General features: G+C 43.4%; 7 protein-coding genes across 12 annotated transcripts in view; 5 read left to right on the top strand and 2 right to left on the bottom strand.

The window, feature by feature from the left end:
* The first annotated feature begins 11,346 nt into the window (after positions 1-11,346).
* On the top strand, positions 11,347-19,726 carry kcnj12a (potassium inwardly rectifying channel subfamily J member 12a). Its single transcript, XM_084040070.1, has 2 exons — positions 11,347-11,889; positions 17,269-19,726. The coding sequence occupies exon 2, from the start codon at positions 17,419-17,421 to the stop codon at positions 18,718-18,720; it is 1,302 nt and encodes a 433-aa protein (XP_083896196.1). The 5' UTR covers positions 11,347-11,889; positions 17,269-17,418; the 3' UTR covers positions 18,721-19,726.
* Positions 19,727-26,725: 6,999 nt separating this feature from the next.
* Positions 26,726-36,602, top strand: med24 (mediator complex subunit 24). The gene is made up of 26 exons (XM_084039445.1): positions 26,726-26,812; positions 27,064-27,205; positions 27,325-27,407; positions 27,492-27,530; positions 27,617-27,690; positions 28,264-28,487; positions 28,675-28,786; positions 28,923-29,073; positions 29,345-29,458; positions 29,660-29,713; positions 29,864-29,946; positions 30,072-30,158; positions 30,387-30,486; positions 30,697-30,839; positions 30,999-31,036; positions 31,150-31,232; positions 31,504-31,682; positions 32,368-32,467; positions 32,899-33,074; positions 33,189-33,453; positions 33,939-34,120; positions 34,213-34,306; positions 34,432-34,531; positions 35,502-35,582; positions 35,726-35,874; positions 36,333-36,602. Exons 2-26 carry the CDS (start codon positions 27,073-27,075, stop codon positions 36,447-36,449), a joined length of 2,961 nt encoding a protein of 986 aa, XP_083895571.1. The 5' UTR covers positions 26,726-26,812; positions 27,064-27,072; the 3' UTR covers positions 36,450-36,602.
* A 148-nt stretch (positions 36,603-36,750) lies between these two features.
* On the bottom strand, positions 36,751-40,426 carry csf3a (colony stimulating factor 3 (granulocyte) a). 2 transcript variants are annotated; one of them, XM_084039447.1, is made up of 5 exons: positions 40,345-40,426; positions 38,830-39,002; positions 38,070-38,177; positions 37,836-37,976; positions 36,751-37,746 (listed from the first exon to the last, which is right to left on the bottom strand). In XM_084039447.1, the coding sequence occupies exons 2-5, from the start codon at positions 38,980-38,982 to the stop codon at positions 37,555-37,557; spliced, it is 594 nt and encodes a 197-aa protein (XP_083895573.1). In that variant the 5' UTR covers positions 38,983-39,002; positions 40,345-40,426; the 3' UTR covers positions 36,751-37,554. The 2 variants fall into 2 exon arrangements, with proteins under 2 accessions (XP_083895573.1, XP_083895572.1); XM_084039446.1 differs by lacking the exon at positions 40,345-40,426 and adding an exon at positions 39,454-39,506.
* Positions 40,427-46,606: 6,180 nt separating this feature from the next.
* On the bottom strand, positions 46,607-50,951 carry lrrc3ca (leucine rich repeat containing 3Ca). Its single transcript, XM_084040273.1, has 2 exons — positions 50,692-50,951; positions 46,607-47,984 (listed from the first exon to the last, which is right to left on the bottom strand). Exon 2 carries the CDS (start codon positions 47,899-47,901, stop codon positions 47,107-47,109), a length of 795 nt encoding a protein of 264 aa, XP_083896399.1. The 5' UTR covers positions 47,902-47,984; positions 50,692-50,951; the 3' UTR covers positions 46,607-47,106.
* A 7,638-nt stretch (positions 50,952-58,589) lies between these two features.
* top2a (DNA topoisomerase II alpha) lies at positions 58,590-73,536 on the top strand. Its single transcript, XM_084040046.1, has 35 exons — positions 58,590-58,749; positions 59,417-59,566; positions 59,686-59,776; positions 59,888-59,951; positions 60,110-60,255; positions 60,689-60,786; positions 61,619-61,831; positions 64,061-64,234; positions 64,589-64,690; positions 64,859-64,996; positions 65,095-65,233; positions 65,337-65,494; positions 65,718-65,843; positions 66,085-66,195; positions 66,497-66,602; positions 66,735-66,844; positions 67,061-67,153; positions 67,242-67,356; positions 67,445-67,566; positions 67,769-67,917; positions 68,651-68,882; positions 68,975-69,109; positions 69,261-69,461; positions 69,534-69,729; positions 69,970-70,061; positions 70,150-70,293; positions 70,392-70,475; positions 70,665-70,859; positions 71,073-71,193; positions 71,703-71,858; positions 72,128-72,305; positions 72,415-72,467; positions 72,563-72,682; positions 72,802-73,031; positions 73,124-73,536. The coding sequence occupies exons 1-35, from the start codon at positions 58,732-58,734 to the stop codon at positions 73,262-73,264; spliced, it is 4,701 nt and encodes a 1,566-aa protein (XP_083896172.1). The 5' UTR covers positions 58,590-58,731; the 3' UTR covers positions 73,265-73,536.
* Positions 73,537-74,125: 589 nt separating this feature from the next.
* LOC311032900 (gap junction delta-3 protein-like) lies at positions 74,126-75,900 on the top strand. The gene is made up of 2 exons (XM_084039978.1): positions 74,126-74,233; positions 74,355-75,900. Exon 2 carries the CDS (start codon positions 74,507-74,509, stop codon positions 75,347-75,349), a length of 843 nt encoding a protein of 280 aa, XP_083896104.1. The 5' UTR covers positions 74,126-74,233; positions 74,355-74,506; the 3' UTR covers positions 75,350-75,900.
* A 29,281-nt stretch (positions 75,901-105,181) lies between these two features.
* The window catches only part of raraa (retinoic acid receptor, alpha a), a 132,226-nt gene continuing 93,228 nt past the window's right edge, over positions 105,182-144,179 (top strand). The window contains exons 1-3 of one of the 5 annotated variants that reach the window (XM_084039619.1): positions 105,182-105,337; positions 122,712-122,815; positions 142,901-143,023. The gene's annotated coding sequence lies outside the window, so the exon portion shown is untranslated. The remainder of the gene's footprint in view (positions 105,338-122,711; positions 122,816-142,900; positions 143,024-144,179) is intronic. The other 4 variants (XM_084039618.1, XM_084039621.1, XM_084039617.1 and 1 more) reach the window with 4 other exon arrangements.

Here is a 144,179-nt window from a genome sequence, read left to right on the forward strand (position 1 = left end):
ACATTGAAGGTGCAGAATACAAGATTGGGAGCATTTCCATTAATATAGTCATTATGAGCTAAATACCACAGTAGCCTAACTGATGTTGAATCGTTGTGATGACACTTTGCTTGACTGCTTTGTTCACATTTTGATATATTAAAACGATTATTAATCAAATGTCCAGTGGAGGAGGCAGCCCAGGTTGGCTGTAGGGAGTGTCACCACTCTGCTGGTGCCCTGCCTTGGAGACTTCCTGTGACACCAGCTCAGCACAGTCGCTACGGGCCCCGACACTAAGCCGGGCTGACAGCACTATACACTCTCGACTCTTCTTCACACTTCTGCTACCTCAGTTACTTCCAAAACTGCCAAGTCTTCGTTGAAAGAAATCTTTTTGAGTGAATGTCAATGTCGTGTTTAAAGACACTTTTAGCGATGCGTTTTGCCTTGTTCCTTCAATTTGATCTCTTCATGTTCCGTTTACAGCTGGAAGTCTGCACACGGTACGGCAAAATGAATGTGACTAATTGTGTCAGCTCAGGAAACAATTATAAGACTATTACAGTTAATAATGGAGAAATGGACCTGATAGAAATAGGTGTTTTCCTTTCAACTCTTTTGACTATTTACACTCCTCCATAAGGCTGCTTCTTGTATTGATCTGTAGAAATTACAATAGTACCATAAAACTGCAAGAGGAGACAGCTGTGCCATTATTTTATATTGATTAAGTGATTGATTAATGGGTCCGATTTTGGCTCGTTTCCCTTCCAAATCCCACTGCGCATTGAAAAATCCATTATAAATTGGATTTAGCTGCTCTTTAACTCTAGCTTCATAATAATTGAGGAGGTCAGCCTAAATATAACATTGTAGTTATTCTTGAACGGGTGGAGTAAATGAAATTTCCCAATATTTTATCCCTCCACATTGGTATTATACCAACGCTTCCAGCAACAAAGCTTGTAATGAATTCTGCAGGTCTTCTGCCCATGCAGAACTACACAACCCTCCCTGTGGGGCCTTCGGGTGTAGGGTGGTGGTGAAACACAATCGAGGGGGATAAAGTGGTCGGAGGTGATAAAGCAGCCGGGGCGATGATGCTCAGAGGACAGTCGGAGGCCGGTGATCAGGGTGCCACCGTGACTCCTCTATGCCACCACACCCGCCTCCTCGCCAGCCAATTACAGTAATTAGAGGATTGTTTCCAGTTGCTGAAAGATTAAACGCTCAGTTTCCTGGCTGCTAAGATAGCTGTTGCTTGGAGATGTTTCAGCATCAGCGTGAAAAGTGAAATTGTTAAGAAACAGTTTGCAAAAGACAGGCCAATCACAAGACATCCAACAATACATGCAGTGTATTCATGATAATTTGTTGATTATGTGGACCTCTGGTGAACGACCTCGAGTGGCAGTTTTGCTGTCGAGTTTTTGCACTACGATTCCCAGAAAAGATCACTTGACAAACAAACTGCGTTTGCCCATCCAGTCATAGCTGTCACTGCTTATGCAAAAGTCTTTCTTCTGGGTATTACATAAAAAAAGCGTTTAATTAACTAGCTGCAGGCTGAATCACTGTTAAACAGAAGAGAAAATGACTTATACGTTGAAGTACATTACTTTAACATCTGATTCCTTACATCTACCAAGTCAAAGTTATCGATATATCATTTATTCTGTGAACCACAATGACACGCACTTCGGGTAAGATCCTACTCCCTCTATCTGTTACGCATTAATGGCCAGGTCATTGGGGTCACTGTGCAGTGCTTCTGGCACAGCTACTCGAGTTCTTATGAGCCAAAATTAAAATAAGTCCTCCAAAATGAGAGCATGAAGCATCACTACTTGGGATGTTACTACTGTTGCTGTGGAGCTCTGATGTCACAATAATCCTGCAGCATTAGGACAGTATGGTCAGAATGTGCTGCAGCTTAGCGGTACACCAATATAAAAACTCACAAACAAAGATATTTATTTCTCATAGTTTAGCTTGAGGAAATAAAGCTGCCTGTGGGTCTGGATTCATTCCAGGTATGCTGCAGCTGCATCAGTGTTTTGGACAAAGAATATAACCTGTGATAGATCTCTAATCATTCTGGTGGCTTATTGGAAGAACTCTTTCCATTCGTTCATTCATTCTATCCACTTATCCTGTGCAGGGCCGTGGGGCTCGTTGACATAATTGCTGTCAAATAACACTTTGTCTCATTTTTGTTGAATAAAAGCTCTAACTCTGGCTGGACTCTTAATGGTAATATAATTAGAAGACAATAGGTTAATGAGAGATTTAATTATGATAACATATGGTGTGGAATATTATTTTAACCTTAAAACATGGCTGAGCTAAGAAATAAAATTAGGACTTTATTTTACCATTTACTACCATTTTACATAGCTTACATGCATTATTGATGAGAAAGTAAATAACCAATGTCCATAATTGAATAGTAATATGTACAGGGGTAATTTTGAAAAACATGTCTTAAATAACATGTAACTGTAAAACAAAAAGATGCATAATACATTGATAAAATGATTGTAGAGATCAATATCTATAACTCAAATGTTTGAATTCTGAAGTCTGTTGTTTTTACTAAACATAAAGGTGCCGTGAAACTGAAATCCACTGTGACACTAAGCAGAGACACAATGCATGACTTAAGGACTGGCCCAGTCATTTACAAAAAGCAGCTGTTACTGAGTTATGGTTAAGCACTCACAATGAAAAGCGAAGATTGAATCAGTTTGTCAGATAAACAACAGGATGATGGAGTTTAGAAGGGGTGAGATGGAGTTACAGGTGAGACAAAACCTCAGGGGGTGCTCTCCGTTCCTAGTCTAACTGACGCATGTATTGTTGGGTTAATAAGAGCCTAGCCATCAGTGTAATGGAGAAGAGTGGTGACTGTCAGTTAGCACCTCTTCTTTCATGGGGCTGCGGGTCTGAACCTAATGGTGACACGAGGGCTCACTCATTGCTGTAATGAGAGCACCCCGTCCCAGTGTCTCCCGAGTTGGATAATGTTATGAGCATGCAGCTTTAGATTTTAATGTCAGAGGATTAGATGCACTAAAGCTAAATGTTACAGAAGTTTGGGTCCTCCATATCTGAAGTGTCCAGAGTAATGAAACTCTCTTAGAGAACGAGTTCTCCCCACATGTTTCAAAAGGTATGACCTTAAGGCCAAATTAAGCTAATATTAGATACATATTCAGTTGCTTTAAAGTACTCTGTAATACTGTTATTATTACAAAATTATTTTGGTTCCCTGATACACGTTATATTCACAATTGTGTATATATTGTACAGAAACGTTATCATATATTTTAATTGACATGAAGCCAAAGATTTTCATGGCCACAAAAGCATAATCAGAGAGAGCATTTAGCAATATCATCAAAGTGCCTATTTAAGTCAAAAGGAGTCAGTGTCACATGGACTGTTAAGTCAGGGAAATGCTGCAACCAGAGTTCAGCATCTTATATTATAATCAGTAGGTAATATTCTTATTTCTTTAGTACCATAGCTCTGATTGAACTTGGGTTCTTAAACAGAGTTTGTATGTTCTCTCCAAAACTATGTGATTCCCACAACTAAAATGAGGGCTGACTTTTAATAATTTCACACAGCCTCAGTCTATTTCTCACTTCTCATCCACACGCCCACAGTGAGAGCTGTTAAAGAGGGACAGCAACTCAAAAAGCTCAATCTCACACAGAGCCAAAGTGAATCCCACTGGGTTACCTTGGGTCAGTAACACCAAAACACACACACACAGACCCTTACAGATACATGCACTTTGCCATCAGAATTCTACTGACAATTGACAAAAAAGTTCTGGTGAATTTCACCCTTTTAAACAGTAGCGGTCCCCAAAAAAAATGCTGAACACCATCCCCTTCCACAGTCGTCCCTTTAAATCCAGCCCCTCTCGAGGGAACAATGGGAGAAATGTTAGGCCTTTGGAGCGGGGGAACCGGGCCATTGAGCGCCTTGCTGCGGGATCGGATGCAGTGAATTAGTGTAAAGCCTCAGCGGAGAATAAAGCTGACGCAACTGCACCGCTATAGCCTTGCTATCAGCTCCTGCCATGCAACACTGCCCAACCTGGAAAACTCCAGTGTTGGGAACAACTGATACTACCACACCCACACTGACAGTTTTATTTGTGGACAGACATGCAGATATGGATGTGCATGCAAAGGTTGACCTGCTCTTGAAAGATTAGGGACCGGGGAAATCGATCTCGAATCTAGAAGGTCGGCAAAGAGTCTTGCAAAAGTTTGATGATTTTAATTTTATTTGTTAACCGAATTCATCTGGATGGAAAATCCCTGGTTTGCAATTAATAACACAACTTTATTTTAATAAAATTACAGTGATGGACTGTTCACCGATATATTACAAGCAAGTTGCACGTCTCTCAAAGTTTAATTTTCAAATTATTAATATATTATAGGAATGGAATGTGCAGAGAAGTATGCCATTTCCAGTTAATGGTGTGAAAGATGTAAAGCTACCAGTACAGCCCATTAAATAAACACAGTGCATGGTGCTGGCATGTCGTCTTTAGCCCAGTCTTATGAATGGCATTTTGTAGCCCTCTCCAAAAGAAGCCCCAAGCTAAAGAGGCAAGTGGCATCCCACCATATGCCTTCAAAAAAACACCATATGCCCCAATGGTTAATTCATTTTTCCAAGGCCACAGGCCTATTTTTTTAGCATCTCAACATACCAGTGATACCACAACACGCCTTTGAACCTTTGTTCCACCTCCAGTACTGCGTGGCATTTAAATCACGTGATGACATCGCTGACGTCCAAAATCTCTTCGCAATTTGCTATAAATATGGTGTTTGTCTCTTGTGCCTATTCCAGTGACATTACAGACGAGTGCGTGTAGGCGTGACAGTGACTGTGCCTGAGTGTGTTAAAGAGCATACAGAGAGTAAAAACAGGTATGTTTGAGTGTGTATGACGGCGAGAAAGAGGGAGAGAGTAAAGGAGACAGTGAGAGAAAGTGGAGAGTGACGCTTTGAAATAATGGGGTCTGAGATGCCACTGAGAAAAAGGGTCAGCTGCTGGTAAATTTGGGGTAAAATCAGGGGGTTCGCTGGGCTCAGCTGTGTGCAACTGACAGATGGAGGATGGGTTCTTAGGGAGCCAGACCTGCTACAAATAGCTCAGTGTGCACTCCCTCCTGTGTGCACATACAGTTCATGCAAACATGAAAAGAAGCTCAGAACAAGAAGACATGCTCGAACACAGCCGAGTTGCAGTTGAGCCATCAAGGTTAGAGGAACCGAGAGACAAGGGAACATACACCAGCTCTGATGAAGGCGCACTGCACCTACGGACTCCGAGCTGCTCTCCCTGTCCTCGTTCTGCCATTTAAAGTGAGCTCATTTGCAGGAAATGCAGGGGATTTTATAACTCTGACGATCATAGGCCAGTTTAGGCCATGCCCTGTTTGTATGTCCATTTACCCATGCTCTTTGTTCTCATGATGAACAAGGCTTTATATAAGTGCACCATCCATTAGTCTTTTTCTCAATGATTGACAAACAGTTCTCCATGCAGGTGGTCATGCTTGCAGGGAAATAAATTAGCTGTGGTTTTTTCTCTTTTTTTTTTGCTGTGTGAAACCAGCTCTAAAAATATCAGCCATGGAAACAGAGAGGGAGAGAGCCTGAATATATGATGTGTTCAGCAGAGAGGTTTCATTTTTGTCAGTGAGTGACAGCATCTGTTATAATGAACTTGCCAAGACACTGTGTCACATGGGAAAGAAGAGGCACAACCAGTCAGTCAGGTGAGCTGCCAGCTCTCTGTCCAAACATCCAGTGTCACAAGATAAAAATACAAGTAACGGTTCTGCATTCAGTGTAAGCAGCTGATGCACGTGTAGCATCAAACGTTGCATGAGTATGCAAGAAAGGTTGACATTATTATACATATTACAGATTTTTTATTAAATTTAGTATTAATGATGCATTATTGTTTAAAGAGCGTTACAATGATGTCGCTGGCTGAGCTCATTTTAACTTCTTCATGTACTCTTATAAACACTGTTTCCAATGTAAAATCTTAATCTGCAAAGTAACTATGATGATGCAGCCGTCAGATAAATAAATAAAACATTTGCATCTTAATATAGTGACAGACAAGGAGAAAAAAAAGGAAATTATTGTGTGGTCATAGTGCCTCAAAACTTTAGTACTGGACTATATGTACTTTCTCAAATGCTGAAGGCAGACGAGAGCGTTTGATCACTGCAGGGATGGTGTGTCGTGCGGGCAGGGCAGAGGTCAGGGTCAGGGAAGGGAGATGTGGCTGTGAGGACACTGGATGCTGAGCCGAGTAATTTCTCTCACCCCCAGGGTATCAGTGGAAAGGCCGACAGAAGCTTTTCGCAGCGAGCTGTCAAGGTGAGGACATGATAAACCATGGACACCCAACTGCCACCCCCAGCATTGCACCGCACAGCACATTAGGTAATGGAACTCTGAAAAACTGAAAAGCGAGGATACAAGTTTCGGGCGAGGAAAAAAGAATATAATGGGTTTCGGTCTGTGTGGAAACCTGTTTCTGTTTGACATCCATCAGGTGATTAGAAAACCTAAATGAGTCAGAAAGTGAAGACAATGTTTTACACCAACTCCCCAAATAAAACTAACCAATAATCATAACTATACACTCTCAAATAAAAGTTTGAGTGTGATAATGTCACTCACCACCACCACACATTGGAGCATCAGAGCTAAGATTCATCCTGTTTACATAAGTGTAGCCAGAGTAACAGAGAAAACTTCCCTGAACTGGTTATTTTATAATAATGCTTAACAAGCTTATATAAATGTGGCTAAAAATAGGTCTCATATGCCTCAGTTACAATCCACATGACAACACTTGTCTAACAAGGCAGTTTTCTTTCAATTTTACTTTTAATGATTGCTCAAAGCCGCCACAGATTAGCATGAGCACTAAAAACAATAAATCAGTTATTAGTTAAGCAGTGGTGACACAGTGTGAAACATGGGCGATTTAAACAAGGATTTCAGGACACATGAATAACATTAGAGCGACAGACTGTTCTTATGTGAAGGAAGTGAGTTTTGCAAATTATTACTTGCGATGATTATGCTTTTTTATGTGGCAAGTGTTAACTGGGAGATTAAAGATAGCAATGCAGTTCCTTTTAGGGTGTAAACCAACCATTAAAGAAGATGGAAAAAACTAAATGCAAATGCACATTGCAAATTTTATAAAAAAGCAAAATAAGTAGGTGATAATATGAAATATTAAATAAGAAATGATTGAGGTGTACTTATTTATATACCATGTCCAACAGGAAAAAACAGAAGTCTGTTTACATCCACTAGTTTCATAAGTAAGTTAAGAATTACTGCTGCTGCCCTTAGTTTACAGTGGTTCAAGCTTTAATTGAGACCAGTGGTTAAACTATTGACTGCTGTTCTGATACACAACTGTAATGAAGACATGCAAGCCAATCAGAGACATTGCCTGTTATTCCTTGGTTACCTAATTACCTAAATCAGAGCAGAATGGGGGATACATCGCTCAAGTGTTCGGCAGTGCAAGGTTAACGCAAGTGTAAGATAAGAGTGAGGTTTTTAAGGGTAATTAGGATGGCCATCAGATCAAACCTCCATCATTGTCCATTTCCTGGACTTGAAGCCGCCCAGAGTGAGGCGGAGAGAAAGAGGGATGTTAAGTGCAGCTGGAGGAGTCATGACGTAAAAGCATTAGTGGTCTCTGTCCTCACATGCAGTCATGGCACCTGTGACTGTGATAGTGTAGTCGGTGTTGTGGAACGTCTTACTATGGTGTTGTTTACTTCAAAAAATCCCTACAGTATCAAACCTGCCAGCTAATCAACTGTAGGTCTGGCAAACAAACTTGACGTGGGATTATTTTAACATTTCCTGTTGCTTCCGGGGAACATTCAGTGGTCTTTGCAGCCTGGTGACAGTGTCCAGGGTAGAGCTAGGTTTAACGAACAAAGGTGTTGTGTGTATCACAGTCAGGGGGTATAAAAGAGTTTGTTCATGCTTAACTTACAATAGCAGAGGATTAACTTGTACGACACTCTTTCAAACTCTTTTTGACAAACACACAATTTACCTTCATTGAATATTGTTGGTAAAACCATATAATGTGGAACCGCAGAAACACTCTAAATAAAAGAAAACAGAAACTTTTACACAACCAAATTATCCTGGGCAATGTTTAAGTTTGTGTGAGATGTTATTTCTACACTGTCCCACAGTGAATCAACCATCTGAAACACACCATGCTAAACAACAGCCAGCTGGACCCGAGAACAAGAAGGCCTTTTCACAACTACTTCAGCTTGTGTGGGTACAGTAATATCCCATTCCTAATCCCTGCTGACAAGAAATGAAGTTGCAAAAATTAAATGAACAGGAAAGGTTCCAAAGCCTGAAATAGCTGCATCACTATCAGACAGGAGTTTCAGAGAATAATGTAATTGGGGTGCTTAGTGAAAATGCCGAGGAGGGAGGGGGAAGGTTCAGAGCTCTTCCGAGCGTCTTCACAGTATAAAGACACATTAGTGTGGGACGATGACTTATCAAGGTGAGAGATAAAGAGGCAGAAAACGTTCTGTGACAGTACGCAGCCGTGGTGTTGAAGAATCAAAATGACAGTTTTCAGTTATTTTACATCCAATATAAAGTCGTTAACCATCTTTATTAAGGTGTAATGACATGGAGTAGGAGTTTTGTGCATTTGGTAAAGTCACATCCAATCATTTAGGCTAATCTATCACTTTCTAAATTAGGGAAAATACACATGCTGATTTAATTAACTTCCAATATCACACACTACTAACACAGCACGTATCGCATATGTATTTGCGTTTGTGTGTCAAAACCCTTTAGATGATATTTCTTGACTGTGATGGAGAGAGCTTGAGCTGTCAGCAGCAATAAGTCAAAAGAGCTCCTGTGCAGTGTCTGCCGTAGGCGAGCGTCATTGCAAAAGATGAAATGCCACAATCACTATCACCATGAAAGATTGTGAAAAGTTTATTCTTAGGACCCTTCTGATTAATGCAAATTACACTTTGCTGCATACAACTGCCAAAAGCGGAGATTACCATCTCCAGCTCTCCATTTTCTTCACTTTCTCTGCTGAGCTGCTGTTGAAGACATTTCCATTTTCAAATCAACATCCCATATAGGCCTGTTTTTGTGATTTTCTTTCAGTTACACTATTGGTTTGCATGATTTACTTTTTATTTTTAAGTTAATAATATTAATTATTTTTTTCTCCCAAGCAGAAAAGTCACAATAAACTATATGGAGGGATTTCTGTTCAAATGCTCTAAAATGGCCAGATTAGAAGGATTTTCACAATGTTTACTGATTGGAGCCAATCAGGTTCACCTCTGTATACTGTGTATTGAATGGAGTAAGAACATACAATAACTAAAAATGTACACATTCAAGACACAATTTTGATTTTTGCTTATTGAATTCATACCTATTTAACTTTTTAACACTCTTCCTCTGATGAATCATGTTAACAACGGCCTCAGTTGCCAAAGCCTTTAGTTGACCAACAGCCTTCTCGTCTCTCACTTAGCTTCCTTTCTACCCGTTCTTATCTGTCTGAAAATAGTGAAAATGTGTTATACCTGTAGCCATGGAAGCGGCAGCAAATCCCACTTAGCCATCTCCCCAGGAGGCAAAACCCTCTCATTTAGACACACATGCTAAGGATATGCGAGCTGCCACCTGTGATTATAGTGCAGTTACATAACAAGGTTTATAGTCTGGATGTGTGAACCTTGTGATCTACTGTTCTCCAGGCTTGCAGCACTATACGGCGTCAAAGCCTTACATTATGCAGGGACGGGTACAGTACCTGTTGCTCACACAGACTGAGAGGTCCTTTAAAAGGACGCTTTGAGCTCCATTAGTTGACGTCCTCGGCCAAACACAATAGCCTGGTGATGATCACACACAGGCTATTGCGAATCACTCTCAGAAGTCTGAAATCAGAGGTTGTTAGGGAGAAAGAATAGGAGCATAGTGAGAGAAAGAGGGAAAAAGAGAGAGGGTTCCTGCACTGGTGAATCATTAGTGATAAAGCTGGGGCTGAGCCAGTATGGCTGTATTTAGAAACTTCTCACCCCCCCTGCTAATTGTCATCTCTTTTAGCATTTGACTGATGACTGGCTCTCTGAAAAGATGTGAGAAAAGGGAAGCAGGCACTCAGCTCTGATGATAATGTCACACTTTGAGGCTGTCAAGGGAAACGGTAATGTACTCGGTGGCGGTGCAGAAAAAGCTACAGCTTGCCCCCAAAAAACAACTGAAGGCAAAAATCAGGGACACTGAAGGATTTTTCAGAGATAAAGGCATTGTGTTAACACTGAAAACAGCGCTTCCTTGGGAGTTAACAGTGCTTTCCTAGACGACTGATTTGAAGCATCCAGAGCTGACTAATAGAGTGATTGGCATACTTCAGTTTCAATCCCTCTGACATGGGGAGGGCTGGTGTGGCGAGACTGATACGTTGTCAAACACACATCCACACAAGTACACACACACATCCTCGGGCCAAATGCTATTGATTAGTCTTTGGTGACAAGTGTGAAAGGCATCACAGACACCGCATCTAGCAGCATGATATATTGGTACATTCTGCACTGCTCAGCACATGTAGAATCTTCAATTACGACAGCCAACTATCAAGTCAAGTCATGTAAAAAAAACAAAAAATAACATGAAGAGTTGTAATATATTCACCTGATTCAGCAAAGTCAGAATGACTTAGCTTTTATTCTTAACAAATTACCTCCTATTTATCATATCTTTTATATGAAAGTAAATGGTGGGATAACAGGACTTATCTCAGAGTAAAAGCAGAGCAGATGGACTAACAAAAGCAGCAAACTCTCTGCTGTTAATTTTACGTGGGAAGTCATTGTGAGAGCCTTTCATCTTCATCATGTTGCCTCCATTTACTTTGGATTAACATCTGATCAAACACAATGGTGGATTGTCTGCTCGTGCTTTCTGAATGATATGTCTGTGCATCAAGTTGCTGTCAACTGGTAGTGCCATGATGTGGGGGCGGGAGACAACGAGAGAGAGAGAGAGAGAGAGAGAAGGGGAGGAGAAAACAGAGGGGGGAGGGGGGAGGCTGTAAATGGCAGCTTCTGTGACACCACTGGAGGGAGAGAGAGACAGAGAGGAGAGAGAGGGAGAGAGCGAAGAAATAGTCACAGGGAGAGTGTGAGAAAGAGAGAGAGAGTGAGCGAGCGAGAGAGAGAGAGAGAGCGGGCGAGTGAGTAAGAGAGAACAGCACTCCAACTAGATCAGATTGCAAAAGATTGATAGAGATGTTCAGTTAATGAGCAGTGAGGGAGTATTGTGCAGTTTTATGGCAAATGTGAAAGAAAGACTTTATGTTACCGAAGATAAAAGATGAGCAGAAGACCAGCTGAAGAAATTGCCTCAGAAGATGGAGATACAAAAGCATGAATTTTCACAGGGATAATCACTGTTTCACGTTTCGTACCTGCGTTGCACATCGGGCACCGACTGAGCAAAAAGCTTGGCCCAAGGTTCTGGTGTGATTCAGTTTGGTCTGAACTGCGTTATATCTCTGCCTGCTGCAGCACCTGAAAAAGAGAGAGAGACACGAGTTCAAGCAAGGATGAAGAAATTCAAACAGGGTCTGTGCCTTTTGCTGAAGATGGTGGAGTGGCGTTCTCCGGTATTAGAGTAACACACAAAGAAGGAGCAGCTGCGGTGGCAGACGCAAAGAATGCCTCAGTTTGGTTAACAGGGACACTGGGAGAGAAGATACCACCTTTTACTTCTGCAGCCAGGACAGGGGGAAAAAAAGGTAAGAGCAGGACAGAAAACTTCACCTCAAACTTGCAGCCTGATTATCAGAATCAATATTTGTCAGATGTTACTGGTCTTTATGTGTCATGATGTATACTTTCAAGCATCCTCTTTGAAGCACATCTATGGTCAACCTGTTTGAATATGACATCTCACTATCAATTCATAAACCATTTCAACATCATCTGTTGCAAGGTATTTACAACCAAATTAAATATGTTGACTTTATTTTAGCTAATCTTTTTGTCCAAACAAAAGTTGTCCCCCCAAAACTGGGAGAAAATGTATAAAAATCGCTAAAATTACATGACTGTTCATCCGATGTGATTGTCAATAACACAAATTAAAGCTGAAAGTCATTACTTTAGTCTCATTGTTTCATTTCAAATCGACTGAAGTACAAAGCCAAAACAGCAAATAATGAGTTAGTGAACACTACTTACAAGTGCGCAGTTTATTTCACAACAGCAGAAGCTGTTGATAGACATGATATTTTAAATTATTAAGACTCCCATGCAGGGTTAATCACCTTTGGTCTTTAGTTTAGGTTTTGGAATAGACAAGTAGGACATGTAACAGCTACGGGACAAACCAACAAACTCAAAATGTAACTAGGAAGTTTGAGTCCACAATAACATTGGATTCATTTCTACAATGCATCGAACCATATCAGAGCCTGTTCACAAAAACAGAAGAGAGAGAGAGAGAGAGAGAGAGAGAGAGAGAGAGAGAGAGAGAGAGAGAGAGAGAGAGAGAGAGAGAGAGAGAGAGCAGGGTGATAGGATATAAATGCGTTATTTTGTTGACAATAGTACTTCTGAAATGATCAAATACTCAATTTTTGAGTCCACAGAAAATGAAAAGGTGAAAATGAAATGACAATTTATGAAAAATGCCTGAAAGAAGTCTGGAGAGAGAATAATAAGTTATTTTAGGATGCAACCTTCAAATCTGGTAAATTGTGGGAACTTTTCAGATTTTATATAGTAAAATTAATGACGGAAGGTCCGTTCATTTAGTTTAAAAAAATAGGTTTCTAACAATCAAAATAAGGCCTGGATGAAACAAATTAAGTCAACGTAAATAAACACTAATTTCTGCATTACATCTTCCCAATTCAACCTCAACACCTTGAACATAAAAAGCACTGGTTACCACTTGAGCACTGGCATCTAATTATCTTGGGAGTGTTACATCAGATAACTAAATAGCTTGTAATTTAGTATAATTGTAGTGGCGGACAGACATGAGCAGGTATTAATGATAACACATGATAAAAGGGTTGCTTCACTGTTCTATCTGTGTAAAGAAATCACTGATGTGAGGCTACAAAAGAGACAGAGGATGAAGAGAACGAAGATTATTCAGCATTGGCTGAGAGTTCAATGACCTCATCCGGCTTTTCATCTCAGCGTAGTTCAGTTTGATACACTTTTATGAACCAAAAGGGAGTATTTAGCATGCAGTAGGACACTCTGAAAACATAAAATAAAACACGTCCACAAAAAAAGGCACAATATCATATCAAACACGTGGACTGCAGCTTATGCTTCTTCTCCTATGACCATTGAGCAGTATTGGAAAAAAGAAATATATCTACCGTTGTGAGCTCAAACCAACAGGTGCCACTTAAAATTGGAAATTACAGAGTTCAGGTTTAATATGGGTGATTCAGCCTTTGTGAATGGGTACAAGTAATTAAAAAATGGCACAAATAAAGATCAAAAAAGCCCAGTGAGAAGCTCACATGTGGGAATGATCAATCAATGGGAACCAGGTGTTTGAACGGTGGAAAAGCTACAGGTGCACGTAGCAAAAAACTACACATTTTGTTCTACTTACATATAATCCACCAGCTGTTATAACAATGTGAGAAGGTGACTCAGTTCTTTATGAATACCTCTCTCTACCACTTCTCTCAACAACCACCTGACATGGCATCTCAGCGCAGGGGATGTCCTACATACCGAGTATAACAGCCTCCAGGGTTGGTTACACATCTCTTTGTCTAGCAGTTGAACTATGAACAGCCTTCCAAATGACATAGTGTAAGTTATTGCATTAGATTTGAAAACAACAAAAACCTTTGAGCTACTTTGTATAACATACTGTCAATCAGACATCTCTGCATGGTTAAGTGGTGTTACTTTCTATAGGAAAATACCTGATGGTTACTTGAGAAGAGATGAGTTGCGTGTGGTGAGCTATAGGAAAATACAATGACACCTGAGCCTGGGCTCTTCCTTCACAATGGCCTTGGGAGGTGGGCTGGGATTGTTGTAGCTGAGCTCAGTTTCCTGCATGCTTGTCTTGAGATGGAGTACCCTCGCCCACTACAACTCATCGCTCCTCTAAAACCCTGCCATTATTTTGCACATCCAATTATTCATTCTATTCATCCTAATCAGCTGCAAGCTTATCATCTCCCTTAGTCACTCTGCTCAGGTCCTCAAGAACGAACACACACACACACACAAACAAACACACTATAGGTTATTCATGAAATTAGCATTACAGCATTACACAATCTGACCTCCCCCCAAAAAAAGGTTTAACACCAAAACACAGCTATCACTTCGACACTGATTGACATGTCTCACAATAAAAGGCCTAAACTAGATAATAAATACATCTACCTGTAAGCTTATCTAACTGTTGTCTTTTGTTTGTTTGCATGATTTTAAAAAAAAAAACTTAATTTGTGGATAGAAGTAGGTTCTAGTCCTATGTTTTTCTATTTTGGGTATGTGTGTATCTTTTTGTTTAAATTTTAAAACAATGACTACCATTGCAGGTTAATTTGTATTGGTAAAAACCATACTAAAGCAGATGTATATTTACCAAAAAATGCCTATTTTTCCACCTACAAAACCAGTATGAGTATGTTCTACCTGTTCTAAATTTGTCTAAAGAACTACGGATTACCTAGTCACCTTCTAATTCAAATGAATTGAATTAAGACAACTAAGGTTCATAGCTGTTCTGCCATCAGTTACCTAATCTAATAGCAAACTTTTTGGTATCGTACCGTCAAATCCAAGGCAAAGAGCTGATGAAAAAGATGAATATTAAAGCACCATCAAACCTGAGGTGCACAACCTCTCACAGGGATGATCTGATTTAAAGAGCTTCCCATGTCGCTACAGCAAAGCCTTTATGCATGGATTGAGACTCTTAGCACTTATCTAATGACTCCAAGGATGCAGGGAGGGTTTTTACTTTCATTTGTCCAATTCAATGGACACTTGACACTGAACAACTGTAGTATGATATGGAGACTGTGCACCATGTCGAACTGCTCAGGTCATGCGTTTAGTGTAGAGACCAAGATGTATAATGTGAAATACTGAGCCGGTGTTCAGGCTCAATATCCATCTCAATTATGTAACACATTCAGTGTGGTTATGCTAGAGAGCCAGACCTACCTGCCATTACACTTGTGAGCCAATGAGCGAGAAAATACCTAATTAAACTGTAAATCAAGCTCTCGATGCAATTAGAAAGAATGAGACCGTCTAGTTTGTTTGACATATTAATAGATTTGAGATGAGCAGCAGGATTACTATTTTTAGCATTAAGAGCTGTGCTCTCTTGGGAATACAGGATATTGTCAAAAGGCAAAAAGAGTATATAAATAGAACACAACATTAAGCTACAGTATGTTTTCCTGATACAGGTATATGTTTGACCCCTAAGGGACAATTTCAAGATTGTGCATGAGGTAATCTGGCTACAGATCAGTAGAACTTCCACCTGAAAGAGTGTGAGGGAGTATAGCATTAGCGTGAGTGTGTGGCAGACGGCAGGGCACCTGGGATTTGGGAATGCACATGAGTGAACTGTCGAGTCTTCAGGGCCCGAAATCAGGCCAGCAGACACAGAACGGATGTAGCCAGGCGATTAAAACTGTCTGCACCCAGAGGGGCCTCAGTCCAACCCCCATGGGCAAAATTCCTTGACCCTGAGGTTCAACATCGAGCGCAGTGGTTATCTGTCGACTGACCAAGATAACCATTTGTCAGTTGCACTGACATATTGCTGATTCATCACATCCAAACTAACATCCTGACAGACATTATCGAGTGTGTTGTACAGGTAAAATATTGTAATTTTCTTGTAAGCTAAAGTTCCAGCATGTAATTACAATACATATGTAAGACAGGGCATTGCACAGGGGAGAAATCTATTACCTACTTGTATGGTGCACCATGGGAAGGTGCTCTAAATAACCCTCATCTACACAACATGATTAATAATACCGTACATTATACAGAATGAGGTCAAATAAATCGTCCTTCATAACCTTATACGCAGCATCTGGACTTGCATGTCCATGGAGTCAGTGGCACACATACATGTCTCCTAGGAGTATGTTTAAATACACACACCCACAACCCTCTCTACTCCCCTAACCAAAAGTATTTTAGTGAAAGGACAATGGCAAACTTAGACCACAACAGAAATAGAAGAGCGCAGATTGTCTGTTGGATATGTGATGACTGCATGCCATGCTGCTGATGAACTATAAATACAAGCAAGACGTGCTGAAAACTAACATGTGATAGCCTTCCCTATCACTAGAAGGACTACAATATGACAGCCCTCCTCATTTTATAAACTGATGATAGTCTCTTTCTTTTCACCTTACAGAATAATACAAATCTGGTAGGTGATGTCTGAGTCTCCGCTGCAAATCGTCTTTAGAATTTGAAATAGAAAAGCACAGGAAATGTGACAGAAGTGGATCTGCTGTGAGGCCAGCTCTTCACTTACCCAATCAACATCAAAAGACATGAGGACCCTTCAGTTAGGACCAATTGGATTTGGATTCATGATGTTTAAAGAGAGCAAGATGGCAGGGAGGAGTCTATATCAACTGAAGCAACCTTGCAATAGATACTAACACTATAAATCTTGGAAAAGTGTTCTCATAAAGCAGAAAAACTCAACTGTTCACACAATTATCATAATCCCTATTGTTTCCTATTATATTCATTATCAGAGTTTGCGAGAGGACAACCTCACACAAAAACTGCCACACTAATGGTCAAATATGAGATAATATATGAGAAATCAAATCAACCTTGTCTAAAGCAGGTTTATCAGGAATATCTAACACAACATGTCATTCAAATAAGAACACATAAAATAAATGTATGGTGAACTGGTCATTTGTGCTCATTCAGTGAAAAGATCTATTAATATCAGGGACCAGTAGCAAAGCTATTTCATGTATGTTTTACAAGGTTTTGCCATTCAGCCACTAAAAGCTTTCATGGTTGGTTCTTTTGGTGATGTTTTGTACACGGTTATGGTGTGTTTTGACCATTATTTCAAAGACGCTTACATTGTTCTCCTCTCCTGACATTCTCTACAGGGATCAGATTAAAGCACAAGCCTCCCACCCAGCTCCCTATCTATGACTCACTAAAATGCAACCTAGCCAGTGATCAAGCGGTGAGGGGCCTTGATCACTCCAGGCCGATCCTCCTGCACTGGCACTGCAGCTGGAGGCGCCACTGGGAGCATGAGTGTGGGAAGGATCAACCGCTACAGCATTGTGTCATCCGAGGAAGAGGGCCTCCGCCTCACGAACATGCATGGCATGAACGGCTTTGGCAATGGCAAGATCCACACACGCCGCAAGTGCCGCAACCGCTTCGTCAAAAAGAACGGCCAGTGCAATGTGCAGTTTGCCAACATGGAAGACAAGTCGCAGCGCTACATGGCGGACATCTTCACCACATGCGTTGATATCCGCTGGCGATGGATGTTGGTCGTCTTCACTCTTGTGTTTGTTTTATCCTGGCTGGCCTTCGGCTTAGCCTTTTGGGTTATTGCTTTACTGCATGGAGATCTTGATAACCCTGCCGGAGATGACAACTTCACTCCATGCGTCTTACAGGTCAATGGATTTGTGGCAGCCTTTCTATTCTCCATTGAAACACAGTCTACAATAGGCTATGGCTATCGCTGTGTGACTGAAGAATGCCCAGTGGCTGTCTTCATGGTGGTCTTCCAGTCCATAGTGGGCTGCATCATTGACTGCTTTATGATTGGTGCCATCATGGCCAAGATGGCAAGACCTAAGAAGCGAGCACAAACACTGTTGTTTAGCCACAATGCTGTCATTGCCATGCGGGACAGAAAGCTGTGCCTCATGTGGAGGGTAGGGAACCTTCGCAAGAGCCACATTGTAGAGGCCCATGTCAGGGCACAGCTCATCAAAGCTCGGATCACTGATGAGGGGGAATATATCCCTCTAGACCAGATCGACATTGATGTGGGCTTTGATAAAGGCCTGGATAGGATTTTTCTGGTTTCACCCATCACTATTCTCCACGAGATAGATGAGGAGAGCCCTCTGTTTGGGATAAGCAAACAGGACTTAGAGACAGCAGACTTTGAGATCGTCGTCATCTTGGAGGGGATGGTTGAAGCAACCGCCATGACCACACAGGCTCGAAGCTCCTACTTGGCCTCTGAGGTCCTTTGGGGTCACCGTTTCGAGCCAGTCCTGTTTGAGGAGAAGAACCTGTACAAGGTGGATTACTCTCACTTTCACAAAACCTACGAGGTGCCGTCCACCCCCCGCTGCAGTGCCAAGGACATGGTGGATAACAAGTTCTTAGTTCCAAGCTCCAACTCCTTCTGCTATGAAAATGAGCTGGCCTTCATAAGCCGCGATGATGAGGAGGAGGATGTTGGCGGTGGTAGCAGGGCACTGGCGAGCCTCAGTCCAGACCGGAACAGCCGACATGAGTTTGAACGCTTACAGGCCACCAGGGCTCTGGATCAAAGGTCATATCGTAGAGAGTCAGAAATATGACCTCTACCCATTGACCCTGGGTCAACTTTCAATAACTGTATCCAAGGGTAAAATGCAGAACAATGCAAAGTGCCATAGGAAAAACTGACTACTGTGAAAGATTGGAAATGAAATAAGACAACGGTGAAAGGGACTTAACTGGAAAGAATGGGGAAAAGCTTAGAAAATTGTGGTAAGGAATGTCCTCAATCAAGGAAAAGGCTAGGGAAAGACCTTCTTCCTGAATGGAAACTTGAATCTTTTTTCAAATGGTAATTTTGAGTTAAGAGTGTTCAATTATAGAGCATCAAAAACTATTATGACAGAACCTTATAATCAAATAGGTGTAAATACATTGCTTAGGTAAGTTATGTTTTGTGTGCAGTATCAGTTTCCAAAAACACCTGAAAAAATAATAAATAAGTTGCTATTACAACTTGTTCTTGGGCACAAATAATAGTTTTACAAGGCTCGCATTGCTGTAATGTGCTGGACCTGCATTCAGTGACTCATTGAAAATGCGTGCACTGCAGCATTCAAATGCAATGAGCCGTGATAAAACATCTGACCGTGAGCCACGGAGAACAACATAATTCAACACCTTCCCTTTAGTATTGGTGGATCCCAAAATCTACCAGTGTAGGCAGAACTGATTACACTACAAAGAATCAATAGGAATGTGTTGAACAGAAATGAAATAGCATAAAGAAACACTCTATTTATAATCTTATAATGCCACTTCTTTTAACCTTATCTTAAAAATAAACATCTTAAGCCACCAACATCATGATTTGGCTGCACTGGCCTACCATTATGTCATTGACAAACATTGATAAGTAGTCAGGTAAAACAAAACTAAAGCACAAATGGTGGACAACCATCATAAAAAAGTTTTGTAGTTTCATAGAATTTATTTTTTGCAAGATATAGGTTGCAATATCCCAGTTTGTATTGGAAAGAATAATCACTGAATAGCAGTAATTTGTAACCCTACAAAGAAATGCACCTTAAAGTGAACTGTTCATTTATCAACAAATTCAAATTAAATCTGTATGCTGGCAGACATTAAGTTTTCTTCCATATGGGGATTCAAACCTAAACAAACTGGCATAAATTGATCACACAATGTTTTTGTCTTCTTTCAAAATTAATCTATGCATATTGTTAACAGTTATGTGAGACACGAAATGATGTTATGACATTGCAATGATCAATGTTTTAGCCTGAAATCTAAAACATGCATAAGCTCAGTTTCTACAAGTAACTGTAATGTTTCTCAAATCTATTTGACAAGAATAAATACATTTGTAGTCAAAATTTCACACATCTCTAAAAAATTTCAAATGTACACAGAAGGAATGCAAGAATAAGAAATAGTGCTAACCATCCCACAAATATCCATTCCAAATGCTAAACGAACCATTATGCTCATAAGGTTACAATAGTCCCTACGGCCTTACATTTGTATTAATTTTACATCAATGGTGGGTAAATAACTGTTCTTTATATTATTAATAACAGAGTAGATCTCTGTTTTAAACGTTTACCTTGCAACAAATAAAATTGTTTGGCTAAAATCTGTTATAACTGCCATTGCTGTTCAAACGGATATGAGCAACAGTAAAAGAAAGAGAAAATAGCTTCCTCCTTGATTCTTCTGGCATTTACAAACAAACATACTGTAGACAGCTAAATACATTTTAGTGATATGCTAATTCAATGGGTTAGAACTTGACCAAGGTCTGAATGGAAGCAATAAAAACTGAAGCACACCTTTCTGAATTCATTTTACTAAGCATATCCTTAATGATTCTCTTGTAATACACTGAACATGCACATTTATTTATTCTTGATTCACAGATAACAAACGAGAGGCATGGTGTGAGGAGAATGATCCCACATTCTTTAGTTTTTATTGTACTTGTATGCATGTGATTTCTCCGATTTGATACCAAAGTAATGAGTGTAGCTCAGACTTAAGTTTTGAAGTGATTGTTCCCAAGGTGATCTTCCAAAAATATTGCAAAAAGGTGTTCGAGTCTCCAGTTTGCAAATGGTCTCTTTACAGATTAATCCTAAAAATATGCCATCAATTAAAGCAATTATAAATTAAAAACAAATCAACTTAACATTTAAGTTCTAGCCATAGATTAAATAATTCGCTATCACTATACACAATAGTTTAAGAGACATTATAATGCATGATATGTTTTTTACCCTTTGGCATGAACAAAAGCATTTTGGAAATATCCCTTATTCTAGATGCCTAGTCATAATTTATCATTCAAACCTCAACATGTTTATGTTGTGTCACAAAATATTGTTCATCTATTACCTCACTAAAATGTGGATGTCATGTCCCTGTGGAAATTCTTTTGTTAACTTTTCACATATGTACATGAACACAGACGAGAACCATAAAATGGTCGTTATGTTGGTCACGATGACTAATTTTCCCAATAGTCATTTAACTCGGTATTCTTGACTCTATGATATTTCTTGGTTACATGTTGCTTTTTAGAACATTGTGGGATGTAGTAAAATATAAAGAGCATTTTTTGGTTAGATAGTGAAGCTACTTCTTTACCCAACCCATAACATTTATTATGCCTTTATTGCCTTCTGGGAAGGTTCAATACACTGATGTGTGAAGTCTCTGCACCTACTTAGTGGCAAACAAAAGGGTGAAGCATTTCTACTGGATCATTTTTTTCGGAGATTGTTTGAGCTTTGATGATGCCCACCTGAGCCCTTAAACAAAGAAACACACAAATGTTTTAGCTAAATATAAAGGTTTATAGTGTAAAAACATAGTAACATAAAAAGGGAGCAGCCAGGCTGAATAAACCTGCTTATTTTTATACAAAGTTCTTTTTGATAGAATACAGCAATCAATATTTATCTATTTATCTGAGTTCTACAATGAAATCACTATTGAGAGGCAAAAATATGATTCTTGTCTCACTTATGAATGATTTAATTTCTGTTGTTTCATTTCAGCATAGATGCTCATGATTAAACAGGTATTTCTCTTAAAGGGATGATTGGAAAAACTTTTGACCTCTGTAGAAGTCTTCCTATGTCCAGCAAAATGCGTATCGGGCTTTTGATTTTAATTCAAAGTCATTTAAATTATTCAAATAAAAACTAACCGTGAAAAAAAAGTTGTTTTATCTCTTTTCTTGAGACTGGTCCACCAGCCATGATCGGTATTGAAATATAAAATCCAATACAAACCCTTGAATAATGAATGGATGAAGTGGTAGCTGAGGTAATATATCACCAGGGGTGGTTTAAGATGAGAGATCAAGAATGAAGTAGCCACAGTGAGATGACTTCTTGGTCTTGGTCCAATTATTCGGGAAGGCTCATCAATTAATCACTGTGACACACAAACAACCAGTGGCCAGGGGCCTTTTGGCCCCGTTGAACTAGGCAAGAGGCCTGCAGCTGACTTTGTCAGATCAATGGGGGAACAACACATGAGAGATCATTATTACTCTACTACCTCAGAACTGAGGAAAATGTTTTGAAGCACTCAATTTCACTATGCCTTCTTACTGAAGTCATTTCAGCATATCAAGGTAGGAGAAACACAAACTGACGCTCCCAACTGTAGTTTTGGACCCCCTTTCTAATGCACTAGGTAGCCCAGCATGTCCAACTATGAAATATTACAGTTACAGTAAAAGTGGTTACATTTTGTGAATTGTTTTACTGTTTATGTTTAGGCAATGAAACCCATTAGTTTAGGAAATACATCATGGTTAGGCTTAAAATATATAAACTATATATACTCAACACTATGGGATTTTTTATGTCATCACAACTTTTCCCTCCGCATCTAATGATGACGGGAGTGGTTTACATACAAAGTTACATAAAAAGCCTGGGCATGACTTAGCATCGCTATTTGACGTCCTGGGAATGAGAACGGGCTAGGCATTTTTTGTAACAGGGCCCTCTATAGAGTAAAGAGTTGAAAAGGTTATGCAAGTACCCAAGCTTGCTAGAGTATAATGCCTTCATCAGCACCATGGAACACATTTTGACTGGTGTTGAATAATCCTCAACTCTTTGCACGAGATCTGCGGCCATCAATTCTTTCTAAATAATTCAGGTTGGGGTGATTAAATCACCCACAGTGAGCGGCAGATGTGGGATTAACATGCTGGCCACTGGTTGTGCTGAGCTCAGGCATTGGGTCTCAGCACTAACTGACACTGGGATCACAGAGGCCATGCTGTAAGCGTTTGCAACGTTTGATTATGTAACACAGACTGGGCCGTGCATGTTAGGCTTTGTGTGCCTTGGTGTCACAAATATAAAGTAGAAGTGAAGCTTTCGGGATTAGTGGTGGGCAGTGTTAATGAGTGCCTAAGGCATGACAGCATTATAGATTTTTTCATCAGTGTCACATGGGTTGTGGAACTGAGAATTTGACTCGACACTGAAAGTGAGCCATCTTTTGGTCGCCGAGATGTCAAACTAGTGAACTGTCATGGCAGAATTAAGACACCAAGAGGTCCTGGATAATTAAGGGCATGTCATGGAGAAAACTGCCCTTTAGATTGGATGGTTGCTATGTAATCCCATGGACATGTCATTCAGATAGGATAGCTCATTGGGAGGGGTAGACTATGAGTTCAGTTACTTAAGCCATTCTCAGCAGGAAGAAGCTCATGGTATTATTGTGCTTAGTATTATTGTGCTTCCATGTATCTATGTATATGACTCCAAGGTGTATAAGTGCTGTTTGTTGCTAGATTTTGCCAGAAAGATGAGCAAATTACTTTTTATATACTTAATATCGTCTATTTCTACTATTCAATAATGGCGTTGTCTGTATCCCAGAGCCACTGGTACACCAGCCTCTCCCTTCACCCTCACAGCTCCAGCAAATAAAACATATTAATTACCATATGGAAGCTGTTGCTACGTAGCCTGCTGTCCAGAAGAAAATAAACAGAGTGAGGCTGAGGAACCAACCAGGCACATATTTCAATACAGACCAATGACCAATGGAAAATGTTGTAATTTTGTTTTATATATAAAAAAATAAATAGATTACGCAACAGCAAGTTGACACCCAGGATCCCATGGGAATGTCCCTGCTGTGACTCCCAGGGAACAGTTGACTAAGCCAGCTGGGGCCTGGACTCACATTTTGCACACATGATACACAACAAAAAGCGTTACACCTACAGAAGACTTCTGGAGCCAGTTAAGGGATGTGAAAGGATGCAACGAAGTAGCCTTCCTTTGCCAGCCAGCCCATATAATTAATGCTGAAACCAACTCCCTGCAGCCTGGACTCTCGATGACATTAAAATGAGGAGAAATTGTGTTGAAGGGGCTATATAAAGCTCTTCAGTGTCAAACCGCATGTGGCTCTCTGACCAACTCTTTCACAGCTTAAAGTACTCCCTGTTATTTCCTGTCATTGTACTCAATCAAAGATGTGTTCTGGAGGAGTTCTATATTATAAATATGCCTATTCTGCACTGATATTATGATCTACTATGAAGGAATTCATATCTATATGACTATAAATATAGTGTCATTATAGTTTACATACAATTACATTTGTTTTACAGATCACTAGATATAAATAAATTGACCAGATGAATAACTATATTGGTATATTTAATATGTATTATAGGCGATTTTGAATGTCAAGATCTGTGCAAAAAATTCAAGTATGATAGTATTAATAGTCCAAAATGTACATATGATATGAGTAATAGATAGTACTATCTAAGACGAGCAATGTTTGGCACATACTGATGTATAAATTAAGTAATTCCTCAAAGAGATACAAAGTATGTGTTTTGCCAAACAAATCACAAGTGTCTCAAGTGTACTTGTTAAGTAACCAGCTTGGCTAACTTAGAAAAATATGAATATCAAAAGTGTTAAAGGCCCAGCACACTTTCCACTTTGCTAACTAGACCTCTGTACTAGTATATGATGTCACAGGAAAGTGAGAGAGATGTCAATCAAACATATCTGACCATGTTCACACCGTGCTGAGGGAAGTGTTGGATTTGTTTTATACGTTGACAGATTATGTATGGCCAACGTGCAACATATGACAACGTCCTCTCTTGACAAGGCTGCCATTTCTCTTAACCTGAGAAAAGCGTCATGTGCCGCATTAAACATGGCAACACATTATGTGCCTCATCTTCTCTCGGTTACAGTAGGTGCCTCTAGTCTATCCTGATTCATGAAGAAACATGAATGGACAACCTGAGGGGACATAAAGGGCCCACTCTCATTTCCTGGCTCTCAACCCTTGGTAATTACCTATGTTTGCCCAAAGGCCCTCAGTGTGTTTTGGAGAAGGAGAGAAAGGAAGAGCAAGATGGTAAAGTTATGTACTGCAGAACAAGTCTACTGTAACATATATACAGTTCTGAGAGCACATGCCATGAATTGTTAGTTCCATTTCATTTTTACCGTTTCATAAAGATGATCCTCTTCTGCCTGTCTATGCATGCAGTGGATGTTTAATGGGTAAGCTATCCCATTTCCCCTGATGGATATGGTGAATCGTTTACACAAAAACACAATAAACACAATCCACATAGTTTCACTGTTATTATATAGTACTGAGGTTTGGAGATAGGGGCTGTTGAGCCCAGTACAATGGAGCTCGGAGTTATTATGTGGTGCACAAAACACCTATAAAAATATCATTGGAGAAACATTGAAAATAATACTTAAAGCATTAACTTTAAAGTGTTACAACAAGTACAACAAAACTAAATGCCAGTGAGCTCCATTGTATTGGGATAAGCTACAGCCAATAGCTTCAAACTTAAGCAAACCGCACAGTAACTGAGAAGAAAAAATAGGAATCAGCAAAACTGGGTCTCTCCCAGCAGTGAAGTCATGAGAACAGACTCAGAGCTGCGACTACAGTCTCTCCGGTCTCCGCAGGGACATGCTCAAATCTGTCAGCACCCTTCTCTAATGCAGCTCTCAGTGGAAGGCAACAGGGATACGATCCTTCTATCCCAAATATGCCTCCACACACACATACACCTTACACCCCCCCATCTTCCCTAGCCTACCTGGACTATGCCAGGATGCATGGATTATCTCTTGCTGACTGGCATCACTTTGTCCCAGGACACCGACCTCGCTCAAGCCAGACGACGTCTCCAGTGTCAGGCAGAATGGGAGTCTTTGTTACGGCAGACTCAATACAGGACCTTCACTCGCAGAAGTAGTTGGGTGGTTTGATAAGGAGAACAGTGTCCCTTTTAACATGATGAAGAACTGACTGCAAAAGTGCAAATGGGGACAGTCAGAAAAAAAATGCAGACTTTGCTTGAGTGGATACTTTTCTATTAAAAAACACTTTCCATTGTCTTTACAACTAATTGAGGTTTGTGGGTGCTTCTTTGAACTGGACTTAGTCTCACACATTCAGTTCTGGTATGTTTAAAAGACAAATATTTTGGATTTTCATTGCACCTCAAAGGTGTGACATAATAGACTAAAAAAACCTGTTGAAAAACAGTGAACTGACACCCCCAAAAAAGACAAAACTGCAGTGAATCACTCAACTGAATGAGGTGGTTACATAAGACAACAAAGCATGCCAGTTGTATACGATGGACTAACGTTAGATAACTGGTCAAAATTAAGAAAGCTGTTTACAATTTATAAATATCTCACGGAACCTGAGAGTAACACGACAGTTCTGATATGTTTGGTCGAAGCTAGCTAGGTGGCTGCGGGTTCTAATTAGCTAGCGTTAGATATTTTTCCAGGCTTGATTATTAAGTAACTTAATTTGTAAGTATTTCTCTAGTTGGTTGGTTAGTATGTTAAACCACTGGGTTGAATGCAGGACGAGTCTTTTGCTTACCTTTCTCCCTGACTTTTTACATAGTGCCGAGCTTTGACTCGTAACTTTGTAAAGTGCGACCTCTCGCGATAACCTTAGCTCATTACGCTGCAGTTGAGCGTCGTCTCTTCTCTGACCAATCCGCGGGAAGAATACTGCGACGTCAAAAAAACATGGCGTCCTTTGTATTATGAAGCGGGGGAGCTTGTTATTTACACATCTTTTATGTTTTGTAAAAACTGAAAAAGTCAGGTAAGCATCCATTTTTATTATAACATAGTGCGACCGAGTGTTGTCTTATTTGCCGTGGCATGCGTAGGATTTCGCTGTATCTTAATTCATTAGTTAATGAATAACACCGGCAGCTAACGGCTAACGTCAACTAGCCAAATAATGAACAACGTAGGCCTAGCTACAATAAGCTAAACTGGGTGGTATGGCATATACAACTTCGACGGTCTTTAATTTGAATAATTTTAGAAGTGTGTGATTTCTGCTTCGAGGTGTCGACCATGATGAAGGTGGTCAATCTGAAGCAAGCCATTCTACAGGCATGGAAGGAACGATGGAGCGACTACCAGTGGGCAATTAACATCAAGAAAAACTTTCCGAAGGGAGCATCATGGGACTATCTCAACCTCGCAGGTTAGAGGGAAAGAAAGTGACGTTTTCTAGCCAGCGTGCTAGTTGTTTAACGTAACACCAGCCATCGTATTGTCATTTATATTGTGGCTTTAACGCTAAATGATATGTGTGTATTCCAGAGGCCCTGATGGAGCAGGCGATGATCGGTCCCTCCCCTAACCCCCTTATTTTGTCTTACTTCAAATATGCTATAAGTTCCCAGGTGAGAGGAAGAGCAGTGTTGTGAATAATGGTGTAAATGTGCATTGTGTCAAGTTGTGAACGCTACCTTCTCGCTCCTTTTTAGATGGTGTCTTATTCCAGTGTGCTAACAGCCCTCAGCAAGGTAATTTATAATTGAGGAAAATTCTGGCATCATGCAGTTTACAATTACACTTGAGAGGTTTTCATGAATGTCTCTTTTTTTGGTAGTTTGATGACTTTTCTCGGGAGCTCTGTGTCAAATCACTGCTGGAGATAATGGACATGTTTTGCCATCGTCTCAGGTAAGTAACATTTACTTGTTACTACAGTGTTGTCCTCCTCAGGGTTATGCATTTTGTTATCCTTAGTCTTAGACATGTCATTCATTAGTCAAGCAATTCTTTTACAATTATAATAGATGCCTAAAGCACATTTGTGTTTTGTAATTATTAATGAATACACAACACAACCTCAGTGAGTTGGGGGCAAGCATCTGTATTAACCTGAATGCATTACCAAATGTTCTATGGAGAGTATGTTTTTTGAAGTTGATCATTTATGTCAAAGTTAAAAGGTTGTTGTTATTTAATTATTTCTTAGAATATTGTAGTTCCTATTACTAAAACTTCACTCAGATTACGGCAACATACTGGAGTGCTAAAGGAATTGATTATAAAATATACCAAAATACCAAGATTCATTTTTTTTATCACAAGTTAAACTTTTACATATTTCCCTTGAATAACAAACATCAGCTACAGCTGCATATAATTAACCCTTAATGAGCTGCCCAGGTTTCTTTGGCATGCAATCTTTTATGTGAGCCTCATTTTTAATTTTTCCCCGTTTGCCTGTTTGCTTATCTCTGACTAAAGCTGCCATGGCAAAGCGGAGGAATGTATTGGGCTGTGTCGAGCTCTGCTGGGTGTGGTGGTGTGGCTGTTGCAGGGCTGTGCCTGGTACTGTGAGAGGCTGAGAGAACTGGGTCCATCAGCTAGCACAGAGGCCAGTCTGCGAGCCTGCCAAGAGAGGCTTCACAATCTGATGAACAGCGCCAAGAACAGAGCCCTGGTACACATCGCTCGACTGGAGGAGCAAGGTGTTATGATTGTGTGTTTGTGCATGTCTAGGATGTTGAAAAATGCATTTGAGTACAGATATTTTCAATATGATCATGGTCTTTTCCTATTCAAAGCTATATGAAAACAATTTGTAAACTCAATGCAACATCTACCAGTCCTAAAATTAAAAATAATCTGTGCATAATTGCTGCTATTCCTCCACAGGTTCTTGGAGCAACGTAGAACAATCGGTGCTGAAAGTGACGGATGGCCTCGATAGTGTACCCAACCAGACAATGAGAACTAAATTAGAGGAGACCTTGTCACTGATAAAAGGGTAATAATTCCTAAATATGAGTACACAGATGTATTCAAGTTTGTCATGATGTTGCTCAGCCTGGCCATGGCAATATACTCACTTAACGTACATCACAATCCATCTTCGTCATGCTAACTGTTCACTCTTTCCTCAGTATTCCCCAGATGCTCTCTGAGACGAGTGAACCTAAGTTCCATGCCTCCTTCCCATCAGTCCATGCCTTCATCATGCTGGAAGGGACCATGAATCTGACCGGGGAGACGCAGCCACTGGTGGAGCAACTGATGATGATTAAGAGAATGCAGGTGAACATTTAGTCACATAGAAAAGTAATGTTAAATCTTAGTTAAACTGGCAGAAAAAGCAAAGTTATTTTACAAAATGCAATGCTTAGAATGAATATCGCATGATGGCAGGACATTGTATGTAACTTCTCTGGAAAGAGCCTTGTTGAGACCGTTTCTCTCATTGTCTTCATGCAAGAATGCAGGCATATCGCATTACAAATCTCCTCTTTTGTATGTATGGATTTTATTATTTTATCTGCAGTCTTTTCAAATGTGTTGTCCTCCACAGCGAATCCCTGCTCCTCTTTTTGTCCTGGAGATCTGGAAGGCATGCTTCACTGGCCTCATCGAGTCACCAGAGGGCACAGAGGAGCTCAAATGGACCGCTTTCACTTTCCTCAAGGTAACATTTCTTTCAGAGATGAAGACCAATCCCTCTAGCTGCTTTTGATCTGCCTCTGTCTTTTCTCTTTTTCTTTCTGGTCAGATTATGTATTGTTCTTTAGACTTTAAATGCATGTCAAAGGTCAGTGCTGATGTTCATCTATGCACATGCAACACAAAACCACACTTAAAGAAATTAATTTCTGCTTCTTTGTACTAGATCCCACAAGTTCTGCTCCGACTAAAGAAGTATCCTCAGGGTGACAAAGGACAGGTACAACAATTGACTGACTCATGTCTTTCTAACAAATGAAAACACTGAGTCATGAGCTTTTACTATTGACTTGCAGTCATGGTCTAAAAAAGGTAATGTAATGTAATGAACCTACACTATCACTCAAAACCTTTCAAATGTATTTTCTAGGACTTCATGGACGATGTGAATATTGCGTTTCAGTACTTACTGAAGCTCACTCCATTACTGGATAAAGCTGATCAGAGATGCAAGTAAGTGTCCAAAGGCTTCCCCACAAACAACGTCGCTGCCTGTAATTTCATTGTAAGACATTTTTCCATGAGCAAGCAAGTTGAACACAATGGTAATTATCATTTTTCTGGTCTACTTAACATAGTTGTGACTGCCTGGGCATGCTCCTGCAGGAGTGCAACAAGCTCGGCCTGTTGTCGGATTCAAATACAACCTGCCTCACTTCAAAACGGTACGGGTTCCCATCTCATCATCTTCAGAGGAAAGGACAGTAAAGTCCAACAGAAACCACTGTATTTATATATGTGTTCTTTATTTTATGAATTGTTTCATTTAATATGATGATGGAAGAAGTTTTGTTCACCATATTCACACAATTCACACTGTATGCCCCAACCCCTCTCTGTCCCTCCCTTACTGTCGCTCTCCCATTGCACATTTGACTCCGGGCCGAGGACAGGGAGTTCTCCCCAAGGTTGAAGACGGCAGAAAATGCTAACATCCAGCCTAACCCCGGCCTCATACTGCGAGCTGAGCCCACTGTCACCAACATTCTCAAGGTAGAGCCCCATCATCCGATCTAAACTGTACAGGGAACTCAATGTATCGTTTAAATTGTGTAATGTTCAAGAAATGCATGAAACCATCTGATGTCAGAGGAAAGGATGAGATGCTTAGAAAAAAATGAGTACAGGGGCTCACAGAACTGTAATGAATACACCCATGTAAAAAGAGTAAATTAACATAACCCTTCCTTTCTTGTTCATTAGACAGTAGATGCGGATCATTCCAAGTCCCCTGAGGGCCTTTTGGGGGTCCTGGGACACATGTTGTCTGGAAAGAGCCTAGATCTCCTCTTGGCAGCAGCAGCAGCCACTGGAAAACTTAAATCCTTTGCCCGGAAGTTCATTAAGTGAGTAAATGCAAGTTGAGACAAAAAGTCCGCTTAGTCAGGAGAATTGACTGCCATACTAATTTACAGCCAAGGGTGGAAACCCCAGCTGTCTTGGAAGTGGATGTTTAACAAGATGTTTCATATCTTATAATGTATTATTTTTCCTTTTGGTTCTAGGCTTAATGAGTTTCCCAAGCACATCAGCGGCGAAGGATGTGAGTTTAAATACAAGTGACATGTTCTAATGTGGGAATTTCTCTCTTAATTGACATATTGTTCATTAAATGAGACACTAACTTTTTTTATTTTTTCCCCTCCTCTCCTTCAGCCAAATCTGCATCAGTACGGGCCCTGCTCTTCGACATCTCTTTCCTCATGCTCTGCCATGTGGTGCAGACGTATGGTTCTGAGGTCAGTTCATGGCAATATAACCCGAAAAACAGTATAATGATGTATTTATTCTGTGTAGATATTCACAGCAAATCAGCCTGCTCTTTCAGTGCAAGGCCACAAGAGGTCCAGAGAGGACTCTGTAGAAGTAATCTCACATTTTTCTGCAGCATCTCTGTTCACTGAACAGAACATTGATTAATTTGATTAAATCTACATCATCCATCTGTTTTGATGACTAGGCTAAATGTATTTATACCTCACATGGCCGCCCTCTGTCTATCCTTCCAAGGTAATCTTATCAGACCCCAGCCCTTCAGGGGAGACGCCCTTCTTTGAAACATGGCTGCAGACTTGTATGCCTGAAGAGGGCAAGACTCTGAACCCAGACCACCCCTGCTTCAGACCAGAGCCTGGCAAAGTCGAGAGTCTGGTCACCCTGCTGAACAACTCCTCCGAGATGAAACTAGTGTGAGTTGCAGATATAAGTGTTTTTTGTTGACTATAATTCTTCCCGTGGACTCTTATAACTAGATGCTAGTTTATAAACAGATCATGATTGGCAATATATTAAAACACTTTTGTAATAATATAAAATGTCTTCATAGGAGACATTATATTTGATGACAAATACTGTACATTAATATAGACTTAAGTGTCCTTAGAGCTGTGTGCATTTATTGAATGTTTATAATCTCCTTTAAAATAGATTACAAATTGCTTCATAGGGTGACTTAAAATTTAAATTGAACCCTTATAATATACAATAAACCTAGATATTAGATGTAATGATCGCACTGTTTGTTTTAACAGGATGTCACAGACACACACAATTCAAATCAATCAATCAATAAATCACTGAATACTTATAACTTTATTACCATGCAACAATAATGGCTTTGAAAGAAATAAAACAGCACATGACTTTCAGTAGTGACATCTTTTTATTTAGATTTTTTAGACCTCAGTGTTGCTTTTGATTTTTTTAATATAGTCTGACATCTCTGGTTTAGACTAGTATCACTGAAACAAGGACTTTAAATGAGGATTCTAGATGGACTAAGACTTGCGATATGCATTAGTGTTTCATCTCATATTTTTGTGTAATGAATGCTCTAAATAGAGAACATCCTCTGACATTAATCTGTTGTGACAGGCAGGTGAAATGGCATGAAATCTGCCTCAGCACGCCTGCAGCCATCTTGGAAGTTTTGAATGCATGGGAGAATGGTGTTCTCTCTGTGGAGGCAGTACAGGTCTGTTTTATTTCTTCTTTTTTTTCTTCACCCTCTTATGACTGGAAAATATGTGGTGAGATTGCCTGAGGTTCCGTTTCTCACATGATGCTCAAGGCAGTACCAGTAACCTCCCTAACTACTGCATGTCTGTGAATTTTGTTATTCCTACTTTTACAGGTTGACTCATTAATCAACTGAGCATGATGTATTCAGTGGAAACTTACAAGTAACCATGTGTGAGAACTTACAACAGCAGTGACGTCCCCAAACCCCACAGTTGTAGACAACTTGTCATTTCCCCCCTATGCCATTCAAGTTTTTTCGGATTACGCAATGTGGACGGATGCTGTTTTAGTCAGAATCCTCTCTCCTCTGACCATACCCTGAATTCCTCAAACCACATCCTCCCTTCCTCTTTTCTTGCTGCTGTCATCTCCTGCTGACTGTAGAAGATCACTGACAACATCAAGGGAAAGGTGTGCAGTATGGCAATCTGTGCGGTGGCTTGGCTGGTGGCCCACGTCCGGATGCTGGGGAGGGATGAGAGGGAGAAGCCCCAGACTATGATCCGGCAGCTCGTGACCCCGCTATATGGGGAGAACACTCTGCAGTTTTACAATGAACGGTACAAACAACTTGAGCACACTTTTATACTACCACACTAACCTATACTTCACAGCCTTAGCCCATGAATAAAATGATGAACAATTATGTTCTCTCCTCCCCACACACTCACCAGCGTGATCATCATGAGTTCCATCATGGAGCACATGTGTGCCGACGTCTTCCAGCAAACAGCCGCGACCCTACGCTCCCCAGTGGAGGGCCAGGAGCCGATCCCCTACCGCAACCTGCTGCCGGCCAAAGACCCCATCCACGTGGCCCTCAGCAAGCAGTTCCAAACGGTGCTGCGCAAAGGCTGGGTGGACAGCCGGGCCCTGCATCTGTTTGAGAGTCTTCTCAACATGGGAGGGGTCTTCTGGTTCACTAATAATTTAGTCAAGGTAAGAGGGCCGAGGAATAGTGCGGATCGCTTGAGGATCAACAGTAGCGAACGGTGGCTGTATGTAAAGACTGCAACTGCAATAATTTTTTATTATTGATCAATCTGCTGTTTATTTTCTGAATTAATTAAACAAATGGCCATCAATATTTAATACAGTCTCAGGGGATCATCTTCAAATGTCTTGCTTTGTCCGAACACCAGCGCAAACCCAGAGATGTAATATAAGACAAGTAAAAGCAGGAAATTACCAATTTTTTAGCACCTTGAGGCATCGAATGTTGAAAAATGATTAACTGATTATCAAAATAGTTCCACTCATCAAAACATTGGTTACACTGCTAGTGGTCATGAACTCCACATGGTACCTTTTTAAGCTGTTAATTGATCTTATTATATCACATGCAAAGAAATTCATAGATGTATAATAAGTATGGCCAACAGTCTGACTACGTAAAATAATCGGAGCACTGTGTCTTCTTTCAGGAACTGCTGAAGGAGACTCGGCAGGAGTGGGCCGATCGGGTGGTGGAGTTACTCTACAGCATCTTCTGCCTGGACACTCAGCAGATCACCCTCACGCTGCTGGGGACCATACTGCCCGATCTGCTCACTGACTCCGCCCACTGGCACAGCCTGGCGGATCCACCTGGAAAGGCCCTGGCCAAGTAAGAGAAGCTCAATACGTTGGTGTGATGGGAGCAATGGTTTTGGTTTATTGAGATCTGCTGCTAACTTTAGTCTCCTGTCAATTCCGTAGGTTGTCTGTGTGGTGCGCGCTCAGCTCTTACTCCTCTCACCACAAAGGCTCATTCTCAGCTCGGCAACGCAAAAGGCAACGAGAAGATATCGAGGTAAAACTTGTATTTACTTACTATAAAGTCTGAGTAATACTATATTCAGCTTGAGAAAATGACATGTCGATGTGTTTGAATACTTTTAATTCAATGTTGTCTAAAACATATATTATTGGCTGCAGGACTACAACAGCCTCTTTCCCCTGGACGACACTCAACCCTCTAAACTAATGCGTCTGCTCAGCTCCAATGAGGATGAGCCCGCTGCCCTTTCCAGTCCAGGTCAGTTTGTTAATGGCTGTGGTTTAGTACACGGTTGAATTATGAAGCCTGTGGCCTTTCGACCATTTGTCCGTCTGAGCTGGGGATTATGCAAATACCAGACGGATTTCAAAAGCAAATCTAAGTACCGTAAATCGATTCTTGTATGTGCTAGAAAAGCATAATAAGCATAAGCAAACTAGCTTGGCCTTTCTCAACATGAATTATCTGTTGAGTGTCTTAATTGTCGGTAGGTTCTGCCTTGAGCACTGCAGTTTAATAGGAGTTTTTTGCTTTGAACAAATAAGTACTTAACAACTGATGGAGTCAGGCATTGTGCTTCCAAAGTACTTGTATTATCCTGCTATCAAACTGACTGAAACATGAGCATTCAGCTGTGGGAAATTTTGGTTCATTTTTAGATACAGCTACACAAAGAAAAACCCCAGACATGACATGACATGACATGGTGTGTGTCAGATGAGTGTGTTTCATGATTTTGCAAAAAAGAAAATATGAGCTACTTGCTTGTTATAATTTAGGTTGAAAATCCAAAGTTCAAAATCAAATATCACCATTCCACCCATTTGATTGAAAGACGTGTCTGGTCATGTCCAGACAAGTCCCTTAGAAGCTTATTGTCCCATCGAAGTCCCAGGTTTGGTGTGATGAGTCATTTGTTTGACTGTGGATGATACAATTAATCAGCACTTCATCTTTTAGAATCAATTGAAATGTGTCTAACAAGGTTATTTTAGGAACAAAATAAGATTATGTAAGAGTTATAGCTGTTAGAGTTTCACAACCATTTGTCAAGATTGCATTTTGTCAACCGAATGACAGAACGATTAACGTCAACTTCCCCGTTTCCCCCTGACATTCTGTTCCGTCTGTTTTTTTAGGGTTTTTTTTTCTTGTCACGCATGACAAAAAAAATTAAAACCAAATATCAGTTCTTCCTCTGTTTCTCACGTCACGTGTTATGTCATAGGAGACCGATCGATGAGCAGTTCCCTTTCAGCCTCCCAGCTGCACACTGTCAACATGAGGGACCCTCTCAACCGAGTCCTGGGTGAGACCTCCTGTCTGTGTCTACACAGAGAAATGAACCCACATCTGTTTACTCTCCTCCCACAATAGATGACAAAATGCCACAAATGCATGTGTGATTAATTTAACCGTGACAATTCATACCACCTGTTCTCTTCTCCGCAGCCAACCTTTTCCTTCTCATTTCATCCATCCTGGGCTCCAAGATGGCGGGTCCTCACACCCAGTTTGTACAGAGTTTTATGGAGGAGTGTGTCGACTGCCTGGAGCAAGGAAGTCGCGGAAGCATCCTGCAGTTCATGCCCTTTACAATGGTAAGTTATGGGCTGTGATGAGAAGAAACTGGGAGGAGAGCCGGAGGTTATGAGGGAGATGACTGGCTGTTACATCATACATTGTCGGGAAATTGTTTGGGAAATTTTCTTCAGAAATCATGCGTGCTTGGGTTCTTTGGTGAAGAGTGATAAATCTGAGGGAGGGAGAGGGAGAGGGAAGGGTCACGCTCAGAATTTTATCTTAACAGCCTGGTGAACTGTCTCATGAATACATTCTTGGTTGTTTGATTTGTTAAAAGGCACCTTGGTGGTTCTGTTGCGTCATGGTCCATATGGATTGGTGGGAGCCTGTAACCATGAGACAGCTCCCAGGTCAAGGGTCAAAACATGCCCTCGATATAAGACCAGATTTCGTGTACCTTGAGCAGCGTCATGCCCGTTGAACTTTTTCTTCAGACACGCTTTAGCTGGAAAATAATGTATTTTTGTTCTTCCAGGTGTCTGAGCTGGTGAAGCTGCCTGATCTGGCCAAACCTCGAGTTGTCCTGGCCATCACTGACCTGACTCTGCCGCTGGGGAGGAGAGTAGCTGCCAAAGCTATCTCTGCCTTGTAAACTGTGAGTTTGCATTTACCTCAGCATCAAATCAACCCTTCGCCACGATGCCCAGTGTCTCAGTGGGTGAAAGTACGGCTGGCAGTTTAAAAAAAAAAAAAAACTCCAAGCGATTCTTTGTTGGGATATAGCATTTTTATAACCGTGTCTCTGTTAACACCGTTTTGCTATTAAGTTTCACACTTGTGTAAATATGTTTTATAATAAAAAAAACATAAAGAAGAGTTTCTGTTTCTGCTCATCAGTATTTACTTACTCATGATCATCATCACCATCACATGCCAGTGAGGCTAACGCATGACACCATGTACAAAGGTGTGTACCACCCTCTTGAAGGACAAGCTTGTGGTCACCAGGCAGTCATCCGCCACTTGCAACACTTCCTCAAGAAAGTCTGGCTGCTAGGCAGAAATGATGACACCAAAGCTTCCATTTCACTTTTAGTTACACTTCTCCATTACAGTATTTGCTTTACTGGAATTTTGGATGTAATTACATTGAGAGCATGTGTCAGCGTGACCAACTTCCACGGTGAATGACGTGTCACGCATCGTCAATGACGAAAAAGATCGATTCCCCTTTTCAGGAACATTTTTTTTTATTGAAATATCAAAACATGTAAACATACAGTATGAGACGAATACGATTCTTACAAAAATAATTAGATTAAATTAAATAGTTTACGGAGTGTATATGTAGTCGATGTATAGTCAAAGCTGAAATGAGTGTTAATAGTTCTGTTTTGCTATATATATTCAACTCGGATATGGAGAGAATTATAGGTACAGCTTTTGAGCTATTGAAATGTATATATTGTATTATATTTTTTGTTAGATTGTAGAATGCTAATTTCATTTTCAGTCATTGCTATGTGATAGAGGAACAAAAAGGACTTAGGAACAAAAAGGACTTAGGAACACAGCTTTGTTATCAAAAATAAATGCCCTAAATAAATATTCCATAAATAAATATATAAATATATAAAAAATAACAATCATTTAACATAAATAAATAAATACCATATTAATGAATTAATTAAAAATAGCAGTATAATGCATGTTTTTGGCAATGAACCAAACGCAGTCTAGAGTATGGCACCCTTTGGTCAGCTCTCTGTCTCCTCGTCTTTGCTCCGGTCCAGACTCCTGAGGCAGCGGACTGTGTCCTGCCCAAAGGACTGCAGCTGCACCAGAGTCAGGTGTGCTGCCACCTGAACCTCGAACTCCCCTGGTAGATATAAGGCCACGGGGGTTGGTGATGGCTGCACTGCAGCCTCTGTTTGGGCCATTTTCAGCATCTGCAAGGCACACAAAACAACATCATGAAATTGCCTTAAAGTGAGAGTAATTTGTCACCGCTGACAGTGAGTTAGAGGTATTATTCTACCTTATTGATCTGAATGACGAGGTCTTTGATGTCGGCCATTAGCTCGGACACTTTGTCTTTCTTTTGCAGCAGAGGAAAGACGGCACTCAGTAAGGCCCGGTGCAGCTGGAGACCCTCAGACATGCGTCTCAAGCTGGTCTCCTGATAGGAAAGAATAACCGCAAACTGGTCACATTATCTGCTCTTTGATCACCACTTTATGCCACAGAATGATCCGCCCGGGTAGATGCTTACCAAAGTGAAGCTTTCCGACACAACTCTGAGAATTGGAGCAGAGGGGATCCCAATGGTGATTGCCATCGTCGCAAAGTTTGCATTTTCGGAGGAATTGAGTTGTAGCGTCTGTGGCGGAGAGATAACGTGCAGATGTTATGGATAAATTGCAGCTTGGGCACACATGTTACCATGATATGCGTTTGTAGGCCTATTTACTTCAAGGCAGAATAACTTATGCTTAAGTACAAGTAGTAATATCACAATTTATAGACACTCCATTACAAGTAAAACAAATATTGCATTACAAATTAAGCATATTAACTAGTATTGACTTACTAATTTGCTCCCTGTCATTGGCATTTATATTATTAAACATTTAGGATTTTCTTTTTTATTATCATTAGGTTAAAATATCATTATGCTTTGTATGTACTGTGAAATGAATACAAACTAAATGTGGACAACTTGGTTACTTTTTACCACTGAAGGTTGTTGACATGCTCCCTGCAGGAAATACAGCCTCAGAATTTAGGGATGACTTTATGACCCTTCTAGCAGCAGTTCAGATATCTATTCTATTAACAACTTCTCAAAGCAAATACAGCACAGTCATGGTCGTTGGCTCGTTACACGCAACAGCCTGCCAGACTAATAAGAGGGCCACAGTCCTCTCAGGCGAGCTCCATCTTGCAGAGGCCCATTAACATGCTCGTAGACAGAAGAACCTGCACTGATTGATCCCCCCCGCGGCTCGAACACGTAAAAGCGGGCGTCTCACCTCCGTGTGGATGCAGGACTGGTGCGTGTCGGGAATGGAGAGCAGGATCTTTTGCATCAAGCTGCGGCTCCTCTGCACGATCTCCTGGAACTGCGCGCCCTCAACAAGTGCGCTGCCCTGCGTCAGAGGCGCGCCGCGGGCGAAGCCGGCCATGTAGCAGGGAATGGCGAAGACTGGAGCGAGAGGAGAAACACACAAATCACAACGTCACCGTCAGCGTCCAGGCATCAAAGTGTGGCTGTGTGCGCGTGCGGGAACAGGCAGAACAAAGCCCTTCTCTCTCTCTCTCTCTGTCTCTCTCTGTCTCTGTTTGTCTCTCTCTCTCCTCAGCAGCTCCTCTGTGCCTGCTCGTCTCCCCCTCGGGCTAAATAGCTGCATGAGTTTAGAATAGTCACTGTAATGTGAAACCTAAGCCTAAGAGTTCAGCCACAACTCCAAATAAACTTCATATAAATATTTACCCTTTTTATAAACACATCCAGATGTTTTGCAATGCTAAGAGTTAATAGATTATCCATAAAAAAAGCAAACACTAGTCCAGAGACTCCCTTCATACTATCCGCTGGTGTCTGGGTTTAGAGGAAGAGAAAGCAGCATTTCACAAGCTACCTCACCACTACTCACCAATCAGGATGTGCATGGCCTGTGTTGAGGAATGTCTTTAAGTTTTGACCTCGAGTGAACACCATGATTTATAGTACACAATTGTCTTATATATAGCAGGCCCATGAGGGATTTCCCATCATTTGCTCATCTGAATACGTCTTATTATGACAGGTTGGTTTCACATTTAAATTCAAAGCCCATCAATTACTCCAAATTTGTGGCAATTAATATTCAATATATTTAATATAAGCACAGTGTTGGATTTTCTGGAGTCATTTAACAAAATTTGGTCTCAAAATGATAGTAGACTTTATTTTTTTTATGGCATTTTTAAAACAAAATCCACCACAAATGACTTGACATAACATAATAAACAAAATATTGAAACAAAGATGAAGAATTCAAATTGTTTTGTTTATTCGGTTTAAAAAAAGAAGTTGAAAGAAAAATATGTTGATCGAAATAACTACATTTCTAAATCAAATTTAAGTGAAAGTAGTTGTATGACTATATCTATTATGCAATTACATTTTCGGAGTAAGCCTCCAAAGTAACACAATTCAAGAATTTCATTTTTTGGGAACTGAATTTCCTTTATTGCTGAGGTTTCACTTTGATGCTGCTTGTAACTAGTCATACATAAAGAGACGTAGACGGAACAGGCGTTTCTTCAGTTCAAAGGAAAAAGGACATTCAAAGTGTTAACATTAAAACTGCAATTATTTCTGAAATCTAGGATTTTTGGGGAGGAATAGTTTCTTTATTTGTTAAACGACTTGCAGCTTCCTCCTTGCCATAAATAGATCTTAAATATGCACTCAGCTATTTCCCTGCAGCTGTAATGAAACGACTACATGAATCCTAAAAAAGTCTGATGACATTTATATTGCGATCTGATTTTTGTCTTACCTGAAAGCGTCCCTGATCCACACTGGTGCCCACAGCGGGGTTACCTTTATGTTACAGTACATGGGGCAGTGAAATGAGAAAACAACCAGGCTTGACACAAGAGCGCCACCTGGAGGAAGGATATGATTGTCCCTCAGCTATAAGGTTAAACAGTGAAAAGTGTTTTTCCTTGCATTTTATTCTCAAATCTCTCACAGATCAAAGTGCTGTGAAAAGCAACATAAAGAAACTCTCTAACATTAAAGATGAAGCTACTGCCAGGAGAGGGTTAGCTTAGCACACAGACAGGAAGCAGGGGGAACTGCCCGCCTGGCTCAGCTGTTAAAAAGTCAGCCTCTTACGCTCACTAATTGGCTTGTAATGGTTTTCGGTGTCAGCCTCTAAAGTAACACAATTCAAGAATTTCATTTTTGGGAGCTGGAATTCATTCATTGCTGATGTTTCACTTTGATGCACCATACAATGCAGTACTGCCTTCTACCCAACCAGTGCAGCTCAAAGAAACTCACATTGTTCAATAAAAACACAAAGTAGACGGAACAGGTGTTGCTTCTGACAGCAGTTAAAAGGGAAAAGGACATTGAAAGTGTTAAAATGCTTAAAACCGTCCAATTCAAGAAGGCCAGGGCCCTCGTCTTGTTGCACACTGGCTCACTGGAATCAATCAATCAATCAATTTATTATTTAAAGTGCAAAATCACCATGGTACATGGTCTCAATACACTTTACAATAAATCAAGTACAATAATAATAGACTATAAAACAATAACAAAAACATCAGAGGGAAATGATAAAACAATGAAGAATTAGTTTCAACCAAAATATTGGTTAAAGAGGTGAGTTTTAAGAATGACAGTGACAGACTAAATACAATTAATTTGATCAATTACACGTGTTTACATTGCTATGATGAAATATCTCACCACCACCAAGTTCATTCAATCCCTTTCCACAATGGTATAATCCAGACATAGGACAGTGATGTGATCACCTTATAGGTCAGTGTGCTCTCTGTTGTATCGTATCTCTTTGCTTCATGCTCTGACACGGGGGGCCCCTTGATCAGTCAGTGTAGCTATGTTACATCTGGCCATGCTTGATAGGCTGCAAAGTGAAGCGGTCAAATCTGATCCCTGAAATCCACACTGGCCTGAACTCCAATCAATCCTGCACATGAAAGGAGGGCATTATTCACTGCTGAGGCCTCACTCCATGGCCCCCGTCAATGACCCAGTTGCAAACACTCTTTGGTTGTAGCGGTGGAACAATGTGCTAGTTCGCCTTTGGCCCGCGGAAGAGAAATGATGCACAAGCATGTCCCGCCTTTTTAACCCTCGAACGCGTGTAATCTGATGCTTCATTTCACTCCCGACGCAGCCTTTGTATCTGCTTGCTAGAACGTTACAATTACAACAAGAGGATTTCTATTAGATTTTTTGTACATCATGGAGGCCTTGTATTAATTGGGATTTAAATCAAGGTTCTGTACAAAGATGCTCAGGCATTTAGAAGATGGAATGAAGATGTCAAGTGGTGTTAAAATGCCAGGCAAGGAGATAGTCTACAATGAATGGGTTTTACATTCAGCTCTCACGTCGTAAACATCTTCCGTTTGTGACCTTCAGATTGTTTTTGGCCTTTATGATGGCCGATAAATTAGCTGGGTATGAGGTTAAAGGTTAATCCTGCTGGGATCACTTCTTATTAATAGATAAAAATTGTTCATCTGCTTTGATCTTAGTTAATGCCTAAAAGCATTTGGCCTAAAGTCTTTCTGGTCTTTTTCAGGCCAAGGACCCCTATTGGCTGATGGTGACACTGGAGGGACCCCCTATTAATTATCGTATCAAATTGTGTTGCTTATTAGACCGGGCCAATAATAATGTGTAGTGCAGCCTATAGTGCCGTGTATAAAAGTACTTTGTAATGCTGTATGTATACAACGCTAAGCCATTAAAATAATAATTTTTGACGGATTAATATATTATAGAACATATTTTAATTCTATATTGGCATCTCTACATCACACTTTTCACATTTATCAAATAGGTAGATTTAGGTTGTATTCATGTTAATGTGTATTTTTGTATATTTTTGAATTTTTGGAAGAAAGACATTTCGGGACCCCCTGCAGTAACTCTGGGGACCCCCTAGGGGTCCAGGACCACCTGTTGGTGATCTCTGGCCTAAAGGAAGTCGCATTAAATCATCTTAACATTCGTACTAGTGTGTATGGAGAACATCAACCCTGAGAGCAGAAACGTTCTCCCCTCTGGTGCTGAAACACACCAACAGTCCCAGACACTAACAGATACAGATTGTTTTCAGAAACAGCTTTTATATTAATAATAATAATAATAATTGTTGTTTTTTGTTTGCTCTGTTTGAAACCTGTTTTCCATGACCGATCGTGTCATGGGATTTCACATGTTGCTGAGCTGTTCTGCCCAGAGGGAGTATTCTGATCTTCCCCACAGGAAGGGAGTTTAGACATGGATGAGCGTTGCACAAGAAGTGATTTCACAACAATGACGAAGATGCCACAACTTGAAATTCTGTGTAATTCTATTCCTGGGACACGAGACACCGTCATTGGTGGGATTTGTGTCTCGTCTCGTGATATCTTACGATGGCGAGGAATACAGGTCAAAACATTTCATGAGGAATCTGCCATGCATTCTTTATGTTTACTGATCACTGACCCACATTCATATCATACTTATTAGTAGGTCACATCTCTGAGGACCGATCTTTGCCCACGCACCGAGCAGTAGTTCTACGTACATATGCCATCTTGTATATAATGTTCATGAAGCCTGTGTTTTAGGCCCAGTATATCAGTAATCACTCATTATGATGTATGGCATTTCAACAAATCACATTTTTACGTATGATACATAGTGGAATACCCATATATAGGGATTCATAATGAGATACTGCACTTTATACTCTTTCATTCTTTAGACCCACTGAAAATGCTTTCACGTGTCTTATAGAAGGGCCCTGTGGCAATTTAATACCTTTAACATTTGATTTATGCTTACATTGTCATGTTCTCTAATACATTTGAGTTTTACAACCCTACTTACAGCCAACCTGGGGAAGGTAGTTTTCTCGTTGTTGTCTGGGACTCCAGGTGAAACCAAAGGTGTGTTGACCACAGAGCTCATTTTGTCCCTGGGGACCACTAGCGACATAATCGGGCCCTGCTGTGAACAGATACTGTGTGTTTCTGATTCTTTATTTTTTTATGTGCAGAAGCATATTTGACAAATAAATGATAATTTAATGTGAAAACATAAAGGCATGTTTTTTTCCTCACACTTGCACACAACCCACAACAGGGGGAGCTGTGTTGCAAAGAATTAAGTTACGACCTTGAAACAAGGAGGATACAAAAAAGAGAGAGAGGGAAAAAAAGGAGAGCATGGCAGAATAATGACAAGGAGAGTCTCCTTGAAATCTTTGGTGTCACTTACCTTTTTTCAGCTGAAGGGAAATCAGCTGGCCTCCCCCCCCCCCCCCACACTGGAAGACCCCATGTGATCTCGGAAACATTTTCACCTGCAACCCAACCCCAAACAGGGCCGCGCTCTGCGGGATTGGATGCGTCACCTTATCCCCCACTTTGTGTCCCATTACCCAGCAGTTGTAATGCTCACACCAGTGTAACGTGTCTAAGGTAGCGGGCGGGGCAAGCTGAGCTGGCCTGAAATTTTAAATTAACCTCAGTGGCATTTATGTGTGCTGGGGAACAGGGGTGTTACATTACCGGTACCCTCACTCCCGCCATGCACACACACCTGTCGTACACAACGGGTGAACAAAAGAATGCTCGCACTTAGCCGAACCAAATACAGAGTCGCACATGTCTGTTGCCGGTTGTATGTTTATCTCCTCTCGTGGCGAGGCTCCCTTAACGGTGGCTGGTTTCACAGTCTGTTATCAGAGAGCCAGGGAGGGAGGGAGGGAGCCGTGTCTGTGTGGCAGGAAATGTCAGAGAGAGAGGCTTACCATCTATTTTTCAGTACTGTTGAAACTCCCGCTCATCGCCGAGGCTTCCTCAAGATCAACGCTATCGAGCTCGATATCGCTGCTTTCTGTAGAACAAACTCAGCCTGTTAATAGAAAACTATGGAGCATGGATGCTGTTAAGCACATGGGGATGGCAACAACAGCGAAGAAGTGACACAAAAAGTCTTGCTTGAACAACCATTTCTGAAATTTCACATTTAAAAGGGAAATATATCAATAAGTGGTTTTCTTTCTTTTCTTCTGGCAAGAAATAGAGTGACATTTGGGGAATTTTTGAGAAGATTGATGTCCTCGATAGTTAAATAAGTAACTAGAGCCAGCAGTCGTTGGCTTAGCTTAGCGTAAAGACTGGAAAACAGGGGAAACAGCTATCTTGTCTCGATCAAGAGGTGTTAAGATCTGCCTGCCGGCACATCCAAAAGCCATTTTTCTCCAGTGTGATGTGAAAAATGTGGTGCAGGGATACAGAAAATTCAGTAATGTGAATCTTCTGCTTGACAGCAATGCATGAATGTTCCGCAGGGGTGTGCGAGCATTCGTAAGAACCTGCAGAATCAGTTTTTACAGATGAACGGCTTTCTTTTTCCAGACGAAAACTGGTGTGAAACTGCTTTAAAGCACATTAATTAAGTTATTCTAAGCTAAGCTAACCACCTACAGGCTGTAGCTACATGCTAACCTTCCGTACCTGAGAGTGGTGTTAATTATTTAAACAAGAATGCTAAGCAAGCTTTCCTTTAAAAGGTATAATGTCCTAAATAATGTATAGATTGATACACAAATTTGAAATGCTGTGTGTTTCAGCTTCATATTATACCTTTAAAAACCCGAGTGCTGCCTTCAGGACAGAAGGGAACTTGAGGAAGACTTGGGCCGCCACTGTGAGCACTCTTGACCCCAGGGTGGAGCCCGAGGGCATTTGGAAAGGGTTTTACCCAAGCAAAGGTAGGCCAGGCAGCAGAGAGGGGGGCAGCTGATCCCCTTTGGCATTCTCCCTTCATTTTTCCTCAAGAAGTGGGCCACACAAGCTGATGGGTGCATTCCCAGAAGTGTTTTTATGGCCCATCATAAATCATGTAATGGTCTTGCTCCACTCTAGAGGCATTTGTGTGTCTGACATGGGGAAATCCTTGTTGACAAACCATTTTTCTCAGTCTCAAACATCAAATTGCATTATTTAATACTGCACTGGGTTATTCTTACCTTGTTCTGTGGAACAGACGAGACCGCATCCGAGAGCACAGTCTGACGTGAATTAAATTACACCCCCACTTAAATACATTTCCCCTTCTTTCGAAACTTGGTTTTGCATCGACAATTTCTTTCAGAAGAGCCACAAATACAATCTTCCACTTTGCCACGGCCTCATGAAATAGGAAATCCACATCCATGGTAGCTCTTTTAAATGGAGCGGCAGGGTCACGGCCCCATAAATGCTATTTGGAAAACCCACGGGAGTGACCGCATCGGGCTCCCTGAGTGCTTATTAAAGTCATGAGAGATAATGAAAAACGGCACAGAAGCAGAGGCTCTATCAGGTGCAATCATGAAGGATATCTCCGTGTTGCCTTAATTAGTCTGGGTGAGGAGGTGAGTATTTGCTGGAGGGCTTTTCCTCCCAGAATATGAGAAAACGTGTCCCTGCTCTGATTTTAAAGAGTCACTCCCTCTCTCTTTCTATTTCACGCCAGCTGAACTGCAGTAACCTCTAACCTTCTCTGCTACTCACATCAACCTTTTCTGACAATTACATGATATCTACAGGGCTACGGGCTGGCGACTACAAATTAGCATTATTATGCTGAGGAGTAAGTCCAGAACTGCAGTGTGTGGGATCCTACGTCCCTGCATTTGATAAATGGACCTTAACTTTCAATGGGCTGACACTGGCTCTTTATGTGCATGTAGAGTACTGCTGTGTTGTACAGATAATCACGTCACTGGTTGTGGAGGTGAGCTAGCAGGGGTTTCCTGTCAAACACTCTTAATATACAGAGGCAGCTTGGAGGTGTGCGGCTCTCATCAGTATGTTGCTCGGGTACAGCAGCCACTACCAAAAACCTCACAGAATAACTGATGAGTTCCTCATCACGCAGCAATAATCTGATTCATTAGCTTAGTGAGCTGAATATGCATTTGCTATGGAGTCATTCAGATTGGAAATACCACATTTCTTGCGTGACACAGTTGTTCAGTAAGAGAAGCACCAAAAAAAACCAGAATTTAATTGGAAAAACATCATTTTACTTAGAATATAGTGAACACCGTAAGGGGTTTTAATGGAAACAGTTTGCTTGTGGAGTTCCTCGTTCTAGCGGTGCTTGTTCCCGTCGCTTGTATCGCTGTTTGACTGCTCCGTAATTGTCCGTGTGTGAGTGAGGTGCATCTCCTGCAGGTGCATGCACCACTGGATAAATCCCATTTGTATCCTGTTTTTGGATTTTGCCAAAAAAAAAAAAAAAACATCCTGCTGCTTATACTCCCTTAGTGCACAGACTAGACCATCAACTGAGCCAACAAAGACTTGTAATGGGTCGCTGGAAGATGAATTATTCATGTGTTGCATCGGCCTGGTTTTCTTGTGCAGATGCACGTCTTATTGCCCACCTTGGCTCCGTGACAACAGCTGAGCAAAACCATCTGAGAGTGATAATGATAGTTGGCGAGAGCGCCGTCCTGTTTGGTGTGGGTTTTCCTCTCCAGGTCCCACGTGTAGCTCCATCAGGCCTATACCACAGTACTGATGGTTGAAGACTCCTCCGACTTGCCCTGCTTGCTGGGCAACGACTTGAGGTACTCCAGGTGCCTGCGGGCGTCCTCCTGATTAGCCCTGACGTAGTAGACCAGGTAGGAGATGACCATGGTGAACCAGCCGAACATGACAACCAGCATGGCCACATCTGTAGTCCTCTTCATCACCACACATAGGTCTATGTCTGGCGCAAGCAGGAAGGCAAGTCCTTGAACTCCTGAGTCCTCGGGATCCGAAGTCTGGCACACGATGCCCGTCAGGGAAGCGGGCTCCAGGTCCACGCGGGGCATGGCCATCTGCAGGTTGCAGTCACAGTGCCACGGATTGTTTGTCAGGTTGGCGCGGGACCGCAGGCCCTCGAAGGCCTCGGGGTTAAACTTCACTAACTTATTAGAGGAAATGTCTAGGAATTGTAGCGAGGAGCCCAGGCCCCTGAACGCCCCTGGTTCTAACTGGTTCAACTCATTGTGTGATAGATCCAGTTCAACCAGGTGGGGCAAACCTGCGAAAGCATTCGTCGGGACCGTAGTGAAGAGGTTGAAGTCCAGGTAGACGCGTCGCGTGTCATTGGGGATGTCCAGGGGGATCTCTGTTAGCTGCAGATTGCTGCAGCGCACGGTCTTGCCGCCACTCTCGCTCTCAGAGCAGTAGCAGCTCTTGGAGCAACTGGTGGCGGCGTGGTGGAAGCAGAAGGTCATCAGCACCAGGCTGTGCAGCAGCAAACACATGACCACCGAGTGGCGCAGTAACCAGTCTGCAAGTAGGGACATTGCGGGGTGTGGGCATGCTCCAGGAAGGACCACCTGGACACGGGAGGTGAAGTCCACATCAACCTCCCCAGTAGCTGTCGAGTCTATGACATGAAAACAACAACAAGGTCACATTAGCATCGATGGGAAGAGCCTTTGGGGAATTAAGATAAGTAAGAACTAATTTTCTCCAGCCAAACATGAGTGATTAAGAATGTTGTTCAGAGTCCACAGTGTTATCTCATGCAGGAATCAGGGGTCGCCCTCAGCAGCGTGTCTAATTGCAGTGAGGAGGCAGCAGGAACGCTGCGTTTCAGCGTGTTTGTTGACCAGAAACGACTGAACTTGTGTTGTGTTTTCCAGGAAAGTCTAAGGATCAAACGCTCCCTTCGTACCGACTAAATAAACAAGCTACGAAAATCCTTTGGTGTCACTGTGCCTCCTTTATAATTGACATCCCTGCTATGCGGGGTTATTTCACAACACAGAGGCTCCCATTAACATACTGTCGTGATGTGGCACCACGAGGAACAAAATGTTCCAAACAAAATCATAAACCCAACTAGATTGGAGTTATATATACATATATATATAGTATATGATGTTTCCAGTTCATTCTAAAGCTACATCTGCCATTCTGATGCAAAAGTTTAAAATCTCCTAGTTTGGTGTCTGTCAAGCAATACAATCGCCATTTAGTCAGAAGTGCAAGTAACACAGTAAAAGCTTGTCCGTGTGTCCTCTAAATTACACTTTATATTTTGTATGTAAGCCTTTGAAAATAGCAGGTCCACCCACCCTAACATACTTCATTAATAGCTGATCAGAGCTACCTCCTATCCTGTTACTAATCCTCTTCAGGAAAAACTCCTAAGTCAATGTAGCACCAGTGTTGGGCACCCAATCCTTTTGTCGGGGTAAATGCTATAAACAGCACCGAGGCTCACAAAACAAGCAATGTGATGGCTAGTCTTATTTGAGAGGGAAAAAAAAGAAAGAACCACGGAGTCCAACCGGACTATTTTGATTTCTTCAAAAGGCTGGAGACTGGGCAAGATCCACTTACCAAGATTAAAAAATGAAATCGATCTCTAAGTACCTCAAAGTATCACATGACAGTGTGTGTGTGTGTGTGTTTGGGGTGGTGGTGTAGTGGCAGCGGTGGTGTGTATGCGTGTGTTCGGGGGACAGATGACTCGTCTATGAGACACAGCTAATAACACTCATTGTGTTAGGCCGGTTTTTGAGACGCCTACCACATAATCCTAATAACGGGGGGCTGATGCATCAGAGCACACCACGATGAAGCCTCTGCTATTAAGAAGCTCTGACTGCTGCAGTTTGCCTCCATTAGACACGAGGCGATTATCCATACCTCTTCATTAATCAACTTCCAACGTGTTTCCCTCATGCACTTCTGCATGAGAATGTAAAATAACACCTTTTTTTTTAGGACATAAAAGTTGCCCTAAACTAAATGTTATGCGCTCCTGCAAAGGTTGTACTTTCCCCGTCACACAGCAGCACGCCAGGCTGAGAGATAATGGGAGAGCTAGTGACGGGGGAGGGAGAGAGATGCATGTAGGCACAAGAGATAATGATATCACAAGGGTTTAAGGAGAGGGGGTAAACATTCTAATAGCAGAGAATGGCGAGTGACACTAATGAGACATCAAGAAAGGAGGCACATGTTAGTGGAGTCGCAGGGACAGCTGATGAAGAATAAAGGGCCTTGGAAGAAGAGAGGGTGTAAACCTAATGAGTGGCAGGTTGGGGCATCGGCTTAAAAAAAGATTTTCCATCCAAAATATGCTTCTCAAAAGACAGCACTATCAAAAGTGAGTTATTATTACAACAAACATAAACCATCTTATTTCCAGTCAAATAAATGAGCAAGTCTCTAAATCTGTCTTGGTCTGTCTTTCTAAAGCCATTACCTCTGCGATAAATAACCCTCCCGCTTTTAATCCAAACAATAAATGTAGAACTGAATTGAAGCCAAAGGTCAGTCTCTCACTTCATAAATTCACTGCTGCCAGTGATGCTGCACGGACAAGTCTCTGGCACCTATTACATGAGGAGCGGCCACAGGGGCTCACACACACATATGTGTTGTGTTAATATGTTTGGTGACATTCTATGAGCATCCAGTAAATGGCAAACAAGATGCTTGTTTCGAGAGCATAAAGCATCCTTGATATATTTAACCTGAAACATATTCTAGTGCTTTAAAACATGTCTTTTTTAATGCTTTATTGCACTGAGCATATTTCAACCTGAAGACCTAATTTCCTCCCCACAGAATAAATGAACCCATAGAGCAACGAACACACTGTTACAGGAGGGCAGTCAGCTCATTTGATAATGTAATGGCATTTAATGTACAGTGGAGATTAACAAGGGTCTCGTACTCCTTTTTAATCAGTTGAAACATCTCGTCAGGATTTATATCTCCAATATCAAATTCAATAAAACAACACGATGTAATTACTTCACGTTCTATTAATCGCAACACGAGCCGGGCTCGTTTTCAGACGCGAAATTAAAGCGCAACAGTGGGTTAAGTGTCGGTCCCTGCTCAAATTTTAAATTCTACTCATAAACAACAAGCATCTGGTTGTAAAGACGAACTCAGAGGACGGGAGATAAAGCCGACGCCTGCTGGGAACTCATATACGCTTGTTAAGTTTGTCTTTCAGCTTGTTTTAATCATCGCTAAGAAGCCCCCATTAAAACGCTATTATATATACACATATGTTATGAATCAAGATGCATGCGACATCACAAAATAACCCACGAGCGCACACTCACGTCTTTGCCTCTTCCCCTCTCCTTGTCATGATGTGTTCCTCAGCAAGTGGCCAGCAGCGAAATGCGCTTCCAGAAACGCGGCTCGGACAGTGTTTTGGTTCGATTCCATCTGGTCCCTTTTTTTTTTTTTTTTTGCAGCTCGTTAAACTTGTGCTCGAGAGCCGCGCGACGCGCCGCTGGAAACGCTCCCACCGTACAGGGGCTCGTGCTCGGCGGCGCAGCCGTTAGTTTCCACGCAACCGGAAAAACCAGGCAGCGACGTTGCGCCCGCGAGCCCGCGCGGACGGACCTTAAAGGACGCACCGAGGGGGGGCAACGCGTCTCACTGACTCCGATCCAGGATGTGACATTTAAAAGAAATAAAAACAAAAACATTCACGTGAAGTTTAAAATGGCAGACACACGGCGCGCAATGCGTTTACGCACAAACGGAAGGAATGGCTGGATGGGTTTGAGTTGTGGAAATGAATGAATGCGAATGTGGGACTGGTTGCATCCATTCATATTCTGTTGGTTGCTGGGAGTGAAGAGGATCTGTATGCATCAGGTGCCAGTAAACTAAGGGGTACCCCTCCCTCTCATATGCACACACTCTCTCTCACTCTCTCTCACACACACACACACACACATAATGATCTCAGGCGTGGTGGAGTTGGCAGCCCACACTAAGCATGTTTGATCTGAAAGCTTGTTTCAAACATGCAGCCTGGATGCCAGGGTGGATCTCTGGCTGTCTCCAGGCCCTCTTCCTGCCTGTTGCCAGCCGATAAGAAAGCCCAGTCAAAAGCAGGCGTGCATGTGCACTGGCCTGGGAGAGTCAGCCAAGCAGCCATAAGGTATTAATGGAATTAAAATCAATGGAGTGGGATACTCCACCCAAACTCCCTCCCCGGTGCTCTGGAATGACAGACTTGATTAACTGCAGCCAGGGGCTTTCTTTCTTTCTTTGCAAAGGGGGCCACTTCCCCAGGACCCCCAGACCAAATACCTTTACCCGTGTGGCAATTTTTGCAAATCAGCATTTTTATCTTGTACATGAGTCCTGTATCAGTTATAGTTTTAATACCTTCAGTATTGAAGTTGATTGTCTGCTTACATGATATTCTTAAACACATTTGAGTTGAATCAAAATTTCAAGTTACAGGAATCCGGTTGTTGCTATAGGGGCCCATGCTAATTGGGTCGTCGACTGGCCAATCATAGCATTGGAGAGCTGTGATAATTGTCTGACAACAATCCGGCTCTGCTCCATATGCTCATGCAATTGTTTCAGATTCAAGCTGGTTTTGAGGATTTTAAGTTCTGTCTATTTTACTTACAGTGATACTCGTTACCCACAAAGTTTAGAAGGAATTTCTAACACACATGCTTTTTCTCTCTCGAATCCCTTATTTTTTTATTATAGGTATTTAATCAGGGAGTGCAGTTAGTGACAGTGTGGGCTCCATGCTAGCTCCGATGCTCCATGCTAGCTCGGATGCTCCATGCTAGCTAGTTGGAGTAGCAGCAGGTTTAGCAAACGGTCCACACAGCTCATTTTACTAGTGGCTTTATTCAGCTTTGACTGCATGAATGGTAAACAGTGTGTTCTGTATGTAGGAATACAGGAAATCAAAGCATCCTTGTTGTGCAAATTCCTTTCAAGGAAGTTATGTGTTCTCCCCCGGAGTTCACTCCATCCTGAGGTTGTGTAAGTGAATCCACTTGAGTTCTGTTCAGTGTTTCTGAGTAATTATTTCCTGGCGAAGACTAGTCGCATTTCTGCCCGTGGGTGTTAGATGATCGACAGGAAGTAGAGCATGTCGAGCGTAATGTGCGTACTGATATGAAAACGCTCGACGAGAATGATATAATGGTGGAAAAGAGAAAATTGAAATTCCAGTTTCTTGTCACTGTGAGCCTTTGGTTCAGGCAATTTCCAGGTGTGTGAGAGATGAAATTGCCGGCAGCAAACCTTTATGGGTAAAAGAAAAAAAATGAATTTAAGCAGATGCACCCAGAAAAACATAAATGAGAAGAGCAAATGACAAAAAAGATGTGATTCACGAATATCTTAACCTTTAACATACATTTGTAGACATCCAAAAACAGCATGAGGGAAGTAGATAACAACAGTAAACCTTTACTGGAATACTTTTGTTTTAACCATCACATTTCCAGCAGTGTCCTTGGAAGTCGATAACATGACCTTTAAGGTGAACACCCTTTCCTGGCTGTCATTGTGAACGTCTCAGAGACACAATGAAGGACTGAGAATTATTAATTACTTTGAAAGGGCACTGGAAAACAGTTTAAACCACCTCCATCCTGTGTTTGCAGGCGACTATAACAACTTAACATTTAAGATGCCATACATCACAGCCGCTGACATCACTATGCTTGTGGGAAATGTCACCACTGGGTGTTTTGCAAACACAACTAGACAATTGTAGGAAATGAAACACCTTATATTCACAGTGTAGAGTAAATACTGTACATTCACTTTAAAAAAAAAAAAAAAACGTTTTTCTTCAGCAAGGTTGCACCTAATAAGGATTCAACACAGGAAGCAGATTGGATTCGCCAGCTTCATCAGCTGGCAGAGTGAAATATAGAGTACGCTGACCTCAATAGTATTGACTGAGAAAGTAGTCCATGTGTGCATAAATCATTCCTGTGCATGTACCAGTCGGGTTCAGACACCATTAGGCTCCTTATTAGCTTGGTCAGCTTTGACGCCAGCAATAAAAGACTGCTCAGACATGCACGATCCCGACAGGATGAATTGTAATAACGTTGGTTGATACCATGGCCTCATCGTCAAAATCTTTCTGGTACTTTGGTTTTTGACAAGATGCTTGCAAAACAAATGACATTCAAATCAGCCACAGCTGTAGTTTGTCTTTATTGCTAATTGTCTATACAAAAATAGGGAACATGGAAGCCATTATTGATGAACATCAGCAGGTTGTCATTGTCACTGCTGAGCATGTTAGCATGCCGATGCTAACCACCATACCTCAATTCTGACAGATCTGAAACTCAATATTGTAAGAGACCTGAAGAGATAAAAAAATATATATATATACAGTATTTTAAAATGAAAAAAGACAAGATTTGACATTGCAACCACCTTTGTAATGATCCCCACTGACCTAAAACATCGCATTTATTCTAGCTTTATTATATTTTTCAGCACCTTCAACAGCAGGGGAATTCAACAAGGATCAATGAATATCTACAACACTTTCATATCACCAGTCCATTGTTTCCTTCATGTCAATGATGTCAGACTTCAAAGACAAGGATCCTCACAGGAGAGATGAGGTGAGGTGACCCCTCTGTTACAGGCAGCAGCACGGAAATCCTTCTAATACACCTTTCACACAGTTTTTTGATTAAAAGGTTCAAGGCAGGTCGGGAAATAAATAAATAAAGCGCAGGATTATGTTGTATTCATAAAGACAAGGCAGGACTTTGATCTTACTCGGAGATGAGGAGTAAGCTGGGAGCCAAGTGCAGAGCGGGAGCGTGTTTGCGTGTGCTTAAGTACATAGATATTCATGCTAGAAAATGAGATCTCATTAATATGGATCCTCTTGTTCCACTGCTGCTCAGAGCACACAGAAAAGGAATGATGAAACATCCCCACTCGGTTCAGACGACATTGTGGAAAGTTTGGTGCTAATATTTACTCAAAATCCCACTCAGCACTCTGTGGCTTGGTGGATTAATGTCAGCTTGCATGTATGCCACCTGCACAGGTATCAGGGTAATAGAGAGGACGCCTGAGCCTGAGGTGCTTGACAGGCTGGAGAGAAAATGCAAGGGGGGGGGTACGACGACTTTGATCCACTTGAAAGTGTAGTCAGGATTAATGCTTGGTTGATAATGCGCACAGCCCCCGTCTAGCTGCCAACCACGGCGGAACATTTGAAGTAATCTGATAAAGCCGGGCAAGACTGACTGCTAGTGCACTCTCCTCTGCCGATGAGGAAAGTAATCCTATTTTCTGCTGTTTCACTGTCATATGCTCTTCCACCTATCTGATCGCCTTCTAATTGACAAGAGCATGCCTCTTAACCCCAGGGCTGTAAAAGGAGTGGCTGTGGAGCAGCAGCAATGAACACCAAGTTATATGTGTTTCTCGTGGAGACTGAGATGCAAACATGTATTAGGGTTGTCAATGTCAACGGCAATGTCAAACCAACACATGAAAACATCGAAAGGTTCTGTTGCGGCTTTGACTTTGGCCAAACAGGTTAGTGTAACATTGTGATCGTCATAGAACATAAGTTACCTGCTGGAGTCCAATGGGCCCAGAAAATACAAGCCTCGGCAGACTTATAGGCAATAAAACCTTAACTTAATGACGCAATTGCTTATAGGGCTAAACAAATGTTGCCATAAAACGTAGCAGCCCAATAAGCCAATAAGAGAGTCGTGCTGCTACATCTCCACTCTTTATCTGGAGGCTCATCACTGTTAGTTTACTGGGGATCCAGCAGTGCGCTCATGACATCCCTAAAGCAGCAGTGGTTATAACAGCACAGACCTATAAATACATTAAAGTTGAAGATCAGAGCAGATAATTAGTCACATACAAATGTTTCTTAAAGATCGCAAAAACTACATGGTAACATGCCTAAATAACACATAAATAACATAAAGCTTGCAGGCACATAAACCTTTAATGCCACAATTTCCGTGACAAGATGCATGTTGAAAACTCTGCCGATGATGTGTCAACTGATGTTGTTGCTTCTGGAACAAGCTCTGTCAAGTGCTCAGCTGGAGTTGGCTGTTGTTTACCTGTCAGCTTAATATCTGTGAAGCAGCCCTATCCTTGTATGACATCAAGCCACACCAAACAGCCCATTTAGGCAGCTATCAGCAGATCTATAACACATCGGGTTTCTTTCTTCCTCAACAGTCGAGCTGTATCAGGCCTCAGAAAAACACAGGGCCATCAATAAATAAACAGGAAGGCAGGTGGTACTGAGAGCGAGAGTGTCCATCTACTTTGCTCACGTCTCTCCGCAACTTCAGATGGGTGACTATTTTTGGATGCCAAGTACCAAGTATTCCCTATTTCAAAATGCCCACTCATGCTAGATGAGAGGAAGTCTGTGTGTGTGTTGGCTGCGTCTGCGTTACAGCGTTGGAACGGCAGTTGCCAACTTAAAAATATGTAACTGTATTCTCATAAATTACCCAAAAATAATGCACTCTGAAGACTGATGTACTGTAGAAAAACGTTTCAGAAGATATACCACATCAACATAACATTACCAATAAAATAATTAGGTCTACATTTTGGCAAATATGCTGTTTTGCGCTCTAACTTGATTGATACCACTCTCAAATCTGTTAAATCCGTTAAATATGATGCTACAGGAAGGACACTGTCATCTTAGCTTAGCATACAGATGCGAAAGCAGGTGTATTACCAGCACCTCTTCAACTCACAAATCAAAAAAGTTTCATCTCGATTGTTTTGTTCCTTTTCAAGTATGCTTCTTATCACAGTTTTGAGAAAGTGATGGAATATTTTTTCAACAGTGAATTCTATCATCCAAATGACTCAACACTGCTCCTGTTGGCAATTCTTTTGGGGAAAAGTACCTACACAGGCTAAAAAGTACATTTCGATCCCAGATTGTCTCCTTTTCGGGTGGATCAAAATTGTTCTATTTTGAAGGTAGCATATCTGATCCCCTGTGTTGTATGTATGAAAAAAAAGGATGAGGGCGGCTGGCACATTCTTCTTCTTCTTTTTCTTAAAGGAGCCAGGATCAATCATCTTCTCCAGCTGAAGACACCAAGTGCAAAATCAAACTGTTATACGTTTATGTGCCTTCATTCATGTGTGCAGCTGTGGGTGTATTTGTGTACACACACTCACACACACACACACACACTCTGCTATCTATTGGACTACAGTTCCTCAGCCCTATTATTATCATTGCCAAGGTCAGATGAGTGGGCAACATAGCAGAGGAAGACAGATAAGTACGATAGAACTGTTAGATAAATCAGTGTACTGCATGTCCATTCAGTGATAGCCATCGGACCTTAAATGTAAAGGCCCTTCTTCGCTTAGTACTGGATACAATCCAGTCTTTTAGTCTGGGGTCTTAAACACTGCACTTCTGAAACACTTTGCATTAACGGGAACAGAGGGAATCTTTACAAGAGGATACAAAGCTTGCAGAAGCATTAGTTGCTTTCATGAAACTACAACGGCACACTTCTGTGGTGATAAGCTAATTGACCACGAAGTAGCTTTTACAGTGCAGTGAGGTCGAGAGATCGGGAAAAAGGTTGGGGGTGGGGGTATTGATATATGAAGCAACGTTTTGGGAACGAGAGAACATTGCACTCCCAGGAGAACACTCGCTTGTAAGATAGTTTTTGTACCTTTGAACATTGGAAAAGACAGTAATGGTTTGTAACCCCAGGTGACCAAAAGGTACACATACATTATGGTTTATTAGTTGTTAGTATGGTTTAAGGTGTAATCTCATTTCCACTCAGCAGCAAGTGGTGACCATGAGTGTTTGTGTGATGAATTATTAAATGTACATTTAGGTCTGACCTACAGGGTATGAATGTATATCTATGTCCATGTGTTCTTCTCTGATGATGCAAAGTGATTGCTATGGAGCCTGCTACTGTAAGGATTTACATCTGCAGTATACCTATTTCTTCTGTGTGTGAAACGCAGCTGTCACCTGCCGCCGCCGCCGGCTACTTTGGCTGCGAAAAAGTACCTCAGGTGGTGATGCAAACTTGACTTTTCAGAGAGGTGTTAAATTATTTGCCGACTCTGCAGGTGTACCTTCAAGACGAGATGTAAATAAGATGGAATGTGCACAGATGCTGAATGCCGTATAGCTTCCCTTAGTGCTAAGAAGCCTGAACGTCATTATGCAGCCCTGAATATCACAGTTTCTCTGATCTCTGTAAATCCTGCAGGATTATGCAGGGAGCATATTCGGCTTCAAAGAACAGGGTGAATTTTAAAAGTGCTTGTGTGATACGCCATCAAAAACGACAGGCCTATTTGTGTATGTAAGCAATTAAGTTAGACACATTCAACCAATAATCATCCCCAAATGGCTATAAACTCCAAAACAGCACTCTTGTCTCATGGTCTTTGTTTCCAGTGTGCTGCAGTAGGCTACACCCAAAACAATAAAAAAACATATCCCTCTTCATGTACTCTGCCACTCTATAAATGAAAATTGTGCTATTGACTGTGCATGTAGACCTAGTCATGGAATAATAGTGGCTGTCATTGGGAAAAGGTTCATCTTGAAGATATTTCCAATTGGCAGATCAACAACATTGTTTCAGCTGACCTTTAGCCGTGTTGGTGTATTTATTGTACCTTAATCATGCACATGTACAGCTTGTGGTAGATCCAGCTGAGTGGGGCTTCTATACACCATAACAAATATATCACACAGTCAGTAATTCAATGAATCAACCATAGTTTACAAAATGTAATGTTCATTTTCCATTGGCATTCCATTTTCCATTTTTTTTTTTTTTTTTTTACATGAAGACAAAACTGTCAGAATTTAGTTTTCACATCTTTTCCCGGTATTAGATGATATTGTGTCAATGATAAATAAACATATTCTGCTCATTTATTATCGAGTATGTATTATATTCCCATTATATTACATTTTGTCTATCTGGGGAAGCTGATTGGTCGTGGGATATAAAGTGGGCGGACTTTCTAGCTCCATGCCTCGTCAATCGTCAGCGATTCGTTGGTTACTTGAAAAAGAGGGGTTTGCGTTCCTCATTGGAGGGAAACGTCACGATGTCCTTCGTTTGATTGGTTAATGTAGCTGGCGGCAGGGTTTGCCTCCAAGTTTCGAATTTTCAAAGTGGGTTCTTGATTCAGGACGAGACGTTATTGTTTAGCCTCGCAGCGGTTCAGATTTTAGTCGGTTAGCTAACGTTTTGTTTATTCATAACGTAGATGATAAATTATCGTGTCAACAAGTTTTAAGCACAGTCGCAGGTTAGGAAGTAAACATAAGAAGAATGGCGGAACCACTGAAGGTAACTTTACTGAAACTTCGATATCTGCAGCTGCTAGCTAACTTGCTAACGTACTGTGAAACTAGTCAGAGGCTAACATTACTGTTAGCTGCAGTGAAACGTTTTAGCAACGGTTAAAGTTAGCTACTTAACGTCTTACGTTTAGTTAGTTAGTTTAATTGGTAATGTAACACAATTGTCGTTAATGCACATCATTAACGGATTAACTCACAGACGCACTGCACCACAACGCATGTGATGTGGGCCATTACATTTTCAGAAACCATCTCGCTAACGTTAGTTAGCTTATGCTAACGTTATGTTGCATCTCTTCTTAAAGCATTTAAGATGTAACGTTACCCGTCTGTGCATGTGTCACTTTGAAATAATAACCAGTGCACTGCACTACCAGTAACGGTAAACCTTGTTTCAAACATCTGGCCTCCTGAAACATGTCAGCAACACATTGAAATCCGATCCGAGCTACTTCAAGGGGATGTTTTGGAGACTAGACTGCACTGATGTCTGTTTTGTGTACATTAAAACTCAAGATTCATGTAATTACAACGATGTGGACCTCTTTGAGCAAGTGTCATTGCATATGCTGTTGATATGGGGGCTACTAGTAACACAAATGGGATGACTGAAATGCAAGGAAATTGAAAAAAATGCTTTGTGTCATTCCCAGCAAAACTTCTTTGAAAACAAGCCATTGGAAAAGAAAAAGAAAGATCCTAAGCGGATGTCGGTGGAGAGGATCTATCAGAAGAAGACGCAGTTGGAGCACATTTTGCTCCGACCGGACTCTTACATCGGCTCTGTAGAACCTGTCACCCAAGTAAGAGGCCATAGAGCAACGTCTGTGTCCATGAAATGGATCGCTTCTTTAATAAACCTTTAATGACACGTTATACCAAATTATGTGTCTTTGTAGTAACTAGTTGATTCTTTCTTTAGCAAATGTGGGTGTATGATGAGGATGTTGGCTTGAACTGCCGTGATGTGACCTTTGTGCCTGGGCTTTACAAGATTTTTGATGAGATCCTTGGTGAGTAATTTACTCCGATCATTTTAGGTGGTGAATATTGTAAATAGACATATTGTTGGCGATCCCATGTCTACTATACTGATGCAGTTTGTTTTGTTATCCTTTTTACAGTAAATGCAGCAGACAATAAGCAGAGGGACAAGAGCATGTCCTGCATCAAGGTCAACATTGATGCGTGAGTAATGTATAATATTGCACGACCAATTAAGATCTCAAAATATCATATAATCCTACCACAGAGTCCCTTTTTAATTCTTAGTTGTCAAGTAGCACCAGCTCATATCCAGCTCAACTGAACACATGAAATGTGTGTGTATGTCTTCTTCTTTTTAGTGAGAAGAACACAATCAGCGTGTGGAACAATGGGAAGGGTATTCCTGTGGTGGAGCACAAGGTGGAGAAGGTCTATGTGCCTGCTCTCATCTTTGGACAGCTCCTCACCTCCAGTAACTACGATGATGACGAGAAGAAAGTCACTGGTGAGACTGATTGTGGAATTCTGAAGACTATTTCTCTAGTTTTCGTTGTGTTGGGGTTTTTTTTTGTTCTGATAAAATGTTTCTTACCAATGACATTGCAGTGATGACAATGTGAGATGCAACTTTGCAACAGCTTGAACAACACATGCAATTAAACAATCAGACATGTGACTAACAAAACCTGTTCAACCATAATATCTGTCTGTTATAATCATTAGTGACTATTATAAATAATTACATTAAAGTTGACACATCCCCCTTCCAAAAAAATATTTTGTGCAAACTATGAACATAAGACCCAAGTAGTCAACAGAAATGTAATTTAAAGCCACACATCAGGTTTTGTATAAACAAGCTGCCATGTTTGCAGTTTAATCAGTAGACCGTTACTTTTGTATGATCCTAACCCATATCTTCATACCAACTTCCTTAGGTGGACGCAATGGATATGGTGCTAAGCTTTGCAACATCTTTAGCAACAAGTTCACCGTAGAGACGGCCTGTAAGGAATCAAAGAAGAACTTCAAACAGGTAGGAGGAAGCTGAATCTTATTTTCTCCTTTGTCATTACTTGCAATGTTTCCATTCACATATTTATATTTGCATTTTGAAGTACAGCATTAGAAAAGCAAAAAACTGATGATGGGGGTGATGAACTCAGCTGTGAAAAATATTTTTCACGCTCGCTTGAGGTGTTTTTTGCCTTTGTGGAGCTGATGCGATGAATGGATTATGGAAAAACTTCAGGTGTAGTGAAGATTTAACAGGGCTCCAGACTAACTTTTTACATTGATCGCACTGGTGCGCCTGTTTCATTTAGATGCACCAGCACATCATTTAGGTGCAGCCGAAATTCTTCGCTGTGCCTTTTGGCACCACAATACTACACATATTACGCCTTTTCTCATACATATAACTCTGGTAATTTCTAAACACGTTTGGTCAATGACTATAAACAGGAATAAAGATAAGAGAAAAAGCTGAAGATAAATGTTTTTTTCATTTCAATCTCAACACAAACAAGAAATCACAATAAAAATGAACTTAAAATGCTCTTTCTTGGAGATATTTTAAGCAGTGTTAAATGTTATTATAATTTCTAACTCCTCACTGCTTTGGTTTGTGGCTGCCTGGCGCTGAAACGCTGCGGGGAGGGGAGGGGGGTTGCTGGGCCCACCACGCACCTGTCTCGATACCCGTTGTGTTTCTGGTAGATTTTAAGTTTCGGGGGGGTTTTTTCTGGTTGCAATCTCTACTTTACTAGATTAAAGCCTTGCATAGCCTATAGTCCAAACTTCTGACGATACTACGCTGTTGCGGTGCATAAAAATATAATTTCACAGCATCCCCATGTTTTCTGCAGACTTGGCATGACAATATGAGCAGAGCGGGGGATTCTGTCATCTCGTCCTTTGGCGGAGAGGAATACACCTGCATCACCTTCAGGCCGGACCTAGCAAAGTTTAAAATGAGTGTCCTGGACAAAGACACGGTGGCTCTAATGACCAGGAGGGCCTACGACATTGCTGGATCCTCCAAGGGTGTCCGTGTGTTCTTCAATGGCAAGAAGCTGCCAGTAAGTTACTTTACCGTTTCATTTTTCTGACTCGCCTTCTGTCTACCACGGCTCCAAATTACTAATCGAGAAATGTTTTATTTGTCCTTTCAAATATCATTTATTAGATTGAAAATGAACTTTGTCAACAACTGTTCATACAGCTTCCATAAACATGATTAAAAGCTTTAAGCTGATTTTAATTTTGAATAAGGGGAAAAAATTTAAGCAGGACAAACAACGCCACTCATTTTTCTACCATTTTTAATTGCCGACTGAGTTTGAACTCCTTTTTAATGATTTACTGAACATTGCATAAGCCTGTAGAATAGAGGTCTTCAATGTTTTGACGTGGTGGAGGGACCCCTATTACATATGGTTTAACATTGTGTTGCTTACTAAACCGTGCCAAATATAATCAGGGCTTGAAGACCTCCGGCACGGTGCCGGAAATCCGGCGTAGCAATATTTTGGTGAAGTGTTTTTTTTTTTTTTTTTAACTGTAACCAGTCGTTTAAAGTGATAGTTCCAACTACCAATGGTACTCAAGGTAACCAAGGAGTTCTAGCCAATCAGAGCAGAGTAGGGCGGGCCTTAAGTTTCCAGGCACCTCGGACCGGGACAACGTAGCCAGAGCGATTGATAACATCAGCCCAAAGGCAGCCCTGCACACTTTTCATTCAGACAAACTAATGCGACTGCCACAGTTGTTAGATTTCATCAAAGGCTCCAGTGCCACCACTCACGGTTGCCCCCCCCCCCAGCCGGCGAGTTCGACAGTGCGTGCGCGTATAGCCCCGTTCACATACGTCGCTACTCGCCCGTCACTCGCTTTCTCGCTGAATTCTACTCGCTGGCAAAAAAAACTCACTGCCGCCGGCGGCGACTTCAAGCGACAACTCTCTGTGGAACTCTCTGTTGACGGCAACTGTCGGTCATCTCTATTCTACATTGTGATTGGTACTCGCTTCACTCGCATCGCAGAAAGTTAAAATTATTTTATCTCCGATCGACCACATCACATCGCCTGTCCTGGTCCACATTCCGCTAGAACACATTCACATTCATTGACAGTTGTCTCTCAGAGATGGGCGAGTGACGACGTATGTGAACGAGGCTTCAGTCAAAACCAAAACACCAAGGAAGGCTGAGGAATAGTCACCCACTTTTATTATTATTATTATTATTATTATTATTATTATTATTATTATTAATAATAATAATAATAAACGAATTGTGTTTTAGTCATTTTTGTTCTCATCTTTTCTTGAATGCTTAAACTCCTCAACCCCATTTAGTATGTCACCATTTGTATCAGTACCAGCAGTTTGTAAGAAATTGGTCAGTAATTGATATGTCATATTTTGTTTCTCAGAATTCACCAAATTGATGCATTAAAATGAAATTATTCAAAATTTTCACCCGGGGGGGCATGCCCCCGGACCCCCCTAGAGGATGACAATCCCCCCACCATAGTCTCCAAAGATCCTGTGGGAAACACTACAAACCCATTTGTAATCGGGACAAAATACTTAAAGTTAGAGACAATTAAGGACCATGAGTCCTAACAAGAACACTTGCACACACTTTAATGTGTATTTTGTACACGTTCAAGACCCATTTTTATGCATTTTCTGAGTCGGTCAACTTTATTTTAGGCACAAACTATATATCTGGGCTGGTAAACCCAAACCTGCCGCAGTGGCTGGTGGCCAAAGAATATATATATATATATACACACACCTGCTTCACAGGTGGAAATCTCAACCACCCCAATGTTCAACTCAAAGTTACGCCCTTGGTGATGCTAATTTCTGAGGTATTATACGTTAGCATTAAGCTAGCGGACTTTATGCTTAGTGATACTGGCTGTGTGTGTTTTGAATGTTGTTTCAAACTATAATGTGGGTTTACTCTCAAAGTGCACCAGATTAATTCATTTAGATTGCAAATGTTCAGAATTTTCTTCTCCCCAATGCATAAAAAAATTTCAGGCACAGGATTTTTTCCTGCTTCAAGCCCTGTATAATGCATGGTGCAGCCTTTAGTGTCACGTATAAAAGTACTTTGTAATGATGTATGGTTTTTGGGCATATTTGCATTTTTGGAAGAAAAAAGTTTGGAAACATATCATTTCGGGGACCCCCTGCAGTAACTGTGGCCCCCCCTAGGCATCGTTGACCACTTGTTAAAGATCTCTGCTGTAGAGGGTGAATTTGCGATGAAGACTAAAACAACAATTTTTGCCAGATTTCAGGTTTCCGTAGCTACGTGGACATGTATGTGAAGGACAAGGTGGATGAGGTGGGCGCTGAACTCAAAGTGCTCCACGAGATTGTCAATGACCGCTGGGAGGTCTGCGTCACCATGAGCGAGAAAGGTTTCCAGCAAGTCAGCTTCGCCAACAGTATTGCCACGACCAAGGTAATGTCACAGTGCATTTGAGCTTTTCTAGAGCAATGATTTCTTCTGTGTAACACGGTGACGGATTAAGTGTGGGTCCTGACCTCAATGCAAAACCAATAATTTAATTGTTTAAGTAGTCTGTTGGAATACTGGGCGCCAATTAGAATTTTATCGTAATTCATCAGCCCTGTTTAAATTTACATCGTCGAGCAGATATGAAGCATTTTAAGGCTGGCCGAACTAGAAGATCAGGCTCCTTTTGGCAGCTAAGTACATGTTTGGCTGTTCTCCCAGCCACTTTGTGTCACTGTGATTAAGACGTATGCCATTTATTCTCTAAATGGGAACTTGTATTTGTCCTCTGGACCTCAGGGAGGGAGGCACGTCGACTATGTTGCTGACCAGGTGGTTAGCAAGCTCATCGAAGTGGTGAAGAAGAAGAACAAAGGAGGGGTGGCCATCAAGCCTTTCCAGGTACAGTCATCTTATTCTGAACTCAGATCTCAAGCAGGGTTGGTTTAATTTAAGATGAAATTGCATAATTGTTGTCATAATTGCTGGAGCCATACTGAGTGGAAAATATTCCCAAGTCTCTGTTAGTGTAACCCATGACTGAGTATGCGTCACTCCCTCTCCATCCAGGTGAAGAACCACCTGTGGCTGTTTGTCAACTGCCTGATTGAGAACCCCACCTTCGACTCTCAAACCAAGGAGAACATGACACTGCAGCATAAGAGCTTTGGATCCACTTGTCCTCTTAGTGACAAATTCATCAAACAGGTGCCAATGGGTTTTCATTCACTGGTATTGGATACGCACCCTGAGAAGTACAATCATACCAATATTACCAATTCCTCTTCACTTTCTGATCTCCATAGGTCACATCTGGTGGCATTGTGGAAAATATCATGAACTGGGTGAAGTTCAAGGCTCAAACGCAGCTCAACAAGAAATGCTCAGCTGTTAAATCCTCCAAAATCAAAGGGGTGCCTAAACTGGACGACGCCAACGATGCAGGTAATGTGTACACGGCGTTTTTTATCCTTTGTACAGCCTTAGCCTCATGAGAATGTTTGTTTATTAGCTGCCACTATCCTGCAGTAACCGTGCTTTCTGGCAGGTGGGAGAAACTCCATCGGCTGCACACTGATCCTCACTGAGGGAGACTCGGCCAAGACGCTTGCTGTGTCTGGGCTGGGTGTGGTCGGCAGGGACCGCTATGGCGTCTTCCCTCTCAGAGGCAAAATGCTCAACGTTCGAGAGGCCACACTCAAACAGGTTAGGCTCAACAGCATTGGGTTTGTAGTCATTACATGGCAGCTACATGGTTTTGGGAGATGTAGTCACATAGATAAATCTGTATTTTTGTATTTACTATGGATGGACACGGATGCATTATCAGTATCTGAGAACAACCGCTTAACATTGTGCTCAGAGAACCATTTTGAGCATCATATATTTGTTATTTATAGAGTAAAAATTGTTTCTTTTTCCTCATCAGATCATGGAGAATAATGAAATCAACAGCATCATTAAGATTATCGGCCTTCAGTACAAGAAGAACTACAGTGACCCAGAATCCCTGAAGAGTCTGCGTTATGGCAAGATCATGATCATGACGGATCAGGTGCGACGTCTGTTTCATTCAATCTTTATTCTCATTTTAGACATCTATTTTAATTTTCTTTTCAGTGTCTTCAAGTTGTTTTTGTTATTTTTAACTTGGTGTACTAAGCTTGTCACCCACTTCATTAAAGGTGCAGTGCTACATCTAAAGCTACATCTAAAAGTTTGAGTGTATTCTTCTTTAGCTTTACCATTTAACTTTAATATGACTTGACTGGACTCTATTCCTCTGATTGTGACAGGATCAAGATGGCTCCCACATTAAGGGCCTTCTCATCAACTTCATCCATCATAACTGGCCGTCCTTGCTGCGCCACAACTTCCTGGAAGAGTTCATCACCCCCATCATCAAGGTATGTAGTCTTTCACCGAAACCACACGACATTCAGGCTGTTTGACAAGTTGTTTTATCAGTTATGGAAAGAAGTTACATTATTTTGGGATATAGCATATAATGTGAAACAAAGGGGATTTCTAGTCCTGATGAAGGTCCAAGAGTGTCTCCCTGAATATGCAATAACACTGCCATCTGGTGCAACTGTTTTACCATTTACATTAAAATCCTGTGAATCCTTTTTGATGATTCTCACGTTCTATCCTTATTCAACCATTTCGTCCTTAAACACAGAATCCTTTTTATTTCGCCCTCTTTAGGTATCTTACAAGAAATCGCAGCTGTCTTTCTACAGTATCCCTGAGTTCAATGCATGGAAGACTAGCCAGTCCAACCACAAGTCTTGGAAAACAAAATACTACAAAGGTTTGTTACAAAACCCCTGTGTGGTAGTAAAAACTGACAAGTAAGCAGCCCTTTCTACCCGGCCAATGTCATGGTTCTAGTCGTGTGTCGTTATAATTCTCGCTCTAACTGATCTTTCCTTTGTCCATCCAGGTTTGGGAACCAGCACATCGCAGGAAGCCAAGGAGTACTTCTCTGATATGAAGAGACACCGTATCCCATTCAAGTACTCCGGACCTGAAGATGATGAAGCTATCACCCTTGTAAGATGTTGCACATCTGGTTGGCTCATTTATCAGCCAATGACATGTATAGTTTACCCTGGGGAGGCTCACATCAAAGTTCATTTAAACTTTCTACACCCTGTAGCATTTGTAAACCCATTACAGGGTGCACTATAAGTTATCTCAAACGTCCTGTCTCGGATCTAATTAGTAGTAGAGTGTTAATATCTGATTATTGTCTTTTTTTCCCCCCAGGCCTTTAGCAAGAAGAAAGTGGAGGAGCGGAAAGAATGGCTTAGCAACTTCATGAACAACAGGCGCCAGCGCAGGGCTCACAACCTGCCTGAGGTATTATCTTATCATAATTGGTGAACTTTATCTGCTTTGTTACCATTTAGTGTAAAGTTTAACTGTATCTTTTGCCGTCTCTTCACAGGAATACCTGTACAGCGAGTCAACCAGGTCCCTGTCATACAACGACTTTGTCAACAAGGAGCTGGTACTTTTCTCCAACTCTGACAACGAGAGGTCCATCCCCTGCCTGCTGGACGGTGCGTGGAATGATAATAGACACCAGGAACGTGTTTGTAAACCGTTGAAGTGGGTTTTAATATGAGTCTGCATTTGTGTGTATGGCAGGTCTGAAACCAGGCCAGAGGAAGGTGCTGTTTAGTTGCTTCAAGAGGAATGACAAGCGGGAGGTGAAGGTGGCCCAGTTAGCTGGCTCAGTGGCTGAGATGTCAGCCTACCATCATGGAGAAGTGAGACCACATTCCCACACGTTTTTTTATTATATATCTATGTTGTTTGCCTTCACTTTTGCAAGACCAGTTTCATAAAGCTTCTGGTTCAATAAATGTCATTAATGATCACCTTTCTGGTGAGCAGTGCTAGATATATTTATTCATTTTCATTTCTGATAATGCTGTTGTTTTAATCTCTTCAATTCTGTTCCTTTTTCAGACCTCTCTGATGATGACTATTGTAAACCTGGCCCAGAACTTTGTGGGAAGCAACAACATGAACCTACTGCAGCCTCTGGGTCAGTTTGGTACCAGGTTGCATGGAGGCAAGGACTCGGCCAGCCCTCGATACATCTTCACTATGCTCAGGTCAGCAGCCTCTTAAGCACAACAAAAATAATCTAAAGCTACAGTCCTCCTGCACACCTTGAGTATGTATGTGTAGGGTTGCAAAGGGGCGGGACATTTCCAGTAAATTTCAAGATAATGTCCATGGGAAGTTTATTTGGGGAATACTTGTATAATTTGCACTTTTGCAATATGCTGCTGCTTTTCTTCACGTATGTCTTTTCACAATGTTTGCACGTATACAAAGACTTTCCTTGAACATTAGCTTTTGTGAAATGCCTCCATACATCGGATGTGGCATTTTCCTGTAGAATAAGATAACAGCTTGAAAAAATACTAATGCCATGAACAGATAAATAAATAGCTAGCCAAGTCAAACAACTAGAATGGTCTTCAAAATATTTTACAATTGATGTACAGAAAAACATCTTGCAGGAGGCAGAAAAAGAAATCATCTGTGCATGTGATGGAGGAATGCCATCGATATTCTCAAGTGTATTTGCATGAAATCTGGTTGTATTAGTCAAGATTATGCTAAAATATAGTTTCCTCAACTATATTTCAAAACCCTATTAAGGACCAACCTTCAGTTTTGTAAATTCAGTCAATTCGGTTAATTCCTATGGAAATTGTCCAACTTTGAACATTCCTGGAATATTGCAACTGTATGTATGTATGTTTGTGTTTGTTTGTTTCATGGTTTACTTAGTCTGTGATTAATTCAAGAACTTCTCCTAACTTTCTGTCCTTCCAGCCCTCTGGCCCGCCTTGTTTTCCCAGCTGTGGATGACAACCTGCTCAAGTACAACGTTGATGACAACCAGCGTGTAGAGCCGGAGTGGTACATGCCCATCATCCCCACGTTGCTGGTGAACGGCGGCGAAGGCATCGGCACAGGCTGGGCCAGCAAGATCCCCAACTACGACATACGAGAGATCGTCAACAACATCCACCGGCTGCTTGATGGCGACGAGCCTCTGCCCATGGTGAGGAGGTGTTGTTGCTTTCTGAGATTTCCATCTCGTGTCTTCTGGTGTACAAATCAGATGATGAGGATGCTTTTTTTTTTCTCCTGTAGCTTCCAAGCTACAAAGGCTTCAAAGGCACGATTGAGCAGGTGTTGGACAACCAGTTCATCAACACTGGAGAGGTGGCCATCATCGATTCCACCACCATTGAGATCTCTGAATTGCCTGTCAAATCCTGGACACAGGTTAGTCACTTAAGTTTTGTGGTTCTTATGAGGCTTGTCTTCAGGATGTCCCATCATGTACATTGATGCTATTTGTAACAAAGACTCTAGAATGAAATCATTTGAAGTACTTTTTCAGCTTAAAAATGACCTCTAATTTGCTGTGGTCTAGACCTACAAGGAAAACGTGCTGGAGCCAATGATGAATGGCACAGAGAAGGTCCCTCCTCTGATCACAGACTACAAGGAATACCACACCGACACCACCGTGCGCTTTGTAGTCAAGATGACAGAAGAGAAGCTGAGTGAGGTGGAGGCTGCTGGCATCCACAAAGTCTTCAAACTTCAGAACACCCTCACCTGCAATTCTATGGTAACTGCTGCCAGACATATCCAATGTTTCAGTGACCGAGGATGGGTTTTTACCGTACTTTACTTTCTTTAGGTTCTGTTTGACCATGTGGGCAGCTTGAAGAAGTACGAGTCGGTGCAGGATATTCTCAAGGACTTCTATGAATTGAGGCTGAAGTACTATGTGCTGAGGAAGGATTGGTTGGTGGGCATGCTGGGGGCGGAGGGTGCTAAACTCACCAACCAGGCCCGCTTCATCCTGGAGAAAATCGAGGGCACCTTAGTCATTGGTAAGTAGCTTGTTACAATTTTGGTTTAAATCATGTGCTTTTGCAATTTAATTTGAAAGAAAAAGTGAGATAAATAGTGTTGAAGGAAAGCTATATCACTTCTATATTTGGTAGAGCTTCTGAAATTGTGATATTCATGGCAATCACGATTTAGATGACCATTTTTACTGTAATTATTCAGGCCAAGAATGTTTTGATTTTCCGTGACCACAAATATTCAAACTGTTCATCTACTTGTAGAGAACAAGCCAAAGAAGGAACTGATTCGCATGCTGCAGCAGATGGGCTACGACTCTGACCCGATCAAGGCTTGGAGACAGTCCCAAGAGAAGGTCCGGCACTTTGAATCAGTTCATTTGGGAAAGTAAACAATCCGCCTCCACTTCAGGAAATAACATATGTTTGTGTCCATGCTCTTAGAACGAGGATGTGATGGAGGAGGAGACGGAGGAGGAGGAGCAGGAGGACACCAGTGGGCCAGACTACAACTACCTGCTCTCCATGCCTATGTGGTTTTTGACCAAAGAGAAGAAAGATGAGCTGTGCAAACAGAGGGATGCAAAGGTGTGAGGTTCATCTTGCTGACTTAAAACTTTAAATTCAAACTGGAGGTCTTTCTCTTGTAAACACCATCCATTCCTGACCCAACCGCTGTTTTATAGTTGACCGAGCTGGACACCCTGAAGAAGAGGAGCCCAGCAGATCTGTGGAGGGCAGATCTTGCTGCTTTCTGCGAGGAACTGGAGGTATTGGCATTCAGTCACATATGGTCAATTACAGTATGTCCAATGTAACTTGGCGTAAGTGACGGTCTGAGCACACATGCATGCATGCATATTGACATCTGATCCAAGCTTCTGGTCACATTCAGAGTGTTCACTGACAAACTTTTCCCTCCTGCATAATTTTCTGATCTCATTCCTCCTTGTGCTCAGAAAGTTGAGGCGAAAGAAAAAGAGGCCGACGACAATCCTGTTGCTAAAAAGGGGGTTGGAAAAGGCAAAGCCATTAAGGTGAAGCAGGAGACTCTGCCCACGCCACAAGGTCGCCGCGTTGTCCCACGCATCACCAGCACCATGAAAGCCGAAGCTAACAGGAAGGCTGGTATTAAGAAAGGCCAAAAAGTCAAGGTGTGTATTTTTTCAATTTAAAATAAATTATGCTACACAAGGGTTGTCCTAGTCTTCCTAGAAGTTTGTACATTTATCATTTATTAACTATGTAATAACTCCCAGTTATCATCACTGTCAGAAACAAAACTTTCCCATGAACATTCTTTTTTGGCAAAGTATACTCCCCGACTGAAAGTAACATTTACCTCGGCTTCATTTGTGTGATTGTAGACTGAAGACATCGTGATGAAAATGGAGTTTGGAGAAGAAGTCGAGAACATCGAGCCAACTGAGCCGGTTGGCTTGGCTGCACGACTGACCAAGAAAACTAAAACCCAGCCAAAGGAAAAAGGTGAGAGTGGCTAGAAATGTCGCTTTGGCCAAGCTTGAGTTGGTTTTGAGTTCAGAGTTGTGCCTTAAAGACTTTCTGTTGAAAAGCAGAGCAGAAGACAATATTTACAATTCGGACCGTACAACTAATCTTTTATGATGTGTCATTTTAGTTTGTCATAGTGTCCGGCAAGCAATGGCTCTGTAGTGATATCTAGTGGCAGCCCAGGGGAAATGCATCTTTCACAACTCTCAGAGCACTTTGAAAGCACAATTAGATTTTAAAGGCAGATATGAATGCATACAAGGCAGCATACCATAACAGATTTTATTATATCCACCCAAATGTTCTCAAATTCACCGTAGCAATTACTCCACACCCCCCACCAGGATTACAAACTGGCCGTACTGTTGGTTTTTGTTAAGTAATGAGTGACAGCAAATTATTACAGATTACCCTTATTAATGCTCTTTGTACCGTAATGAAGCTGCGTTTGTTAAAGCTGACTAAGAAACGATTCTCCGCTGCAGTATCAAAGACCGGAAGGCAGAGCACTCTTCAGTTCAAGCCTGTTGACAAGGTGCGCAAGAAGAATCCATGGTCGGACGAGGAGTCCAGCGACGGCAGTGAAAAGGAGCCCGAGGAAGTGGTGGCCCCCAGGGAGAAGGTGGAACGCAGAACTAAAGGTAAATCTGCCAGACTGCACTTATTGATTTTAGGTAGACGGGTGTTTTGTTGTTTCCTACAAGCTGATTACTTGGCAACTCTATTCTAGCTTCCACAGCTAAACGGTGGAATCACTTGAGAATTGAGATGAAAGCGCCGATACACACAAATTAAATCTGTCGATTCATCCCAAGCTGATCTCTCAACAGCCGTTTCATCATCATCCATTATGGGAAGACTTAAGTACAGCATTGCTAAATCAAAGCATTTTGTTTTCCCTGTCCTGTAGTTGCTGTGAAGTACAGTGTGTCCGACAGTGAAAATGAATTTGATGACTGGGGGAAGAAGGACGCTCCCAAACGGAAAGCCGTCATCAGTGATGATGATGATGTCAGCTTTGCCGTAGAGCCCATGACTGACAGCGACATGGACTCTCCCGCGCCACCTCCGAAAGCTCCAGCACCCTCGTGAGTATGAAACGACCAATGGCTTGATGTATGACACTTCTTTCACATCAAGACCTTTTTCTTTTGTTGAGTTATTTACCATCAATCAAAATGTGTAATTTTCATGCAGGAGAGTGACAAAGAGCAAGCCGACAGCCCAACAAACTAAAAGCAAGTCGAGCTGTAAGTATATTCATGGGGCATCCGTGTGGTGAGCTTAATGATTTTGGGCAGGGGTCTGTGGTTTTAATTCTATGCTTTTTGTGTCACTTCTGCAGCTCAATCAGATGAGCCGGCGCCTGCACCCAAGGCTCCAGTTCAACGTAAAACCAAGGAGGCCGCCCCCAAGAAGCCTGCTGCTGCCAGGAAACCAGCAGCATCCAAGAAGAAGGCTGCAGGTAGACGAGCCTAACTAAGGAGCGCTATGAGAGCACATGCATGGTTGAAGTTTCAAACGTGTAATATAGCTGTTTTTATTTATTTAAATGAAATGTCACGTCCTGTTAACTTCTCATAGATGTGAAGCAGCCATCCATCCTGGATGCTCTTTCTAAGCCCAAACCTGCATCCACCACGGCTGCAAAGAAAGGCTCTTCCTTTGACTCCAGTGACTCGGAGGGTGAAGCCAAAGCTCCAGTTTCAAAGGCAAAGCCCGTCATGAAACGGAAACAGCTCGTCAGTGACGACTCCGACAGCGGCTCAGACAACCTCATGTCACGCCTGAAGGCCAAAAAAACTGCCAGCAAGGTAGTTAGTGGTTAATGGACCCTTTAATTTCATTGTTTAGGTATTGTAAGTCCCTATGAACACGTTATAGCTGAATATTTTCTCTCTTGCAGAAAACCAAGAAGTGGGACACGGACGACCTCTTCCAGGTTTCCGACGAGGAAGCGGCCGCTCCTGCAGCCGAGGCGACGCGGGACAAGCCCTCACGTGCCCGAAAACCTGTATCCTACAAACTTGACTCGGACTCGGATTAAATGTTACTCTCCCAGTCGGTTTTCAATTTTGAACTAAAGTACAGTTCGGAGATTTGAAGGATGGTCGCATTTCTATATAGCTTGAATAGACTTGCCGAAAAATAGTTTTAAAGAAAATGTCTGATTATTGAACCTGTTTGCAAGTCTCGTTTTTTTGGCTTTGGATTCTTTAAATGTCTTTTTGTACTCTACCTGTCTTTGTCTTGTCCTGTAAATATTTCAATGGCTGTTCTTTTTATATGTGGAAAAATAAAGTTACCTTTTGTATTGTATTGATTGTGGTTGGACTTCTTACTTGCTTCGGGGCTGACGCAGAGTTAAACCTCAGTTCTCTAATGTCATGTGCGAGATAGGGAGGCCACACGTGAACGACCTACTGTGATGTAATGGGGATCAGGTTATTGAGGAATTTGGATGGGGAAGTAATATTTTATTTGATGGATTCGCTTTTTAAGGCGTTCACAAGTAGATTTTCTATCATTTAAAGTTAGAAACAAAATTCCTTATCTAGTTTTTCGATTAAATCATAACGACTGAAGTGATAATTTTGTTTTTATAAAACACTATACTGTCTACTATATTGTCAGTTGTATATTAATGCTGCCAACTCAATTCAGCGAACTGCATGTACATTAATCAGTGTGTGCTTTATGCAATTTTCATGTTCACTGTGGCTTTAGGAGACTGATGGTACTTAATAGATATCCTTCCTGCCATTTAGGAAGGTCTTTGAAATGCTGAAGACTGCCTTTCTTGGGTAAACATCTTGATTGGCACAGATTAGGACAGGGCAGGAATTTCCTGAACTGTTGCCGCCCTCTGAAATATTAACCCCGACAAACTTCAATCACATTTCATTTGGAGCGGGAGAGGAATGTCAGCTGGTGCGTATGTGAGCCCAGCGCTTTCTTTGGATACCATTTTTATTCATTCAAGTCTTCCTTTGATTTATCCGAGGACATCAGATCGGTACGAGAAAAACCCAAACAGGATTTTGAGATTTGCATTCCTCTGTTGAACTGTTGTCTCCTAATTTTTTTTAAATTGTTTGTTGAATGAAACATAATCACATTTTGCTTTTTGGTTTCAGGACATTGGAAGGAGATCCATATAATACCGTGGACCAACCTTTGACCTGATGATGGATCTGTTTGGTTGTGAATTGAAGAGTTAAATGTCAGTTTCTCTTGATTAACCAGAGGCGGGTAAATCTCCGGCCATACCCCAAACCAGCCTGCAACCATGGGTGAGTGGGACTTCCTCGGCAAGCTCTTCGAGAGCCTCCAGGCCCAATCGACCATGCTCGGTCGTTTCTGGCTCTTACTCATGCTCGTCTTCAGGATACTGATCCTGGGAACCGTAGCCAGTGACCTGTTTGAAGATGAGCAAGAAGAGTTTACCTGCAACACCCTCCAGCCGGGCTGCAAGCAGGGCTGCTACGACGAGGCTTTCCCCATCTCCCAGTACAGATTCTGGGTGTTCCACATCGTCCTCATCGCCACGCCGTCCCTGGTTTTCCTCATGTACGTCATGCACCACCACAACAAGAGGGAGAGCCAAGATAGCAGCCAGGACTACAAAGTAGACCTCCCTTTAAGGAGGCTTTACCTGGTCAATGTGGCCTTCCGCATATTGGCAGAAGTTGTCTTTCTTGTTGGCCAGTGGAAGCTGTACGGCTTCAAGGTGGAGGCCCGGTTCCCCTGTAGCCGCTTCCCTTGCCCCTACACGGTGGACTGCTTCACCTCCCGCCCCGCGGAGAAAACGGTCTTCCTCTGCTTCTACTTCATCGTCGGGGTGATATCGGCGATTTCCAGCTGTGCAGAGCTCTTCTACAGCTCCTTGAAGTGGTTCTGCTCGACTCCGCCGCCCTACACCCCGGAGCCCACCTCCATCTGCCAGAACCAGCTCGACCTCAAGCACCTAGAGGCGGAGGAGAACCCAGGAAACAGGACGGCGTCGGACAGCGCGTCCAGTGGCGTGAGGCCGAAGGGAGGGTCAGTGAGGAGCGACAGGAGCAGGAAGGTCTCCAGCGTCGGCCACAAGAGCCAAGGCAAAGATATGAGCCCCAGGCCATTCGTGGTGTGACTGAAGCACTCTACGATCACTTATTTTGATCTAAATGTTCTAAATATCACTAATCCCTGTATGCCATTTCATTAAAACGCGTTTCACCGTGGGAGACATCATAAGGAGACGCCTGGGAGACGGTCTTGAGATGAGGAAATAAGCAAAGACCAGAAGAGACTGATGGCTCTGATAAGCGCCTTGTTGTTTGCTCGCATGATTCATTACAGAACACTAACGGCTCAGGAGGGGAAACGACTTGATACACTTGTTTCACCGGTTATTTGTTTAAACCCCCCCCCCCCCCCCCCCCATGCCACACCCTTTCTTAATGGAGAAATGGTGAAGACAGTCTAAATTAACTGCTGGAAATCATTCCTGGTCTCTATTTCAGTATTTTTTTTTTAGAGAGAAATTAATAGTTGCTAAAGAAATTTTAGCTGTACTTGTTGTTCAGGTTTTCCCATTTCCTTCTTATATCTGTTACAAATAAATGAAAAAAGGCACATAAGAATCTTTCGTGAGGTCAATGTTGTCCTGATTTAATTTGTTTTAATGATTATTATAATCACATAACACATTTATGCCTGTATTTTACAAAAGTGCACTGTGATTAAATTGAGTGCAAAGCATGTACGGTATGACCGTATGTTTCTGTTTCATTCAGTGCCATAAAACAAGCTGAGTGCTTTTTTTCCTTCTTGCACAGGCGGCTGAACATGAAGCTACTTGTTACCCATTTTATTCTCTGATTAATTTCTATTCACCATCCGGGTCGGTTAGGAAGAAAAATCAAATTATTAGACACTTAAATTCACCTCCACTTAAAAATGTGTTTTATTTTATTGGATCCAAACTATTATTTAAAGTAGAATATTTCAACATCTGGAGGAGATGCATGCACAACATTTTTCTCTGTCAGCTCGTATTTTATCATGTGGGGAAATTCATATAAATCACCTGTAATATTACAACAGCACCAAGCAAACAATCCTTCTTTTAAGTACCTTTTGTCAACAGTGGGTGGCAGCAGTGGACCAGGAAATGAAACACCACTTGAATTATGAGGCTCTCACATTCAGTGAGATGACATAATTTGCAGTCACATTACTGCGCTGACAGGTGCCGCCCGGCCCAGTCACCAGATTTTGCCAGATTTTTTTTGCCGTTAATCCGTGTGCCCATCATGCCAACGAGTTGTTTTTAACTGCATTTGCAGCCAGCGCCACTCTCGAATGAAAGAAATGTGCTGCAGTCACAGATCCAAACGGCCTCATCTAAACAAAGTCATCTAAATACTCTCAGAGGAAGCTTATTTTTGACTCAAACACTCCCAGAAACACACACACACCTCCTGCTGTTCCCTGGATGCATCATATATGCAGATTAAAAAGCGGTGCAGGCTCTTTGATGTGCATAGAACAGAATTCGAGATGTGTTTTATATAACCACTCAAGAGGGAAGGAAGGAAGGAAGAGGATTACAGCAACTTCCTGTTGCTTTTGTTTGCCGGTGTTTTCATGTCTGCCTCGTCAAACTTCAAGTCTGCCTGTTTCTGTCTTTCCACACCTTCTTCGCCAAACTCACTCTTTTGTTTCTCCTCTTTCGATGCTGTTCCACGCTCGACTCCTTCTCCCTGCTCTGAGAAAATGTAGGGCATCTGTTTTCGGCGACTCCCTTCACTCCGACACAAAGGAGGAGATGGAAGTGATAACCACCTCCTCCTCTTCCATGCTCCAGTCACCTGATTCACCTTTGCTCCACCTGTGACCCCAGTCCAGCTGATTGACGTCTCCACATGCTCTCTGAGCATCTCGCGTCCAGCCAAGTCGCGTAGTCACGACACTTGGCACGAAGCTTTCTTTTTCAAAGGAGAGTTCAGGAGACGCCTCCCTCGATAGTTTGCTATCTTCTCCAAACAGCTTACGCTGTCGCTTTTCCTCTTTGATTGAGTTTACTGGCGGCGTCGTGCCCAGTTCTAAACAAATCAAGCTGCTTGTTTACTGGCCTGATTTTGGTAACTTGTGATCCGACATTGTTGTTTCCGCTCTCTGTAAGTCAGGACCAACACGCCTTGTTTGCTCTTGATATTTGAAGGGAAAATTAAAGCTAGTTTTGAAGGTGGAGAAATGACGGTGATTTCCAGATGAAGTTCCTTTTAAAGAACTCATCAATATTCGTCTGACATCGTGCATGCCTGTAATTTACAACCACACAGAAGGACACGTTTTGTATTTATGCATCAGCTGACCTTATGTGTTTGAACTTTTAGTGAAACTTAAAGGTTGAGTAGGTGATTCTATTCAGAAACACTTTATAATAAATTACTTGAAATCTTCGTAACATACCGATAGCCATGAATACATTCAATGCTCTGACATAAAACATTTTTTTTAAAGTAATCTGTGGCCATGGCGGGATTGTAAAAACCACGTCCAATCCAAAAAGTCGGGCCGGAGAAAATAATTGGACGGCTGTCTGTCTGTCAATGCTTCCTTCCTAATTGCACTGGTTTGGCGTTCTGGGGCTTTGAAAAGCGGTCTGAACCAAGGGGGGCGGGACTTTTTCTGTTCAGCAATGCGTTCATAATCAAAGTCTGTGTTTTTTCCAAATGACCTACTGTGCCTTTAAAGTGGACCAACTGATCGCTGTTTCCATTTTCCCAACAGTTAGTACTGTAATGTTTATTATATTTACTGAAACCTTGCTAAATATGACAACATATAGTTCCTTTCCAGGAAGCTACACCTGACGAGGTCTGTGTTTTGTTCCCCTGACTACCTGCTGCTGTCAGAGGTCAACATCCACTTCCTTATACTTACAAACACTTTCCTTATGTCTTGATCGTGTATCTGGGTCCGATCTGTGTTCACCGCATCGCAGCGGGACAGTGGATTCCAGTCTTAATGCTAAGCTAACCGGTTGCTGGCCTTATATTTACAGTGCAGAAATGATAGTCGGTATAGGTCTTGTCATCTTGACAAAATGTTAAACAGTTCCTTTAAGTTCCCAGGAAGTAACGTCCAAATAAACGACTAACATTCCCGCTGTGGTACGACCTTGCCCTGAATGTGCTCATCTAAAACACAAAAAAAAGACTGAATGTTTTGTATGTGAACAGACGTGCACTACTGCGCCGGCGATCCAGGCCCGGTTATGTAACCGTGACCTTGACGACCCTCCGTTGCGCTGACGATGCCCTATGCGTTTCTGTGTGCGCCGGTGGCCAGAGACAGCTTTTATCTCTCTGCTCGCTCAAAGTCACCGAAGCGTGCCTCCCAAGTTTATGGCGTCACCGAAGAGCTCGGGTCACCGCACATCACACCTCACCACTCTATCTCCTCCTCCTCTTCCATCTGCACTCCCCCCCCCCTCCTCTCTTTTTTTCCCGTGCCACGGGGTGCACAGTGTGAATGCAGCATTTACAGTGAAATATTCCTGCTGCCTCCGTTCCTCTCTCTCATCTCTCCCTCCATCTGCTTTCTTCTCCTCTTCCTGTTTGCCCGGAGGGAGGGGGCAATGTGCACCGTCATCCCAACTCACTTCATCTCCCTTCCCTCACCCTTTCTGTCATTTTCCCAGGGAAAAAAAATATTGCATACAAGCCCCCGGGGCTCAGGCCACTTAACCACGTTGCATATAGTGACTAGAGAGCGGATGAGCTGACTGCCCCCCCCCCCCCCCCTCACTGACACAATAGGTTTGTTTGATGAAGGAAATTGCTATGGTTTGTTTGTAGCATTCTGGACATCTGGGTTTCGGGGAGCATATTTCCAAAACAAGACATTGCCTGTGTTACTCAAGCACACAGCCGAGAACATCAGGTTGCAATATTTCCCCCCCGACGTGAAGACGGTCCTCATGTGGTTCTGATTCATCCTTTTCCAAAGGTTTCTTTTTTTCCCCCCCATTTAGTGCACACAGTTTTTAGGAGAGTAGAAAAAAGGAAATCAATATAATGATGGATAAATGAATGGCTGGCTGGATTGGAGGTAAAGTTGGGAGGTAGAGCCATCTCCCCTGGTTTCTGTCAAACCTCCATCGGTGCTCACTTGTTTTGGATGTCCTTGTGGTCCTCGTGGGAGATTACTGTGCGTGTGCACTCAAGTGTAGGTACTGTGTGTCCTTATGAATTTAAACGTGTGTGTGTGTGTGTGTGTGTGTGTGTGTGTGCGGTTGGCCCTGTGTGTGCAGAGCTGTCCAGGGTGGTGTGCTCAGCAGTCGTGCTCGGCTGCACACTAACACGATGTGACAGGGTAGAAATACCAGTACCGACCGCGCTCTCGCCCACCCACTGTCACACACACCAACTCCACCCGCCACAGCCTCCCCCCCCCCACTCCTCCACAGCACCACACCCCATTGGCTGTCTACTTCCGTCACTCCACATCTTCTGCTCGGAGACAGAACCATAAGCCTCCATGTCCTCCCCTCCCCTTCATTTCACCCCAAAAAACCCTTCCCCCTGGTTGCCTGCTTACTAGCAGCAGTACGTGGGGTTCTAGTATGCATCACTGAGTGACATGGTATCAAATTGGGACATATTACGTAATATCCCGTTACGCAATGCCGCATTTTCATATGTTGATCCTCCCAGCCTCGTGAGACGAGTCCCTTCTCCTCTACTTGTGCATCCTCTCCTTCCGGTGGCTTCCTCCCGGCCGGTCGGGCTTCCCAAAACGGTGAACCAAGGTGACAGTCACAGTAGGGGACGAATCATTTGACATTTGCCGTTGTCGCAGTTTGAACCCCGACCTCCGCTGCTTCACACCTGGCGAGTTCAAGCCGATATGACAAGGAGAAATTTAAATGCCACACCGTTTTCTCATGGTAACGCGCTGGTGTCAAAGAACAAGGAGACAGCGTTCTTTAACCTTCAGCTTACGGCGTGCGGGGAAAGTTGACTTATCATGCAGCACCGTGCTTCACATATTTATGCCGTGACACGTTTTCACGCCTGGATGCTGCTGGATGAAAGCCTGATCTCTGGCTACTAAGCAGCTCCGCCGCAGTTTGGGTTTTCAGTGCCTTGCTCAAGGACACTTCGGCTGTGCACCTTCCAATACTGATGAACAAGCAACATACAGACACAACAAAAAGGTTCCCTAGGTAACAAGATGAGGGCTGCCAATATGCTGTATATAATTAAATTAAATTTTATTTATAATAATAGATGTATTCATATGATTCAAACAAGTTTATTTTATAAACTCCTGTCTGTACAACATATTTTACAATTAGTTACTAATGTCTAACATGATATGAAGAACGTAGAGTAAAAATGATTATATAAAGAATAATTCTGGACTCCACTCCAGTGCTGACAGTTAGTGGTAAAAAGTAACTCAGTAAATGTACTTTTAAAGCCACTTTATACTAAATGTCAGATGAAAATGTGCATTTTTCTCCACTGCATCAATTTGAATGACGTGTTAAATTATTTTTCAAACCAAGAATTGACATTAAAAACAAACGCTATTAACGTTATTAATATTATACGAAGCACTGCAAGATTAGACGAGTGGTTTGCAACCCTTTTGACCTCTGTAACCTTTGGGCCCTGTGCTGTGTTTCATGATGTAGTCCCTGAAGAATGCAGGACTTTGACTTGTAACGTTGATGGTGAAGATGTGAGGTTGAGAGAAGGAAATCGCAGATTAAGGACAAAGAAGAGCCAACATTACCCCCTCAGCTTTTATACAGATCTATATTAAGCCAACATGTCTATATTTCCTTTCAGCATCACTGTCGCCTCCCCTCCTCGTGCACGTTCTCCTCCCTCCCTCCTCCCTCCCTTCTCTCCATCCTGTCTTTTTTCCTCTATCCTCGGGGAGACGGCTGCATGCAGAAGCATCGTGGATCACTGAGCTTCAAGACACTGTCTCTAAAAATTGCTCCCTTTTTTTTTTTTTTTTTTCCAAGGGGACTGGCGGTTTGATATGATGCTGCAATTCCTTACTCTGAATTTGCTCAGTGAGCTGATGGATCAGGTTTTGATGCATCATTGATGTAAAATGGCTTCTTTGTCACAGATCATCAAGTCGCATCTAGATTTTTTAAAGTTGTTTAAAGTTGGCAGATTTTGGCTCCTCAAAGCATGTGACGTGAGTTTGGCCGAACATCAATCATTTGAAATCTATCAAGTCTGAGCAGTGGGCGGATGCAAAGCTCCTGTACATCACATTTCATCCATACAGTAGTGTAAGTTTCACACAGTGCGGCCCCGGAGGCGTCCATATTGGATCTTCTCCAGTCCAGTGGAGGCGTGTGGGGGTGGGGGGGCCTGGTGAACACTGCATTCTGGCTCCCTTCCAGCCTAGTGGGCATGAAGTAGGCCTCAGAGGCTCCTGGGATTCCCCTTTACACCAGACCCATGTGCCCTACATTAACCAATTAGAAGAGAGAATTGCTTAACTGGACATATGAAAGACTGTGTGCAGGCTGTGGGCAACAGGAATAAATCAGGAGCAAAAGGAGCCACGAAGAAGCACCATGGGAAAGTGGATGACGGAGAGAGACAGGCAGAGAAAGTGTGTGAGAGAACTGTAGAGTGCTAATATAAAACAGAAAATATCATAACGTTACCCCCCCCTCCCCTCCCCTGCTCCTCTGCATCTGATTCATCCTCCATGCATTCCACACTCAGATGTGTGCTGCCGAATACACAGGCCCGTGATAGATGTTTATGAGCTAATGTCAATTTTCCTCTGTGAATTTACTGTCAGCGGGATGATGTATGCACTCAATATCGCCGGTTATTCTCCTCATATATCCTCTGCAACGACTCCCATTGCAGAACAACGTCCCGTAAGCACCAATAGGTGTCGTCATTGCCCAGCTTGTGCTCGGGGTTACCGTGGAGATCGGGCTGGCAATGGGAGAGCTTCCCTTTTTCAAAACTGCCGGGGACACGAGCTCCGTCAGAGGGAAAAGGGCAGAAAAGTGAGGAGTTTCTTTGTGTTTGAATGCAGGTGAAATTAGTTTTGCGTATGAATGAACTCATATTATGGGTGCGGACACGGAAGCTGCAAACGAGCACGCTGCAGATGAAGGCAGATGACAGTGAAGGACAATGCACGTACACAGTGTCCCCTCACCCTCATGGTTCACTGTGTGTATGTGTTTGTTTGTGTGTGTGTGTGTGTGTGTGTGTGTGTGTGTCCTTGTCCCAACCATGCTCTTGTAAGCGACCCACATCAATTCATAAGGCTTCTGCCCTTTTCCCAGGGCTGCCTGGGAAATGTGATGTGACATGTGGGATGAGCAAGATGGAGAGCAAAAGGGAAGGGGGGGGGGAGGATAGGTGAGGCTGTTGCAGGTAGATTCTGGAGGACACTTTAAGTCTGAGAGATCCACAAAGTCAGGCTGGCACCGCAACACACGAATGCATCGCCACAGAGACACAAATAACAAAGCATCACCACTTAATGTTGCAACAAAATGTACGTTACTGATCATAAAACAATTACAGAAGAACAGCACGTTTATCACGAACTAATAGAGCACGGCTCATCGCTTCATTAAACATCGTGATACGTTGCAGCAAAGCGCAAGACAGGAAGTCGTTTTCCAAGATTCCATAACTGTGAATTCATTTCACCGTTTCACTTTTGTGTTTGGTGCTTATTAAGATGAGGAGCATGGTAAACATGGTTAGCATTCAGCTCAAAGCACTGCTGTGACTCAGCACGGCCTCACACAGCTGCTAGCGCGACGCTCCATTCTCCTTTTAATGTCACATAAACAGACCACAGTATGTGTGGCTGCTGTCTTTATCAGCTTTTAAAACGATCTCTGCATGCACAGTAACACACGAGGATGCAGATGCCCTTTTTAAGAAATGTTAAGCAAGAAAATGAAGGAATCTGCGCCAACGTGTTTGCCGTTGGAATACATGACAAAAGCAACAGATATTGAACTCCCTCCGAACATTCAGCTACTGCAGCTTGTGGTGAGCAGACACACTCGCGGCCCGTAATGGGCAGCAGATGAGGAGAGAGGGTGAGAGAGGGAATGACAGACAGAGAGAGAGAGAGAGAGAAAATGAGAGAAGGTGAAATCTATTAGTGTGACGGGCCTCCCAGAAAGACGGAGACACTCTGGGGACACGCTCCGAGAGCTTCGAACAGGAGACGCGCAGGATGAGACGCGAGGCTGAAATTAAAGTGGAAGAGGTTTAAATGACAGAAACAGACAGAAAATAGATAGATGCATGTACAGAAAACCACCCAAACCGATGCCTGGTCATGATATTATGCAGAATTGACTGTGTGTGAATGTGTGTAGACTGATGTAGCATCTATGCATTTGTGTGTACATCCCCCCCCCCTGCTCTGTTAAGCGTTAGCAGGATGAGTGTGTTCCATATGTATGTCAGCTCCGATCACTCAGCGAAACGAGGAGGGATAAAGGAAGGGGAAGGGGAGCGTGTGGAGACTCCCCATTCACGTCTACATCAAGTCTACGGGTGACTGAGCATTTCAGACCTGAGGTGAGAAAAAGAGAGTTACATTGTTTTTGGGGAGGAGGTGATAGATGAGTGTTGAGAAAGGTGTTCTTTGGGGATGGAGGGATGGATGGAAATAATATTCTTTTAGTGGTTTCAGCTCCTCGGGAGACTTTACTGGTTTACTGCTAACATTCGTCCCTCCCTCCCGTTCTCTTCTCCCTCCTCTCTGTATTTCTGCCTCTCTCTCTCTCTCTCTCTCTCTGAGCTGTCAGTCTCCATCCTTCTCCCTCCACACCACTCCTCCCATGCATACTTTGACACCAGACTCCTGCTCGGCGAGGCAGAGGGCCGGGCCCCAGCCTTCAGTGTCCTAGACCTCAGTCATGTGACGCTGACCTGCTATGTTTTACAAGGCTGCAGTGCAGCGAGGGGGCCTCCGAGTAAAAGGGCTGCGTTCACCAGCGGCAGGAAACAAAGCACAGCTTGGAGGGGAGAGGTGGAGTGTGTGTGTGTGTGTGTGTGTGTGTGTGTGTGTGTGTGTCAGGGGGGATTGTGTGGGTGGGTGGGTAAGGGGGTCAGGAAGCAGTAATTCAAGATATGGAACTGCACTATAAAAAGTTTGACATGTAGAAGCACGGCGTTTTCATGCGAGGCCGCGTTCAAACGTGCTGCGTTGTTGTCCGCCTTTGATCAAAGCAGGTCGGAGTTCCACCTGGCCGACGTTGGATTTTTTCAACTCTTATTGACATGCTTAGATGAGCTCTGGCCTTAATCTCTCCTCCTCTCCCTCTCCAACTCCCTTCCTCTCTCCCAGCATTAAATCTCACACATCTGAGCCTCATCTCCCTCTCTCCGCTCCTCTCCGACTCGGCTATTCCCAAAAGGGTTGACCTTCACTATCGCGCCGCTCTGCCTGCTTTGCTCTGCGGCCGTAATCTATGGCTGTAGACGCAGACGTATCCTGTTGCCTTCCCAGCCTCCCACGCACAAGCACTCGCACACAAAAAGAGACTTCACGCAGCAATGTAAGTGCATGAAGGATGACCACAGATACTTACGGACAAGTGTGGACACACACACACACACACACACACATCTGTATCATTCCTGGGAGATTTCAGCCCATTAAACGAGAGCAGCCCAGTCCAGTCTCTCAGATCGCTGCCGTTCCCCCCTCTTTGTTCCCCAAATCAGGAACAGCTGTGCTCCTCCACAGTTGTAAGTCACTCACTCAGTGGAAATTTAAAAGCCATTAACCGAGCCCCTCGTTGCTACCCCACCCCTTTCTCTGTGTGTGTAGGCGAGTATGTGTGTGTGTGTGTCTCGCTTATCTGCGTCTGCACGCAGACACATGCGTGTGCACGCCTGTGTGTACATGTTGAAAGCCAAAATCCCCCCCCTCGGCCCTGTGCAGTACATCTCAGCCGGCGTCTCTTGAAGTGGCCTCTCTTGTCGAATCTTTCTGTTTTCAAGTACGAAAAAACCATTTGGAGCAAAGCAGCGGCGGCCTCATCAGCGTTCTGCGTACTGCTCTGCCTTCCACACCTCAAAGACTTTGCCGTGTTCCAGCCGTGAGTAGCTGGTGGTTAGGGGGGAGGGGGGGGGGGGGGGGGGTCACATGAGGTCATGTTGTCTTTGAGCGTGGAACAACAAAAACAAGGCCCCGCTGGAATAGCTTGCCGCTTGTCCACTTTCTTGGCTTAGCCGGCGAATTACCGCGCCAGGAAAAAACAACAAGCCTAGAGCCTTTTCATAAGGCGAGCAGTTCAAGCTCACTATATAAGCCGGAGCGCTGCGTGCACAGACGCACGCTCGGCAAAGCAGATGTTCAGGGAGGTGGACGCAGACAGACACGGAGAGGAGGCGACGTAGGGAGCGGGAACACGACATGAAGAGTGGACACTTGGATGCCAAAAGTCAAATCTATGGTTTCTTCCGCTGTTTTTCTTTTGTCTCCTCCTCCTCCTCCACCTCCTCCACCTTCCCTCCCTCCTCTATCTCCTGTGGAGATCTCTCATTTCCTGCAGGCCCAATGTTGATTTCATACTGGAGCTCGGGGCTTAAGAGTGGGAGTCTGTGAGATGGGTAAAGGAGGGACACGGGGAGGTGAAGTGTTGGGGTATTTGAGTCCGGGCCAAAAACAACCTTCACCTCCACTTCTCTCAATTACTCTGTGCTGATTTAAAAAATGTGAGCATGCACAGTGGAGGTGTTTTGTTTTCACAGCTCGCCCTACAATCACACACACCTCAACAGCTGGGAGAGGCCACAGTGAAACTACAGTGTATCAGTCTGAGACACGTTCCTTTGGGGCATGTGATGTAGTATCTTGCTCAAGAGCACTTCAACCGGAGTTGAGGGGGGGGAGGAGAACACAGGTCAATCACCGTCCCTGCAGAGATTCCTCCAGGAGGGAGGCTTGTCCTCTCGTTGAACGTATGACAATGGATGTTTTCCATATCTACGCATCCCACCGTCCCACAAATCACTGGGAAAAACAATAAGACTTGTTATCTTATTTCCCAGTTTGTGGGTTGGTACGCTCCAGATCATTTCAATGTATGTGCACAACCATCCGCCACTGTGGCTTCAATGTCAGAACATAACGAAAAACTGAATACAAGGATTTCCATCCATTCGGTTTTTGTTTTTTTCCCCGAAAAATATATGATTCAGTCTCAATAGAATATAGACTAGAAAATGAACTGTCAGTCATCGTGACCTTATAAAATCCGAGACCTTTGTGGGCACAGATGACACATAGCTTGAAGGAGGAAATAGCCATGTTGAGGTTCTATATGGTGTCATTTTGACCTTTTCTCACCGAGGAAGATCAATTTGTCAGCATACCAACCAGACTGAGTCACGCCAGTATTAAGTTAAAAAAAAAGAAAAAGAATTCTCATTCTGATTTCTACTTTTGCAGTGTTTATTTGTGTTTATCTCATGAGCGGTAACCAAGGAAGAGGAAAAGGGCTGAAAACGGAAGTTGAACTGTTGTGTCTTGCTGGCACAGACGCCAATAATACGCACGGTTAGACTCACATGCGTGGCAGATTGTAACCCTCCGATAACTGTGGCACGTGGCCAATTTCTGCTCTTCACTTCCTTTCTCTCATTGTTAGCAGAGATGAGGCCTTCTAGACATGAACAGCTGCAGCCCTCAGCTTTCACTTCCCCTTCGATGAAACCACACATGTATCTGTTACCACAACAAGTTCCCAAAACGTGGCCTCTGATGCTCTCTGTACCTTCGCCTGTGCCAACACACACACACACACACACACACACACACACACACACACACACACACACACACACACACACACACACACACGGATATAGTAGCATATATATATATATATACATACATATACACACACATGATTTTAATCTTTATCAATATAATATATATTTTACTATATTTTTCAAATCTGTTTTTGAGCATGGAAAGGGCGGTGTCAGGAACGATGACTTCCTGTCAGGAACTATGACTTCCTGTTAGTAACGTCAGATTTGTCACCTTAGTGTGCAGAGATAAACTCGCTTGCGAACCTCAACATGCATACCTAATTTGGTATACTATTGGTGCCACCCGAAACACACACACACACACACACACGCATACACACACACACACACGCACACACACAGTGAGCGGCATGGCGTGACTGAGGCTTCACACCTCCCTTTTCTCTCCATTTCGCTTTCACTCAACGAAAGCATTAAAAAAAATCCCTCACCCATAGTAGTGTGTGTGTGTGTGTGTGTGTGTGGGTGTGTGACAGCGTGTGTGCATGTAGGGCAGAGACTGACTATGCCCTTGTTTGGCCTCTGTCTCTTTAATGTACTCACTTTACTGTATGAGCATGCTTGTAGAAATAGCACCGTCGCCCTCTCTGTTAGCATTTAGCTCTTAAAGACAAAGCTTAGACCAAGAGCTTGCATGCTTGTGGGGTTTCTCCGTCTGCGACTCCACCGCTGTCTGCATGCAGTCCAGATAGGCGTCCATATTCACACCGTGGCCTCAGAATTCACGCTCCCTTATTTGTGAATGAACCCGTTGACACAATAGCCTTCCTCATTGACTCCCATAGGGTTTTCCTCTTGGGGATTTTTTGTTGGTGAACGCGAAGATGCGGGCTGCTAGTGGCGAACAATAGCTCTCGGATGATCTCATTCCCTCCACCAGCACTCCTGTCATGGAGACGGTTTACGGACGATTAGGAAATAAGAACAATATCCATTGCAAAGGAAGGTGCTCTCTTAAGCCGGTGCGCGCGGCCGGCTGCCAAAACGCTCTCATCCTCTTGATCCATTACGCCGCGGCCCACGGGCTGAAAAGCTCTGTCTTGTGATGTGGAGGCAGTGGCCAGGTGGCTAATTGAGCTGTTCCCAGGGCAGCCTGTGACAGCGTGCCACCCCGTGCCAAGGTGCTGGGGTTTCCCAGGGCTCAGTAATAGATGGTTTTAGTCGGCGTAAAGTGTGTCCAATTGCGCTGCCCCGCTGGCACGGAGCGGGCAGGAAAGATGGCTCGCACTTATCCCAGTGGGCAATGTAGCCGATGTTGGATCCAAACACCTGACCATCACTGGTGGTATTTGTGGACGCTGTGTTGAAAGATAAAATAAGATCATTTGTTTTTGGTCGATTTAGTCTTGTCAAGTTTAAGTCAGAAGGCTTCGCTTTAACTCTCAAATGATTTGCTTTGTGTTTGTGTTTGTGTTTGTTACAGGGTAATTATAAGTAGGATCTCTATTCATTTTGCACACAATGTTCATTTGCACTCTATCTTTATCTTCATATTTGCACTCTATCCATATCTTCTCAGCCTATACAAAATTGCTGCTAAACTACACTACAACCACATTTTGTTCTTTTGTCTTCAAAACGTTTATATCGTATAGTTTTCAGCATTTTTATTCTTTTTCTGTCGGATTGTCTATTTGAGGTCACTGTGTGAAGTGAAACTGCAAAATAAGAAGTGTTCTGCTCAGTGTGAACTATGTTTCTGCTGTGTGTGTGACAATCACAATCTTGATTCAATATTTTTACACTTTTTTTTGTTTTATCCTAAAAAAAAACGGTTGTATGTCCACATTTACATGTCAAAGAGCGGTGGCAGATCATCAGAGATATATGTTTTCTAAAGGTTTTCTGTGTACATGAGACTTCACAAACACTGGGATTATTATTAAATGTCTTCCTGTTCTTTTGCTGCTTTGTTGCCCTCCTTTGAAAGGAGTGTGTGTGAATCGATGGCATCAAAAGGCCTTTTGGTTTGTTGAGTGATCAGTCCAGACTGAAATATTTCAACAGCTACTGGATGGATTGCCGTGAAATTTTGTACAGACATGAATAGTCCCCAGAGGATGAATCCCAGTGACTTTGGTGATCCCATGACTTTTCCTCTAGCACCACCATGAGCTTTCCATTTATAGTTCTGAGTCAAATGTTGTTGTTTTAATGACCTGCTAAACTAACATTCCCATCAGTTGTACTTTGTGACCAAAAGTCAGTGAAACTTAGAAACAAATGCCGGCACAGAATAATAATAAGAGGGAAACATCCTTGTTGTGGACGGAAGCAAGAACAAGATGTTTTTTTTATTATTATTATTTCTTCTCGTGGATTTGTGGAGACATAGTTTTAATACAACTCCTGCTTCCCCGAAATCCTTTTCTCCCCAGCATTTTCATTAAAAAGTGGAATAAACTTAACATAATCACTGGAAGCTGCAACTAATACGACATATGCTGCCGGTACAAACAGATATTTGAAACATTCATATATCAAAACAGTGATTTCCTGTGTAGTTTCTGTGTCTGCATGAGGGGGGGGGCAGGGGGAGGTTAGGGGAGTAGTGACGGGGGCGAAGGAGATTCGCCGGCTGGGAGGGATCACTTTCAGGACTGTAAACATGGCGTAGACCCCCCCAAACAATCTGAAAAGTGCCTCTTTTGAAATGGTTGAGCTTATTGGTGCCCCCCCCCCCCCCCCCCCCCCCCCCCCCCCAAAAAAAGAAACATCCCAGCCCCTCTGGCCACCCCTCCCCCTTTCCTCTTCATGTTTCCTGTTGAGCTGGCTAGACTCCTTTGACAGATTTACAACTCCGGGGTCAAAGTTTTCCGACGGCAGCAGATAAATCTTACACTGCCCCCCCCCCCTCCCTGCTTCTCCTTCACCTGATAAAAAGACAAACACTCTGCACAGCCGCTGCCCCCCCCCCCCCCCCCACACACACACACCCACACACCACCCCCCGCCTCCACCTCCACCCACATCCTTTCATGTGCCCTTTTTTTTTCTTTTAAGAAAAAGTCTGTGTGTGCATCTATGTGTGTGAACATGTGTATGAGGCAATAGCCTGTGTGTGTGTGTGTGTGTGTGTGTGTGTGTGTGTGTGTGTGTGTATGCAGAAGGGTTAGTGCCTTGCAGTTCTGTGGTTAAGGAAAAGAATGCATAACATTGTTCATGTTCCAATCTTTTCTTGTTGGAGGGGGTTGGGGATGAGGGGGGGTGGAGGTCTGGTGATCCCCCCCTCCCTCCTGCTCCTACTTCTTTCCCCTCCATCTGATTTTTATGTTTTGGCCCCAGTGTGATACTCACTCTGCTTTCGTCTCCTCGCCTCCCCCAGATAGATAAGAGGAGCAGGAGTTTGCTTCATTCCACCAGCATGCGATCATCTGTACCCCCCCAGACAGACTCTCTCTCTCTCTCCACCCTTCTCTCTCTCATCCCACCCACTGAAACCTTCATTCCTCGTTATTCGCCTGTCTTTTATCACCATGTCCGTGACAAACATCCTAAGCTCTACCTGGGCAGACAGACAAACAGCTAGATGTATCGACTCTCAAAAAACGCATATGGTGCCGTATCTCTCCGGCTCCCTCCTCCCACTCTTTTTCTCTCTCTTTATCTGCTCTGATGATCGGTATATTCAGCCAAAGCACATAAAAAATGTTTCCCTGTTATTCTACATCTGCAAATGACTTTAATTTAAATCATATTTGGCATGTTGGGATGTGTAGCCGCTCCTCTCTCGATCATTCTGAGGAGGATTCGATTTGGATTAGTGACAAATCAACCAGGAGGAGCCATTGTGTTGTGATGAAGGGCCACATGTATGGAACTTTATTATTTTTATATATGATAATAATAATGAAGTGAACTGCACTTGTACAAAATAATAAGCTGAACGTCACAGTCATATCATATTCTACAACAAACATTCCCCAGTACACACACATTCTTCCCATGGTGTTGGATCAATGGCCATGATTGATTTGATGGCGCGCTGGCAGCCAGTCCTGATCAATGTTAGCTTGGCTGATGGCCGCAGACCATACATCACTGTCATTCACAATGTGTGTCGAAATAAGTGTGACTGAGTCCTCTATCACTTCCACTGCCCTTGATAGATGGTGGCTTGTTTTTTATTGCATCATATTATTTTTGACTATTTTTTTTTCAAGCACATGTTGAGACGCAAATTTAGCCCGAAGCAGAGCAGATTAAAATTCATTTTTGGTGCAGTAAGTTAAAAATTGACACCAGAGTTGTTGTTTTTTTTAAGGTTATTAGCACATAGATAGGAAACGGGAGCATTGAGGGGTGGTGGTGGTGGTGGGGGGGGGGGGGGTAGCTATCACTATCGTCACGATTGAGAAACACCCTCCGTAATCTCTGGGTGGAAAGTAGCCTCAGAAGTTTTGCGACTATCAAGCCGAAACCAGTTTCCTTCCTGGAAAGTGATCCATTTCGAGATACGAGGTTTTGCACCAGACACCAGATGTGTGTGACAACATGCCGATATAACAAAAAAAAAAAAAAACTACAAATAAACCCATGTGAGTCCTCTCTGGCGATGCTGGAGCAGATACCCTGAAAGAGTGTGAACTCTGTCGTCTTGAGAACGCACCCCGTCCACAGGTCATCCTGTTTCACAAACTGTTTCACACACGCAACGCTATCAGATCTGCAGGGGAGCGCATCAAATATTACAAAACATCACATGCCTTGTGAAACACGCTCCGCGCGCTGCAGCGTTCACTTTGTCAAGCGGGTGACCTTGAATATTTAAGAGGCCCCTCGGTGGAGGTCCCCCCCCCCTGCCTCCCCTCGCCCCCCGGTGCTCTTCACACGTCAGTGCCGTGGGAATGAGTGATATGATGGCATGAGAGGAGGAGAAGGGAGAGACGCGCCGAGCGACGGAGAGATGAAGGTTAAAACGTGAAAAAAAAGGGAAGTAAGGGAGGTAAAGAGGGGAGGGGTGGAGTGGAACCATCTGACTCTCTCCAGGGAAATCTTATCACGGTGTAGTAGGGGGGGGGGGAGGCTTTCCACTGGAGCAAAAGATTGGGATGAACACGATGTGAGGGGGGGGGGGGGGATTAACAAATGAACAAACCTGTTGTCCTCTCCTCCACTCGCTCTCTTGCCCTCCTCTGCCCCATCATCCCCTTTGCCAACTGGACGTGCTCTATATATATCCGACTAAGTCCCCATGTAACCTCTCTGGAGTTTTTATGGTCAGCTTGTCTTTTCACAAGACCTGTTATTGGATTATGGTTCGCTCCAGAGACTCTCTTTCTTTCTCCCGTGTTCCCTCTCTCCATTACCGACTGCGCTATTCATTTTCCCTTTCTTTCCCTCTAAACCGCTCTTCCACGCTTCCTTTCTCTCCCCCTTTTTGTTCTAAGCGTCCCTGTATCCGTGCTTGTCCTGCAGGGATGAGGTATGGATTTGGACGGAGCAAGCAAGAAAAGACAGAGAGCCAATGGAGTCGCTCGGTTTGTTGGTGGGTGTATTTTTTTTCTTTTGGAGCTCTGCACACCTTGCGTCACTCCACTGGTCCTATGTTGGCCATAATATCAAGCGACAGGCCAGCATTCCACTTCAACAAGCCCGTGTCCTTAAAACGGGGGATAAGAGAGGATGTGGGAGGCTGACAGAGAGGGAGGGGGATGGAGGGATGGGAAAGGAGGGGGATATCAAAAAATAATGAGATGAGTAGATGCCGGGGTGGTAGGTCAGGGGATGAGAGGAGGGAGGATAATATATATTTATAATAAATAAAAAGTATCCCCCCCCTCCCCCATCGGATCAGATCACCTCCTTCCTCTCGCAGTACAGAGGTCGGCTGTTCTATGAGGGATCCAGTGACCTTTGAGAGCGAACTTTGATGTTAACTTTGCATGATTTGTTTGGCTGCTCCACTGTGGTGGTGACGAGAGAGACAGAATGGAGAGCGGGAGGGAGGGAGAGCATGGACTGTATCCCTGAAACTAGGCCAGTCACTGTCTAGAAATGTGGACTCATGTTCCCGTTTCAAACCATTCCCCGGAGGAGCTAGCCTGCCTGCCGCCTGCCTGCCTGCCTGCTCGCCCACTTCACTGTCCGCTTTGCTGAATTCACTGTCCTGGTCTGTGATCTGCTCCTCTGTTGTACGATATTATGTGGTAACACAACGATTATTTACTGAGTGTTCATCAATAAAGAATGTAATTAATGTCATTAACATGAGGGACACACTGTCCTGCGGCCATAAATACTAATACATGTTTGACTACGCGGATGAAAATAGTCCCCAACAAATACACTGTTTATTCCCCATTATTTTTCTAAAAACTAGCTGTTTAAGGAAATTATTTAGCTTGAAAAAAGGCTAAATAAAACTTTATGGGCGACCCTGTGTATATATTTAGCCTTTTTTCAAGCTAAATAATAATTTAGCTTTTTTCAAGCTAAATAATTTCCTTATATATATATATATATATATATATACAGACCAACGTATTGTTAGTCCCTATTTTTATTACATTTTTTTATATAACTACTACTAAATAGAAAATATTTGCTCTCCAGCTTCTGAAAAATGTTTCTTGCTTTTTCCTATAATTGTAAACTGCAACATCTATATTATTTCTGCAGTCCATTTCCAGAAGTAAACTTGGGAACTCGTGATGGACACACTATTCCTTTTTAGACTATATTAAATGGATGAAACAATACATTGCAACACCCTAATCTGTTTCGCTGTTTCATTTGACAGATAACAGCAATAATAATACAATGGCAAACGTGATGCAACAAAGTTGCTTGTTAAACAACAACCAAGGCCAAGCACTGTGTTGCACTGCAGTGAGTTGCTCTACATTCTTCTCACTTGAATTGATCATTTTCACTGTTACACTGTTCTGTTCTGTTATTCCATCTTTGCTGTTTCCCCCTTTGTCCGGGCTCAGCTTTACAAAAACAGTACATGCTGTTATTTGCACTCAACTCATCACGTAATCCAAGGCATGTCTGACAATCAAATATTTCTTTTGTGAGTCAGATGAGACAAAAGAAATACACAAATTAAGATAAAAGAAGGTCAATGCTATTAGAGGGAAAGGTTGGGACCTTTGTGGGCGGCGTGGCCTCCTTCTTAACCCCAGCTGCTGCTACCAAGCTGCTCATCTGTTTGGGTGGAGTAAAGCTGGCTTGCAGAGGGAGCTGGGAGCTGAGTGGAGGGAGGGGGCTGGCACACACATGAAAGCCTCGTGTAGACATCTGCCAGCCTACCTATGCCTTCACTCTGCCGGGCACTGCCAGGCCATTAGCATCATGTAGCTCCTGGCACTAATCCTTCCAGGACAGTGCGACCTTAATCTCCGCCCTGTCACTGAGCTCCCAACACATCTGGCCATCTCCGGATGCAACAGTCACGCCTTCCTCTGCTGCTCCCGCGTGCCCCGTGGTGGGCGTGATAATCCCTGACTGTTTTTACAGCCTCCGCGGGCATAAGTGTAGGTTAGCCCTTATTAAAATGCACTTCCTAATCAGCTGTGATGACTCGCTCAGATCTGTCGTGGATTAACATGGACTCACAGCACTGTTCAACCAATTATACTTTTCCTATCTCCTCTATATGGAGAATTCGGGTTGATAAAAGGTGGGACTTTGGCAACAGAACTTTGCACAAGTAAAGTGTGTGTGTGTGTGTGTGTGCATTTCTATCACTCATTTAACCACAATGTTGGTAACCTCTAACCCCGAGGTCTTCAACGTTTTCAGGCCAAGGACCCCCAAGGCTTATAGACCCCAGACCCCCTGTTGAAGATCTTTGCTCTTAGCTAATATAACCGTCTCAGAAACCACCACTGGAAAATGTCTGGAAGCTTTACAAAAGGTACTTGGCATGTGATTGGATGAAACCATCTGTCAATCAAACACATAAAGGGCTTCAGTGTCGTTCTTTGCTCTTCTTCCAATGAAGAAATAGACGCGATGCCGTGTACGTGATGTCGTGACAAAGCGAGCATCTCGTTGCCGTGCTCATCTCACTGGGTAGACCACTTTCAAGTACTGTTATTGTAAGTGTATAAATATTAGGAAATGGACTTTCCGCACAGAGAAGCAGGGGAACTCTTCATTTAGAAGCTTATTTAGATTATTGCACGGCCACAGCCCACTGCGGTGTCCCACTAGTACTTAATATAGATATGTTCGTGCGATAACTGGTTCAAAAGGAGAACACGGTTTAAAATACCTACTGTACTTTGCAGTAGAAGTAATGAGATTGATGTAAAAAAAAATAAGTCCCAATTTGATTAGTGCTGAATAAATAAATGTTTTTTTTTAACTTGCTGTTACAAAACAGAGAAATGGCTACAAGATAGCCATCGTACTGCTGCGGTTCGCTAGCTTTTCTGCTCTTTTTCCTCTATTTTTCCTGCAGAGAGATCAAGGGAAGGAGTTTTCCTTCTCCGCCTCATTTGGATCAGATCAGCAGCAGGTTCCTTGTGGATCACGGGAAGACATTTAAGGATTATGGTCACTCCTCGGTCTCTGTGCAGCTCCTTGTAGCTCTGGGAAAAGCAGCGGGAGTCACAGATGAGCAACATTTGATCATTATATGTGGGTATCATTTCAGATCTGCGTGCCGGCACGTGATGACTCATAGTGCCTTTACAAGACCGAAACTCGTGACCCAAGGCACTGTTTTAAATAGTCATTTTCATAGTTCCAGCGATACGTCTTCATCATTAATGATCAGTTATATTCCAGCTGAGTGTCGTTTTCCATTTCTAAAAAGTAATTTCTCGATCGAGGGCGTTGAATATATGTGATCTTATCATATCTACCGAAACTTCTTTGATCTCAACAACACAAATTGCACCGGGGTAGTTTTTTCTTTCTTTTTTTTTCTTTCTTAAAGTGAGATGAACCCTGTGCCTTATATAAAACTGTGCCACCGCTCAATGCAGAAAGTCATCAAGGGCACATTAGCGTAATGGTGACTTACACAGGAAACCCAGACGAGATAGAGCAGAGGATTCGGGCGATAAAAGACGAAAACCTCAAGCTTCCGTCGCCAAGCTCATGTTGTTTTTCTCTTTCACAAAGAGAGGCGTGCTTGATGCCCAGATGGTGGTTCTTGTTTTTTAAACTAGAACCCCTTCTGTGAGCCAGGGCATGTTTTTTCTTTTCTTTAAAAAAAAAAAAATCCCCTTTATTTACTCTCCAGCAGAGTTTACTTTATGCTTGCCCCCCTCTGAGTCTCCTGCCCAGTCAAGCATTATGTCCCCAGATTCTCATCACTTCCAGGTTGTCCTTCGTTGTTTCCCCCTGTTTTTGTCACAGCATGACACAGTAATCAATAAGCAATTAAAAAAGGCAACGTGGCACAGGGCATTGCTTACTTAGTTTGAGTGTATGTGTAGCTTTTGGAGGGATATTGTGCAAGAATGAGTCCACCGGTGTGTGTCTGGGCCTTTACAGTCACACTATCTGACACATGGCAACCATGAAAAATAAAAACACGGCTCGGAGATGACTTGCACCGCACAGCGCGTTTATAAAAAGCTAACGGCAGTCACAGATATGGGAGCGTGCTTTTATTGACATCACGGCGACATTTGCCATTTTTTCCCTGACATTTGAAGAAGTTGACCACGCAAGTTCCACGAATAACGCTTTAAAGCTCCGGCTTACGAGCCGCTCTTAAAGGAGGGGGGGGAAGACGAGCCGGCTCAAGGTCAGACGATACTCGCCAGTAATCTTAACCAGGAAGAGAGGCTGAAACCACCCATCCTGTGCAAAGGAATAACTGCTGCTGGTTTACGAGGAATTCACACGCAGCGGCTGCACCGCCAGTCACACTGTTTGCCAGCCTCTGATGCTCCGCTGTCACTCTGCACCGCAGAAAGCCAAGGCCTTCACCACGTGACCTAACAGAGTTGCACTGCGTCGCATGACATGGCTACCCGTCCCCAATTACAGCCGCGGTTGCTGCTATTGTAACATGCACACGGACCTCAAGGTTAAGATTGGTGCTGTCTGCTGGTGGGAGTAAGATGTGTTTTCTATGCATGTGTGTGTCTGTGGGCTGTTTCAGTGCTGACACCTCGTTCTATAGTCTTTTCTGATAGACAGGCAGCCAGGGCAGATGTCTTCTGTCAGCCGTGTCCAGTGCAACCCCCCCAACACCTCTGATATGACGTGTGTGCAGTAAGTATATGCTTCCCTGCGTTAAAGTAACTCACTGAGGGCTATGTGGGTGGTACAAGCCAGGAAAAAGTGTAAGCGTGGTATGTTTTGCAGTAATGCAAAGGACGGAAAAAGTTCCACTTCTCTCCCTCTTCGTCCTCCTTCTCCTCTTTTCTCTTAACACTCTTCGCTTTTTACAGGCTGCCATTTCCACTAAATTAGTGCCCAGGGTTTTAATTGCAGTTTATGAAGCTCATTTATTGGCGCGAGAGTCTGTGTTTGTGTGATCTGGCATCCAGCGAGGCAGGCCAGTCCTCTCCAAGCCTCCCTGTGGTTTATGCATTTCTTTTTTCTTTTTTTCCCCCTCTGTTGTTTTTTCTTCTCTTCCCCCCTTCCTTTCTTTTTAACACCAGAATGTTGCTGGGCTTAACCGTACACGCTGCTGTTTTTATTGAGAATTAGCACTTCTCTACCCAACGCTGGCTGTGTGGCTCCACACTGGAAGTGTTGCCTTTAAATCAGCCCTTCCCCTTTAAAACCGCCCAGGCACGTGCCAAGAGCCACACATTTAGCATACAGGAGCGGGGCACTTCTTATGATTCAATCAAAGCCTTGAGAGCGCTCAGTCACAGCGCGACACACACTCAATACAGTGTGTCCTTTCTGATTGTTAAACACGCGGCAGGTTAGCGACTGGACATTGTTTCCGTGACCCATGACAATCTCACTTTCCCTAAATTCCTCTTCCACTTCCCATCTCTTTCCCTCTTCCTCTGCATCATCCCCTCTGTGGCATTCCAGTAACACCCCGGAGGCTAATTAAGCCTTAATTACATTTGTTGGAATTGATTTGTGATTTAGTCTTTCCTCTGTTGTTCCAGCTCATTGGCCTCCATAGAAATGTCATTAATGCGCCATTATTTTCACAGGCGGTCTAATTAAAGGGACATACTCTTTGGGTTGCCTCTGATGAGATGCTGGGAAGGGGAACACGTTGGCGACGATGATCCAAAATGGAAGGCACGGAGGGATGATATAAAAGGGGCCGTACAGAGGCTTGTTTAGGAAGTCTCATTCACGTTGACATGACATCAGATATTTCATTTTGGCTTAGAAGTTGGAAGAAGGATGGGTTCAGTACATATTTTTCTAATTTTCCTATGAGAAGATGAAGCTGCTACACTGATTTGGATGTGTTTATTAGTGAGATTTATGGGCGCTGACAGACTTATTTTTGAGATTAGCCACGCTATCTGTTCTCCCAGTCTAAATGTTAAGCTAAGCTAATCAACGTCCTGCCCTGATAGCTTCACACTCAATGCACACACATGAAAGTGGTATGGATCTTCAAATGAGACTCTCTGCAAGAAAGAGAGTAAGAAAGTGAAATGAACTCCTGACATTCGCCTCAGTTTCGGACATCCAGCACTGGATGCTTTCTCGTGCGTGTTCCACCTCTTCTACATGACGACGTTGGATATTTTCTGGGAAGAGGTTGGAAGTGAAAGGTACAAATAAATGACCCTCGCACATTTGAACCTAATTCTCCATGGATGTGATCGCCAGAGAAAAAAAAACGTGTTCTGTCTTAATGGGCGACCTGTGTAATCAGGCTGCTTGCAACACAGCACAGAGAAGGAAGCAAACACACGCTTGATTCCCCTTCAGAAATAAAAAGCAGAATTCGGAGTTGGCAGTTGTTTGTGCTTCTTTTAATACGCTGGTCTTTCCTTAGGGAGGCTTGTGGGAGGGAGGGGGGAGAGGGGGTTTTGCGGTGCATTCACATGTGGAAGCTCCAAGCAGTAACAATCTTTCCCAGCCTGCTCTGGCCTCATATGGCCTATGGTATCCCGCTAAGTGCCTCACAGCACAAGACTAGTCCTGCTATCTTTCCCTTCCCTGGCTACTCCTTTACCTTCCTTTGCTCGCCCACCAACTCGCCGCCAGAGTGACTGCCTGTCACTCTCCTCTGCCCTCGATTTTAGTGCAATTCAATCAGTTGTCTGCTTCCTGTCTGTTATGATTGTGTATAATGGGACTCAGTCCAACATGCTGGCTGGCAGGCTGACGGGCGTGTTGGACAACTGCTTCACAGTTGGCTGGGCTGGTGAGAGAGGGGGAAGTATGGAGGGAAGGAGGGAGAGAGGAAAGAGAGAGAGAGAGAGAGGCAGAGGGAGGGAACGACAGAGCTGAAGATAGAGAGGGAGAACAGGGAATGGGGTCACTTGAGTTTGTTGCTCATAGGATATCAAGCGGCTGACTCTCTCCGCCCCGTTTGGCTCTTCTGTTACCTCCCTCCCTATCTCATCAAAACCGCCATCTTTGGGAGTATTACAACAACAATGTCCCGCATAAAAACGATCCAACAACCTTCGTTTTGAGTCCTGGCTTAATCGTACCATGTAAGCAAAGATGATGACGTTCGAGCAAAGCATTAAGTAAGCTTACGTCTTGTTTTGATTTTATGTGGCTTTGGTAACGCTCTCCCAGCCCGGAGAGACGGTCATCCGAGGCTGATACACGAGAAAATGTTCTGCTTCGTTACAGGTGACCTCGCAGGGGAGGGGAAAATAAAAAGCCAGGAAAACAGTCTGTTGAGCAATGCAGAGAGAAGTTAACCATGTGGGGAATATGAATTGTCCCCAAAGGTGTTTTCCTTAACTTTGCCAGGTCCATGGGATTGCTGAGTCATCTGGAAAAAAGCAGCGCTCGAGCATTCTTTATTCTTGGGTAATGCGGCATAAAAGGACTTCCATTTTTAGCTTTACGGCAAATTACATTAAGGCACAGTTCAGTGAGCCCTAATGCTTTGAAAGTAACAAAAATTGACGGAGAGGGATAAAAGTTTTTTTTTGATATTGCTCCGACTTTCTCCCAGCGAGGCCTCCTCTCTACCTCCTCCCTGCTGCCGAGCGGGAAAAGAATGGGTTAAACCTGTCTGCGGCCCACATCTGGGAATCATTTGAAACATTCCACAAGGCTTACCACATGTTTTCAGATGGACTAAATCCTGCGAAAGGCTCGGCTGTCAGAGGTTTGAAAAATCATCTCTTTTTTTTTTTTTCAACAGGAGGGGAAAAAATGACAACGAGAACATTAAACTGTATAATGGCTTTTCTCTCTTGCAGGTGAGATCAGGTAGAGACGTGGGTGGCTTTGCAGGAATGTCCTTGTGCGGCAGCGGCGGCGGCGTGCGTGGAAATGTCTGCGTCCCCTTGCATGTCGGTGGCATGTTATTCTGAATGTGCTCTGAGTGAAAGCTGTTTCTTGCTATTTGCAGTTCAAAGGTGGCTTTTGGGGCTTGGCTAACTGTTTCCATGCGGCTGATACGATCTCATCTGCACTCGCTTTCTTCCCCTCGCGCTTTTCTTCTTTATTCTTCACAACCTCGCGCCACGAAGGGAACCAATGAGAAAGCCATGTTGCTTTTCAACGCGCCTGTCCAGACAAGGACGGCGCATTCAGCTACCGGCATTGTAACTTCTTTTGAGCATTCAAGTGGTGTGTGAGATTCAGTATATATATTTTATAGAATTTCCTTTTGTTAAGCCCAATCGTTTCACCTTCAGCGTTGCTATGAAGTGCTTCCTATGGCGGCTGCTTCAAGGTTGCGCCATAACACTCAATTATGGATGACAAGCTAAAGGTAGTTGCGGAGTGATGAATGGTTGGCTGCTGGGAGTTCCAAATAGATATGTGGTTTAAAGACGGCAGCAGCAGGCTGGACGAATTAAAAGCCAAAGGACTGTGGATGGTGATTGACCAACAAGCCTCGGCACCTTTATGGTTTTCCCTCTTACACCAGGACTCAGATCCTAATGTATACCCAAGAGAGGCTGGCAGACTGCTATCCTTGCTGACGTCAGGTCCCTGGGCCCCCATGTTGCCCCGTTGCCTTAGATGCCTCACTGTAATTGTCCACTGACATTTTGGGAACTGGAAATGTTTCTGTTGGGCGTGGGTGACCCTCTGTATATGTAGACGAGCCCCCCCCCCTCTCTTTATGTGAACCAGGCCATGACATGCGGTGGCCCCATGCTCGGGGTGAAAGCATTGATCGGGCTGGCTAACGTTACCACACATTGGAAATAGCTCCACAGCTGACAGTAAACAGGCTCCCGATGTTTAGAGGCGGAAACTGAGCACCTGCTGAAGGGCTCACCAGGTGCCTTGTAAAATGAAACATGAGAGAGACGCTCCACTACGGTCCTGCAACAGTGACCATCTGCAGGGACTATTTTATGCTATGGTTTTGGATGGAATCACGGGATTAAGGCGGCTCTGTGAGGCCGCTGAGGACATTGGGATGTTTTACCCCTTAAGCCTCTCAGAGTTTGTCTGCATTAAGTAACGCAGCAGTTGGCAAATCTTTTATTCTGGTGACCTCTTAAAGGAAAACGAACATTTTGGGAAATGAACTAGAAAAAAAAGATTAGAATCAAGGGGATATGGCTAGCCTGGCACAGTCCAAGGTCAACTCTGCTTCCGAGCTCCAGCGGACAATCCAGGAAGTGCTCCAGGCCAAAATATAGTTTGGTACATTTTTGTACAGATTAAACAAACAAGATACTGTATAACCTGATGGTTAGATTATCAATGAATGAGCTTTAGCAATACTGGTCAGTGAATTGTGTTACTGTTGGATAGAGCAAGACTAGCTGTTTCCACCTGTTTCCAATCGTTATGCTAAGCTAACCAGCTGTTAGCTGTGGTCCCATATTAACCGTACTGAAATGAACGTAGAGTCAATAATTGTATCTAACTCTCAGCAAAGAAAGCAAAGGAATAATTTCCCACAACTATTCCTTTAAAACAAAGCAATGTACACTTTTGACCCATCACGTCTTTATTTCCCTTATTTTCTCAGATCATTTTCAGAAGACTACATAGGTAATTGTCCATGACAGCAAAACAAGCGAACATCAGAGGACAGGACTAGGAAAAATGAGCCAGATTGGGGATTATCACGCTTATTTTGGGAGCCACTGAAGTAATGGCTCACACAACCCCAACTTGAAAAGAAAGATCACTCGGCAGTAGTAAATGTTCTTCTAACCAAAAGCATAGGCAGACGTTCTGTATGCATACTGTATGTAATCCTTCATGTCAATGTCAGGCCTGTCTCCTTGAAATTCCTGAAAATGGAGAGGGCAGCATTAGAAATCTCGGATCTCCGAAGCATGTCCAGAGTCTGACTCTCTGTACAGTAGCCAGACGCAAAGCGAATGCCTTCCAAGCCACTATGTCGAGCCTGACATCCTGAAGGTTGCACACAGGGAGCCTATATGTAAAGCATGAACATGCACCGCATGAATCTTCACTGCGCTTGACATATCCTTACAGCTGTACAGTACGTGCTTAGATGCAGTCATATCTGTATCTCCCGAGTAGCAGCGAGCTGTACTCGGCCAGTGAGCCATTAAGATTCAACTCCAGCGACTTCCAGTGTAAACCTGGCTACAAGTGGAGGATGCAGCTGGCCTAAGGAGATCCCAGAGGCCTTACTATCCGACCTAGAGATATAGAGGAAACACGACGCTACACAATACAAATCCCCGCGCTGCAGTTTAGTGGACGAGGGGTGAGCTCATCCAGCCTGCGTGAACACATGCTGTACACACATATGTCGGGCCCCAGTTCCACCTGTCAGATGGCAGTGAAATAAGGCAGTTCCATCGCTTCAACTACTCTATTATGACAGCAGCTACTTCCGCTAGTACATACTTTAAGCATTGGATGACTCCCTGAGTCCACAGTAACTTGCATGCCTGTGTGTCCCATGTCACAACCCCCCCTCCACCCCCCCAGCACTGCATTCCTCACTTGTGTGCCGATGTGTGACAACTGACACAGCTTAGTGCAACTCACAGCTTTTGTATAAGAAAGCCTTAAAGGCAACAGGAGAAACAAGGAGGATACTGTCACTCGCATTCTCTCCGTGGCAGTGTCAGCGCTCCCAGGAAAAGATGAAAAGCAACCGAGAAGGTAAACGCGGAGGCAAAGTATGTCACTCGCTGTCTTGTGGCCTTTTGTCCAATCATATGGGACAAGGGGTTTCATATCTACCACCTGCCACAGAACTTTGCTTTCTGGGGTGGAAAGCCGTGGAGTGTAGCAGTCACATCTGAGAGACGGGAGAGAACATGTGCCCTACCCTGGCAACACGCACTCATTTGCACCTATACTGTATCCGATACTGTGCACTCAAAGGCATACACACGCCCGAGTGCACACGGGAACATTAAAGCTGCAAATACAAGTTCATCGTTGATCTATCTATTGTTTCTATTTTTGATTTACCAAGTATTTTCATATGTAAAAAAAAAAAAAAGGGAAAATAACAACCACACATTGGTGGGGTCATTGGTCATGTGTTATCTGGATAAAAAATCCAAAAGTGTTTTCAATTTCCAATATAAATAAAGGTGAGAATTCTTCAAATTTTGAAACTGTACAAATCATTAATGAACATAATTGCTACCAATTAATTTACAATGAAAAGCAAATGGTCCATACGTATGTGCACACACACAAAATGTACTAGTTTTGCCTTAAACATTTTCTCATATATTTGCAGAATCAATGTGGTTTGTGTGGTTTCCTGATTCATTTTATTATTCAGCTAGCAAAGCTGAGAACATGCACGATTAGAAACGTGCATGTGGACATGACATCAAAGAGCAGATATTAATAAAAAGGCATACGCGACAGTAGATCACGTGTAACAAATCTATACAATGCAAATTATAGAAACTTTAAAAAATAAAATGACATGCAGAGTCAGTGCGCACATAGCTGGGCCTGCGTCTAGACAAATTGGGCTTTAAATATAAAAAGAGCTGCGGCTCTTTATGTGATCTGGCAGAGGCTCCCTCTTGAGTGCTGGATTTAACAGAAGGAGCTGACTGCCCAAATGCAGTGTGACAAAAGGGTATAGTACAATCTGTGATGGAAGATACTTTAGAGCCTTTAATGGTGTTCTCAGCAGGACAGGGAGGCATTGTCACGCAATGGAGGAAAAGCCGGATTCTTTAAAATTTTATACAAATGATACATATTTAAACAAAATCCTGAAATTCTCCAGTTTTCCCCTGTGTCTCATAGTGATGATACAGAGCTGACATATTATAAGTTGATATAAGCTTTCAAGGCTTGACAAAAAAATGTAAGGAAAAGTATAAGGAAAACCACATCATACATGATTGATGAGAGATGTATTTCTGGGGGTGAAACCATGAATATTATTAACAGTCTGAAATATGTAGCCCGTCTAGATATTTGTCTCAGTATGCAACATCCTCTATTTTTCTTTCATAAGTAAGACACTTTTTCCATTTTTGTTTTGCAAAAAGAATCCATGATTTGAGGCTTGCGTAAAATAATTTCTTTCGCATCTTTGGCTCGGTACACTCGCTGTTGCAAGCTTGTGCTTGGTTGCGTTCCTTTTAAAATATCAAATCAGTTACATAACCACACGTTCACTGGAGACATCATTTACTTTAACCTCACATTAAAGGTTACAGTTAGTTCTTTTGCAACCATAGAAAGTGAGTCTTCTGGTATTTTGTCTTTAAATGCCAGACTGAGAATAGAACAGGGAGTTTTTTTAGAGAGGCATAAACGAGCTTTAAGGGGGGGGGGGGGGCATGAAACACTTAAAATATGCAACTAAAAGAATTCTGCACTTTTCTTGTTGCCTCGCATCATTTTAGCACAGAGCACACACACATCTGGAGAGAGCAGGACATCCACTTTTTTATGCTACTGGCCCCAGAGAGGAAAGGGGGCGGGGCCAGCGCGAGCTGGTGTTGGATTTCACAGCCAGAGAACGTGACTTGCCCTCGCGAACGCCGTGCCAAACTTCCCTGCGCTCGCCGTCCCTTAACGCAGCTCACGGTTTTTGCCGGTGCGGAGGGTGGGGGGGTCCACCTAACGCCACTCGGAGCTCGCGAGAGCCACCGTTTGCAGATTCGAGACTCGCCAGGAAACTTTGAAAAGAGTACCACGGCGGAGAAATACAGCTGCGCGGCTGAACTTCCACCAGCAGCCCGAGGGGACCGGGAGGAGGAGTCAACAGGTCCCAGGTATTACCATCCGCTTGCCATTGACAGCTTGTCAACATTTGACAGCGTGCGTCCGCGTCTCTCCCCCCCTCTACACGGGAGGTTTGACGGGGGTTAGCCCTTCCACCTGGAGGGGGTTTGAATGCGTCGTGCACGGCCACGGTGAGAATGTGCGCAAGTGTTGACAGGTCTCTGGGTTAAAAAAAAAATGCAGCGGATAATTGGGAGCCCGAAACTCCCGTGAAGTTGGTAATTCACGGCTAACGAGAGAAAAGGAAACTACAGCTAAATTGTGTCCGTCCGAGCGGCGTTATAGTCGGTGGATGTGACGTCCGTTAGGGCGGCTAGCATGCGAAGCTAACGCTCCTGTGATGTAGCTTGTAAAGACACCGGGGACACATCTCGGCTCCTGACGCTCTCCTCGAGTCAATTAACAACCTGCCAACTGCTTAGCTCGGCATGTCACAAGAACAAAACAAACAAACAGACAAAAAAAAAGAAAGTGCCGATATGTGGAGTTGAAAACAGTGCTCCGTGTCCGAGCGTCTGTGCCCACACTTGTTTGTTTTTACAACGTCGGGACGATGGAATGTGGAGAAATGTGTATTTATTTTCTGACGTCGCGTTTTCCCTCGTTTTCCCCAATGTCGTTTGGTCGTGGACTACTTTTTAGGCTCGAGGCGAACATCGGCAGCAGCCTCGGCGTGCTGTGCACGGATGGACAGGGCATAGAGCTCACGCAAAGGGGCAAACCGCAGCCTGCATTCTTCTGATGTGCTCTAATACAGAGCTGCGAACTCGATGACCTAAAAAAAACACAACCACGCGTGCGTTCTTCTGATAGAGGAGCCTTAAAAGTGCCACCGCAAAACTGACAGACATCTCCCCTAATTTGTTAACACCCCTGATTACCCCCCCTGTCAAGATAATGTGGCACATTAGAAGCGTCTTGAGATCTCGGCAAATTAAATGTCAGTAGCGTGCAATAATGTTGGAGTAACATACCCTGCAGCATCAGAAAAACCGTCGGCGTTAACTTGTAAAATGTTGTCTTGTGAAACCACAGATTACAGTGCGTATTACCCTACATTTACGGCTCTAACAACCACTTTCTAGATGTTTCCTTTTATTTAAGTAATCTGTTAAGACTGTGCACTTTATGCATTTTGGCACAGCCTGATTTGTTGAATGATCTTTAATGATGGCTCTATCGACTCCTATAATACTGGCTTGCAGACATGCCACTGCAGAAAGATTTTTTTTATTATTTTGTGTGTGTGGGGTGGGGCTGGTGAAAGAAGATGCCCTTTCCCATGACAACCTGTGACATTTAGAACAAGATGCATTAGAGGCAGACGCACTAGGAAATTTGGTGTGGCTGAGGGTTTTCCCACGCCGTCACCTCTTATCTCGGTGTGATTCACAGGTAATGATGTTCCACCCCCGTAAACCGGAAAGGCTTGGGCCGAACACAAGACTGTTCACCTTCCCTCTAGATTGTCGCAGATAATGATTTTGATAATAGCCTTTAAGCGGTTGTCATAACTGTTTCTGCTGTGTAGCCGTCTTGTGATACCTGATCGCAAGTCAAGCCCAGCATTGACTTCTAAAAATATATTTCCTGTCTCAATGGTTATCTGAAAGGTATAATGTTGGCAGTCATCTCCTTTTATTAAAGGGATAGTTTCTCCAAACTGGGGCCCTGCCCTTAAAATAATAAGTTCCCTTATTCAAGGGTCCCTTGAAAATCTAACATAGTGTGAAAGTTTGACAGAAATTATATCCTCAAATCATAATTGACTTGCTTTTCTCATGCTGCCTCCTCCTGGAGCAGAAATCATTAAGCACTGTTTCATGCAACAATAGGTTAAAAAAGAACACAGAAATCAAACTTTCGTTTCCTCTTTTTAATGTAAAGCTGCACAAAGTGTTTGTTAAAATGCAGCGGTGTTCTGTGACGCAGCACAAGGCGGTATTTTTTCTTCCTCCGATACTCTTAACCTCTGACAAGCGTCAGCAGGAAGTTGGTTCTCTCTTCGTGTGAAAAGGTGCCAGTTAAAGGCCTTGCACGCCTCGGCTTCATGTGGCACTAAATGTGTCATCGTCGTGGTGGTAGTGTCACACTCACTTTGCCCCCTCACATCCCCCCACTCCCTCACAATGTCCCTTTCCTTCCTCTGCAGATTGTAAAGTCAAGTGTGAATGACACTGGAACGGATTTATTTTCCCTTTTTGTTCTTTAAAAACACAGTAGTAGTGAGTCAGTGTCTCCTTGCACTGTCAGTCTTATTCATCACATTTGATGTTTTCTTTTTGTTTATCATCAGTGGAACACATTACGTTACTAATTGAAAGTGATAAATGTACATATTTAGATACATTTATCTGCAGAATATTTTTATTTTCCCCAAGTGTGTCTTGTGTGAAACGGTCGCATGAAACCAGCATCGATTTCTGCGTGGTGATTTTAGAAGTTTCGAGTGATGCGTGGAAAGATAGTGCGTGCTGTGTGTTGTTCCTTCCTTGTCTTACGATCAGGTGTTATAGATGGTGCCATTCGTACAGCTCAGTTGGTCACCACATTGTTTATTCTTACGAATCATTTCGATGTAAGTCACAAGATAGTATCCTTCATGAATAACACATGAACCACCAGTAGTGGGGCTACAATCTTGGCTACATTTGGCATCGGATCTCAGCTTTCTCTGAAAAAAAACCTCAGTGCGTAAGGTGGTTTGGTTTGCTTTGGTCTGAAGTGGTCTACGCGCAGCCTCGCCGCAGCAGCCTGCTCCCCTGTTGTTGATGAGCAGGGCTGACTCATGAGTCTCTGCAGCACAAACTCATCAGCCACTGACAGATGAGACACGCTCGCCACACTGGCAGGGCACCCTGGAGAAGTCACCCAGTGCTTGCTTAACGGTAAACACCTCTACCCTGTCCCACCCACACACCATCAGATCTTGACTGCTAGCTGCTCTGCTTCTGGAGTAGGAAGCACTTGAAGTGGAAAAACAAACCACAGAATTAGAGTTTCACTCACTGTAAATAGGAAAAACCAGTAGGCTAGCTTTTTTAGAATTCATGTTGATGTGTGTACATGTGTCGGTGTACCAATTTACTGCCATTAAGAAAAGTTTGCCAGCAATCTTTCTAATAGAGAAACAGTTACTTCTACAAATTAAGTCTAGCGGAACCGAGCAGTGTAGCTTTACACTAATAAAACCAGCCTTGACATAAATGAAACAGGCCTCGACTCTGTAAGAATAAGTAGAAATAAATTGGGATATTACAGTGGTTTGGCAGTGGTGCCCAATGACGTAGCCATTGCCTTAGGGACTGGGGCGAGTGTGGGAAAAGCAGGAGAGAAGAAGGGTGGGAGCCGATACCAGGAGTGTAGCTGAAGTCGAGTGGGATTTTTTTTTTTTGAGGGGGAGTTCTGGAGCCGCTGTGATGTTGGGATGTGGGAGCTCCGCTCACGTCGGCCGGCGGCAGTTAGACGGGCCTGCTTTTGCATACTGATTCTCTTTCCGCTGCTCTACACATAGCATCTCTGGACTGCCTGGCCAGCTTCACAAGGGTTAACTACCCCCCCTACCCCCTTTCCACACTGCCTCCTTTTATTCCTCTTTTTATGGCTTTGATGGTATTAAATAATCTTTACGTGTCAGAGTGCACAGCTCCCAGTGTTCATGTCGGGAGAGCGAGAGAGCAATTAGGTCAGAGTGGTAGAATAACTCGGTTTCATCCCAGCCTTAAAGCGGCAGGGTACCTCACTTCAACTTGCTCTTTATATTCACCTCGAACCTTCAGAGTGGGATTTTCAAAGAGGTCCAAGGCCAGTGGGGTTATCAAAGCACTCAGAGAGAGAACTTTGTGTCTCTTAGTTGTACAGTCTCATGATAAAATGTCCCAGAATGGATCACCGTTGTGATATTTTAGGTTCCTCACTATGTTAATTTGCCTGAAGAATCAGGCCACGTTTGTCTCCTATTTTTCCTAATGAGGGTGAGCTAAAGACCCATATAACCTATTATCCCGGTTATTGATTTGGAATGTGTTTCAAGCTGCCGCGTCTTTTGCTAGACCTTGAAATCATTGACACGTTTATTAGCGGAGCTTTTTTTAGACTGTGAAATCCTCAAGATACACGCGAAACAACAATAAATTGAAAGCCTTGTGTTTCTGTTTGACGAGATCTCACATGATCTGTGTTGTAAGTTTCCCCCTAGCCTGTTGTCCCATGTTTGAGATTGCATTTCTACCATTTGGCACGCAAATGTTCTGGCGTATGTCACACTGTTTCATTGCCCTCATCATAGGGTTTCATACTATTTTCCACACTCATTTTGTACCTTGGCTTTTTACAAAAAGGGTCTCTGCCCAGTCGGACAGTCCCCCAGCGTGACGGCTGACATTTCCAGTGAAAGAGCCCTATTGTTGGTTCTTAATCCCCCTCCACCCTCCTCTCCATAAAACAATGGTATCAATTGCTTCCACTGAGTATATCCACAACTCTGAGTGAGAGGCAGGCTGGCCGGGCCCGTTAGCTAGCCTGCCAGCCGTCCTGCCAGGCAGCTAGACCCACCTCTTCATTCCTGGTGATGGCTCTGTGCTCCAGCCCACAGATTCCCCTTCAGGCATCTGGGCTAATATTATCTCTGTAGTATGAGAACCAGCCCTTGATCACGGCAGCATTGCCACCTCGTAAAAGGCTTGTCTGTATATTTATTTTCCTGGGGACACAGTGGAGCAGACCGGTGGATTCGACACACCCCCATCACCCACCTTCTTAATGAATGGTCTCCATTCTATTGTCCTTCATTTCCCCAAGACACTGCCATTAACTTTGACAGATGATATGTTCTTTCACTGAAACAGTGATCCTGAGCACACTGTCACTGGAAATTGGATTCGCACACCCACCCCTTTGCTACTTGCCTTTTCTCCCTCTCTCTGTCCTCCTTTTTCCTGTTGCTCTCTCTGTCTGCACTGAGGGGAATGCTGTTAATATTCCTTTTAGAGCTGCACTGTACGGCTGAGCTGCCAAGTTAACCCTCTGCTGCCATGAGTCAGACAACTAGCCTTATAACTGGTGTCACTTACACAGATGTCTGACCAGCCAATCTGTCCTCAAACGCTCCTGGATAATACCAGTACTACTCTGTGCCAAGTGTGTACTCTGTAGTCAGTTATGACAGTGATTTTTGGTTGGTTTTCTAGGAGAACATAACCTTTCATTTTCATATTTACTTGCTATAATTTTACTGACTTACTCTTTTTTTAGGTAATTTGAAAATTAGACCGTAGACTATATGAAAAGACTGCTCATGTGCCAGATATAGTGGACACAAAGATCGGATGCGTCACTTGAGTCTGGATGGCTCCAGATTATTGCTGTGCAACAAACAGTGGTTTTCATTATCAATTTAAATTGCTGGTTATTTTTCTACAAGGCTTTCATTTGTTTAGAGTATGAGATGCCATACAGCGATGAAAATGTTTATCCAAGGTGACATCTTCAAATGCCCTACAGTCCAAAACCCGAAGATATTCAGTCTGTAATGATAAAAACAGAGAAAATCTGAAAAATATTCACACCGGAGAAGCTGCAACCTGATAATGGCTCGTGTTTTTGCCAGAAAACATGACTTCAACAATCACATTTACTCAAGGTTACAACAGTAATCTATTTCAACACTAGTGGTTACTTCTCAGCTGGACTGCTCTCCATCATGCCAAATCTCATCTTCCTAATTAAGACACTTGACAGCTCCCGTGTCATTCCCAGAATGCTGCACGGGACATTAAACATGAGTCTCCTGTGCAACGGCCATGTCCAGTTTCAAAGCGTGACACAACCCAAAGCATCTTAACACTGATTTCGGTGGAACAAATCCCCTCTATTGTGCCCCCTGTGTGGGCGTATGTGGCAGTTGACAGTGTATTACCCAGCTGCTGTGGCTGCAGCTGCTTGCACATTAGCTGAAGTTGCTCGGCCACATTTATCTGTGTGTGAAGTGAACACCACAGTTGGGAGATAATGGTCCTGAACAAAGATGATACCATTCACATTGCGGCTAGCTCAATACAGCTAGCTGCCCAAAAGTGGCTCATAGCATCGTTATCATGCTGCTCTGCTGCCTTGGCATGTGCCCGCCAAGTCTATGTTTGCTAGTGAGCCTCTCCTACTTATTCTGTCTCCATGGGCTGTCATCGGAGTGCAAGAGAGCCGTCGCACCAAATATCTGTCATACTGAGATGTTGCAGTACAAAGCGTGACAGGATTCCAGCGTTGGTGGAGGAGTGGACGTCAAGCTAAAATGACCCCCCAAAGCAATGCAGTAAACAGTATTAAGGGCTAATTAAAAAGCACAAATTAATCTCCCATGTTTGGTTGTTGCATTGTTGCTTTTTTTGTGGTATTTTATGCATGAATAATAAAATGCAGTGTGGCATAGCTCTGGGATGTAAATGATACTCATTCAGTCTGTGAGGCTGTGACACAGTATCAATAACGGTGGATCTTTTGATTGTTTTTTTTTAACATCATTTTGTGTCAACATGATTTCCATTTTTCTTGGCTTTTTGTGTCGCAGTAATAATTCTGTAATATGGCGCACTAGGCAGCATATGGCTGCCATTTATGATCAACAGCCTCTGTAAAGAGGTGACTGGAATATGCAAATGTCGGCATGCTAATGGAATAGTAATGTAATGAAGTACGTTGTATATGGCCAATAATGAGTCTCTGGTTATTGAGTGTTGATGGCGTTTGTTGTTTCACAATCTGCAGTTTTCTTATTTGTTCTTCCCGGCACACGTACTCACCATCACCCAAAACACGTGCAATAACACACACGTGCACACACACTCACACAGACTTAGATACATGGAAATTGCCTTCTTATTGATTCATGGCATTGGATGAAAAGCATATTGATAAATACCTGGGGTACTTGCCCATTGAAATTGTGAAACTAAATTGGGCAGAACTGAGACAGATGCGGCGCAGTAAATTAAACAAGCAATCTTCTCTGTTGGGTGACAGCACAATGGTGATTAGGGTTTCATGTGAGCTGCCCTACATTATTTATGGCTGTGCTGTGGGCTGCCTGCAGTTGAATAAACCCACAGTCCATTGACTGGGCACATTATGGGAGACCGGCTTCGTAGTGAGAGGGGGAGTTAAAAATGGCTTTATTTCCTCTCAAGGAGGTCCATTTTCATCTAAATGAAGGTGGAAGCCCCAAGCGTGTTGTTTCCAGGCCCTGCATGTGTGAAATGTGTTGACTGTGTTCCAGGAGGCTTCTCTGCACCGCTCTGATTCGTGTTCAAGGGTGATTTCTACAGAACCTCTCATTTGTACACATCAACCAGTCCCAGTTTTCTTAGTCACTGCCTACTCAACTTGGTGCCCATTGCCAATTTACAATTTGGCCTTTTTGTTGTCCACAGTTGTACGTAGGGATGTTGTTTTCCTACATAAGATATTCTGAATGGCTTTGAATTAAGAAAACCCAGCCCGCATCCTTGCTTTCCTTTGACAGTTTCCAATAATAGTGTGAGGCATGTGTTGTTTTTGGTGTGCATCTTATGTGGTTGGAAGATATGGATAGGATCAAGGCTTTCTAGCTTCATCCACAGCATGAACAAGATACTGAAGTTCAAATCCAGCTCCTCAGAGGCTTTTTCTGCCTGCTCACTTGCACTAAAAAACAGTTTGTAAAACACAAATTTGACGTACTGGTTATTGGTTCACACTGCCTACCAGTTCATTTTCTTGAAACACAATGCCGAGCAGTCAGGAACAAGTTCCTGTGTAAAAAGGAGTGCAATGAATTCTGACAAACAAATGATTGGAAAGAGATTGAGTTTTTTAATAATCCATTAAATCTGACATGAAGGCCTCAATCCCATTCCTTCAGATCAGCTTGGAACACACGTAATGTATTTTTAATGTAATGTCTTTTTTTTCATTGCAACAAAAATAGACATAATGGATGAGGCTACATCCGACAGTCATAACTTCTATTTCAATAGAACTACATTGATTACTGTGAACTGTAGTACTGTATTACTGATTTTCTTCTTAAACCCATAAGTTTTCATATAAAATTGATTTATTTGCAGTTACTTTGTGGATATTACCAAATATAATGTGGGGAACCCAAACACAATAAAATGTAGTTGTTAATACATAAACAGATCCACACAATCCAGAGTATTATTGAATTGTGAAATTACCCGAGGCCACATATCTTGAGTGGTTTATGCTGCTTCCTTGTGACACAGTTCTAGTAGCTTACATAAGACCCTGCAGCAAACACTGGACCTCTACATCAACAGAGAGATTTTTTTGCCAAAATAAAGTATTATATGGGTATATGGACAAGTTCATAAACAGAGACACTGAGGAGAGCTCAAGGTCTTTCTGTGGAAGGCATTTCTATACAAGTGAATTCCTGTATGACGTTCATAAGCATGTTGTATTTACATAACTGTCAGACCTAATATATTTATAAAGCACATGGTGCACGAGATCAATATTTGAGGCTACAGAAGTAAAGTGCTAAACTCCAAACTAGATATTTGCACCTCGTGTCTGTTGAATACCAGCTGTGCAACTGTGAATGTGGAGTAGAGCTGTAAAAAGAGTCAGTCTATCAGTCTAATGTTTTCACCACAGACATTTTGACACATCATAGCAGGAAAAGCACAGGTATAGATAATTAACATTAAAGAGTAACTGCACATTTGAACACATACAACAAGCTATAAACTGTATATGACGTATTAATGCTGGCGAAATGTTGACATTTCAGACCAGATTCCTAGAAATGTACATTTCATGGTTGAAACCGGCTCTAAACGCCATGCTGTGTTTAGAATCAGATGGCGCCGGGTGGCCTAGCAAATCATGACTTCGGACTTTTTACAAATTATCATCATTATGTCATCAGCAATCCTCTTTTATCCCTTTATTGCAATTAAATCACAACAAAATTGTTTGCTTTGGTTTCATACGCTGTAGTAAACCAGCTGAAGTGTAGCTTGCGATTGACATTGAATTCATTGAGCACCCATATCTGGCACTTCACAACATGCACAAAGCAGCAATAGTGGTTATTTTAGCCATGACTGTGAAACATTGTTGGTGTCTACATGGAGGTAAATTCTAGCCCGGGTGATGCGAATAAACGCCACACTGTTATGGCTTTCTGGGACACTTAAATTGAACTGAGCCATAATATTATTAGTAACACCTGGCCTTTTCCTGCTCTAACTATTTAAGATGTTGGCTGTGGAAAAATTCTGTTCAGACCTTGATGCTGATTTTGAGTGCTCTCCTTCTGTCTCCTGCTCTCACACCGTCCCACTATCGGCCCTAATACAGAGGTGTCTGGTGTGGTTCAGCAGCGAACACGGACAGTAGGAATGTGAAAAATGAGGAGAAAACTGTTTGCAGAGCATTTGGAGCTCTGCCCATTGTTACACCTATGCACATGTGAAACAGCTGCTCTCTTGCCTCTTGATTTAGCCCTGTTCCCCAACATTAGTGGGGTGCCTGAAGTGTGAAATTATGATATTAGTGTTAACTAGTTATGTTTCAGTCAACTTTAAGAAACAACAGAATTACGATGGTTATGACAGAATGTCTGTGTAATGGTTTCATTTGCAGCTTGTAGTTTTGCCACCTGCTTGTTAAGTGACAAATTAAAAACTGAGTGAGCACTATCAGGATGCGACAGGAAGGGTAAAATAGTTTTACATGTAAAGTTTATGCGGTGACGTGCGCTCATGACTAAATCTAAATAACTTTTGCTGTTGTGTAGTCTTTGTATGCTCCTCTGTGTTTACCCACCCCTGTCCTCACTGGTCTGCAGTGGGAAGGGAGCAGCATACTGTGAGGCTGTTGGTTTAAATAGTTGATTTCTGCCCAGCTGTAAATTGTTTTTGTGGATTTTCCCCCTGGAATATATTCAACCTCTACTCCATTATATTATTCTAATATTCTTCATGGAATCCTGCTTCCAGTTGTGGCATTGGACAACATCCCTTTTTTTTTAGTGCCCTCTAACCAGTGTGGGATGATGCTGCAACAGCAGATATTGAACTGCAGAAAGACGCCTGATGTCAGATTTGTAAATACGCAAGTTACAGAAATTGAGTGACGCAGGCACCTCCTGCACGAATGCCTGAAAACAACCTTTGTTGTTTTGGCACGTGATTTGGAGAAAGCAATCCAGAGTGTTGGAAGCTTGTGTTTGCGTTGGAGGTGTGTGATGTGAAAATGGGATGCCATAATTTGCTAATTTGTGTTTTGTCTGTGCATTACACTTCTAGTAGAGTCACTGTAGATGTTATGACCACGCATGAGTTGTGAAAGGCCTTACAAGTAAGCTATGTTTGTTTTATATGTGAAGTTGACTGTCCTCTCCACTTTGACGACTGTCTGTTGCGTGAGTGTGGCCTAATTGTCCTTCTGTACAACAGACTGTTTTCATTCTCGGTTGGCCTCTGGCCCGGGATACCCACTCGAACTCTGGTCCACTTGTCCAGAGCACCAAAACAATGCAGATCTGCCATGCTTCTTCAGCCACTGTCGGCCAGTGCCCTGGGGGTGGGCTGTTTTATGATATGCCTGTGTGCCAAATCTGGTCTCTGCACTCAATTGCTTCTTTGTCATTTCCTCCCTGTGAATGTCAGAGCGGCTGAGCCGTGGCTCCATGGATCCCCTGTGTTCAGATACCTTTTATCAGGACTTCTTGCCTCCCTTCATTCTCCAACCAGAGTTTTGCTATTGAATGAAACGTATTTTTCAGCCTCTCTCGTGAAGCATGAAATACAAGCTTTTATATTGGCATTGGCAGGTATTAAAACGTTTGATCAGATCCAGGCTGGGCTCATTAAATCGTCAACATGATGTAACGTTTCACTACTGCTGCCGTGTGCCAGCATGGCACGTTTTTCCACTTAGGGTTTCCAATATTTGTCTTTGTCATAAACACAGGGCATCTGGTTGCCAGTAGTGGGCCCAGCCTTCATGTGGACTTTGACAGCGAAATGTGGCTGAATTCTTCAGAGAGAAGCTGTCTGTCTTCTCATTTAGCAGCTAGCGGAGGTATGATAAATGTTACTAATCCCCTATTGACCCCGTGAGGTCAAGCCTTTGCCCTGTCGCCCACCACCCTCCTCCTTCCTGCTGTCTCCTCTCTGCCTCTGTACCCTGTGGATAGCCTTTATCTTGCTCAGGCAGTAGTTTTTCTCCCCAACACTGCTCGTGCACCAGCAGATACCGGGCAACACAGCTATGCACTTTACTTGTTTGCAGTCAAGTGTGAGATTCTTTCCGAAAAATATGTTCTTTGGCCTTGTGGCCTCTGAGATACATTTATGTTGTGAATGTGATTAGATACAGTGAGCCAGAACAGATATGCTTTCCTCTCCATGTTCTCAGCTTTAGTTTTGACCTTTGAACTTCTAATATCACAGCTGCTTTTTTTGGGGGGGACCTCACTGGAGAGATAAGTAAATAGTGTGAGATTATCAGAGAAATAATCTTCCGGAAGAAATGAATGTGTACACACATGCATATATATATATATATATATATATATATATATATATATATATATATATATATATATATATATATATATATACACACAGTTTGTCTTTACTGGATGGGGTTTCTGTTCAGATTCTTTTCCTCTGGCGGTGTAAAGAATCGCAGAGAAGCTTTTGTTCTTTCGAAAATCCACCTGATAATGTCGGTAGCTGGCTCCTTGCCTGGACTGGTTGGATTTAAAAGACGAAAGAGAATAAAAAAAAAAAAAGGAAAAAACTCCCCTGTCTCCAGTGCCCAGCCCAGTATTACACACTTTACACGCCTAACACAGTGGCCCAGTTTTTCTACAATCCCCCAGTGAAACAACTCCAGCGTTCAGAGCCTTTAGCAGTGTACGGTGAATGTCATTTCCAATGGGGAACTCTCAGAGTGGAAGAGTGAAGCACAGGTAGGGAAAAACAATGCTGTCAACACAATAATGGCATCAGCAGGATGCCAAGTTTTCTGGGTTCACAGATAGGCCCTTACTCCATCCTCTTCCCCTTCCCTCTTAAATGTTCCACATGAGACTTGATTGAGCCATTTCGTATTGCTAAGCTGCGTGAAGAGTGCTACTTTTATAATGAAAGAATGCTGCTAAATCAAGGCTTGACAAATCTACTTTCTCCATGTCCACATATTGAGGGTTGGCGGATTAGGCTCTAATTTTAGTGCCACTTATCTCCTCAGCTGCTTTTAAGAATTGGTTCCAAATAACAAAAAAAAAGGGTGAAAAATGTGAAGGCTTTTTTTCAGGGGTTGGATGGGAGGGTGGTGGGAGTTGGCTATTGTTAGGGAAGCAAGGCTGTGAAAAAGAGATTGTCTAGTGGCAGCGAGGGCCTTTGCATAAGAGTTCAAATTTACATACAAATCTCCAGAAAATAGACAGTATTTGTGGCGGTTAGACAGAGGTCAGTTCTTTAACGGAAATCTCTGAGGATGGAGGATTTTTTTTTTCAATCACCATCACTCCTACCACACAGTGTCTCAAGAGACTCTGTGAGAGTTTCTAGTTGACGGTCTGCAAATCCGCAGTAAGTTACTCTAGTCTAAACCAAATCGCTCCTCTTGACTCACTGTAAAGTCACAAACACCCTGGTAGTTTGAACCCTTCCATCTCACATGTATTTGGCTACTGTGACACGCCATCAATACCAAACAACCATCAATACCCCAGTGGAGACAGTTACATTTAAAACAATGAAGGACACAGCGTTGGTGTGCATTCAGCACTTTTGAATAGTCGTCAGCTTATTGATTCTCCTTCAACGCCAGCATCAATTCCTCTCTGCCTCTTCTTTTCTTTTTGTGACAGCGGAGGGCAACTGCATGTTAAAAAAAAAAACTTGCTCTTCAATTGAGTTGGGAGGGGGAGACCAATTTGAGAAAAAAACGGGAAAAAAACGACATGGCGGTTTCCACATTTCTCTTGGAGTCGAGCCCTTTTCGTCGTGGGCAGTGTTTGGTTGTGGTTATGTAATCCATCAGGGTATTACCATAAAGGGGAGGGGGCGGGGGTGTGTGCAGAGGGGTTGGAAGGTAATAGCGGTGCTACTGATGATCATCGTCTAGCAACTGCCCAAGGGCAGGAATGTTTTGTGCGCCGATGTGTCCGACAGGTGGCTAGGAGACGCTAATTGATTAATGATCAGGGTGATATATGAGCCCCCGCGGCCAGCCTAAACATAAAGGCTCAGCGCACCGGTGTCACCCTAAATCATTTCCAACCAGGCCAGTAAACCCAAAACAGTTCCCTCATTAGCATATGAAAGACCAATTGGGAGGGTCTGTGCCTTCCAAGCCCTTTGTAGGCAGCCTATTGTCAACATCCTGAGTCTGAATTAACAGGCTAGCATTTTATGCCCGATGAATAATGACAACAAAGATGGTTTTATAATGAGGGTCACTCAGCACTAATGAATGATTTACATCACCACAATCTGAGCCTTTGATATCGTTTGCATTTGCACTTTTTTTTTCTGCCCGTGCACGGCTTTGACAAAAGCACTACTCACCTGTATGGTTGTGCACATAAAATACACCACTGTCTCCTGCACAGTATGAGATGTACATTTCTGTTATTCCACTACAGGACATAAAGTATTGTCGTAAAACTCAAACCTGAATGGATGTGTTTTCCCTGCGTGTTAGAATAACTATAATTCCTTACAGCGAGAGGTGAGATAATTTACATGCTTTCTTCACATGGGTGTTTGTGCTCTGTACATCACAGAGCTGACATATTTTCCATTCAAGCAGTGTCAGATTCTCCTTGATTGATTGAAGATTGGTGGAATTCACCTGCCCCCAGATGATCGTATATTTCACGTGGCTGTCCATACAACACTCTCTCTCTCTCTCTCTCTCTCTCTCTCTCTCTCTCACACTTCCTCTCCCTTTCTGCCTCTTCCTCCCTGAATCTCCCTCTCACCCTCTCCGGTTATTTACCATTCCGCAGGGGGCCTTGCGTGACCCTCTTCATTGTTTTGTTTGGATGACTCTGAAGGACAATGGCAGTCTGGAGCCTTGGCCAGCACTCAGCGTGTGTGAATCTGCATCTATCCATTGGGAGTGCTGTCCTCCGATGTCAAGAGAGGTTATGTGATCTATGTGTGACTGAGGGGGGTTTCCACCACTGAGAATCAGAGCCTCAAGGAGAGAGGTTTAGTTGTGTGAGTGTGTGTGTGTACGCAGGCTGTGGAATATTTTTGAAACCAAGCAAGTTAAAATAACGTCCCTTTTAATGTGAGCTCATATCTGTCACCGCAGGGCTGTCATTCCCAAGTAGACTCGCGTGTTGAGACTGCCGGTCGTACCTACGATCTGTTTTTTTTTTTACACATTTGTACTGTTGGCACTGTTGGAGCGCTGCTGTCACAACGAGTCAGTGAATGTCGCAGGGCAGACGAATGATTTTACTTGAAAGTTGGACCGCCTCCCATCAAGTCTTTTTATCCAACAGCACTTGAGCAACCTCAGTCCTAGTTCCAGGTGCCGATGCAAGGCCGTACATTGAAGATCGGCTGACCTCTGCTTGGTGAGACTGTGGGGTCCCTGAGCAATCGAGGCCTTCTAGATGCGGTAAATTGAGTTCCATTTTAAAAGCAGATGGACTTGTCTGGCAGGGCTCCAGCAGTGAGGGCCCCTTCTTTTCTGTGTGTGTGTGTGTGTGTGAGAGAGAGAGATAGAGAGAGAGAGAGAAAGAGGGAGAGAGAAAGGTGAGTGTCTGCAATGAGTTGCTTTCAGCCATCAGCAAGGATAAAGACGTGATTACCCCAGGCTACTCCTGTCCACTCTCATCAGTGTATAGGCTGCAGGCTTGCACATATATCCCTCCCTCCACACACACACACACACACACACACACACACACACAAACCATCACGCATGTGCGTTTAACTCTGTCCTCATTTCATCCTACCTGCCCTTTTATCTAACGTAGGCTGTTTTTGGTGAAGTGGACCAGTAAAAAAAAACACTATTCAGGCCCACAAACAGGAAGTGAGAACTTGTAATACGACAGGAAGTGAAATGAGAAGTCATTGAGGGCACAGGCACAGCTGATTGTGAAGTCGGAATAGATGCCAGAATGAGCACTGCAGAGCCAGAGACTTGCACGTTAAAGTGTTGTCAGCTGGAGTAACAAACAGCATCTCATTACCAGGATCACATAGCGAATCGGGTAGCTTGCAGCTAAATGCAACATACGCTCTTAGTTTAACTTGTCACATGCAAAGCAAGGCAACAGAGCCATGCATTGACTGAATGGCAGTATGGTCTGATGTAAGGCTAACATTCATTTACGAAATGACTATTATATATATTTAAAATCCTATTAAAGGCATAGCAATTGTAAACGAACGCAAGTGCATCACTTAGTTGCCATTATCTGCAATAACATTGCAGAAAGTTTTATAAATCCAGAAATATTGAGTTTTATAACCCACACTGAATCATGTTGGCGCAACAGTTATTCATGCCAGTGTTAACAGGAGCCCGACAATGTTGAATTTCTACTCACTATTGTGACTTTATCAAAGGGATGCTAGAAATCTGTTACTTTTTGAGGCTGTGACAATCCACCTCACAATACAAGCACATGTTTTGTTTTTCAAAGTTTGTTTCAGGGATAATATATGGCTTTATATTTTATATGTTTTTATATGACCAACACCACAACAGGGTGTCTGTTGTGTATTGGTTTTGCGGTATTAGGCTGTATAAATATTACATGATATGCTTGTAATATATAGGTCTATAATTAAGATCATTTTAAAATGTTCTCTGCAGCGATGTTGCTTTGCATCTCTTCGGTCTGGTCTTCCCCCTCCATCTTTGTCAAACAGGCTAATATGGACATGTAGCAGGAAGGTGAGCTTATTGCCAATGCAAGTGAGCAACATTAGTTTGAACAGAAACAGTAACAAAGCTTGTTGCAGTCATCTGGCAAACGCCTCATGTGTGACCTCATAAACATTGCATTGAGGTCTACACAGTCGATAGTTGAGGTTGTATGATGTGCAAAAGAAAGGATGTCTTTTCAACATTAATTTTGTAAGACTGCTGTATTATAGGTGTTGGAGTACCCAAGAGCTTGTGATAATAAATAAATAAATAAGTGTGAAATTAAAATTGGTGTAAAATGGCACCAAGGCCACTTTAGTCTGAATGAAGGGGATTTTCTTTTTTTGTAGTGGTAATGATGATTGGTTTCAAGAGCAACCATTGATATGACTGTCTTCCTGCTTTAACTTGCCACTTTTTTTTGTTAACTGAAATGGTCTTCCTTACCGAGACAAGTGCCTTGAAATGGAATAAAACCCAAATGGCATTTTAAAGGTCACTGGTTTCTCTTGAACACACTTTTGGAAAACTTGGCCTGGTCCACCGCTCTACATTTTATGGGACCTGGAGGGATCCTGTATCCAGGATATGCTAAAAAGAGATGGTCTCTGTTTTCTCCAGAAAGAGAAAGACAGGATAACCTCAGGGATTATGAGTGCTTTTGACACAAACCAATTCTCTATTCACGTATTATTGACCATGAATGCTCAGTTTGGCATTTCTATGAAATACAACAAAGTGCCTTTTAAACCGCCGTCCTGTAATTTTCATCCAGTTGTTTTTGGTTCAAAACAATCCTGCAAAAATACTTTCCATGCCTTCTGCCACACAAAGGTGGCGTTTATCAAAGATCCTAAGTGCCATGTGAATCTTTCAGTTTAGATCTGCAACCAGATATTCCTAAAACATGCTTGATATTTTAGCAACATGTACAAACAAAATGGCATTGTTCAGACACTCGCTGCTAGATGCATGTCTGCAGCAACCATTCATCAGTAAAAGCTGTCTTCCTAAGAAGAGATGAAATACCACTTTAGACTTTTGGCAATGAAGGCGCCTCTGTGTCCCTATTTGTGCATCAGGCTAGGGGGATTTCTGGGCCGCCACCTGATTCACATTGCTGTAATTGAGTTGTGGCTATAAGCGCTACTCCTTGGCCCCAGGTAATTCACACACCACAAAAGCACTGTTTTACTCCTCTTTTCACATGATGTCTGGGGCACAAATGTAGCGAGAAAGAAAGTCCAATCTTTTGGAAAAAAGGGCGGGGAGATTACAGGAATATGAGCGTGAAGAAAGGAAAATGTGCGTAAGAGTTTTCTTGTAGTGAACCCGTTCTGTGCCAGAGAGACTGGGGAGTCACTGAGTGTGCAGCACGTGGATAAGGACCACAACGCTCTCGGTTTCAAATATCTTTCTCTCTCTTTCTTCTTCTCTCTTCAGAGCTTAGGAGCTGCAATCGATCCAAGGGGAGATTTCCTTGGCCAAGGACAGGGAGATTGACGTTTTTGGGGTAAGCCCGAATTTGTCGCTCCTGTCAACTCTGGGTAATTGGAACTCTGCACACTCCACACTTTTATCTGTTACCAAACACCATCCTTATCTCTATAAAATGTATTTAAAAAAAGCATTGTTCCTCGCCATGTGCCTGCCATGTTGGTTTTATTTCTCTCTGTGTTCATAACTGCCATTGTAAAGGTCACTGTTTATGTACAGTGTAAGTATTTTCAAACCTGTGGCATCATTTTCACGCATGCACGCACAAACATCCACTCTGTGCTGTTTAGAGGCGGTGTTTCTTGTCGTGTGGCCTGTGTGCCGCCAGTGGTAGGATCAAGTCTAATCCCGGGTCTGTTGCATCACTGTTGGAGCTGACAGCAGAGAGATTTGCTCCGTCATGTTCAAGCGACAAAAACCAAACAAAAACAGCCATTCATCATTACGAACTGGCATGAAGAATTTGGACCTTCACTTTGTGATATGGACTGATTTATTGGGTATGATTCATCTTCAGTCAGCTGCAGGAATCTCTGGCAGCAGTAAGAATACTTATGTACTATTTATTTTATTCCGGCATGTGCCTGTATATCATTTCATGCTATTTTGCCAGAATGGTGCCACAATAATGACACGCAGGAATGAGCTGAAAATGGTCAATTGCTCTCAGCCAATCATAACATCAAGTCCCAGGGACTGTGGCTTAGTTTGACCTGTCCTGTCCTATTTGTACAAACTTGTGTCCTACCCTGTCACGTCCTGTCCTATCCTGTCCCTTTCTGGCCCTGGGGGAAAGGTGATTCCCCCCCACCCCCACCTCCCAGATGAACACCTTCCCCCATGGCAAATAGCAAATAGAATGGTATGTGTGCAAAGATGCCAGCCAATACCCAGAGGAATGCAGACTCCCTCCACAAATCGCCTCCTTCATTGGATGCCAACCCCTGAGCGGGTGTGTGTTTTTGTGTGCAAGCACATATTTACACCCAAAAAGGACGTCCATGTTTCGTAACTGGGGATGACAAGCGGTCTGGCAGACGCTGCTCCGTTAGCAAACCAGTTTGGCATGCGGCTGGCATGATGGACAAGCCTGAAGTCTGGCGTGTTGGTCTTATATGCAGTCTTTTTGTATTTCCTCTTCCTCTATTTGTACTTCCTCTTCCTCCATTTCCCCTTTGATTTATTTTCCTTGGCAAAGTTATCCCATTTGTTGCAGCTTTTAGGAATCAACACAGAAAAGCAACACAGGCAGCCAGAAAAACATGCACGAAGTAAAGGTCGGATTTTGATTCGGTTTGGCTCTCCTTTTAGTTGATTAGAGGGCACAAAACGGTATTCATTTCATTTGTTGTTGATGGCACTTCACTGTTTTTGGAAATCATTTTATTATTCCATTACATGCTTCATTTATTCATCGCTGTGTTATTTTTGTGAACAGGCAGAAGGTACATGCAGTACTCGCATGTAGTCATTTTCCACTTTCTCTCACTCTCTGAGTTAGCAGGTTTGGGGTTTTAATCTCCACGTGAAGCAGTATTCAACCCCCCTTCCCCGCCATAATTTAGATCCAGTCTCATTCGTGGGTTGGGAAGCGGCCCCGGCAGTTGATGTGGAACACATGCCTTTAATGATTCACACTCTGTGTGCGGTAGGTCGGTGGTGGCTGCCGAGCCCGCTGCCTCTCCCTCTGTCTAGATCGGGACTCCTGTGTTTTTCTTCTTTCTTTTTGGTCAGTGTTGTGTTTTTTTTTAACTCCCCTTCATACATGGAAACTTCATGGAAGTTAATGTGTTGTTTATACACAGTTGTTGCCATGTAATGGAACTTCTAATTCTCCCTCAAAGCTGGACGGAGTTGAATAATCAGGGCTTGACATCTCTGTTGTATAGCCAGACTTTTTTGTCTTGCCACCATGTGACAGCAGCTTTTGTACTCTTTCCGTAGACTTTCCCCATGTGAGATTAACGTCATGTTAGATATCTTTGAAACTCTAATGGCTCTCAGGCATTTTTTTTTTGTTCTTTCATTGTGATAAATTTGAGTGTAGTGGTGCGATTTTCTTGCGTGCTGGGGCTTTCCAACACTTCCACCTTCTGATTAACCAATTCGATTTGTCAGATTAACACACTCCCCCAGATTTGGAGGGCTACGGTTGAGGAAGCTACTTCGAGCTCACTTGGTATTTTGTGCTGCGGAGCTCATTTATTGTAAGGCGTTTGAGTTGCGAGATATTGTGTGGCATCTTATTTCCTCACCATCAGCAGAAAAAGCAGAAGTGTGCTGCATGTCCTGATGCTGAATTGATTAAAACTTTCGCTTGTGCGTGTGCACTCCACACACAGTAAAAAAAAAAAAAGTGAACTTTGTCAAGATGGCATGAATCTCATTTAAACAAATGTGCATTCATCCAATCACCCATTGGTTTACCTTTTCATCGTGTGTGTGTGTGTGTGTGTATAAAGTCAAAGAACAGTGAAATGGGCCAGCACGTGACAGGGAGTGGTCCCGGCATCCAAGCTGACATAAATGGCTTCCTGTTTTTGCTTTCACGCGGTCCCCCAAACCCCAGACTACATCTTTCCATCCACGCTTCCATCTTTTGTTCTTCCCCTTTTTTCTCTCTAACTCTTCCTCTGTCTCGCCATCCTGGGTCCCACGCCCCTTTGTGTGGCCTTGTCTGACCTCTCCTTCCTCCGCTCACTCACACATACGCACATTTCTCTATCTCCTACCGCACACACTGACTGGACACCACACGCGCGGTATGAAGACACACGGCCCACGGCCTTGACATAACTGTACTTGAGCGGCTTTTTTGTTTTTGCAGAGACAAACTTGCGGGTGGCCACAGCACTCAAGATGGAGAACACACTTGCTGACCTTGCTGACCTTGCATAGTTGCAGACCTTCTGTCTGTAGCATGTAGCATGTGTATGCCAGGCCGTGGCATTATATTAACGTGCCAAAACCATGCAATTATTGTTTCACTGGCACTAATGGATCATAATGTTCTCATGATTCAAGGAAATGTGTTTGTGTGTGTTCTTGAAGTCAGAATTCTTTGCTCTGTTGGATTAGAGGGAGAGTAATTTAGATTTAGCACTTTTTCACACAAATACTTGACTTAATGCCCACGAGTTTACCAATTCTGTTTACTGTGTTTTTATGTGGCGGTGCTCAGTTTTTACAATACCCATAATCCACAGCATAACAAAGTGCCACTCGTAAAGTGTTGCTTTTAATGAAACTATGCCTTTGTGCTGTTTTATGCACTGAGTAAATCGGTGTTAATCTGTTAGGGAGTCATAAATTAAGCTTTCTGTTAGACCTTGTTTTATAAAGTTCATTGCTCTCTCAAAGCTGGTTATAGAACAACAGACGGACTGGTTGAAGTATGGAGTGTGCATGTGTACGTGTGTGTGCGTGTGTGTGCTGAAACTGATGAAGAGACCTCCCTGGATTTAAGTGTTGCTACAAAGCACCACCCGATACTGTATGCAGAAAAACCTCAGCCACTCCAGGCAAGAGGGCGTAGCTAACAGTACCGAGTAGTCTGCAGTTCCTCTTTGGGGCGCCTCCTGACAGGAACTTGGCAGCAAGGAAACATAAACAAATTCCCTGTGGTGGGCTGGCAGGCTGGGCGGCGCGGTTCCCCCCTGTTACCATACATGCACAGCACAGCGCTGCTCGGCTCAGGCTAGCCCGCTCAGCTCAGCACCCGCAAGCTGTGAGAAATAGATCTTAAAGGGACAGGTGCCGCCCGCGCTCCCTAAAGAGGCACAGGCCCGCTCTGTATCTGCAGCCTGTTTTCCTTGTAGTCGTCACAGTTGCATAATCCAACATGTCTGCTCTGCACTGTATTGTTTCAGACTGACAGTAATGTGTGTTATTCGGGTGCACTGACCTCTTGGCGGTTTCCAACGACACCATTCAAATGCTGCTTAAGGGAGGCGAAACTGCTGCTGGGGGTCTCAAAATGGTTGTTTGTGCTGAGGTAGCAAGAAGCCGTGGCGGCGATGATGTAACGGAGGTGTTGGGGAGATGGGAGGGAGGCCTTGCAATCCAGTAGAGAGAGAGAGAGAGAGAGAGAGAGGTTGTGGTAGACCCAACATCATAACACACAGTATTCCCACAACCAAATGTACTCAGGCATACGTGCTGGTGCACCCATGCTTACATTTGCTCACAGAGACTCACATGCCTGCAGTTTTCTCTTTCTCTCTCCCGCTTTCTCTCGCACTCTCCAAACACAGTGGTGTATTGTGCAGTCTGACCTGGTCCATGTCCAAAGGCAAAGAGAACCCAGATTGCTGAAACAGAGGGCCCACTACTAGCAGGCCGGCCAGGCTGTAGTTGTTACAGCCTGCTATGGCCTTCCAAACCAACGGGGACTTCTAACTGAGCCCAGAAACCAAGTGTGCATATTATGTGTGTGTGTGCGTACGTGCGCACACATGCACGTTCTTTTTGATCAGCCACAGAAGGATTTTTTTGGACAGCGTTCGCAGGAGCCGACATGGCACCTCTGTGCAATTTCATAAGCACTGGTAAAAGCATTTGCCTGACTTTTAATAGTCCTTCGTCTCCACAACATCATCCAGATGCACTATTTTCAACCATCCTTTAATGGCGGTTCTGGTGGAGACGGGCCGCAGAAAAGAGGGCGATGGCGAGTTGGAGGAGGAGACCCAGCTCCTCTCCTCCAATTTCTACTAGGAGGTTTAAATGCGGTGAATAGCCAAATTTTTTTTCACTTTTTTTTTCCTGGAATGGTGATTGATGCAAGAGCCAGCTCACAGTCTGCCTCATTGGTTTCAGCCGTCTGCCTTACTGTCTACTTTTATGTGATTAACACCTGTATGAGTGTGGAACAGTTACAAAGAATAGTGCTTTAACAGGCTGGATTGTCTATGTTATGTTGGAGTATGATTTTTTAAATTATCTTAACTACAGTTATAGCATTTTGAATAGATCCTTTCCTTAAAAATACCTTTTTAACTCTTTCAGATAACATCCCCGGTCATACTGTTTCCTTTTCATTTCGCTGGGACTGTAAACGGTCAGTGGATGTCGGTGTGTTCATTTCCTTAAGTTAAAACCTACATTTAGGGATGCAAGTCATGTCATCAGTATCCGCAGATAAACGCGTCAAAATAAAAAATCAATGTGTACATTTTGAAAAGCATATCATTTCATTTCTGCATCATCTTGTGGGACATCACAAGAACAGTAGATATATTAATATGGTAATTCCACTACAGGAGAGACTTGATGTTATCTGCAATAAGGTAGGAAATAAATGTGTTCATATAACGGCCAAAACAACTTTCATTGTCATATTGGATATCGTAAAAATCCAATATTGTACATTCCTGCCTCCCCACATAATTTCTGCTGAGCATTTCCACTGTACCGCGAGTAAACGTTTATGTAAAATCACCAAAGACACCTCGAGAACACGAACAGGACATGGTGGAGGATTATCTCACTAATATTTTGTGCAAATAACATTGCCGATGTTACTTGCGTGCGTGTGTTTATATAAGAGAAAATAGGACAGTCAGTGCTATCTCTGTGAGGAGTGGAGGACGAGCAGGGGGTGACACAAAGAGTTAGGATCCACTGACAAAGCACATCGCAGGCAACTCTGGTGACGCTGCAGTGCACGGGAGGTGAGAGGAGCGAGGGAGACTCGGTTAGAGAAAGGGGAGGAGGAAACGCAGGAGAAGATGGCACCAATAGTGAGTTATAGAGACGGAAGGAATCTTCCCCCTCCTATGGATTGTAGATGAGGACACTGGAAATGGGAGATTGAGAGAAGTAGATGAGAATGAGCACTCCTGGTGTGTGTGTGTGTGTGTGTGTGTGTGTGTGTGTGTGTGTGTGTGTGTGTGTGTGTGTGTGTGTGTGTGTGTGTGTGTGTGTGTGTGTGTGTGTGTGTGTGTGTGTGTGTGTGTGTGTGTGTGTGTGTGTGTGTGTGTGTGTGTGTGTAAGTGTAAGCAAGTGCACGTACATGATGATCTCCATTCAACTTGGTTTGAACTGTTCTTCTAAATGCACGTGTGTGTCCCAGCACTCATGTGGAGTAAAACCTCCCACCAATGAGGTAAAGAAGACAGCATCAAGGGCCCAGATGTACCCCCCCTCCCCCCACACCTCCTCTTCCAGGTCCCAGTAGGCACATCTCTGTAATGGCCCCCTATCGATCCTGAGGCCTCCTTGTCCACACTCAATGCCCATCGATCGGCACCTCGCAAAGAGTCTCAGAGGCCTCCTTCACATCCTGTGGCTCGCCGTGTGGATGGTACGTGTGGTGTGTGTGCATGTGTGTAAAACAGCGCTTGTTTATAATTTAGAAAAGAACCCCGTGTCTGCATGCCGGTGGATGTCCATACCTTCCCTACAACCTTCGGGTTTCCCCGTTGACGGAGCCGGAAACCTTCGGTGAAATTGATGCACCGTCAAGCGAAGGTCTTACCCTCATTAAACCATGAACGATGCAGGACTCCACGTCTGAAACCTTGCAGCATTAAGACATAAACACCCAACATTAAAAGGACTGGCTCAGCCAATCTGCAGTCCACCACAAGAGAGATGAGACAGAAAAAGAAGAAAAGAGTCCCTCGCCTCCCATGTCAAAAAAAAAAAGCCTGATTAATCAGTGAAGCCACATGAAAACTTTGCTTGTTATTGTTGCTGCTTGATTTATTGAAGGCCTGGATCTGGGTCAAGCATCCCCCCTTTTCTCTCTCCTCTCTTCCTCCTTACCCTAGCTCCCTTTTTTTCTACCTAAATAAGGGCCCACCCCCCATGTCTCTTCCCTTTGTCTCTCATCTGGTTTTCTGTTTTTGTTAAAGGACAGTTGATTAATGGTGCCACAGACAAAGCCCGCAGTCTGCTCTCAGCCCGGGCTCAGATAGGGCTCCGCTCTAGGTAAACCAAAACACATGTGCTCTGGACAGCCACTGGGAACCCCTGAGGATAGAGAGAGAGCGAATGAGAAAGAGAAGAAATTAACGACTGTAGTCACTGATGTATTATATACAGTGATATAGGGTCCTTCCTGCGCTGGTAAATGTGCAGCAAAAGGAGGGAGGGTGAAGGAGTTGTGTGTAATGTACACAGAGACAGGCTGACGTGCTCAGGGTGTGGCCGTAACTAAGATTGAGTTGCGCCATGGTAGCCTCTATGTGTTCATTAAAGTATGAAGTTATCGTCCTGCTCAGGATCAGCTCCCCCTCTCACGGCGTGCAATTGCACATATTTACAGATTTTAATGTAGCGAAGAGACATTTCTACACCTTGAGTGGTGTTTCCTGCCTGCAGGCCCCTCAAGAACGAGTACAGTGCCACTGAGTCTTGTAGAAGAGAATTGCCTTATTGAACGATAACGGAGCATATTATTCCCGTGACTGCATTGAGAGCTTTATTGTCAATAGTCCTCATAATAGCAGGGCTCGCCACTCATGTCACGCTTTATCGCTACACACATCCGTGTTTGTGTATTTATTTTTGTCTGCAGCTAATTGGCTGTGCTTGCCGCCCAAAGTAAGCATGCCTCTGGAATTATTGCCCAGAAGGTATATTGGTTAATAACACTTATGTGTTCAGTTATACTATATGGGCACTAACCTACTGAACCATTACGCTCTCCTTCAAATTAGAGGCCCATCCTAAAAGCGTCACTACGAGCCCATACAAAATGCATTGTATGAGATTATAAATGGTTAACGGTCCCTTACGTCTTATCTTCGCTGTCAGAATGTCCCAATAGTGTCAAACAATATGACATTATATGGCTTTTACACATGTATTTATTGCTAGTAAATGATCAAAGAACAAACATTGAAAGTATTACAAAGTGGCCACTAGATGGCTTATATCAATTCTTCAATTGGCCCGTCATTCAAGCACAAACAACACCATCAGCCTTTTACATAAGTGACTTGTTACATAAACAGTGCCACCACCCAACCTGCAGTATGTGGGCCAAAGCACACAGGGATTGAGTGATGTTTTGGAAGGCACAGAGATCCAGGCGGAGTCTAGCTGGTCAGCAAGACCACTGTCCAACAGCAACATCACCAGCACTTTGTGAAATTGTGCACGCCCAGAGAATGATGAGTTTGTTGCGGTCGTCCACATCCCATCACCAAGACGATGTGTACCTGCCAACTTCCTGTCCTTCCCAGCTGACACAGGGGATGATCCCAAAGCCTTCCTCTGGGTCTATGAGGGATTAACAGTGGCATGTGGACTGCCGGAAGAGGAGGCAGGCTGACAGCATACAAGCAGTGACCTTAACCCTGGAGCAACACTACTATCCTAGCAAACGACTACTCTCCATGTCCTCCATCCTGTCCTCTGGTTCATCAATGGTCTGGATTTGCTGTCCTAGGAGAGAGGTGCTACTTAAACTGGTGACCCAGGCACATCCAGAACAACTATGTATTGATGGAGGATGTTAGATAAATCGGTTGCCACTGTGCAAGTTACAATACTCACATAATAGCTAGTTTAATAGTGGGGAGGAGAAAACTGTCTCCCGAGTTCCAGTCCCTTAATGTTTGATTTCACAAGACAGATGAGAGAATGACTGTTCACAATATGCAGGGTGATTGGGACCCGCTGTGAACTGGGACTGAGGTTGGTCTGTTCTTCTTTTGTGAAGAACAGAAAAAGTGTGTGGGGGGGGGGGGCTGCATTTCCGGCAGACCTCAGGCAGTCAGGGATCGGAAGTGCATATTTGAACTTTCCCTTTCCAACGCTGCATGTGAAGTATGGACTGTACCAAAGTACAGTACTTAAGTTTCCTTCCTGGTACCATAAAGAACATCAGGAAAAAAGGGGGGAAATTGTGTTCCACGCTCCAGCTCCTATGCAATAAACCTGTGGTCATAAAGTCAGCTGAGTCTCTACTGATGGCTGAAATGTGTTGAAGTGTGCAACATATTTCTTTTTTTTGTGTTGCTAGTTCTTTATTTGTAAAGCTCTCCGCAGATGTAGCACTTGATGTGCCTTAGTCCTCCACGAAGTCCCGCGTTGTCATTGAGCAACATCGTTGCCGACAGAGGAGTCAAAGGTGTGCAGCGCTCCAATGTTTTCTTAAATAACCCGAGCATTGTTCCTGGCAGCGGTGTGGGTGACATGTCACTTGTTGACACTGTAACCTGCTGTGGGGCCCGAGCGCCGTAGTCCGAACGAGCACGGTTGTCTGCTCTGATGAGCACGGAGCCAAGTGGCTCATCTTCACTTCATTAGACCGAGCGCCTGTTAATAATTCATGCTCCGCTTTCCCTGGAAGCGCCACCAAAGGCTCAGCTGTGGCTGTCTGTCCGTATTCCTTGTCACCGGACATTTAAGCCTTTTCCCATTTCGGACTCCCGAGTTATTTACTCACTTACCCACCCACACCCCACCTTGCAATGTGCACCTGCCTGGATGAGCAGATGATGGTATCGCGCCAGCGGCAGAGGTAGAGCAGTTTTGGCATCTCTATATTTTAATCTTTTTTGTATTATTCATTCCTCCTCCATTGTTACTCAAAGATGATGTGTACCCAGTACCCAATGTACTTGTTCTCCCTGCCTCCATCCCCAGGGAGTGTCTGTTATTTATATTTGAGTTACATTTTTCTCTCTGCTGATCGCCTCTTGTTGCACTTCAGTGTCGGGTTTAGTTATGTATGCACCCCATGTCTTTGATCCCCCCCCCTGCACCCCTGTGTTGTGTACATTGCATAACCACCTGCTGCTTAGCCTAGCGGTGTACCTCAACTCCATCTCTCTTTCTCTTTCTCTCTCACACACTCCCATTCCTCTTTTTCTGACACCCCCCCATCTTCCTCGCCATTCTTTGGCAGCAATCCAGGTCATCACTCCTTCACCCCCGCTCCCTCCCCTTTCCTCCAATCCCAAACCATGAAGGTTTGAGCACTCTCCTTGCCTCTCTGACTCCGTCTGTGTATTTGTCTTTCTCTTGCTCCCTTCTTGCGATCACTGCTTCACTCCTTTCCCCTTGCTCTTCCTTCATATCCCATCCTATCTCTCCCCCCTCTACTCATCTCCCTCTCCCTGCCTCCTGCTCTCCACTCTCCCAGTGGTCTCATTAGATATGAAGGAGGCTGCCTTGTGTGTATATGTGTGTTCTCTTAGGCAAAGTCTCACTTGACTGAGCATGCCACTTGCACTAGCGGGGGTCTGGGCTCCATTATTACCACAAAGCTGTCACAAACAGTATATAAAGTAGCCTCCTGTTGCGGAGTTGCGGGTGAACACAGGGCGCTCTCTTAACAATAGCAGCTACCACTGTTCTGCCTCTCCTGTACTGTGCTGTTGCCATGGTTGTAGGAATCAATGTGCACCTACACCGATGGAGAAAAAAATATCAACAGAAATGCCAGAAATCTGTGACCTGGCTATAATTGTATATTCTGCTCTCAATGCTCAAAAAAACCCACACACCAAACATCTGTGTCTTCTCTATAATGACCTATGCGGTCCATCCACTCCGTCTTCTTCTCTACTGAGCGAGTGAGTGATTATGTGTGTGTCCAACCACTGTTATGCCAGTGTCTAGTTACAGGGACGGGGCCGTGTGTGCAGGAATGGGCCCCTCTGCTGCCTCGCTGGCAGGCCTGACCCCGGCAGGTCAACGTCCATTACCACATGAAACCTAAATGTCAAGCACGGCCCCCTGCTATAGCCATTTGTCTTTCTCTGTGGGTCAGTCTGGCCTGGATACACACACACACACACACACACACACACACACACACACACACACACACACACACACACACACACACACACGTACGTACCGAGGCAAACACGCTCATCTGCTTTAACTTGACCAGCCTGACTTGCCCAATCACGCTCCACAACAAGGAAGTGTCCCTGATTTTAATGATTTGCGAATGATATATTTAAATACACTTATGTGTCTCTGCATCAAAGGATTAATGCAAATTAATAGGTTTCCTCCTGTTGCCAGTGCTCTTCATAAATACCAGGAATTAATTTCCTCCAAGTTTGAAGTTATCAGCTATTGACTGACTGACAGCATGACTGGACCCAGCTGTTAGCCGACAGCTGTTTAGCTTTAGCATCACGGTGAAAAATAAATACCCTTTTCCCTTCGTGACTAGCTCTCTCAGCTTATCGTTGCTTCAACCTTTTTTGTTTCAAGGTCACATCATGCGAACGATTCGTTCTCTATTCAAACATTTGCTATCTTGGAGGTGATTAAGGGTGGAAAACATCTTGAACGCCACCTCATTTTTTCACACTCACCTCGTGCATTAAGCCCTTTTTCAATTCTCTCTCCACCAGTCAACGTGGAAACGGCGCCCCCCCTCCCCCCCTCCTGTGTTAAACACCCTCAATCTCTGTATACAGTGATGAGCTCTAACAGCCATTATCAGAGAGCACACTGGCCAACTCCATCACTTGTTCCCTCACATTACTGAGCAACTGCCATCCATTTGAGCAGATAACGGACAGAGACGCCGGAGTGCGTGCTATGAAAGCTACAGTTAGCACACCTACACACACACACACACACACACAGGCACGCACGTATATAAACACACAACTTGTTTACAGGAAGCTGTCAGCCGTGTGTCCTTATGATAAATAAACAGGGACGCATCCCCTTTTTAATGATGGCATATACAGGCCTGTGCGCCGAATATTGACGGAAAGATTGAGAGCGTTCTCAAGGGCCTTTCCAACATGACATATAGCTCTCGCTTTGTATTTTTTCTCTCCTGCTCTTCATTTTTACCCCCCCCCCCCCCCACCCCTCTCAGCTCTCCTTTTATTTATCTTAGACAGCGGCTTGTGCATTAGGTTTGTAGACGTGAGAGATGCCATAAACACATTTATCAAGGGGTGCTGTCAATAGGGAGTATGAATGAGAAGAATGTGATAATAAATGCAGAGACTCGCATAACAATGAGAAAATATATATTTTTTTTAGAAAGCGTAGTGATAAATTTGGGGATAGCATCCGCACGGTATAGTGTCAATAGGGAACTTTTTAGTTTTACCAACCTGAGGCATCGTAGCTCACTGCCAGCTAGCGGTGGTAGCTCGGGATAGTACAACAACAATAATGCCACCTGCATTAGCAGTCTGCCCGCGCAGCCCAGAAGATGCCGTACTCCTCCTCGCTTTGATAAATGTTTCATTGTTTATGCCGTCTCCGTCTCGCTCACTTCTCTCTCCCCTCCTCTCCATCCTACATGCAGCGCGGTGAGTGTGTTCAGAAACTGGCGAGCTTTCTTTTTTTCCTTTTTTTTTTTACCAAGTGCTGTTTCAGTGTTAGTCAAGCGTTTGATGTCTGTCTCAATTGTTGTTCATCGGCCTCCCTGGGCTGAGATCACAGGCGGTATTTATTAATTTGCAGGTTCACAGTCTCAGCTGAGGGACCGCTACCTGCAGGTCCTCCACATATCTTTATTTCTTCTTCCTTGTTTTCTACTTAAACACTATATGCTGCCCCCCTTTTTTGGACTATTAGCAATTGACCTACTTTTTGAATCTAAACTTAGCTGCCCTCAACCTAAGGCAAAGGAGTCGTGCTCGTGAAGCGGGGGGTCAGAGCGTTATCTGTGCTCCACAAAGACACAGGGTTAATTGATGCATGCTGGTGTCAACGTGCTGATTGCTTGCTTTTTTGCCTCGTTGGCTTTTTTAAGCTGCTGTTTAACCCCATTATCTGATTAGTCGTATATATGGAGGGTTAGGGAGTTTTTGTGTGTGTGTGTGTGTGTGTGTGAGTGTGTGTGAGTTTGTGTGTGTGTGTGTGTGTGTGTGAGTGTGTGTGTGTGTGTGTGTGTGCGTGTGTGTGTGTGTGTGAGTGAGTCCTAGTTGCCTCACAAAGATGAAGAGCTCTCTCTTTACCTAAGGGGGATGGGGTTTGACAGTACTGTAGCGCCCCCACCCAACCTCCATGCTTCTATTGAAGCCCCCCCCCCCCCCCCCCCTCCCTTCCGCCTTACCCACCATCCCCCACTGCTGATAAATGTGTTTTTCTTAAAGGAAAGAGGTGGTTGGTTGAGAGGAGTCTCTTTTAATGTAGCTTTTTTTCCCTCTCTCTGCATGTATGTGTGTGTGCGCGGCTTGCTAATGCACTGCAGGGCCGTGCAGCGGGGCTACAGGCAGGCAGACTCGGAGGCAGGCCCGCAACCTCGACCCCAGCATCATTTGTTTGGACGAGGGCCGTCAGCGCCTGTCGCGCGGCCCATGATGAAGTGTCAGTCGGTAATTGTCCCCGCGAAGCATCCACATCTCAGGGGGTGATGGGGGAGGGAGGGAGGATGGGGGAGGCAGGAAGCTGACAGAGAGAGAAATGACACCCTGGGCTCCTCCTATTCTCTCTCTCCCTCTGTCCTTTTTACTCCCCCCTTTCCCTCCAGTTTTCCTCCCCAGTCTTCCTACAGCTGCACCTCATAGGAAGGTCTGCTGTGTGCCTGGCTCAGACCAGTGGCTCCCGTGGAGCTTCAGCTGGGGCCCATAATGTGTGTTTGTTCACTGTACATTTGTATGTTGGTTTTCTTGTATATCATAAAGGGACTACTACTTGCATTTCCTTGCAGTCCTGTGTTGAAGGGTGACAATAAATCAACCCTGGTTGCTCAGAATACCTCTGCCTCTATGTATGCACATATCCAGAGAGGGAACGTAGTCCTTTATTATCCATCAACCTCGCCTCATTCAGCCCTCAATTTTCTTTTTCTCATCCTCTCGTAACTTATTTGGCTATTTGTTTTGGCCTCTTGAAACCTCTCTGGTCAGAACAATGGCTTCCTCTGCTTCCCGGATCATCTTGATAATCCACTTTTTTTTTAGCCTTGGTCGTTTTGGTGATTAGATTTAGCGCTACGCTTACTGTATATTGATCAAACGATATCTCTATGTAATGAAAAGCTTTTAGAGGACGCGCAGCAGCTATTCATAGTGCGATCCATAATGCGTTGCCGTACAACTGGGGCCCTAATGCACATCACCCAGGCTCCTGTACATAAATCGCCAGTGTAGGTATGAAGTCAGAGCCCAATATAAGTGGCTCCATGATGGAGGACTGGGGGGGGCGCAGATAAGAGTGGAAAAGCGAGAGATTGAGTAGAAGGAGAGACAAAGGAACAGGTGAAAGAGGGAAGAAGAAGGGGGAAATATGAAAAACAGCATGGAGGGGAGAGGATCCAACATGGAGAGGATGAATACTGAAATGTGGGCAGGGCAGGAAATGGAGATGTGGCAAGGGGAGAAGCAGCCAAGAGAGACAAGGATATGAAGGAAACCACCTTGAGATATGAGCCCTATATTTCCTCATTCCTCCATAACACACACACACACACACACACACACACACACACACACAACTATCATCACTCCGATGATGGGATGGAAACTACCATGCATGCTAGATCCATGATAGGGTTCCTTATAGATTATATTGTAGAGTTCCTCCATAAGGAACAAGGGAAGGTGAGGAAGGAAGAATGAATTATAGGACAAAGACAGGAAAGCATGAACAATGAAGAATGAAATGTGGGACGTAAACAAGAAAGTAAATAAAAATATGTTAAACAACAGAGCAGAAGACATAGACTCCATTATTCTGTCGCGTGGCTCCCTATGACACCCTGAGGACAGCGGGTGAATTAGGAGGCGGCAGATGGGACACATCCAAGTCCTGTCCCACTGTCTGTCTGTCTGTTGGTTGGTCTGTGGGGGAGCACAGCCTACCATTCCTGCTGTGTGTCTCTCTCTCTCTCTCTCTCTCGCTCTCTCTCTCTCTCTCTCTCTCTCTCTCTCTCTCACACACACACACACACACACCCTCACTGTCTCTCCCTCTCCTTCCCTTTAATGGGGCACTGGCCTGGGGCACTGAACCAGCTCCCTCTAGAGCAACACACACACAGCATGCACACACACTGATCATACATTACAGACACTCCTGGATGCCCTTGCACATGGTGTGATACGCTTACACACGCACACACACGCATGCAAAAGGGAAAAGCAAGAGAAACCACAGCCCCCCAAATGATGCCCAAGTCTGTGAGATGATGAATTTGGTTGGTGATTAGTTAGTTGAGGACGGAGGCACGCTGCTTAGGCCCTTTAATGGGCCATAATTTGGAAGATAACTGTATTGTCCTATCTCTCTTGACATTTAAATCTAATCAGACCCTGCTGGTTAGCACTGTGGTCCAAGAGGAGGGAGCCTGGGAGGGATGAAAGGCTGCTAGCGGAGAGAGGGCTTGGCTCATAGTGGGACATGCATCCCTCTGGGCTGAGGCTAAGTAATTAGAAAACAAGGCCCAGGCACACACATTATTTTCTGCATTTCTTTTATTTCTTTTTTTGTTTCAACTGACGATCAGTTTACAGAGCCTTAGATTCACAATACATAAAAGTCACTTTACATACACACACACACACACACACACACACACACACACACACACTCTGGAGTCACTCCAAGGCCCTCTTCTCTGCTCCTTATTACCACAGATGAGATGCTCAGTTTGATTAACACTTCTCTTTCATCCTCTTCATTAGCTGTGGAAATCCACTGCAGCAGCCGCGGCCCATGAAAAGAGGGGCATGAATTAGAATCCACTTATTCCATAGACCGCCGCTAATTCCACACAATGGCAGTTAATGGCGGGGAGTAATAGGAAAAGGGTGTTTCTAATTGTTTCTTCGGATGGCGCGGTGCACCCTGCAGCAGCTGTTTCTGCACAGCGAACCAGAGGACCCGAACAAAGGCACACAAAAAAATACGCCGGCGTTGGAGGGTCCGCACAACTCCATTCGATAGAGCTCTCGAGCAATAAACGCGCGTAGACGAGCCAATTTCCTCTGGCGAAGCTTCTTGTCGTGTGGAGACGCTGGGCCCCAGTCAATGAGAACCACCTGGTGCTGAGGGAAGTGATTAGGGTTGGCACCACAGTGAGTGAAGAGCTGTTTTGCTAAGGAGTTTGGTTTGTTGGAGAAATATTGACGTTAGGTTTTTTTTTTCTTCGTCAAAGTGAGATCTGAGGCACAATGTTGTTTTGTTGGTGTTCAATTGGAGGGGAATTATTTTGGTTACGGCGGCATGTGTTTTGGGTTTTCGACGCTGGTGCTGATTGCAGAGTGGGTTCATGCATGGGGTTTGTGCCACAACAGTGGGGTTGTGGGTTCAGCTCCCACACAGACTACACACATTCCACCTTAGAAGTCGAAATAGTTGAGAGAGCGGCTAACCATTGAGAGGATGAACACTTTGTCTGCAATGATGGGAGTTTTATTGTAACCGCAGTAATTTGTAATGCTGAGAGAATGGTGGTAATATCTGCATGGTTAGATTTTAAACAGGGCCCACCCATGCTACAAATAAACTCTTGGGAAAACCCCATCAAATGGCATCCAATAATGTTTCTGTCACTGTGGCATTTTATTAACAGTCATTACAATAGTCCAGTTTTCTTTCATGCCAAGGACTCAAATTTAAGACCAAAAGTCTCATTTGAAAAAACAATATTTCCTTCAAGGAGCCTCAATCTGATAAAGAAATGTCAACAACAACAAGGTCATTTGGACAACTAATGGGCAGTCAGATGATCGTTGTAAAGGGCATTTTGGGTATTAATTTTGCTATTTGCCTTTGTTTTCTCATCCCAATGCGTTTGGCTGACCTTGAGGGTTGCTTTAAAAGCTTTATAATCGTCTCACTCCTCGTGTTTTTTTGCCTCATCTGACTTCTTTATAGCGATGTGGCCGCCTTCCCAGATCTCAGCAATTATCTCAGTGAGTACAATGTTATTATTGCCCATAGAAAGAGCAGACAAAACTATGAAAATGTGACCCAAGCTGTAAAAAAGAGGAGAATTATCCTTTGCATTAAGTAATACAAGGTTATAGCGCTCTTCGTTTTCTCCGAGACAAGCCCCAAGAGCTCAACCTCCGAGCCACTGCACCGTTCATCTGAAGGCTCATTCACTTTGATGTTCGTTTAATTTATTTGACCTTTTTAATTTAACCGGCCATGTCAGGTCATTCTCTCAGATCCTTGGCTGGTGACAGTGTGCGCGCCCTGTGTGTGTTGTGGTCAAAAAGGTTCAATATTCAGCTGTAGCAAAGTATCTGTGTGTGTGTGTGTGTGTGTGTGTGTGTGTGTGTGTGTGTGTGTGTGTGTGTGTGTGTGTGTGTGTGTGTGTGTGTGTGTGTGTGTGTGTGTGTGTGTGTGTGTGTGTGTGTGTGTGTGTGTGTGCCTTCCCACAGGGGTTATCACGGTTGAGTGAATGTTGGCTCGCAGACAGTAGCGCTGATCACATTTGATGATGGAAATACATACCACAGAGGATTGTGTGGGTGTGTGTTTGTATATGTGTGTAATGGCGAGGAGATGGAGGAGGTCATGATTGTCCTGGTTGTGTGTCTCTGGCAGGGACATTAGTCTCTCTGTCGCTGCTTTTTTGTCTTTTTTTCCCTGCTGAATCTCCCCGCTCCTTGTTCGTCGCCCATTTTCCTTTATTCACCTGTTCTTTCCTGTCAGTTCCCATTTCCTTTAGGGGGGATCCACTCTCAGTCCATCCTTCCCCATCTCTTCATTACAGCCTACTTCCCCTATCTCCTCCTCCATGCCTGTTTCTCGTGTCCTCATTGTCCCTCTCTCTCTGTGTTTCTCTTTTAATCTCTTCATCTTTGTTAATCCCTTCATCTCTCCCCAGTCTGGATCTTGGCATTTAGGCCTCTAATTGAGCTGGCGTCACTTGAATACTTCGTAAGGCAGGGACAGCAGAGAATCGCATCATTGTTTTCTGTGCCCTGCACTCAGAGAGACTGAGTAGGGCTGCACTGTGCAGAAGCTTCGGAGCGAGGGAAATAGAAAACTATGATAGATTTTGAAGTGTTATGAATGAGCATGTTTATAGGTCTTTTGTTTGGCAGCTTTTTACTCTGGCTTTTTTTTTTTTTTACTGTTTGGACAGCAGCATACCCACAATAACAATCATAAACGGCAGTGAGTGGGTGAGGAGTTGCTGGTTTCCTCGTTTATATAATTATGACCTGAATGTCTGAAACAAAACAAGGCATTTGGAAATTTTACTCTGAGCTCTTGGTGTTGCCTTTTTGCTATTCTCTGACGATTCACAACTTGTAATTGATTCACAGAAAAACAATTGTTAGTGTCATGAATCTCTTTCCTTTGCATTATTCAAATTATGTGTTTTAAGTTTGCAGTGGATTTGATTTTCTTTTTTTTTGTTCTCAGCTGACACACTATTCCCAAAAAGGGAAAATAAGATATAGACTGCTCCTTTTCCAAAATGCGTTTGACAGCTACTTCGGCTCTCCACTAACAATTTGCAGCACACACACACACACACACACACACACACACACACACACACACACACACACACACACACACACACACACACACAAATCCCTGGCTAGCTCCAGTACTGATCAATCAGGATAGTGGTGGTGGTGGTTTCCGTTTTTTGATGCAGCACATAGTTGTGGGGGGGGATAGAGATGGAGTGAAGGAGCTGCACTTGGGACTTTCAATGAATGGATTTTTTTTCAGGTGAGAGGCAAAGGTGTAAAAGAGTGTGTGAGTGAGAGGGGGAGACGGAGGGAGAGAAATGGTCGGAGTCCTTGAGTTGCTAACGGAAAGAGAACCCACTGCAGGATCCCTCACAGGCAGCTAACGTAGCTAACACACAGGAAGGACCTGAAATATGAAGCGGTGGCAGCACACATCAGCACATACAGTAAGAGACACGTGCATACACACTGACATGTACACCCATCTCTGTGTGTGTGTGTGTGTGTGGGTACACGTGTCTTTGTTCTGTCTGGCTGTCCTCTTGGCACGTAAATCATAATGGATCTCATTATCCAGCTGGGATGGCTTGGTGGGGCCTGTCTGGTGGGAGATGATAGCTGGATGGCTGAGGGGCTGCCACCGCAAGCACACACACACACACACACATGGCGCACACACACACACACACACACACACACGCACACACACACACATGCACACTCAGCTTAATTCACATATGCATGTTATTTTGCTTGCATAGCTGCTGTAGGAGCATATATGTTTCATTCTTACTCATATCAGCAGAAAGACAGATGACACACACACACACACACACGTATGTTTGCAGCCCATCCAGACACAATGGACATTAGTGGCTCAGCTTGCTGTCAGACAGAAGGGGAAGTGATGCAGAGCAGAGGGAGGGACGGATGAAAAATGGAACTTATCCTCTTACCCCCCCGCCCCTCTCTCGTCATCTTTCCCCTCTCCTCCCCCCTTTTCTTTCTGTCTGTCTTCCTCTCTCCCTCCCCATCTCCTATCTGTCACTTGTTTGGAGGACACCGGCAGATGTCGGTTTGTCCCTGGAGGTGAGCGGGGCTTGTGCTGCCTCCTTATCACAGCGCAGTCTCTCCCACACAGGACGCAAGCAAATCATGAATCACACGCACAGGCCATGCAGAAGACATGGGCTGTGAGGTGGAGAAGGGGGAAAAAAACAACTTGTGTCCCAGTAAATCACTTGTTTTGTGAGTCTTGTACACAAACACATACGCACACTGCAGCCACTCGGGATCCGAGCAGTGCTGGCTTTTATGCTGTGAATACAGGCGGAGCAGTTGCTTGCTCGTAACACGGTTAGGGCCTACACCATTTGTCTGGACATGACCATTACCCGAGCCAATTACTGGCTGGTGTACAGGCGACTCGCCAACAACCTAATGTTTTCCCGTCATGCCTGGCTTTACAACACACACACACACACACACACACACACACACACACACACACACACACACACACACACACACACACACACACACACACACACACACAGGCAGAAAGAGGGGGTGAGGGGGCAAATGGATAGAGAGGAAGGATGGTATGCCTGGGGCAAAAACCCCCACCCAACTGACTGACTGACTGATACAGCTAATAAACTTTCATTTAAGCTAATGTTCCCCTTTTTTTCTGTTTTCTCTCCCCTCCACTCCTCTCTCTTCTTCCCTACCTTTCTCTCTTTGCTCTCTATTTTCCACTCTCCATCCCTCTCTCTCTACCTTTTTTTGTCTATGCTCCAGAAGAAGGGCTCGTCCGAGCAATCGATGCGGGCAGCCCACCAGCCGGAAGCCCAGTTGGCCGAACAGCACACCACTCAATCAGTCTGAACAGCAGCACAAAGGGGCTTCTGGCGAGCAACAGAGGTAGACGCACTCTCTATATACAGCAGTAGATCCCGGACCAAACTTATTTCATAAATCATACAGCTTGCAAAAGCAGTAAATGTGATTCACTGATTTTCCTTTTTTCAACTCAACAACAATGCCAGACCATTTTGGCTCACAACTCCTCGCCACTGCCAACTCCTCTGTCTTCGAATACTCTAGGTGCTGTGCTAATTAATCTCTCAGACAAAGCAAATACTGAGTTTCTCTTATATTTATAGCAGCTCAATGGGCTTTGCTCTGTCTAAGACCACATTTGGCTCCGTGTGTACATGTGTGGTTGCCGTTCTGTTGGTTGCGGTGTCCGTATGTGTTGACAGTAGGTATGCTCCGTGCAACCTGTGCAACCGCAGTCATCATTTCTCTGTAGCCAGATGATGGAAGTAGCTAACGAGCCATCTTGCTTGTTTCTCATCTCTGTAGAGAGTTGCACATGCAGAGTAGCGATTGGACAGGATGTACGAGTCGGGGAGCAAATTGTTGTTGTTCCCCCTGTGTAGCATAAACCTGCTGATAAATGATACGATAACGTGATATTGGATCGGCGCGTCAACTCCTCCCCGATACCCAATTTGCATTTTAGGCTATATCTTGTAGGCTTCAGGCTGAAAAGTAGGGAAACTGCCCATAATAGAGAGTATTGTGATGTCTTTAAATGAGTTGTTTGGTTCAATCAGCGGTCCAAAACCCAAATGGCTCGATTCACAATAACATACAACAGATAAGTCAGAAAATCATAACACTTAAAACCGATAAAGCTATTATCAGAATTGTACTTTATTAGGTTTGTCCATTAATCAAGCAATTGATGCAACATGCACAAAACCTAAAAGGAAAACATCAGCTGCCAAACACCTTGTTTGCCCAATTACACCAATGTTCTGTATTTATAGACGCTGTGCACTGGTTGGTTTTATCTGGTGTAACACCTTAAAAACTCACCTCGGCTGTTTTAAAGTTCAACATTTTTGCCAAAAGGGGAGCTTAAATACAATCAACATTGATTTCCCACCTTAATCTGATAATAATTGGTCCCCTGAGACCTGCGCTTTTAAAATGAGTGTCTAAACAACAACAACATCCTGAGCCTCACTAATTGAAATCATCTCTTCATGTGCCACAAGTCAGGATCCAT

This window comes from Eutrigla gurnardus (genome assembly GCF_963514095.1).
Source record: "Eutrigla gurnardus genome assembly, chromosome: 22".
Taxonomy (NCBI): domain Eukaryota; kingdom Metazoa; phylum Chordata; class Actinopteri; order Perciformes; family Triglidae; genus Eutrigla; species Eutrigla gurnardus.

Coding starts and splice junctions, on each gene's coding strand:
- kcnj12a (XM_084040070.1), top strand. CDS start 17,419: ATGAGTGTGGGAAGGATCAACCGCTACAGCATTGTGTCATCCGAGGAA.
- med24 (XM_084039445.1), top strand. CDS start 27,073: ATGATGAAGGTGGTCAATCTGAAGCAAGCCATTCTACAGGCATGGAAG. Junction 29,459..29,659: donor CCGCTTTCACTTTCCTCAAG/GTAACATTTCTT, acceptor TCTTTGTACTAG/ATCCCACAAGTTCTGCTCCG. Junction 33,454..33,938: donor TCACTAATAATTTAGTCAAG/GTAAGAGGGCCG, acceptor GTCTTCTTTCAG/GAACTGCTGAAGGAGACTCG.
- csf3a (XM_084039446.1), bottom strand. Junction 37,977..38,069: donor TGTCGGAAAGCTTCACTTTG/GTAAGCATCTAC, acceptor CTTTCCTATCAG/GAGACCAGCTTGAGACGCAT. Junction 37,747..37,835: donor TCGTCATTCAGATCAATAAG/GTAGAATAATAC, acceptor TGTGCCTTGCAG/ATGCTGAAAATGGCCCAAAC.
- lrrc3ca (XM_084040273.1), bottom strand. CDS start 47,901: ATGTCCCTACTTGCAGACTGGTTACTGCGCCACTCGGTGGTCATGTGT.
- top2a (XM_084040046.1), top strand. Junction 67,154..67,241: donor GGGCTCACAACCTGCCTGAG/GTATTATCTTAT, acceptor GTCTCTTCACAG/GAATACCTGTACAGCGAGTC. Junction 72,683..72,801: donor ATCCAAGAAGAAGGCTGCAG/GTAGACGAGCCT, acceptor AACTTCTCATAG/ATGTGAAGCAGCCATCCATC.
- LOC311032900 (XM_084039978.1), top strand. CDS start 74,507: ATGGGTGAGTGGGACTTCCTCGGCAAGCTCTTCGAGAGCCTCCAGGCC.